Source organism: Dreissena polymorpha, chromosome 13, assembly GCF_020536995.1.
Source record: "Dreissena polymorpha isolate Duluth1 chromosome 13, UMN_Dpol_1.0, whole genome shotgun sequence".
NCBI classification, from domain to species: Eukaryota; Metazoa; Mollusca; class Bivalvia; order Myida; family Dreissenidae; genus Dreissena; species Dreissena polymorpha.
The window spans coordinates 13,010,668-13,154,846 of NC_068367.1; the positions used below are offsets into that span (position 1 = coordinate 13,010,668).

The 144,179-nt window shown below is 36.1% G+C and overlaps 2 protein-coding genes across 3 annotated transcripts in view; one reads left to right on the top strand and one right to left on the bottom strand.

Annotated features, from left to right (window-relative positions):
- Positions 1-11,134, top strand: part of LOC127855769 (uncharacterized) — a 22,093-nt gene extending 10,959 nt beyond the window's left edge. The window contains exons 2-5 of the mRNA XM_052391570.1: positions 1,064-1,161; positions 2,038-2,133; positions 5,678-5,831; positions 10,794-11,134. Of these exons, the coding sequence (XP_052247530.1) occupies positions 1,072-1,161; positions 2,038-2,133; positions 5,678-5,831; positions 10,794-10,804 (351 nt within the window). The 5' untranslated portion in view covers positions 1,064-1,071 and the 3' untranslated portion in view covers positions 10,805-11,134. The remainder of the gene's footprint in view (positions 1-1,063; positions 1,162-2,037; positions 2,134-5,677; positions 5,832-10,793) is intronic.
- A 38,151-nt stretch (positions 11,135-49,285) lies between these two features.
- Positions 49,286-114,429, bottom strand: LOC127855223 (glycylpeptide N-tetradecanoyltransferase-like). Of its 2 annotated transcripts, XR_008037407.1 has the most exons (15): positions 114,310-114,429; positions 90,504-90,687; positions 88,640-88,780; positions 85,751-85,892; positions 74,033-74,157; positions 72,906-72,997; positions 69,013-69,129; positions 67,250-67,420; positions 66,849-66,957; positions 60,974-61,045; positions 58,907-59,005; positions 57,905-58,069; positions 55,447-55,584; positions 49,894-53,605; positions 49,286-49,704 (listed from the first exon to the last, which is right to left on the bottom strand). XR_008037407.1 is itself a non-coding variant. In XM_052390639.1 (14 exons), exons 1-14 carry the CDS (start codon positions 114,426-114,428, stop codon positions 53,585-53,587), a joined length of 1,695 nt encoding a protein of 564 aa, XP_052246599.1. In that variant the 5' UTR covers position 114,429; the 3' UTR covers positions 49,286-53,584. The 2 variants fall into 2 exon arrangements, 1 of the variants encoding a protein (XP_052246599.1); XM_052390639.1 differs by having other exon boundaries at positions 49,286-53,605.
- Between the last annotated feature and the right edge of the window lie 29,750 nt (positions 114,430-144,179).

Here is a 144,179-nt window from a genome sequence, read left to right on the forward strand (position 1 = left end):
TTTTAATAGAAAGCCTTAGTTTGAGTTTAAACGTATTTATTTATAACAACACATTCATTATATGATATGTCATTATACACATAATGCATATTTCAAAATGGATAAAACATATGGAAAGGAAACGCTTTTTCTGATTCTTCTTTATAAAACAACCTTACTTGAATTTGGTTAACACAAGCCTTGACAAAATTTATTGAAAAAACAAACAATGCGTTTTCCACCCATCTGCAACACTTTATTTATTATCTTATATTCTCACGTGTATGCATTTAAAAACATTCGTCAGTTCAACAACAGTCAATCAATTAAATGTTATAAATATCCGACAAAATGAGACATCTAAACACATTTTAGGAATCACTAAAAGAGTCAATTACACATAAATGAATAACCATTTTCAATCAATTAACATTTTACCGTTTTAAATGCATCCATTTAGATTTTCCAGTCCATTTGATGCTCTCTAAACGTACCTTGCGCCGCATGTAAGCGGATGTAATAAACTGACTGGTTTAGAAAGCATCCGTTTGTGTTAACAATGCATGATTTAAACATGAGAGTGACTTATGTAATGTCAATACCCATATACGGCGATTTCAATATAGTTAATCAAAGTGCTTGACAAAAACAACAATGCGCATGTATTTATTGAACCACGCTTGTGTAGAACAGGCCTGCAGCCAATCCTCATGCATAAGTGCACTGGTGATTTATGTTCAATTGCTTTTGCTACAAAAACATGAAGCGCACATGTTCCATATCAAGACATGTCAAGGTGTATTTATCTCATATAGCAAATTGACCAATACTGATCATGGTTGGCGTGTTTTGAATGCAGTTTGCTGTTTGTTGATGCTGTTTTGAATCGGCATCGAGTCAAATATCACATTTAAAGCTATGTTTACAGTTTCTTCACCGTTAACAAAGCACTTATGTCATTTTACGTATTTGTGCGAGGCTCGTTTGCCCTACGCATTCCTTTATATTTAGTTACTTTCTGTGCAATAACAACTTCGTTCATGTCAATATCAGGTAGGATAGTTATGATATTTATATTTTTTAGAAACAAACATGCAGACGCAGACAGTAATACTCGCAGCCATCTTGGCTTGCTGCCTCCTTGCGGCGAATTCCCTGGGGATGCCAACACAGCCAGACGAGGTCAGTCGCTTAAATATACGCTATTAGCAAGAATGAACTGAACTGAAATATGAGAACTTTACCACAAATTATTTAACATAAGTGATAATTCAGTTTTGCAGAAACATTTCTTTACCACATACTAGTAGCCTAATCAAAATTGCGTATACAATGTCTCGATACTGTGTGCTAAATTATTGTCTTGTAAGCTTTTCTTATAATGAATATGTACGTTAAGGTAACACAATATATTATGTTTAAAAACTTGAATCTATACAAGTGATATGAATAAACACGTGTTAGCGTTGAAATGTGGCGTTTGTTATTTAAATACAATTGGATTTGATAATAAATGACATTTGCGATGGGAATAAAATATGATTTGAACACGTGTTTGTTTTGAAGAATTTGCGCTTCTTTTTAAGCATAACTTAAATCTGAAGAATTTGAAATCGGCTTTAATTACATTTTCAAACTAAGATGGTGATTCCGTAAAAATAGTATAGCGTTTGATAATTCTGTTAATTCGATTTCGATGTATAGTCAATACGATGGTATTTAGCTGAGCTTTTCTCATCAGGCGTAATCGTCGACTTATGTTGATTTGTCGGATAAATTCAGTTATATGCAAATGATTTACGTATGTGTAGCCCATCGATTCCCGTTCGTTGACAAGCATATAACAATGTTTTCCGTTGAACATTAAAATCATTATTTAAATTACGCTTTGTATGATATATTTTTTCATCCACTCAAGATGTTGAATACCCGTGAACATCTTTGACGATTAATACGAATATAATGGCAACGTATGGTAGCGCCTATTTGATTTAACTTTAATAAGAGTAGACAAATACATGTATTTGTTGCATAATGGTATTTTACTGTCATTTTCAGAACGGAAACCCTCTCAGCGCTGACAAACGTCCAAAGTACATGGAGACGCGAGACTTGTCCTACTTCAAAGAATTACTACTTGTTGCACTGGACGAGGTATATATTAGTAAAAGGCATTAACATGTACTAGTATGTGCGCTATTGCTTGGATTGTTGATTATGTTGCCCATCACAACTGGCATGCACACATACAATTTTCTTAATAATTGGTTTGATTGGAAGAGGATGTGATTTTATTACCTTTTTGTTTTTTTTATTCAAATCGGATTTTTTTAAATGGAAATTACGTTACCCAAAAAGACTCAAGCGATTATAGCGGGCACTATAAATATAATTTGCTTGTTTAGGTCACCTTTCATTCGTACGACAGCATCTACTCATCCACTGGGAAATGTTCAAAATGAATTATTCTTAGGTGACCCTCTTTCAAAGGTGTTTAAATTCATTGCATAAGTTGAATCCCGTCATATGAGCGGTAACTACCTTCGTTGAAAATGTAATACCCATCGTGCAAAGAGATGATGGTTAACATGAACCAAGTCAGGATTTGTCTACAATTCACACATACCACGTTTTCACTCCATGATGTACTTAAAATGTGGTTCACAGCGTATTTTTTAATGACATGTCGGAGAAATGGTTATCATTAAGTTAATATATTTATCCATCACTGATGCATCACGTATTTGATAATATTAGTATTCGTCATGCGGGTATATCATATATCTTAGATTTCATTTGATGATAATCCCTTACGGTACGCAGACTGTCTTGGACATATATAAACTTAATTATGTTAAATCCCACAAGCATACGTATTACGTGCGTAGTGTACTTATTTAGAAAATGGACACGATACTTGAACACGTTTTTCTGCTTTAATTTCTCAGTTGTGGCAATCGCTGACTTAGTTGGTAATTGAGGTTGAAAAAATGATCAAACAAAAATAGCTGCGCTCAAGCTATGTTAGAATATGTTTACTCAAGCTGAACAGATGCCATGAAGGAAGCAGGTTACATATGTTTGCACAAACGCAAATTGTTTAACATTATACGCCGAAATATGTTTGCTTACACAAACGGAAAACAGCAATTTTAATTATTAACCATACAATACTGACTCTACGTTAACCCATTTATGCCTAGTGGACTCGCCCATCCTTCTAAATTGGATCAATTTATTTCCAAAATTAGAGATGTCTAGTATATTTATTTCTATATTTAGAATATTTCTTACAGAAATTCCTATTAGCAAACAGCGTAGACCCTGATGAGACGCCGCGTCATGCGGCGTCTTATCTGGGTCTACGCTGTTTGCCAATGCCATTTTTCTAGACGCTATGCATAACTAGGTTAATTAATACTTACTACATCTGTTTCCATCACGGACTATTATTAATTCTCATTAATAACATAGCTTAACACATTAAAACACATTTACGGATCCTTTACAAAACTTTTAAATACTTAACAATAAGCAATGTAGTAATTTTACCTTGAGGAACGGATCTATATCCATTGGTATGTGTGGATTATATTTGAAAACGACTTAGTGGAAATATTGATGCCAAAGTCATCACAACAAATGCTTCTCGATAATCCTGTTTTCTCTAAAACTTTGATCTTATTCATTAAACAGAAGCTTCTGAAAGTATATCCCTATGAAAGTCTTAGGTGTTAATATTTCTTTCATGTACCATTAAAAACAAAAACTTGCTCACGAGTTGTAGGAAGTGTAACTCGCTTTTCTAAATGGAATATGACACACACGGGTGCAGTATGGAATTGCTTTTTGTTCGTTTAAGTCGCATGTAGTTAAATTATATGTGTTGCTTGAAATGCCCATTATTCTTAAAGAGTCATTCTCTCTCCAAGCAATAATGGTGTCTTGTTCTGTGAAAGCTTGGCATAATGCATGTGCGTAAAGTGTCGTCCCAGATTAGCCTGTGCAGTTCGCACAGGCTATTCAGGGACGACACTTTCCGCCTAAACTGGATTTTCGGTAAGGAGGGACTTCCTTGAAACTAAAAGTAACCATAAAAGCGGAAACTTTACGCACATGCATTATGATCAGCTTTCACAGAAAAAGACACAATGTATGTTTTGAACTCATCATATCACCAACAAATGCAGTATCATAATTTGACATTTGAATGATGTATGACAATACATACTGATAGCAACTTTTGTGTTAACAGTCATACACTTACTTGTTTGCTAATTAAGTTTGAACATATCTTTGCTATTCCATTTGTAAATTGAACACTGTTTGAAGTATGTTTACTTTTAGCATCTAATACTATACTATTTTAGTCGATGCTCGATTAAAACAAACTGATTTGGAACGTCTAAGCCATCCAAAGAGCTAATGTTGAAAGAGCATTGCATGGTCCCACCCCCTACTCCCCCCCCCCCTTCCCCCTCCCCCTTCAAAAAACAGACACAGCAACAACACCTGATTTCATTAAGTCTTTAGTCATCTTTGGGTCAGTGAACGGTCAAATGCAATACGCTCGTCTCACCGAAGTCCAGTCATACACGAACCGCTATTGCATGTTAATTGAATATGTTCACAACGAGCTGCTTTGGGATAAAATCACTCTCAACATTATCGATATGTTGCGGATACAATTAAATATATTATTGATACGATTAAACATTAACTTATCGATACTACACGTTTTTGAAGAGCATGTTTCATTATTCATAGATTCAAATGGCATTCATCAAGTGAATGTGAATGTTAATTCCCTGAATGCGTCGCAGTGGCGTAGTTGATATTGTGTCCGCACAGCGACCGGGAGGTCATGGGTTCGCTACCCACCGTGGGGCGTTCTTTATATCTCTCTCAAAGAATCCAAGTACTGGTTCTAGTACCAGGACACGGAATCGAGAGCGTTTCAAATAAGCCTTAGGCTTTCGATGAAATCGAGCTTAAATAAATAGGTTTAAACTAAACTTAATGCGTTAAACACTACCTAAAATAGACTGGACCACCGTCAAAATTTGTATAAATAACAATTTACTTGTGTCGATGTAAAAGAATCGACACAGGTTGCTGAACTGAAATTTTATCATCGCACTCATTCAGGTTTTGACGGCTTATCGTATTGGTTATGCAGCACACAGTACGAACACAATATTTTCGAATGTTTTACATATTTAACATATTACGTTAGACATACTCATATAATTATAAGAGTTAATAATTGAATAAGCAGGTGCTTACGAAACGGCTAAAACGAACAGCAAACTTGAAAGTCGATCGTTACATTCGAATTGTTCTCATTACTCGCTTATATTGCAGTTGGGCCATGCTCTGTTAAAAGGGGGTTTAATGCAAAAATCCATTTCAAGGCGGAAAGCGATAGTACGATAGTTTACGCACATTGATTAAACCACATTTTCACAGAAGCGGCTCATTCATTTGAAAACCATGGCATCAGAAGACTCGCAGTTGATAATCGTCAAATATCATAATTTAATTCCGCTTTTTTATAAATATATTGCTTGCGAATAAAAGCAAGCCCTCAGTTCGTACACGCGTTGACAGGCTCTTAATCTATTAATGGTATTCACACGCCCAATGTCAAGAAATGATTTATCTTAATCAACAGCTAACAATTCAAACATCATTCCAGCTCATTGACGACGGAATCATCAATACATCGGTCCTTAACAAACCTGAGAGCAAAGAACCGGAAGTTCCCACGAAGCGCGGAGAGAGACTTGGATTGTGCTTCAGACGAAACCAGTCAGGAGCCTTTCATGCCCGACCATGCTGGAAGGAATCGGGTATGCCAATATACTAATGAATCCAAATGTGAAGTACCCACCGGAAGTTGTAAAAGGCAACTTCAATATGTTTGCGAATTATATGCACCGATATTTCTGATAAAATAAATTTATGTAATATCAGGCTCCCCTTATTAAACTGCGCAACGAGTAACTCAGAATAGGGGCATAGTAGACTCATGGACAAGACTGGGTTTCAGTGGAAATCATGCCTTGTTTGATTGTTTAAATAGGTTTTTAACTGAATACCAAAATACTGCAAACTTTAACCCATTTATGCCCAGTGGACTCATGCGGCGTCTCATCTGGGTCTACGCTGTTTGCAATGTCCTTTTTTCAGGACGCTAGGCATGAATGGGTTAACTTAAAAAAGTAAGTTAAGTGGAACAAGATAATGGTAGATATATAATGATTTCACTGGTATTTCACATGAGTTTGGATTGAAGAAAACAACACATCTTTGCTAACATTGTAACTGGTTTATAATAAAACACATATTGTATAAATTGTTATGATGGTTTGCATATTATAAGTATTCATTATTGATTAGTTTTACAAACACCGCAAATATAACATATATATGGAAAAGAGACGACTTTACATGTACACGTATTCAAAGAGTTCATTAATGTGTGTGAACATAGAGTATTCTAAATAAGTAGACTATTTTATCTTTACAGAATAAGGTTCGGTAAGATATTTTTATTTGTTACAGTTCAAATCCCCTGTATAGGCATTCAGTGGCTCGTAAAGTTATAATTTTACATATATAGTTTATTCTTTCTAAAGATTGTATTGGGCATTTGAAAACCGTATGAGTTCTTTGATCTTCAACTTCAATACCCGTTAAGCATGCACGTGTATGCAATCTTTCCTTCTTACCTTGCGTGTATTACAACAATATTGTGGTAAATTCGCCACGACTGAATGACTCGCAACCTTTTTATAATTGACATTTTACGTACAACACGTTTATATAGAAATGCACTTTGGATTGGTTGATAACTTTCATATTTAATTTATATTTTGTTAATAACTTCATTTTGCATGAATGTGTCTGCAAACAAACGTTTCAGTCCGTTTTTTTTCAATAGCCGCACACAAAGATGGCAACATCTAACGCATGCCATGCCATGTTTTTATTGATACATTACACTTCTCATTTACATATTATCCTTCACATAACGTATAACGCATATACTACACAGTCAAAAATTGTAAATTAAGAATAATGTCTTAAACAGAAATAAGCCGAGTTATTCAAACTGTATTTTTTTAACAATTGAACTTATGTAAGCGTATTTACGGTCAGGCAAGTTAGCTTTCAAGCTCTTATTTCAACGTGTTTTATTATGCAGGGCTCCATTATTGGAGATAAGGTGAGTCTGTCACATTGGTATTGTCTTCCTTAATGTTAATAAAGAGGCAGAAAACGTGACCTATACATGCGGAAGGAAGATTAAATAAGTCGCGTTCTGAGAAAACTGGGCATAATGCATGTGCGTAAAGTGTCGTCCCAGAATAGCCTTTGAAGTCCGCACGGGCTAATCAGGGACGAAACTTTCCGCTTTTATGGTATTTTAAGCTTCAAGGAAGTCCCTACTTTCCGACAATAAAGTTTAGGCGGAAAGTGTCGTCCCTGTTTAGCCTGTGCGAACTGCACAGGCTAATCTGGGATGACACTTTACGCATATGCATTAAGCCCAGTTTTCTCAGAACAAGGCTCAAATGCTCATTAGCCAGAAATTTGTGGTAAATAAAGGTGAATAAATTACGTGATAGCATTCAGTACTATTTTCAAACAAGCATTTTGTGCAGACCCTAGTGTATAATCCGCCTCTCAGCTTAATAGATTAATACCAGGAAAACTATATTCGAGCAGATATTGGGATACAATGAATGTATTTTTAATACAAGATAACAGTTGTACAGTTCCATTTAATGTAACTCTTTATATGACAAAAAAACTGCTAAGAGTGAGTATGAAAACTCAGTGAAACATTACCTTTTTTTTCTCAATTACCATTTTACAAATCGATCAAACATCTTTTTTCACGTATTCAAAATATAAAATCAGGTTTTATAGACAGAACTAACAAGCGGATCCAATTAATATTCTTTAACAATTATCTAAGGAGACAACATAACAATTGTAAAGTGTTTGTAATGCGGAGCATAAAAAAATTTGGAATATTACTCATGATTCTTTAATGTTGCATACGCAACGAAAATTATAGAATAGTTGTATGAAGCCGAAACTGCAGCCGTACCAGCTTGAATATTCGATGTATTAAGGTGTGTGTATGTTGATCCTGAGACTCCAATTTCCACTCCTTGTGATACGTATTTTAAGTTTCCTTTTAATTCGAATGAATGTATATGTTTTCCGAACTGTCCATCAGTGCTTTAATCTTTCAGTCTCGCATGCCGTTACCTTGTCCACACCTTTTGGTTTCCTCTCTGTAACCATACCACTCCAGAAACTGCAGAAATTATTAAACAATATAAAACAGAGGCAAACTTTAACAGTAAGCCATCTCCCGCCGGCCACTCGGGAGTTATGGCCCTTTGCATTATTGCCATTGGTTAATCTTAATTTTAAAATATCGTCGTGAGCATAATTATATCAACATAAATAAGATATTAAATTGAAACTTAACATATACGTAGCTTTAATTAAGGGAATGTGCGATGCAGAATAAATCTTGGTTCCTTTGATTCAGAGCTGTTTCCTTTGGATATATATTTAATGTAAATATATTGGAGCGTATCGTCCAACACTGAAAGAGATATCAACTTTAGATTTAATTGGATGATATTATTTATCGTGAAGTAGACACGAACACTAACTTTTGTTGTAAAAATATTGCCCTTTGTTTATATTTGAATATACATTCTATCCGGAATATACATTGAAAACTAAAAGAAGGCATCGAATTGAAGCTTAAAAGATAAGTAGGTATCATAATTGGAAACTTCATTGCAAAAACTCTGGCTCTTTCTTCCATATTTCTTTAATATTGCAATTTTTTGTTCTGAAATTGTTAACGAGGCAAAACGATTATCAAAAAAAAAAACAAGTAATATCAATTGCAAAGCTTAAGTATAGATATGTCGTATTGAAAGGACGCGAAATGCACTCATGCTTCTATATTTTATTTTATTTTATTTTTATTGTTGGAAATAACCTTTTAATAATAAATTTAAATGCTGAATATTAACCCAAATCATACATACATGTTTGTACCAAGTTTGAACATCTGTTAAATGGCAAACTTAAAAATATAGACTCACAATAATCACTGGACACGCTGCTTTAAACAACCAGGGCTTGAATACACGAGTTTCGTACTTCTTTGCATTCTTTCTTTGTATTGCGAATATTATTTTAGTTTACATTATATAATGTGTACATTGCGTATGACGCAGCTGTACAATCCTACATATGTAACAAACATATTTGTTATGTGAAATATTCTCGATATAGACCTTTCAAAGTATAATTAGGTTACAACCTTGTTGTTACACCGTATTCGTTTGCATAACATGTGATTACCATAAAAAGTGTGCAAACTAACTTAGTGTTCCAGTTTAACGTTTAGTAATCACATACCGCTTTCTCAAACTGACACATAATTTACGAATCACTCTGTTGAAAACGTTGTCTGTGAATTATTCATGGGAACATAAAAGCTTCCACTATCAATCTGACATGTAAAAAATACAGCGAAAAACACGTATCGCTACTTAATCATTGGACATCCATAAATGAATGACATTCTTGCTGACGGATTGTAGCACACTCTTTAAGTATTCCAGTCTCTTGACTTATATGTATTTAATAAATTCAATCTAATGCTTTTGCAATAATTACAATTGTTGGAACATTTTTGAAAAGCGAATTAGAGATCAGAATGTTTCCATACGAAACGAAAACGTGGTGAAAACGTAATGTCCATTCTCAGATGTATGTCTTCTACATTTGCCAGTTTCAGATTTGCTTAATACTTGTCTAATAGGACTGTTTTATTTTGGATTTAATTTATGTTAAAGATGTATCTGGCATTTCCTTTTGATCGAAACAAATTCTTATGAAAACATTTGATTTTTTAGGCCACAAAAATGCGTCAAACACGTCAACTAAACTATTGCATTTGTTTTTACGACATGAACAAAACAATGTTGTGCCTGTAGAAATAGAAACGTTTTCATACTGTAGCAGTTAAACCAGGTACATACATGCACACATGGTTTAAGCCAGCAATATTTCTGCCACTTCATGCACAAAAAGTCTACATATACTGACTGATTAAAGTCGTTTCGTGATGCTTATTATATTCAACACATTCTCCAGTTAATGTTCATGGCCCGTCTGCTAGATCATGTTTTTTTATACCTGCTATGAATGAATGACAACACATTAACAATTTAATGGATTAAAATTAAAGTAACAATAGTCAGTGCCGCCTTTTGAAATAAATTAAAAGGCTGTCGATACAATTGCTATACAGTAAAAAATATACAATTTCAATTGATGCTCTAAGTAAACAAATATAAAAATTCTGATAGTCAATCATGCTTGTGTTTTTACTTATATATGCTTAACCCATCTATGCCTAGCGTCTATAAAAAAAGGACTTGGCAAACAGCACAAGCATCATGCGGCGTCTCATCTGGAGCTGCACTGTTTGCTTGGAAGAATTTCTGTACAAAATAGTCTAAATATCGAAATAAATATATACAAGACATCCCTGATTTTGAAAATAAATTGATCCAATTAAGAAGGATGGGGGAGTCCAATAGGCGTAAATTGGTTAACGAGTAACACGTTATACCTGACTAATGAGTCTGAAGTATATGGGTTGTCAGTGTTTTATTGTCATTCACATTGTATTTCGTCGCTCACATTTAATCATCTTAACATTAATACTCATTTGGCACGTATATTTTGGTTTATTTCAGGACGAAGATAAACGGCTGTTAACATGTGTGAACGGCGCATGGACCACATGGGGGAACGCTGAGACTTAACTTACGCTTTGAATTTTGATATTTCATCTCGACATCCTTGATTTCACAATAAAAGATTATATTTTGTGTCATTTAATATTTATCGTGAAGACCAGTTCGATGTAGAAATGGAACATGTATATTGTCATTACTTTGTTAAATATCTTATATAAAGTACTTTTTGCAGTCTCAAAATAGTATCATTTTATTTTGTTTATTTATGCAATTTATTGTTGAGAAATTGTATGAATTGTATGTATTAATAATACATAGATGATAAACCTTCACGTAAACTGTATACACTTATTATTTACGACAATTAATCGCAGTTATGCTTCTACAATAATATTTATTTAAGGTGTCATCTGGACATAAACTATTTGATATATTTTTGGACAAATAATTGTGTTCTGGTTGTTAACAACAAATTGACTGACTTAAAGCCGACATAACAGTTTATGTCAATAATCGTTAGATTTTGAAGTATATTTTATTTTACAAAGCTTTTTTAGAAACTATATTATTAATTGTAACAGTATGATGAGCTTATGATTAACAAACACTATTCCACAAGGCTGTACTGCAAAATATTTTCTTCATTCAAAGAACACCTTATTTTGCCCAAGCTGTCCCATCCATGTTTTAACTTTACTCAAAAGCCAGTGAACTCGTTTAAAAAAGTTCTTGATTGAATATATTTATCAATTATGTTTTCGATTTTAAAACGGTTTAACTGTGATAAGCAAAACATGTTTTATGCTTTAAGCGAAAATATCATTTACTGAACACACATGTTTAAATCAATGGGATGTAAATATGTTTTCTTTAAATCTCGACCGTCCTTTGGAAAACTGTGAAATTAGCATTCAAATCAAGAAGATGGCTATTTAAAAGTTTCTTCATGTTTAAAATAAGTTAGACAAACATTCCTATAGAAACATATGTTGCATTCTATTATTATCGTATATTTAAAAAAAATACCCCTTACTGAATTCAATGTGATAATCACAAACTGTGTCATTTTAAGACTTTTGCGTCGGGGGTATTCACCTGTTCTTCTTTAACCTCTTTATGGTGTTATTTGCCGGAACTTTGTATCACGATTTGCCTATTGTATTTCATAAAGGTAAACGTTTCCCGTTTATGATTAAGATATCTATATTAAGAATGTATCATATGACCAAACACACATGCGCAGTATGGGAAAAGTAAGACTTTATGATAATACACAATCTATTTATTAAGGAAAGAATGTCGTCTCATCATATTTCCACAACTGATGCTACTTAAAAAATACATTTCACATAGCAGGGATTTCTCAAGAGAACAGAATTATTTTACATAATTGACATCAAAGGTTATTGGTTTGCTTTAATATATGTGTAGAAAGGACATATTGAAACAGTCAATATTCATCAAACGGATTGGAATATCTTTTAAGACACGTTTGATGTTTTAATCTTGTTATTTTTCTTTTGATAATTATCACATATGATACATTAATGAATTTATATTGATTGCTTATACTTGCGCGTTTGTATTAAATATTATCTCAATCGTTTGATTTCGATACAATATGTTATTCCGATGTGTTGTGTTAATTGTTGTTAGTGCATACATACATCATTAAATAAGGAATATTAATTACATTTTTGACAAGAATTATGTTATAAAAGCACTAACATAATGAAGCTATTTTCGGATGAAGTTATGCCACAAATAAACTTTTTATTTCAAGAAAGTATATGGATTCAAACACATAAAACAAAGTTTATGCACACATAAAGTTTTTTATCACATGCTATACCCTGTTTCCCATGTAATACAACCATTACAATTTTTTTTTTATTACACATGTGTGATACAATATTTTTAAGCGTGTTCATTGGCTTAATTTTCGTTGATTGACCAATCGAATTTTGTTATTTTGCTTAAATGACGTTGCAACGTCAAATGACGTCACGAAATGTAAACAACATTCGGGATTTATCATTATTTTTACGTAAATTTTTATTTAATTTGCTCATTTAAAAGCATGTGATAAAAAAATCTGACACTTGGTGTCATATCATATCATATTATTTTAAACTCGTCCAAGAAATTCGTTAGTAGATCTAACAATCTAACAAAATTCCTGAACTCGTTTAATAAAATATGGTATGATATGACAACTCATGCAAGATCCTATATTTAAGTCATTGTGATAATTTTTCTTGTTTAGTAGAAGTTATCTGCAATATTCTAGTTAACATGCTAAATTATTGCAGTGTAACCCTACACGCTTAGGCATCATAGAATCATTGTATAATTCAAAGTCATGTGATATGTTAATCCAATCAGAATGCTTCCAAATTATTTCCAGTAATATTTCGGCGTGTGCAGTTACACGACCAAGCTTACGCTTCAAAAACAGTATTTGCTATTACTCTGGATTATATTACAAGGTGAATTATTATGCGTTCATGCTAAGCCGTCTTTAGTTATAAGTAATTCGTTTCATTTCATCGGCGGCGGCCTTGCTCTACGGTGGATTTTAAGATCATAATTCATGCACATTGTTTTCTGGGAAACAAAGAAACCCACACGCAATTTAGTGACGTCATCGCGTGATCAAACATGGCTGTGCCCAGCCCTCTAAAAGTACAGCTGTTTGGTCAATCGTTTGTAAGGCACCTTAAATATTTCATCCGGCATGACACCACTCTACGTTTTGACTTAAATCTACAGGGACACCCGTTAGTTCAATACTCTGGATTCTCCGGTGCTCGCGTCGACACTCTACACGATCGTTTAACCGTTATTTCTGACTTCGAACCTGAAATTGTTGTGCTGATTATTGGCACTAACGACATTTATGACTCGTCGTGTTCACCTGGTGAGAACACTTATTTGAATTGAATGTGCGTTATGTAATTGTGTTGCAATGTTTGCATCGCAGCGTACCCCAAGTCTCTTCAAAATACCCAGTTGACACGATGTGGTTCAATAACAGGGTGGACAGTCTATATTTCCTACTTCCTGAACGCAGCTGAGCTCATAGCTTACAGATATGTATTCCTATTAAATGTTTGTCGAGCTTAAGCTAGCTCTCTACGGGGTTGAGTCATCAGGCTCAGGTTTATTATATTTTAATAAATGACTTCGTTGGCAGCATCATGCAACATACACGCTAGTTATTTACTAGCCCGTTATACTATGTTATAGAGGCCTGATTTAGATTGACAAAATATGTGTTTACTTTTGCTTGATTTATTTCACTGACACTGGCCTCATGCTTGTTGTTATTTTATCAAGGCATCATTTAATTACCAGCCTCATGCTTTGTATTATATTTATGCGCGATTTAGTTACCAGCCTCACGCTTATTATTATTTAATCTAGGCATGATTTATTTACCAGCCTCATGCACTAGATTTTATTTATGCGTCATTTAGTTACAAGCCTCACGCTTATTACATAAATTTAAGTTCTAAACGAATTATTTTAGCACTCATTAAATAGATCTCTGTGTAAACCGTTAGGTTAGCCAACTTATACAATCAATAAAAATACGGAAGTTTAAGACACGTGGCACTAAAATATTTCAATTTGGTAAAATTACAGGCAAAACAGTAATTTTTTATATTAATTTTGCGAACAAACGGCTCGACCGTTTAAGTGCCTGCGGTGGCGCTTGTTATTACAATGTACCATCTATTCAACTTTTAAAAGAAGCTATAACACAAATTATTTATGACAGCTAATTGGTTGTCTCTGACCTCGCAGCTTCATGTTTTAGACTGGTGTTGCAAAAGCGTACTGGTTAAAGAGCATTTTAAAAATTGCAGTATGTTTCGACCGTTTCTAAACATTCCTATCGCGTTATTGCTTTTCGAATTGTGCTAGTTTGCAAACACATTTAACGTTATGTAACACATTTAAAGCATGTCTGGTGAAGTTTGTGTCGCTACATAAAAACTCCGAGAAGGATTCCAAGATTCAAAGTGTAAAGTTCTGTCAATAAGTTAATGCATCTATAGATTAAACCCTCCCCAAAGGCATTTTTTTCGTCTAGAAAATATTTGCAAACAAGCACTAAATAGAAAATCTAAGTGAACAATATGGATTTCAAATCCCCGGAGTTATATCTTATTGTTTAACCGTAATTACTTTAATTTTTCGGACATTGTAACTTTTCGGACATTCTCTTTTTTAGCAAAAATATTTATTTTTTGTGAATCTTTATTTTTGAACATACTGTTTTTGTCCATAATTAATGTCTCCGCGCTACTGTACATACGTCGGCCCTGTTTTTGCATATCTTTTGACATTTCGATCATGGATTTTTAAAACCGGATTACGGTCATAAAATCTAGCAGTTGCATGCCTGACCGCAATAGACCATTACCTTCGCGTAATTGGGTAATTATTATTTTTAAGTGTCCGATAACTTAGAGTAAATACTGTATGTGTTTGTTTTGTTTCGACAAAAACGATTTTAATTAAAACAAATTACACGATAAAGAATATTTAAATGCATATTAGACCATTTTGTTTGCTTTTATTCCGAATGATACTGAATTTATTAATTAGTAGAAAAGAGACTTATTGTGTCTGGATTTATTTCGGAACAGTAGGACACTGTCTGTCTTTAGCCATGGTTCATTTTAGTAGACATCAGAGTTATATCAACAAATACAGTTGTTCATTCGAAGAAGGATATTAAAGTGCGCAAGTAACATATTATCTAAAATCAACATATATTTAGGGACCTAAAAAGATTGTACACATTGTACATCCGTTTGCATGAATCAATCTGTTGAACCATAAAACGTAAAATTTGTTCACTCAAACTGTTATTCTAGGTTTGTATCATACCCGTGCATTTTATCCCGTTAAATGCAATTACATGATGATCGATAAATAAACAATTACAAGAAAAAACACGAAGCAAATGTAAAACGACATTTTCAACATTGGCAATATCTGAAAACAGTTTCTGGTTGCAAGTATTTACACATTCAAAATAAGCTTGAGGATAAAGTATACTATAAAAGAAAGAGTCAACATTACAAAAAGCAAAATATAATGTTAAATTAAGACTAACATCGACTGTTAGTCATCGTGATGCATACACACTTAGCTTAATCGAATGATCTAACGGCTGTTATTGGTCGTAATTGCAATAGTTTGCTTCCGCTGATAGTAAGTGCCACCGTGTGAACACTTGATGTCAGAATAATGCGTCAAATAAGGTGTGTCTTTTTACGCCTTAAGGTGGGTGACGCAAAGACACAATCCCTCGCAATATTCGTCGAAGATAATGGATGTCACGTCGATCACAAAGTGATCGCCTCTGTCGAGTATTAATATAGATCTGTTGACTTCGGATCAGAGAAAACACGTTTTTTTTTCACATTGCCTAGGAGTCCGTGTATCAGATTTGACTGCGTCCCAATAGTTTTCTCGATTTACAGAAATCGAGTGTTCATATGACTGGAAAAGAAGTCAAGAAATGCTTTCTTATTTCCCTATAATTGGTAAGTTGGCCCACACCCCGGATGCAAGGAAAAGTGGTGCAATATCCGTTATGCTATTCCAGAAAAGCCATGGGTAATATTAATAATACAACCTCGTACCAAGATCATTATTAACAAATTTAGTCTGGTACACAAAATCAGAAGTTAGAGTCGAAGAAGAAGACTAAAGATTCCCAGATAAAACAGCTACGCACTATTTTGTCTTAGAACTTAGTGTTATATGTATCTGAGATTTCGTGAAGACAAATGGTGTCTTAAGGTTTCTATACATGATGTAAATTCAATTATTATTCATGTATATATTCAAAACATTTATTTGCTGGATTTTATATCACACCGACACAGTTTAGGTCATATAGCGACTTTATGGGAACACAACGAATTATGTTGATATGATAACTTGGAAAACATTAACACAAATTAATTAGATGCGGTGAAAGTGACAACCACAACATGTATTTCGTGTGTAAGGAATAAGTTTAAAACTGGCATGAAAAGCATGGGTGAATTGTCATATAAAAATTGTGTAGCACAGAGGACATTGAGATGTTTACTTTGACAGTAACAAATGTAGCGCGTGGTTATTAAATTTTGTCGTCCATATCGCGAACGCAGTTGATTTCTTAAAACAAAAGGACATACATGCGCTGTATCGGTTAAGTGTAGATAGTTCAGTATTGAACTGATATTTGGTCGCTGTATACACCTTCCATGAGGACTGCGTGTTACTCGGGTGAAAAGACGTTGCCATGGATGGAACGCGCTCATCGGAGCAATTTTGTGTGCGAATGCAGAATCTGGATTAAAAGTGGTTAAATGCAGTAACGGACTACATTCTTCGCTATACGTATTTTATGTTACCTATGGTGGCAATTTTGGTTTTCAGATTGTTCAAATGTCAGCTAAGGGATCAGTATAAAAATGCCGCAGATTAACATAAGAATGCAAACATCATTCATACCCAGGTGAAATAACTATTCTGAATTAGAAAAGTGTAGCAAGTATCCTTTGATAATGGTTTATTTTCGACCAGAAACAGTATTATCATGAATAAATTTTGAAACGATTTTCAATATAAAAAAATTCGTGTATAAATAACATATATTTTAATTTAAGTTTTTTAGTTTGATAGGCTAGATGGCCAATTGGTAGCGCGATAGAATTCGCCACCCGGTTTAGAATCAGAAACGCCCTTGTTTCATCAACTTTTTTATTGATATTATTTCAGCCTTTTCAAATGTATATTTGTTATCAAACTCAGTTGATGACTTTCTTTCTAAAAAACATACAATATAGGAACATATTATTAAATTTGGAATGTTAAAGTGATATTATGGGCATCTTACAGTATATGCTATGTTTATAGGTGTCTATTGCAACCCTTGTTTATTTGTTTTTGATGTTTTCACGTTATATCCACTTATATTTGTTAATTCAGCATCATCATACTAAAACAATAACCCGGAAATAGAAAAATTATGCATTTGAATATCAACCATACTTTCGTTTTGACAACTGACGACAGAAATGATTCGATGTACGATGTGAGTCTAAATGTTGTTTTCATGCAGATTCGTTCATACGACACAAAGACACACTTTTGTTTTACGGATCATTTCGGCTTAGAAGACTGGGTGAGTCATGTAAAATATCGAATGTAATATATATTTAACAAACAAATGGTAACAAGATGAGTTGTAGATTATTTGTCAGTAACCACATTTTAACTAACTATTTTGACCTGTTAATTCTTTTCAGCTCAATTCAACACCGAAAAATGCCCATAATATCACTTTAATAAAACACACACACACACACACACACACACACACACACACACACACACACACACACACACACACACACACACACACACACACACACACACACACACACACAACACACACACACACACACACACACACACACACACACACACACACACACACACACACACACACACACACACACACACACACACACACACCACACACACACACACACACACACACACACACACACACACACACACACACACACACACACACACACACACACACACACACACACACACACACACACACACACACACACACACACACACACACACACACACACACACACACACACACACACACACACACACACACACACACACAGGAATGATGTTTCAGTCTACTCGAAACATTATTTATTTCATAACAAATAACGCTTAGGTAATGACATCTTTATCAGTACGATCTATGCATGTTTTAAAGGTGGACTCAGCATTATCACTTCAATGGCGTCTATCTCTGAATTGTTATCAGAAAGAACAAGCACTAATACGTTGAAAGTTTCGATATTTAAAATACCATAACCTTTAAATTAAAGCCATCTCAAATTAATGTATTTTTAATTCATCTCAAGTCTGCATTAAACAAGTCGTATTACTTCGTTTTATGACAAATAGTATATATTGCAATATATCTGGAAAAAAGTAAGATAACGCAGAGATACACAAATAGCCATCAAAATGTCTTCAATAAATTTAATACAATTTTTTTAAAGACGTGACCTTTCTCGAAATGAAAATATCTTAGTTTAGCCGTATAGCTCATTAAAAGGTACTTATCAGCTATTGTGATTGCTCATAGGGATATTTTGTTTTAATTTGACAATCTAAAATTAATTTTATCTGTGCTATGCTGTAACATACTATAATTATGATGAAGAAAGTGTCGCTGAAGATTTTCTGAAATGAAAGTGCCCATCTTATGCTAGCACTATGCTTAACCTATTATTACTATCCAGGACATGTTCAAGGCCAAAAACATCATCTGAATGACACCGTTTTTTACATTTATATTTGATTTTACATATAATATCCATTCAACGACAAACCCTTTCAATAAAACAATGTCTAAACACTTAACGGTATCTCCGTTATACGTTGGATATTTCGTTTTTACAAGTATGCGCATTATGAAAAAAAAAAGAACATTCATGAAGTTCTGGGGCTAACAGTTCATTACTTAGTGCATATATACAAAGGCCTGCATATGTCGTACTTGAATGGTAGGGTGAGAATTTCAATAGAATTTATTTAATAAATTCATGTTTTACAATCGTGACAAATGTCCGCAAAAGTAAAATTGTTGCTTACATTACTCTTCAGCAAGTACCGCTGTGCCTGATTAAGCAGTGGAAAAAAGGGCAACAAACACATAATAACCTTGATCGCATTGTTAAGGTCACAAACACGTTTTTAACGATAAGTGTAACTTCTGATAAAATGTAAATGGCGAACCGCGCTCGATGCTTAATATCACTTGATGGCAGGGGTGGCGAAATCAAATGTCCGAGTTGCCCGAGTCATACATTTGCTTGTCTGGGCAACTGATTTGTTTCAATTAAGTTGTCCCTGGACAACCAGTCGGGTCGAGGAATAAAAAAAAACACATTGTATTAAAGCCGTAATTAAGTTTTACAAAACCGGCTGTTGTCACGCGATTACATTGTCAGTGCTATTTGCGGAGCAATCAAGCTAAAATACGAGCACTCTCCTGCGCAGTGATCTCCCTTATTTTATAAGAGACCGGGAGTATGCCGCATTTTCAACATTCGGCCACAGGGCCCTCAATCTGGCCGCATTCCCCCCACCAGAAAAGTATACTTTTTCCCCCTTTTGGGGAAAAAAATCCCCCCCCCCCAAAAAAAAAAACCTAAAAAAAAAAATATATATATATTTTAATAGATAGATGTGTCTCATGATTATTATATCTCAATTCTTTTTTAATTTAATCTTGTCAAACATTCCTAATTATGAAAAAAGCAATGAATATAGTGCAAACATGTACAACTGTAATAATTAGAGAGCAACTAAAAAATCCCCAATAAAGGGAAACGCCACGAAAATTCCCCCTGCTATGGGTAGCGACCCGCTTCCCCTAAAATGGATTGAGGGCCTTGGGCCAGACTGTTAGACAGTGTACAGGCTGGTGTACTCATTCATTCCGTATCTAAATTTTGAACGTTCTTCTTTAATTTAAAAATGTATTAATACCAAATGTTCGCTAAATTCTAGCATCATTTTTTTCTCATGTTCTACTGTTTTACTTCATACAAATTCGAGCATAGCCAGATAGTTACGTTGCATATGGCAATGGCTGTCGTTAAAATTTTGAAGTGTTTTTCGGATCACACATTTACTTATGCTCATTTGAGAATAAAACAAAACGTTTACAGTTGTGTGTTATTAATTCAACGAGTGTTTGTTAGACGCTTAAAGTGATAAAAAAATGTTTTGACAATATTACGCATGAAATGCACAATTTCAACGATGATTACACCGTTGCCATCATCAGTTTTCTGAGTAACTGGGTCTGGGTACACCATAGGGTCTGATTAGAATGGTACACTTAGACAATAACACACGGCAGAGCTGGGCCGGGCGTCTATAATCGGCCCGCTGCCGACATAACGGCCCGTGGGCCTTTGGCCCGAGGGCCATTATTCGGCAAGGGTCGATTGTAGACGCCCGGCCCAGCTCTGTCGTGTGTTATCGTTTATATCACATATCATACTATTTTGGTCCTTCACGAAAATGTATACAGAAACAGCTTTCCGTACTTTTATTTTCATTCAATTGATTACGCAGTTTATGACGTACCTCATGTGACGTCATTTCAATGACGAAACTACCTAGACTCTCTGGATTTTAGGACAACAACAAATCGGACTTGGAAGTTGGAGTGTTTTATTTAACAGTTAAATATTTTGTTAAGCATCGAACGATTAGTGTGTGTGTTTACGATGGATTAATATAATGTTATGAATGTGAATAACAGTGTTGGGATATAAAACTGGAATGAAACTGGTGAGACTGCATTTTCGATTTCGTTAAGGTAGCGCACCTCTAATGATTTCCCGCGATTTCTTCGAAGGTTGAAGAGCCTACTATTAGGTGCCGTAGCCTAGTGGTTAAGGCGATAGACTAGAAATCTTTTGGGATATTCCCGCGCAGGTTCGAATCCTGCCGACGACGTATACTTTTTTGCGACGCGATTTATTTATTTTCTAACGTAATTTGATTTAATATGGCATATAAGCTATATTTATTGTTAAATATGTTGCAATTTTTATGCACATTCTTCAATTATTAAAATTAAAACAACGTTATGGCGAAATTGGGTGATTAACTGTTGAAAATACGAACCATGCATGTTGCATTTTTATTTTTATTTCAAAAAGTAAACGGTAAATCTGTCTAGTTCTTGGTATTTTTGCTGTATATAGTGTTTCTATAAAAACTAAGTTTAAAATATGACTTAAATGATATTTTGAATTTTATGACACTTTGTTTTTAACCGACCCAATTTTTACTTGGCTGAAATCACTTACATTTCATGGCGCTCTTCCATAGATAAAAATTTGTAAAAAATAAATGTCTGTAAAAGAATACTTATTTCATCTTGTTTAAACTTTAAACACCTTTACAGCATCTGTACAACCTAACTGCATGCCCATATTTGGAAATTTGAATGAATTATGGAACTTTTATATACCCCAGGGGTGAAAATAAACTGGACAAAAGCCGAGCGTGGGGGTGGTTTTAAAAAAATCGGTATATTTTTTTAAAAAGCGTGGAAAGCCTACCTACAAATTTGCATGTAGTTCAGTGAAATGATGCTGATTAAGAAAATAATTAATTAGATTATATTTGGATATGTGCCCATTAGAGGTGCGCTACCTTAAAATGTCGACTCGAATTATGACGAATAACGCGATGTTTTGTTGAACAATTGATGGATTATGTCTAAATTTAAGATAAGCGTCAGTGAATGGTTCTTAAACTGTTTGAAGGAAATCGATGTTGAATTAAAAGGGTAATTTCTTTGATGAATACGTCCTTCCTTTGTCAGTCGATCAAAGAATGTCTATCCTCAAAGAATTGCCTGCTTACATCCAGTCCTTTTAAATGGAAAAGATGGATGGCGATGAAGAAATGTGTCCAGAATTTACTTCGTCATGGAAGCAAATTAAATTTTAAGAAAATAAACATGGTTATGACACAACTTCGGTGAGTAGAACAATAACCACTAGATGATGATTTACTTTTATCCCATTTTCACCGCGACATTGACGGTATAACACGTTGTGGAATATACTTGCTTGTATTCAACACTGTGGAATATACCTGTCGCGTGCACGGACTACTTTTTTAAATGACGTCATGCGACATTCGCTAAAATTAGGTCGATACTGTTTGGTTCATTGATCGAATTTTTAGGTCACCCATTTGAAGAAAATGTGCATATTTTGCAGAAAATATACATATGACATATTCACCAAAAGAAATGTTGAAATAAAATATAAAATTACACGATTTTTGTTTTTTTATTTATATTTACTTTACCACTGAATGATTTTTTCATAAGAAACAAAGTCGACAAAACTTAAGCTTCAAAATTATTCGACCTTCAACCATTAAATCTAGTCATATGACATAATTTTTCGCCATCCGTATAATGAATCAGCTGATTGATGGCGTCATAAAATGACATACTTATTGCGTCATTTTCCCCATTTGTTTTGACGATTTATTATAAACGCGACTTATTTCACATGTTTTCTACATGAACTGTATGTCGACATATATGAATTGTCAATTGATCACATTTTCCTTATTTCGTGTAATGTGCATTGTTTATTACCAAAGCATATACTTTTGACATAACTTAAATATTAAGAATGTACAACAAGCCATACACATATCGCACAGTTCATGAATAATCTGCTATGTTTGCTTTCCTATTTAATTCACGTTAGGCATAGAGCTGTGTAAAGTATAAGATGGTAAAAATAGCACCACACTGGAATTGGGAACGTCCCATTTTGTACACGGGTATTTTCTACTCATTTATCTGTTGTGTACTGGAATGTTTTCCATTCTTTGTGTATTTATATATTAAATTATTTTCTCGTACAATAAGGGTTTTTACCATAGATAAATAAAACATTGTGCAAGTTTAAACATAATTATGTTTGTATGCAGAAATCTGCAAATGCAACCGAGTTTACCAACGGCTATTTTTAGATAAACTGCTCCGGTTCATTTGAACAGCAGAAATGTAGAGTACATGACGTAGCGTGTGACGAAGAAGAAAGTTTATCGCGTTCATAAACTCATTTGAATAAAGTGATAGAATGGAACTAGGGTCTTTATTTAACTATGCTAAAATAATTATTAAAGACCCTAGATGCAAAATCGTCAATTATTGAGTTAAATAGATTATTAGATGGATTTTAAAGGATAATTAAAGGTAATATTGTGGTGGAGACCGGTTTGACTCGACCGTCTGGACCACAAATGCGGTGACTTCTGGGAAATAGTCTTCAGTTCCGGTTCTGCTATTCCTAGACGATTCTGTTGTATTACGTTCTCCTTGGAAATCCAAGATATCCTGGGTGATCCTCAGTTCAAGTGATTCAAGCCAGCGACAAAGCGTAAGTACAGCTAATTATCTATTGTCTAGTTTACAATAAATGGCGCTGCGAGCAGGGTAATCTATACGTATTTTTAATTTCTAATTGGCCATTATTAACAAAGTAAATTGTCAGCCATCTTGAATTTTAGTTAACAACATTCTAGTTTGTCTGTTATTTTAAACATTTGTGAAGTAACCTTAGGTCATATAGTCCCTATTTACCCTAATATTAAAATAGTATTACGCCTTTTTCCGGAACTCAGGCTAATTACTATATTTTTAAGTGTGTTTGAAACTTTCAGATATCGTCGAACAGCGTACTATCGAACCGTGTAATTGCATGCTAAATTTAGTCTCTCTGTAAATAGTTATCTCCCTGTTGTTCAATTGTATTTCATATTTGGTTTTCCACTAACGTTATCGTATTTCAGGCAAAGGCAAGTCATTATCAACTGTATTATATTCAAATTTGGGAATTTTTTACTTTCGTTTTCTTAAACGTAAATACTGGAGGCTACACTACAGTAAACACTTTTAAGAAATATATTTTTTCTTCTAAGTTAATTTTAACATAACTGCTGTATAAACTGCTGTGCTTTGTCGGCTGGTCACTTAGTGTATTTATTCACTCGGTGAATGTTGTTCACTTGGTGATTTTGTTTCACTACGTGATTTATTTCATGTGGTGAATTTTGTTTCACTTACTGAACTCTTATATGTTCAGTGACAGTAACATCACTTGGTGATATTGTAATTACTCGGTGATATTTCCACCTAGTAATATTTTGTTTCACTGCGTGATTAATCTCATGCGGTGAATTTTGTTTCACTGAGTGAACTTTGTTTTGCTCGGTGATATTTTCACTGTGATATTTTCACTGTGTGATATTTTCACATGGTGACAATTCTTTTCACCTGATAATATTTTGTTTCACTGCGTGATCAATCTCATGCGGTGAATTTTGTTTCACTGAGTGGTCTTTATTTTGCTCGGTGATATTTTCACTATGTGATATTTTCACTGTGTGATATTTTCACATGGTGACAATTCTTTTCACCTTATAATATTTTGTTTCACTGCGTGATCAATCTCGTGCGGTTAATTGTTTCACTGAGTGATCTTTATTTTACTCGGTGATATTTTCACTATGTGATATTTTCACTGTGTGATATTTTCACATGGTGACAGTCCTTATCTTCACTCGGTGATATCTCCACGCGATCATATCTTTCTCATTTAGTGATTCGTTTCACTAAATGGCATTTTGATTTTTTTGTTTCACGGGTGATATTGACATCACTGCGCGGTATTTTGAACTATTGAGTTTTTATTTATTTGTTTATTTAGTGATTAAATTCACTAAATGTCATTTTGATTATTTTTCTTGAGAATTTCCTCGTAACTGCAGTTTATCTTTTGTGATTACACAGCATTGCTACTTCAGCATTTTCAAAGAATACATACAAAATAAAGGATCCATTTCAATTTTGTTTTTGTTTATTTCCGACTGCAATTACAGCATTTCCCAAGTGACGTAATAAAATAAATTAACAAAGAACATATTTTGAGTTTGTCTTTAATACTCACAATGGATACCTACAGTCCTACGGTCGATATAGACCCGGTTAAGGGGAGTGAGGTGCGAAGTGGGTGGCAGTTGTACCCGGGGTACCCCATGCCTATGTATCGGAGAATGTATCCTGGTAGTTGGCAGCCAGGTCATTATTACCCTGATGCTTGGATGGGAGGGCCAGGCAATTATATGCACTCACCCATACCGCCAATGCCGCAGGGATATGGGGCTACGCCACAGGTGGTGCCAGAATGGGCTACAACTAATGAAACGCCTTTGAGGCCTGAGGCAAGAGAAGGGGCACAGGGCGCAAAAAGAAATATATCTCTGGCAATGGGTGGCAATATTTTTGAATGGACGGAAGAGGACAAAGTAGAGATTATAGAACTCCTGAAAGAGAGCAAAGAACAGCTGGCAGCTATGCTCACAGATAAAGCACGCGTTGACCAAGAATTGAGGGAGCTGCAAGCCCAGTTTCACAAAATGCAGAGTTCCCTCGAGAGTAAGTTACAGCAGCAGATACACCAGGCACGGGAGATGATAGAACAGTTAGAGACAGACAGGCAGATAGCCATTGCAGAGATGAAGCAGCAAGTTCATGAAGAGAATGAGAGAAAAGATGGAGAAATCTTTAGATTAAGGTCACAGGCACATTCACTCGGTCAGGAGAACTTTCAACTGAAGGAACGCATTGAACAGTTGGAGATAGCTTCAACCGATCAGTTGGAGAAAGCCCGTGCAAATCAGTTGGCGAAAGCTCGTGCAATCTTCAAGCGTTTGAAAGCAGAGAAGTCGGAGGCGATTGCTAAGGGGGAGTCGAGACTGAAGGAGTATGGGAACAAAATGAAAGTGGAGAAGGAGAACCTTCAGTTGGCGAAAGCTCGTGCAATCTTCAAGCGTTTGAAAGCAGAGAAGTCGGAGGCGATTGCTAAGGGGGAGTCGAGACTGAAGGAGTATGGGAACAAAATGAAAGTGGAGGAGAACCTGCAGAAGCAGGGCAATGACTTCCAGAATATGGAACGAGAAGTTAACCAACTGCAAATGAGACTGGCACAAAGTGAGGAGATTATGCCTGGCGGAGGGAGATGTCTAACTGCTGCCATATATCTTGGTGTCGAGGACACAGGATTGGTTATGCAGGCGACATTAGTTAATGTAAACGATTAGGGGTCAGTATTGGCGGCCCTGAACTGACCCCTATAATGGAGGGCCAAAAGTTGTTAGTGGAAAAAGAAGAGCGCCTGGCGGTGCAGTCAAAGGTTAAGGGACCTGTTGACAGGGCTGGTAAGGCGAGTGAGAGGGCCATCATAGGTCGCTTCAGATTATTGGAGCAACTGGCCTATGATTATGATTTCTGTTTTACACAGAAGTGGCTTATGCATGGAACTGAGCCACCTGATGTAAGCTTGTCTTGGTGGTTTAGTGCGCATGCACTTAATGAGATGGAAGCGACGGTGTGAAGAGCGGTCGATTGCAGTGACCGGTTGAATAATACACCAAAATGGTGGTTCAGCCGTGAGATGCAATGAGTTCGTCGAGTAATGTAAATGTGGTAGGCTGTGTAAGTAGAATCAGAAGTCTCAATTTGGGGCCAATTCTGGTTGTTCGTAGGGAAGGTGTTAGTGTCTGTATCGGGTTAAGTTCCGAAAACCAGGCGTGGAGGAGTTCTCGTCTATGCCTAAAGGAAAAGGCAAGGCGGAGGTGATTGTGTGGAGAATGCCATTTTCATCTGATTAACAGGTAAAGGCAGAGCTCAGTTTGATGGTTCACTCTAACCTAGTAAAGCTTAGGGGAGCAAGATAGTTTCCGGTTTGGGAGTAGTAGAAATTATTGGAATGACAGGGCAGAATTATTTGCATGTTCGATTGAATGGTTCCTATATTGTTGAGAGTTTGCAGTGAGTATGAAGAGATTGTATGTTGATGGATTGGCAACAACTTTTTGAAACAAAATAATCTGTCTTGAATTACAATAATCTTTCAGTTACTTTGCAGTATATTGCGTGTCGGATAATACAATATTACATACAAGAGTAAGTATCCTATGCAACCTTTCCTTTTCAAAAAGTACTCACAAGTTGAAAAGGCAAAGTATGGTTTTAGAAAAACTGTCTATTATTATGATGTCCTTAATAGTCGACCATGATTGCTGAGTGGTAATTGGTGAAGACGTGATTACACATTTAGCTTTCAGAACAACTGTGAACCATCCCTTAAAAATTATTGACGTAAGGTACTCACAAATTGAAAGGCAAAGTATGGTTTTAGATATACTGTCAAATGTTATGATGTCCTTAATGGTCGACCATGATTGCTGAGTGGTAATTGGTGAAGGCGTGATTACACATTTAGCTTTCAGAGCAACTGTGAACCATACCTAAAAAAGTATTAACTCCTATATTTGTATAAAGTTGTGGTTTATAAATGTGTGGAATGTGGACTGACCTAACTGTCGGCACTAAATGTTGATATGGGATAAAATAATGATATGAACCGGCATTCGGATGTTAAATTGATAAGTGTGTGCGAATGCTTGATGGGTATAAATGTGGTTATCTTAGTGACTGTTTTGTTATTGATGCTATCCCATAGAAAACATAAGATTGGATAAGGGTTGTGAGTTATGTTAGGAGTACATTGCAAGGTCGAACATAACCTTGCTGGAGAGGCTATCGTCCTCTCTGGTTCAGAGGTGGAGGCGGAAGCTCCAGTCGAGGTAATACCCGAGTCTCGGCAGGCGGACGGTGCTGATGGTTCTGCTCTCTTCTGAGGTTGAGGACTCCGGTTGAATGTTGGGCAGTGTGGATGGCAAGGAGGTGAGGGTGACATGGGAGTTGGCTCCAACCGGAGAGGACACAAGACTCAGTCTCTCAGAGATGGAGGTGGATATTCCGGTTGGAGGATGAGGTGAAGGTGAGAGAGATGGCTGGAGTCCCAGAGTCTGGGAGGGTCCAGTTTGAGAATGAGGTGAAGGTGAGAGAGATGGCCGTAGTCCCAGAGTCTGGGAGGGTCAGGTTGGAGGATTATGTGGAGGTGAGAGAGATGGCCGTAGTCCCAGAGTCTGGAAGGGTCACGTTTGAGGATGAGGTGGAGGTGAGATAGATGGCCGTAGTCCCAGAATCTGGGAGGGTCAGGTTGGAGGATTAGGTGGAGGTGAGAGAGATGGCCGTAGTCCCAGAGTCTGGAAGGGTCAGGTTGGTGGATGAGTCGGAGGTGAGAGAGATGGCCGTAGTCCCAGAATCTGGGAGGGTCCAGTTTGAGGGGGATATGGAGGTGGTGGGAAGATGGTGTGGTCTGAGAGTGGGAGTGGCCTAGGAATGCGGCCCTGTCCGCATTGGGTTGTCACTTTCACTGGAGCCACACATTAAGTAATCGGTCATGCGGACCCAGTGGGCTCGTACACCGGCAAGGGGGGAACTAAAGTGGTGAATGGATTGGTGTGGTTTTGACCAGATTTCTGGTGGGTCATGTTGGGGAAGGGATATGAGCTGTGTGGTGTAATATATGGTGTAACCTGGGGACGGGCAGCTCAGTCGGTGGCAATAAATAATTTTAATATTCTCCTGATGACTTAAATGCCTTAGATTTGGTTACGTATTAAAAAAAATATAGGGTTAAACCTTAGACGGGGATTGGAAAGCTAAATTGGGCTAGGGAGGGGGGCTTGTTAGAACGGGGAGGAGTGTGGTGGAGACCGGTTTGACTCGACCGTCTGGACCCCAAATGCGGTGACTTCTGGGAAATAGTCTTCAGTTCCGGTTCTGCTATTCCTAGACGATTCTGTTGTATTACGTTCTCCTTGGAAATCCAAGATATCCTGTGTGATCCTCAGTTCAAGTGATTCAAGCCAGCGACAAAGCGTAAGTACAGCTAATTATCTATTGTCTAGTTTACAATAATATACTAGTTCTTACGTGTTTTGATTTTTGTTTGTACTTTTGTTTCCTGTTCTCGGGGAAATGATTTTAACATGGGCGCCATTAATGCATCGGATCACACACGGAATATCCATAACATTATATAAAAAACACGTTCGCCCTTAAATTCGTCGTCCGAAGTCGGAAAACGTATTGCCATGTATATTTTGTCAAATAAAGTGTCAGTCGCTGCAATTGTCTGTTTACTCGTCAAAATTGTCCAGGTCTTCGATAGCTAAAGAAACTTCAGCGTACAGTTTATTTAGTATTGACAGACCTGTACAAAGTCGCGCTAGTCAAAAATCATAAAAAGCGACATTTAAAGTTATGGTAGCCAGAACTAGGTCGTCGATGGTGTACATGTATGTTGACATCGACAGCATTTTGTCAGGAGCAATCGCCACCATATTGGATTTTTGATCATTTTCTTTCGAAAATAAAATAAATCATAGTAAAGTAAAATCTTCTTTTCGCAGTCGTAATGTGTTAAAATTCGCATACTGCGTAAAATTGAATGTAGGCATATGGTGATATTTTAACTTGTTTTACAGTTTGTGTGTGAATTTTTTAAAGACTATTTTGCGTACCAGAACAAATACATGTATATCACTACGCATGGTTACATTTGTTAGATTTTAAATTAAAACGCTTTAATGACTGAATTAAAATTATTGTTAAGGTTATTAGATCTATTATGTTAAATGTCACGTTGAAAAAATTAAATGGGATAAATAGAATACTAGGATTAGCGTTGAATACAGAGAAGTTTATGTTGCTCGGCTCGAACACCGAAAGCGCTCGCCAAGGCTCGCGCTTCCGGCGTTCTAAGCCTCGCAACATAAACTTCGCTGTATTCAACGCTAACCTAGTATTCTCTATCTTTATGGCTGAGACTGAATGTGGACGCCATATTGTTCAGTATTTGCCGCGCGATCCCATTCTTTTCTGATATGAAAAATCGGCCCTAGGGCTGATATGATCTATATCGGCCCACCGGATATGAATAACGGCCCGCTCGCGACGTCATTTGTTACTATTTATAGTAACGATATGTGATATATGTAGGTATAACAACGAATTCGTTTATAATTTAAATAAACATTAACGGGCAAGTTTAGTTCAGCAACGGACAAGTCAAATTTCCTAAATGGTTGTCCGTGGGCAAGTATAGTTTTTTTAGATTTCGCCACCCCTGGATGCGAAACAAATATACTCAAACTAAATATATTTAATGCACGTTTCTATATTAACGACAAAAACGGTCTATATTCCACTGGCTATTTGCATTTGACATCCGAGTTTGAATAAGACAAAACGAATATTTGACAATCTGTGAGCTATTTAAAAGATATGCCTCATTGTATCCTTAACCTATTTATGCCTAGCGTCTAAAAATGGCCTTGGTAAACAGCGTAGACCCAGATGAGACGCCGCATGATGAGGTGTCTCATCAGCGTCTGCGCTGTTTGCTTAAAGGAATTTCTGTAAGAAATATTCTAAATGTAGAAATAAATATACTAGACATCTCTAATTTTTGAAATAAATTGATCCAATTTAGCAGGATGGGAGAGTCCTAGTTCCATTAGGCTTTCAAAACATTTCAGAAAATATAATGTCTTACAAATGTTACAAAACAAAAACAACATTCTTTTAGACTGGAGTTTAAGCTTGCCTATCGTGAACTTGACGGAGACTCTGATATACATGAAGTGAACCTTCAGCAGCGCCGGCAGGAGAGAAAACTTATTATAGAGTCGCGTTCTGAGAAAACTGGGCATAATGCTTGTGCGTAAAGTGTGCGGACTGCAGATGCTAATCTGGGACGACACTTTACGCAAATGCATTATGTCCAGTGTTCTCAGAACACGACTTCATACATTGAAGTCATTTATGTTTGACAATGTATATATGACACGAATGTCACGCTGTTTCAGATAGCTTCCCCATATACATCCATACATGTTGTATTTACTATACGGCATTTTACAAAGACTACAAGACTGCATAGTGTTTTCCAGATATCGAGTTTTACTTTGACAAAGATACATTTAATGTAGGTTTTAGGGTTGACACTATGTAAGACAAATTACTTCAACATCTTTACAGTCAGGCATGCAACATTTAATACATGTGGACGCAATACAATCTCATAACGGTCTGAAAGAAATTACATACTGACTGAAATGTATTTAATGTATAACGTATGCACCACAGGCTAATTACTTTTAAGCAGACGTGTTTTAAGAAAAGTCATGGAACATGTGCAAATGGTTATGCGAACGTATTTTATCGGCGTAAATGTGACACAAATATGTTGCACTGCTCAAGCGCGATGCGTTTTCCAAACGAATCATTCGTTATGAATGCTGACATGTTTTATATAATTGATTTGAATCATATACATGTTTTATTGTACACTTTATGTTTGCATTTGTTTAAATATACTTATTTCAATAATCGTGTTGCAGAGATGTGCATGATAGTGCTATAATTGATTTGCTATAAAAATATGTATGATTAAATGGAAGGCTTTATTTGTTTTGACACACACCCATACACACACGCACGCACACACACACACGCACGCACGTACGCACGCACGCACGCACGCACGCACGCACGCACGCACGCACACACACACACACACACACACACACACACACACACACACACACACACACACACACACACACACACACACACACACACACACACACACACACACACAAAGGCGTTTGCGAGCGGCGCCTGTTAAACGCTGTCGTGTAAACCTCCATAGTGACGTCATCGGCTGGCATTCCTTATAATGGGAGCCGTTTTGCCGTTGCTGGAGGCAAAGTAGTTGACCATTTGCCATGAAACTTGGCACACTTGTAGGGCTCAATGAGTCGAGCATGTCGGAAGTGTCGCCGACCCTCCCAGTGACGTTATTGACGTTTAAACGGACGTCAAAGTGGCAACTTATGACGTCAGTGGCTCGTCCATATGACATCCTATAACGACGGGACCAACGTCATTCGGCGGGTCTCGGCGAGCTCTACCAACGTGTCATGTCGCCGATCTTCCCAGTGACGACATTGACGTAATAGATGACGTCAAATTTGCAGCTTCTGACGTAAGCGGCACGGCCATATGACGTCCTATAACGGTCAAAACAGCGTCATTCGACGGGTCTCGTTGAGCGCTACAAACGTGCCAAATTTCGCGACTATATTCAAAGGCGTTTGCGAGCGGCGCCCGTTAAACGCTTACGTGTAAACCTCCTTTATGACGTGACGTCATCGGCTGGCATTCCTTATAATGGGAGCCGTTCTGCCGTTGCTGGAGGCAAAGTAGTTGATCGATAGTCATAAAACTTGGCACACTTGTAGGGCTCAATGAGTCGAGCATGTCGAAAGTGTCGCCGACCCTCTCAGCGACGTCATTGACGTTGAACCGGACGTCAAAGTGGCAACTTATGACGTCAGTGGCACGTCCAGATGACGTCCTATAACGACGGGACCAACGTCATTCAACGGGTCTCGGTGAGCTCTACAAACGTGCCATGTCGTTGGTCTTTCCCGTGACGACATTTACGTAACAGATGACGTCAAAGTTGCAGCTTCTGATGTAAGCGGCACCGCCATATGACGTCCTTTAACGGTCAAAACAGCGTCATTCCACGGGTCTCGGTGAGCGCTACAAACGTGCCAAATTTTGCGACTATATTCAAAGGCGTTTGCGAGCGGCGCCCGTTAAACGCCTACGTGTAAACCTCCAATGTGACGTCATCGGCTGGCATTCCTTTTAATGGGAGCCATTCTGCCGTTGCTGGAGGCAAAGTAGTTGACCGATAGTCATGAAACTAAGCACACGTGTAGGGCTCAATGAGTCGAGCATGTCGGAAGTGTCGCCGACCCTCCCAGTGACGTCATTGACGTTTAAACGGACGTCAAAGTGGCAACTTATGACGTCAGTGACACGTCCATATGACTTCATATAACCACGGGACTAACGTCATTCGGCGGGTCTCGGTGAACTCTACAAACGTGCCATTTCGCCTGTCGTCCCAGTGAAGACTTTGACGTAACAGATGACGTCAAAGTTGCAGCTTCTGACGTAAGCGGCACGGCCATATGACGTCCTATAACGGTCAAAACAGCGTCATTCGACGGGTCTCGGTGAGCGCTACACACCTGCCAAATTTCGCGACTATATTAAAAGGCGTTTGCGAGCGGCACCCGTTAAACGATTACATGTAAACCTCAATATTGACGTAATCGGCTGGCATTCCTTATAATGGGAGCCATTCTGCCGTTGCTGGAGGCAAAGTAGTTGACCGATAGTCATGACACTTGGCACACTTGTAGTGCTCAATGAGTCGAGAATGTAGGAAGTGTCGCCCACCCTTCCAGTGACGTCATTGACGTTTAAACGGACGTCAAAGTGGCAACTTATGACGTCAGTGGCTCGTCCATATGACGTCCTTTAACGACGGGACTTATGTCATTCGGCGGGTCTCGGTGAGCTCTACAAACGTTCCATGTCGCCGATCTTCCCAGTTTCGACATTGACGTAAAAGATGACGTCAAAGTTGCAGCTTCTGACGTACGCGGCACGGCCATATGTCGTCCTATAACGGTCAAAACAGCGCCATTCGACGGGTCTCGGTGAGCACTACAAACGTGCCAAATTTCGCGACTATATTCAAAGGCGTTTGCGAGCAGCGCCCGTTAAACGCTTACGTGTAAACCTCCATAGTGACGTCATCGGCTGGCATTCCTTATAACGGGAGCCGTTCTGCCGTTGCTGGAGGCAAAGTAGTTCACCGAAAGTCATGAATATTGGCACACGTGTAAGACTCAATGTGTCAAGCATGTCGGAAGTGTCGCCGGCCCTCCCAGTGACGTCATTGACGTTTAAACGGACGTCAAAGTGGCTACTAATGACGTCAGTGGCACGTCCATATAACGTCCTATAACTACGGGACCAACGTTATTCGGCGGGTCTCGGTGAGCTCTACAAACGTGTCATGTCGCCGGTCTTCCCAGTGATAACATTGACGTAACAGATGACGTCAAAGTTGCAGCTTCTGACGTAAGCGGCACGGCCATATGACGTCCTATAACGTTCAAAACAGCGTCATTCGACGGGTCCCGGTAAGCGCTACCAACGTGCCAAATTATGCGACTATATTCAAAGGCGTTTTCGAACCGCGCCCGTTAAATGCTTATGTGTTAACCTCCAATGTGACGTCATCGGCTGGTATTGATTATAATGGGAGCCGTTCTGCCGTTGCTGGAGGCAAAGAAGTTGACCGATAGTCATGAAACTTGGCAAACTTGTAGGGCTCAATGTGTCGAGCATGTCGAAAGCGTCGCCGACCCTCTCAGTGACGTCATTGACGTTTAACCGGACGTCAACGTGGCAACTTATGACGTCAGTGGCACGTCGATTTGACTTCCTAAAACGACGGGACTAACGACATTCGGCGGGTCTCGGTGAGCTCTACAAATGTGCCATGTCGCCGATCTTCCCAGTGACGACATTGACATAACAGATGACGTCAAAGTTGCAGCTTCTGACGTAAGCGGCACGGCCATATGACGTCCTATAACGGTCAAAACAGCGTCATTCAACGGGTCTCGGTGAGCGCTACGAACGTTTCAAATTTCGCGACTATATTCAAAGGCGTTTTCGAACGGCGCCTGTTAAACGCTTACGTGCAAAACTCCATAGTTACGTCATCGGCTGGCATTGCTTATTATGGGAGCTGTTCTGCCGTTGCTGGAGGCAAAGAAGTTGACCGATAGTCATGAAACTTGGCACACTTGTTTGGTTCAATGTGTCGAGCATGTCGGAGGTGTCGCCGACCCTCCCAGTGACGTCATTGACGATTAAAGGACGTCAAAATGGCAACTTATGACGTCAGTGGCATGTCCATATGACGTCCTATAACGACGGGACCAACGTCATTCGGCGGGTCTCGGTGAGCTCTACAAATGTGCCATGTTGCCGGTCTTCCCAGTGACGACATTGACGTAACAGATGACGTCAAAGTTGCAGCTTCTGACGTAAGCGACACGGCCATATGACGTCCTATAACGGTCAAAACAGCGTAATTCGACGTCTCTCGGTGAGCGCAAGAAACGTGCCAAATTTCGCGACAATAGTCATGCGTTTGCGAGCGGCGCCCATTAAACGCTTACGTGTAAACCCCCATAGTGACGTCATCGGCTGGCATTCCTTATAATGGAAGCCGTTCTGCCGTTGCTGGAGGAAAAGTAGTTGACCGAACGTCATGAAACTTGGCACACTTATTGGACTCAATGATTCGAGCATGTCGGAAGTGTCGCCGGTCATCCCATTGTCGTCATTGACTTTAAACGGACGTCAAAGTGGCGACTTATGACGTCAGTAGCACGTCAATATGACGTCCTATAACGACGGGACTAACGTCATTCGGCGGGTCTCGATAAGCTCTACAAACATGCCATGTCGCCGGTCTTCCCGGTGACGACATTGATGTAACAGATGACGTCAAAGTTGCAGCTTCTGACGTAAGCGGCACGGCCATATGATGTCCTATAACGGTCTTAACAGTGTCATTCGACGGGTCTTGGTGAGCGCTTCAAACGTGCCATATTTCGTGTTCAAATGCGTTTGCGAGCGGCGCCCGTTTAACGCTTACGAATAAACCTCCATAATGACGTCATCGGTTGGCATTTTTTATAATGGGAGCCCTTCAGTCGTTGCTGGAGGCAAAGTGGTTGACCGATAGTAATGAAACTTGGCACACTTGTTGGGATCAATGAGTCGAGCATGTCGGAAGTCTCGCCGACACTCCCAGCGACGTCATTAAGGTTTAAACGGACGTCAAAGTGGAATGTCAATATGACGTCCTATAACGACGGGACCAACGTCATTCGGCGGGTCTCGGTGAGCTGTACAAATGTGCCATGATGCCGGTCTTCCCAGTGACGACATTGACGTAACAGATGACGTCAAAGTTGCAGCTTCTTACGTAAGCGTCACGGCCATATGACGTCCTATAACGGTCAAAACAGCGTCATACAACGGGTGTCGGTGAGCGCTACAAACGTGTCAAATTTCGCGACTATATTCAAAGGCGTTTGCAAGCGGCGCCCGTTAAACGCTTACGTGTAAACCTCCGTAGTGACGCCATCGGCTGGCATTCCTTCTAATGCGAGCACTTCTGCCGTTGCTGGAGTCAAAGTAGTTGACCGGTAGTCATGAAACTTGGCACACTTGCTTGCCTCAATTTGCCAAGCATGTCAGAAGTGTCGCCGACCCTCCCATTTACGTTTAAACGGATGTTAAAGTGGCAAATGTTGACGTCAGCGGCACGTCCATATGACGTCCTATAACGACCGCACCAATGTGATTCGGTGGGTCTTGGTGAGCTCTACAAACGTGCCACGTCGCCAGTCTTCCCATTGACGTTTTTGACGTTACAGATTACGTCAAAGTTTCAGCTTCTGACGTACTTGGCACGACCATATGACGGCGAGACCAGCGTCATTCGACGGGTCTCGGTGAACGTTACAAACGTGCTAATTTTCGCGACAATATTCAAATGCGTTTGCGAGCGGCACCCGTTAAACGCTTACGTGCAATTCTCATTAGTGACGTCAGCGGCTGGCATTCCTTATAATGGGAGCGGTTCTGCCGTTGCTGGAGGCAAAGTATTTGACCGATAGTCATAAAACTTGGCACTATTGTTCGGCTCAATGTGCTAGCATGTCGGAGGTGTCGCCGACCCTCATAGTGACGTCATTGACATTTAAACGGAAGTCAAAGTGGCAACTAATGGCGTCAGCGGCACGTTCATATGACGTCTAATGACGACCGGACCAACCTCATTCGGCGGGTCTCGGTGAGCTCTACAAATTTGATACGTCGCCGGGCTTCCCAGTGACGTCATTGACGTAAAATAAAACGTCAAATTTGCATCTTCTGACGTAAGCAGCACGGCCAGATGACGTCACATGACGGCCAGACCAGCGTCATTCAACAGGTCTCGGTGAGCGCTACAAACGTGCCAGTTTCACGTCTCAATTCAAAGGCGTTTGCGAACGGCGCCCGTTTAACGATTGCATGCAAACATCAATAGTGACGTCATCGGCTGGCATTCCTTATAATCGGAGCGGTTCTGCCGTTGCAGTAGGCATATATTGTTACCGATAGTCATGAAACTTGACATACTTGTCCTTGTACAGTCGGGGATCTTGGGGAATCCCCGTTTGACTTGCCAGATTAGGAAAATTGATTGACAAATTGTCCGATCATAAAGAAAATAACCATTTTTCATATACCTTAGCAAAACGTGTCCGGGCAACACACAATTAATCCAAGGAACAACTTAAATAACTGAATCCAATCTTAAAACAATTATCTTAAATTTGACCGTAGCGATTTTTTTATGTCGTTGTTCGTCATGTACTCAAGCCCAAAGTTGAGCAACTTTCAGCATCTTTCAAAATTTTCCGCACTTGCCTGTTTTGAACACAAACTTGCCAGAAGGAGCAAGTCGTCGAGGTTACATCATTTAATCACTTGTATATATATATGTCTAATATGGTAATGTAGCCCAATATTTCGTAGCGGATCCGTGGTCTAGTGGTAACACACTGGCTTCACAATCCAGAGATCGCTGGTTCGATCCCCCGCTGTACCTAACCTACTAACTCGTCTTTCGCATGAGACGTTAAACCGAGGTGCAGCGTACTAGGTGCTATACACCGGGCACTATAAGACCCAGGGTCACCTCTGGAACGGGGTGTCTCCTGTATATTGCACTATCCCCCTTAACCAACTAACACGTCTTTCTGGGGGCGATGGCCATATGGGAGACAATCCCGGTGCACTCGATAAAAAATAATGAAGAAGAAAATGTAGCCCAAACAATTGTACAACTAATGGATTTGTGGATTTCGCTAACACTACTACAGCTGCAGAACAATCGTATACGTAGGTATTTTCGAAATTTTGTCGAACTGTTGATCGAGTCATATGTTGCACTTTACACTTCAGCATATAATTCTTTAAATTGTATGAGGTGTTTCAAGTAATTCGTATGTAACGATGATTTGTGGTGTAAATATCATTCATTTTAGTACTAGATTAACCTGAATCTAACCATGAATGGTGAGAGCATCATCGTCTGTAACACAGCATGTTTTGATTTGCGTGTCTGAAAAAGGGCTTCAATTTAGGTTTAAAACTATATATGTATTCGCCTATGAATATGGTAAAATAGAGTTACCTTCAATGGACATACAACTTGTGTTCTTTGACACGTTATTTGTTAATTTTCATTTTATATTATATTATACTCGTAAATCCATATTTTAATGCTCTTGTACTTCTTTTGAGATTGCGTACTAGCAACTTCGTAAATATTATGTTTTCTGGAACAATCTGCTTTAATTGACGTTCATCTTTTTTTAATTTAGTTACTTTAGTTAGTATGTATTGACTCGATATTACTTTATTAGGCTGTTGCTTTGGTCGACAAGTAGATTGTAATTTAATGTGAAATATGTTGTACGAATTATTATCTAAGATTATCGTTATTTCGTTGATAGTTCGGCAATAAAATTGTATGTGTTCTCAGTTTGTGTCTGCCTCTAACTTAGGGCCAAAAAATGCTAATAACACTAGCAGTCGCTTATTAATATACTTACATAGATCACTACACTTAATTGACATCAAACCTATTGCTGGCATAATAATACAAGTATAATACATCTCTGTCAACTAAGTATTTTACTGAACAGTGCCACTTCTGACCATCTGTACTACTCTTTCTAAGATTAAATTTAAATATCAGTTGGTTAATTATGTAACCGTTTCTAAGATTAAATTAAAATATCAGCTGGTTAATTATGTAACAGTAGTATCTTGTGTTTATAGCACATCCGTGCTACCCTACATAAAAAAGTTGTCAACCAGACTCAAAATTAAGGGCACTTAAGAAGTGTAGTTTCGTTAATTATAACACAATTTTGTTTAAAGAAATATCATAAGTTTAATGATTATTATATATGTATTTAAATTTTATTGCAACGCACCAAACATAACAGTTTTAATAAAAGTATTAAACTATAGATCAGCTATAAAGGTCTTTGTATATAATTAAAATGTTATTCAAATTTTATTCGGTGGATTGTATAAAAAGTCATGGCTGACTCAGGTAACGTCTTATTTGCAGAGACTATGACTCCCATATTCAATCGGACACCATTCAGTGCGGAATACACGGAATTAATGATGCAGACAGAATCTAAAAGAACTCACACGAAAAAATATTTTTGATAAGAATAATTAAAACGAAAAAAATTGGCATCCATGATTCATGTCATATGCCAAGCGGCTTACCAAAGTTTCAATATGTTGGTTCGTTGCTGACTGAGTGACGTGACCTAGATATTAATGCGCCAACCTCATTGTTTATAACTGTTTATTTTTTTATTTCGCCGATAAATTTTTAAATGAAGCCAATAATGGAATTACTGGTAAAGGATTTATTCTTGTTTGCTTATTTCTACTGACACTGTTAGAAGTTTCAACCAATATTAATATGGCGGATGCAGTTAAAACATATTTATATAACTTTTAATTAAATATACCTTTTAAAATTTAAAAAATAACATTTAAATAGTATACTATTTATAAAATACCTATTAAATAGTACAAATATACCTAATTGAACCTTCTTATTCATACCTTATGATAATAATACATTAAATAAATTACTGAACGAATTTAACCGTGACGTGTTTTATCGTTTGAGATTTTAACAAATAATAAGTAATTGATAAATACAAATTACCTCAACTATAATTACATGTCTTAGAAAGAGATTGTTAACACTGAAAAGTACATCTGCTAAAAATACATACTAGAAACATTGAGTATCGATACATTGCTACAACGATCTTCAGTGTACCAAAGTGTCCATCGAGACATTTATCAATTCATATGACATACGTGAAGATATCATTTACAGTTACTGTAAATTTTGATAATGAATTTAACATGTTTATGCTATAAATAGTTGCGGGGATATACATGTGCGGTTTCAGAACGAACGCAATGAGAAAGTTTTTTTTTAAGATCATTTGGACAGTTCTTAGATAACTAAACCAGCAATTACCAAAAACAAGAGGGCCTGAAAGACCCAAAGTCGCTCACCTGAGATAACAAGATATTATTGGGACAAATCTTCTGACCAAGTTTCACGAAGATCGGAAAATAAATGTGGCCTCTAGAGTGTTAACAAGGTTTTACTATAGCCATATAAGGAAAAATGCCCCGCCCCCTGGCAGCCATGTTTTTCGACCAACCGGCATCATTTTTGAACTCTTCCAAGATATTATCGGGTTGAATCTTCTGACCTAGTTTCATGGAGATCGGACAGTAAATGTGGCCTCTAGAGTGCTATCAAGATTTGACTATAGCCATGTAAGGAAAAATGCACTGCCCCTTGGAAGCCTTTTTTTCAAGCAAACATATTTATTTTCGAACTCATCAAAGATATCATTAAGACCAATCTTCTGACCAAATGTCATGAAGATTGGACAATAAATGTGGCCTCTAGAGTGTTAACAAGGTTTTACTATAGGCATTTATAGCCATACAAGGAAAAATGCCCCGCCCCTGGTGGCTATGTTTTTAAAGCAACCAAAACCATTTTCGTACTCATCAAAGAGATCATTGGGACAAATCTTCTGACCAAGTTTCATGATGATCGGAAAATAAATGTGACCTCTAAAGTGTTAACAATTAGCCATATGAGGAAAATAGCCCCGCCCCTGTAGTGGCCATGTTTTTCAACCAACCGGCATCATTTTTCAACTCGTCCAAGATATTATCGGGATGAATCTTCTGACCGAGTTTCATGAAGATAAATGTGGCCTCTACAGTGTTAACAAGATTTTACTATAGCCATATAAGGAAAAATGTCCGCCCCTTGGCGGCCATGTTTTTCAAGCAAACGTAACCATTTTCGAACTCATCCAAGCGGCCATGTTTTTCAAGCAAACGTAACCATTTTCGAACTCATCCAAGATATCATTAAGACAAATCTTCTGACCATATTTCATCAAGATTGGACAATAAATGTGGCCTTTAGAATGTTAACAAGGTTTTACTATAGCCATATTAGAAAAAATGCCCCGCCCCTTGCGGCCATGTTTTTCAACCAACTGGCATCATTTTCGTACTCGTCCAAGATATTATTGAAATGAATCTTCTGACCAACTTTCATGAAGATTGGACAATAAATGTGGCCTCTAGAGTGTTAAAAAGATTTTACTAAAGCCATATAAAGCCATATAGAGAAAAAAGCCCCGCCCCTTGGCAGCCATGTTTTTCAAGCAAAGGTTACCATTTTTAAAGTCATCCAAGGTATCAGTGGGACAAATCTTCTGACTAAGTTTCATGAAGATCGGAAAATAAATGTGGCCTATAGAGTGTTAACAAGGTTTTACTATAGCCATATAAGGAAAAATGCCCCACCCCTGGTGGCCATGTTTTTCAACCAACCAGCATCATTTTCAAACTCGTCCAAGATTTTATTGGGATCAATCTTCTGAGCAAGTTTCATGAAGATCAGACGATAAATGTGGCCTCTAGAGTGTACTCAAGATTTTACTATAGCCATATATAGCCATATAAGGAAAAATGCCCCGCCCCTTGGCAGCCATGTTTTTTAAGCAAACGTAACCATTTTCGAACTCAGCCAAGATATCATTGAGACCAATCTTCTGACCAAAATTCATAAAGATTAGACAATAAATGTGGCCTCTATAGAGTTAACAAGTCAACTGTTGACGCCGCACAACGCACGACGGACAAAAGGCGATCACAAAAGCTCAACATGAGCACGTTGTGCTCAGGTGAGCTAAAAACAATAGCAAATAAGCATGACATCTGATCAAAACGTTTGTTCTAATGATACAGGTATGTCAGCTGCGTTCCAAAATGATTCCAGGTAAAAAGCAAAGTAAAAATATATTTATTATAAGAACACAACAAATGTTTTGTTAAAAAGGTTCTTAGGTGTGCGGCATGGGGCATTTGGCCTACTTGTTTTAATAAAACGGCCATAATTCAAAAGTGCTTCAAGCAATTTGGCTGGTTATAAAAATGTATCAAGATGTTATACCCACAAACATGATCACCAAGTTTATGATGATCCTATTTAAACTTTCAGTTAACAAGAATATCAGTGAAACTGATGGATGCTCCCCGATGATGCGCTTTGTCAATCTATGTGTTAATTACCACCAAAACAAGAAACCGTCGGAGACGAGTGATGCTCCCCAAAGGTTTTTTGTCACAATATTGGACAACATACTCAGATAAAAGGAAACGTCTTGAGGGCACAGTAGTTGAGGGGACAAGAATTTTTTAATAGAAAATTTCAAAGGGCCATAAATCTGTGAAAAATCATCCGACCAGAAGCCGCTGATAATATGCACATCTCTTGGTAATGAATTTTCCCATAAAGTTTCATTGAATTCCGGTCATAAGTTGCTGAGAAATAGCCCGGACAAGAATTGAACTTTGTGTACAAGTAATGTAAAATTTCAAAGGGCCACAACTCTGTGAAAAATCATTCGACCAGAACCTGCTGATAATATGCACACCTCCTCTTGGTAATGAATCTTCCCATAAAGTTTCATTGAATTCCGGTAATTAGTTGCTTCGAAATAGCCCGGACAAGAATTGCACTATATGTACAGTTAATGGAACATTTCAAAGGGCCATAACTCTGTAAAAAATCATCCGACCAGAGCCCGCTGATAATATCACATCTCCTTTTGGTAGTAAAGCTTCCCATTCAGTTTCATTGAATTCCAGTCATTAGTTGCTGAGAAATATCCCGGACAAAAATTGTGCAAGGACGGACACACGGACGGACAGACGAAGCGGCGACTAAATGCTCCCCCAAAAATAAATTTTTTTTTTTTGGGGAGCATAAAAATCTATTATATGCCTCTGTGACCTTGACCCCAGTGACCTCATCAAAAGGTAGAGGTCCATGCAAGGTACGTACATGCCAAATATGAAAGAGATTGGTAAAGTATTGAAGGTGCTATGAGAAACTGTAACAAAAGTGTGACGGAAAAATATATTCTTAGCCTCGATGACCTTGACCCCAGTGACCTCAAACCTCATCAAAAGGTAGAAGTCCATGCAAGGTACCTACATGGCAAATATGAAAGAGATCGGTAAAGAATTGAAGGTGCTATGAGAAACTGTAACAAAAGTGTGACGGAAAAATCTATTATTAGCCTCCGTGACCTTGACCCCAGTGACCTCAAACCTCATCAAAAGGTAGAGGTCCGTGCAAAGTACGTACATGCCAAATATGAAAGAGATCAGTAACGTATTGAAGGTGCTATGAAAAACTGTATCAAAAGGGTGATGGAAGGAAGGAAGGAAGTAAGGAAGTAAGGAACTACAAACTGGCAATTATATGCTCCACCGAAAATATTTCGGGGATCATAATAACCAGACCTTGTTCTTCTGTTTGGTTTACGAGTTCAGCTAGGAATATAATTTGAGAGCACAAACCTCAAAAAGCTCTTGTTATTGACCCAGGTTGCATAAAGCTTGATAGAACAGTAAAGAGTTTGTTCTGCCTTTAACAGCCAAAGCTTGTCTGGAATGTAACTTTATAATTCAATTCTGAAATTACTTGCCATAAATGTTCAATAGAACCTGACTGTGGCGTGTAAGACCATGTGGCGTATTAGACCCATGCCCGTGACTGAACTGTCAAATTTACACACGCTAAAAGGTCATGTTCACACTGTATCTTCATCATTCATCATGAAATTGAACACAAGAGGGCGATGGTGGCCCTGGGTCGCTCACCCGAGTAGAAGTCATGTTAAGCAAGGGTTGAAAACGTTTCTTTGTGAAAATAAAGGGTTTGTTGTTTTGGCCGATATATACATATATGCGTAAAAGAAGGTGTTTTGGGAATGCTTGTGCTTTTTACATTATACATTTGCTTCCTTGCTTCCTATAGCAACAAATGTTAATTTTGGATAAAAGTGATACGAGGACAGTAATTTAATAATGAGCATAATCAGCAAAAGAAAATGGAAGTTCATTTTTTCACAAATTGTAGTCAAGCTTTGAGATCATTAAATAAGCATCTCAGCATCTGTCGCGGTTTTGGCGCGTAAACGTAACGCCGCCGTAACGCCTTGCCACTTTATGTAACGTTGTTTTAACGTCATATCCTTTTATGTTATTGTCAGTTGAATTAAAGGAACGAACCTGGACACAACGTCTTATTACTTACAAAGTCTTTACATTTTGGTGCCGTGACGATTACACTAGAAGAACGATGAATTTACAGAAGTTACGATCAAATAGAGGAGGTACTAAACGCACAATCGCTATTTTGCTGAGGAATCGAAGAAAAAAAGAGAATGGAACGCTGATAGAAATCAACTCAATTCTAAAAACTTTGGAGACAAAAGTGGAAATGCTAGAGACACTTAACGAAAAAATCTTATCAAACATTGAAACTGACGGAATCGAAGATGAAATTGTGGAAACAGAAATTTACATGATGTATTTACGCATGAAATTAGACACACTTATCGCCGAGCGTGATCAAAGGGATACAAGCATAGGAAGTCAGCAGCCGACATTTCATCCCATGGATACGCAGCGTGGGCGAGGGGATACGGGTGTAGGAGGTCAAAAGACGACATTTCATCCCTTAGCACAGCGTGATCAAGCAGATACGAGGTTGGACATTCAGCAGAAGACAGTTCATCCCGACGATACACCACTTACACTGGAAAACAGAAATAAACATGCGTTACATAATCCAGTCGATACCATTCATCTTACAGCCGTGCAGCACGAGAGGGCGCCTTGCAGCTTCCAGTTCCAGCGGGAAGGATACGACTGCTCCCGGGCGGCACGGCACACGATAGACGGTCCCCTTATCCATACAAAGAGTACCTTGACTGGACAAGATCGGAGTACGGGCAATCAAACCAACACAACTCTCGCGTAAACATCGCAACTGAATTCCCTTTCGTAAGCGGCCTTTCGAACAGGGTCGGCGTACCGGAAACACCCACAGCCATTTTCTGGTCATTGACCCACAGGATGTCGCCGCCTGGTAGTGGCAACGAACCATCCGCTAAATTTCACTTCAATGGCGTATATCCGGCGCTCCATCACCATCCCGCCGCCGCCCACCTGCAGCCACATCCTACACATTCAGTTTACTGGAACAGCTTCTCACACAAAGGCCGCTACGCAAATGTTAACCTTGCGACTACCTTGTGGCCTAATTATGGCGGACGCTCAGAACGCCCGGAACCGCCTTATCCTAGCAGCGCCGATGGCGACCACGAGCGGCCGCGGAGCTCCGGCGGAAACCGCTTCTAGCAACCATACAAGCATCTCCTCGGTAGAGATTAAGAGCGGGCGGACGGACGGCGGATTGGAAACTGAGACGATCTCAGCTCCTTGATATCCGTCTCTGCAGAGTTTTCAGGGAGCAAGCCCCCAGTCACGTGACACAAGCATGCCCGATTCCAACTCGCCGTCCGACTCCAAGCACTCGTCCGGCTCCGAGAGTGAAGATCATAAATCGATCGTGGTGTCCGAAAAGTCACGTGGCGATAGTCCAACAGTCAGCTCTACGGTCACTGCTTCTCACCAAGATCCCAGCTGGTCTCCGCTTTCGCAGCGTACGCCGTACCATCACCAGAGCGCAGCAGCCGCGCCCGTCGGCTTCAGCTTCCGGTACACCACGTGCGCGGATGTGAACATGAGCATGTACCCGCATGCGCAGAGAGCCGGTGGATCAGACGTACGAGGCGGCCGCAAAATTGCTCTTTATGTCCGTGAAATGGGCGCGCAACATCCCCTCCTTTCTGTCGCGGCCCTTCCGGGACCAGGCCAATCGTAAAACTCTATCCGTTAGAAGTGCTATGTGGAAGCGAAACCGAGAAAATAGTGATGAACATTGTGATTAAACATGTGAGAAACAGCGCGATAAACCGTTGATCAACAATGTGCTTAACATGTGATTGTTACAAATGTGATAAAAAGTGAACTTTCAAATTCAGTGCAATCTATTCTGGGGTTTAGGTGATTAATCGATACTTTGACAGTAATTGAGATGATTATTTTGACTAATAATTTGTTCTTCATGTATTTTTGTTGGATTAACATTTTGATCAGACTCATTGATTTATGTTGCTTAATCATTTTGAGGCCCCCAGAATGTCGCGGTTTTGGCGCGTTAAAGTAACGCCGCGCCACTTTATGTAACGTTGTTTTAACGTCATATCCTATTATGTTATTGTCAGTTGAATTAAAGGAACGAACCTGAACACAACGTCTTATTACGTACAAAGTCTTTACAGCATCTAAGGATGTTATAAGGGTTGACTTGTTCTTGCAAGAACAGCTTTAGATTAGGGAAACAACTGTATTTTATCAGTAGATTGAGTGTTCATATATTAGTTTTTGCATAATTTAATACAATATGCTGATTGTTATCACATATCAAAATATATTATAAGGAAGTAAATGAGTATGAAAATATCAACTAGAAATTCGACATTGATCTTCTTTTCAGGAACCAAAAATCTGACACTCAATCTTTCTCATAGTTAAAATATATTTATATATATATATATATATATATATATATATATATATATATATATATATATATATATATATATATATATAGTAAACACACACAAGAAATTTGAAAATGTATCATATCCAAGTTGGAATTTAAATGCACAAAAAAATCGGTAGCATAAATACATTATTTTGGCAAAAACAACAATCAAAACGACTTTTTAACCAAACTGTTTTTGTGCTTCTTAAAAATGTTATTTATTGTTGTTGTTATTTTTCATAAATCATTCGCATTTTGGATAAAGTTTTTCTAAACCAAGAGAACAATCTTCAGACTCACCTTGCAATGATAATTCCAATTGAAACAACAGTAAAACCTGTTAAAATCACAAATATTTGATAATCACACAAAAACTACTGAATGACTGCAAACTGTATACTATAAGCAGTTTATCTTAACAGTGATGTCCATCTGACATCAAGAAAAGGGTCTTTGATGTGCAAACCCAGTTAATTGGGGCCAATTTCCAGGGAATTGTAAGCCTGTTACATACATGGCTGGCTATTCGCGAAGGCATCAATCAACACTATTGTACTGCAACAATCGAAACACATGTATAAACAAGAGATGTGTTTGTCAGAAACACAATGCTCCTTAATTCGCCGCTTTTTTTTAACCTTTTACCTTGAAGGATGACCTTGACCTTTCACCATGTTTAAAATGTGCAGCTCCATGAGATACACATGCATGCCAAATATCAAGTCGCTATCTTCAATATTGCAAAAGTTATTCAATATTGCAAAGTTCAACCTAAAATTTTAACCTAGGTTAAAGTTTTGGGACAGAATGACAGACAATTTTGTTGTTTTATTGGTTTTACCACCATGCTGAAATTCTGCAAAATAAATATAACAATCTGAAGTAATGGCAATAAATAATTGGATTAGTGCAATAATTGTTCTGACAAATTTGGGTTGTTAAATGTTTCTGAATCCATCAACAGCATCACCAGCACCAGCAACACCATCATCATCATCACCATCATCATCATCACCACCATCACCATCATCATCATCATCATGATCATCATCCTCATCAAAAAGAGAAAAAAATGCCTCGCCCCCTGGAGTTGGCAATAGTTTTTCAACTAACTGTAACCATTTGAAAACAATTTTTCAACAGACTGGAACTATTTTCAAACCCAGGCTATCTATCATTGACACAAATGTTCTGCCCAAATTTCATGAAGATTGGACAATAAATGTGACTTCTAGAGTGTTAACAAGGTTTCACTATAGCCATATAAGCAAAACTGCCCCGTCCCCTGGCCCCCTGGCGGCCATGTTTTTAAACGAACTGGAACCATTTTAAAACTCAGCAGAGATATCATTGAGACAAATCTTATGACCAAGTTTCATGAAGATTGGACTAAAAATAAGACTTCTAGAGTGTTAACAAGGTTTTCGAACTCAGCTGAGATATTATTTGGACAAATGTTCTGAATGTTCTGACAAAGTTTGATGACGATTGGACAATAAATTGTGACGTCTAGAGTGTCAATAGGCTTTTTCTATAATTTGGCCTAGTAACCTAGTTTTTGTTCTCAATTGACCCAGTTTCGAACTCGACCAAGATATTATTTGGAAAAATCGTCTTACCAAGTTTCATGAAGATCAGACAATAAATGTGGCTTCTAGAGTGTTAACAAGGCAAAATGTTGACGACAAACAATGTACGATTGACAAAAGGTGATTCCAAAAGCTCACCATAAGCACATTGTGCTCAGGTGAGTTAAAAACACTTGCAAACTGTATGCATATTTGTGTTTTTGTGTAAAACCTGTGTCACTAGCTCAAAGATAAAAGTTATGCTTTAGAGCTCAAAGATCAAATTTAAGCATTATAGAGCATCTTGCAGTCTGCAAATGTATTCGTTATGCAAATGTTACATAATTTATTACAAATGTTCACACATTTTATCAAGCCTGCATAGAAAAACAGCATACACCCACCATTTTACTGTGTGTTATTATGATATTGTTTACTTACAGTATTCATATTAAAGACAGATAATAAGCTGATGTATAAATCAGTATAATGGTTGCCAAAGACCTACTAGATAAAAAAATTATACCATAACCTACCTTTAACAATTTTTAAGCATACCTTAACCAGAGCATTTATGCCTCAAAGCATATTGTATATGTACTAAAGCCTGACCTGTTCTATACAGTTAAACAACTGCATATACAAATGTATGTCTTTATTACACACACAAATTGTCAATGTCAATGAGTTAAACACCAACAAATACAAGTCATACATTATCTATATTTAATGAATGTAGAAAGTCAAGATTAATAAATATTGAACATGTACAAAATCTATTCTAATCAATGGTAAATGTCACACAATAATTGAAACTTGCTGGGTTGCAATAGAAATATATAAATAAACTAGAAGTGTCCAACACTGATGCCCAAAGAACACATGTTTGGACAGCTAATTACTACCTTTTGATTAAATTGATTGTTTAACAACGTAGTAGTATGTTAGTTAATAAATTTTGGTGAACCCTAAAAGCGGGGCATGTTTTTTCTTCTCTTTGGTGTTTCCAAAATATAGCCCAACAAGAGATGTGTTCGTCAGAAACACAATGCCCCCTATTGCACTTTGAAAAAAATAATTTTGTTCATGTTTTTTTTACCCTTGACCTTGAAGGATGACCTTGACCTTGAACTTCCACCACTCAAAATGTGCAGCTTCATGAGAACGCCACTTTGATTTTTTTTCTTTTTTGACTTTAACCTTGAAGGTTGACCTTGACCTTTAACTTCCACCACTCAAAATGTTCAGCTTCATGAGAATGCCTCTTTTATTTTTTTATATATTTTTTTTTTACCTTTGACCTTAAAGGATGACCTTGACCTTCCACCACTCAAAATGTGCAGCTTCATGAGATACACATGCATGTCAAATATCAAGTAGCTATCTTCAATATTGAAAAAGTTATGGCCAATGTTAAAGTTTTCAGACAGACAGACGCCATATATTTGATATTTGACCTTGAAGGATGACCTTCACCTTCACCTTTCACCACTAAAAATGTGCAGCTCCGTGAGATGCACATGCATGCCAAATATCAAGTTGCTATCTTCAATATTGAAAAAGTTATGGCCAATGTTAAAGTTTTCGGACAGACAGACGCCATTTATTTGACATTTGACCTTGTAGGATGACCTTGACCTTGATGGATGACCTTGACCTTTCACCGCTCAAAATATTCAGCTCCATGAGATACACATGTATGCCAAATATCAAGCTGCTATCTTCAATAGTGAAAAAGTTATGGCCCACGTTAAAGTTTTTTTCGGACGGACGGGCTGACATACACACATACTGACATACTGACTGACGGACAGTTCAACTGCTATATGCCACCCTACTGGGGGCATAAAAAGACACTTGAAATTATATGCTTTAGAAAACTAAATATTAGCTATAAACCAGAAGCACTTTTGAAGCGTTTGTCTCAAAATCGTCCAACAATGTTTCAGTCTGAGTATTAATACATAAAATGTTAGAAAACTTTGAAATTGATCCTTCATACACAAAGTATGAAAACACTTAATGCTTCCATAACACCTAAGAAACGTTTGAGACTTTAAATATAATATATAAACATTTACTGTGATAATTGTTTTGTACATATTCTTTATGATTTTCAAATGTCAACACATAAAATATAGATACAGGGCTAAAAAAACAAACTTTAATTACACTAGACAATTTATTCGTTTATAGTGTTTTCATACAATGAAACAAATATAACACCACTCATAAACTTGACATTAGGTTTGGGTCTTCATTTATATAAAAAAGTTAGGCGTTAAAGACTTATTAACAGACAATTTCTATTCATACATATATCTTTATAATGCATGTACATTTATTTTCCTTGCAAAATATATACTTAACATATCTTTTTAAGATTAAATTCTGGTTTCAATGAAGCAAAAACAATCGTACTAAACAGACACAATAAATCTTCTTCTCATATTAAAACAAATTATTCAAAATGTTAACACAATATGATAAATAAGTCATACACACCAACATAATCCCCACTTAAATATGTACAGTTATGCAATCATAACAATGATTTAAAACTGGTTAGAATCATTCACCCCGGTAGTTCTCATGGTCTTAGGCCTAAGCGTTCTTGAGTCATCATCTGGAAACCATTTTACTTTTTCGGGTTATCATGACCTTGACCTTTGACCTAGTGACCTGAAAATCATTAGGGGTTATCTGCGAGTCATGATCAATGTATCTATGAAGTTTCATGATCCTAGGCCTAAGCGTTCTTGAGTTATCATCCGGAAACCATTTTACTGTTTTGGGTCGTCATGACCTTGACCTTTGACCTTGTGATCCTAAAATAAATCAATAGGGGTCATCTGCGAGTCATGATCAATGTATCTATGAAGTTTCATGATCCTAGGCATAAGTGTTCTTGAGTTATCATTCGGAGACCATTTAACTATTTCGGGTCATCGTGACCTTGACCTTTGATCTAGTGACCTGAAAATCATAAGGGGTCATCTGCGAGTCAAGATCAATGTACCTATGAAGTTTCATGATCCTTGGCATAAGCCCTCTTGAGTTTTCATCCGGAAACCATCTGGACGTTGCTATAAATATACCGGCATCCTCGGTCAAATAAACTGCCTCAACACCCCTTAACACTATGTGATATAAGCAATCATGCACACAATTACATGGGTGGATTTACAAATATCCATAAACAAAACAGTATAATAATTTTTTAAGTTGTAAGTTATAAACTTATCAAATACAAAATGTTATCAACTGCACACTGGGTCCATGCAACTGTTGAGACACAATAATCAATGAAAATGCTCTGGATTATTATTCAAGTCATAGTTTTAATTCTCATTTTCCCCACAAATTTTCTTCTGTTTACATGTATTGAAATATCCATTGGTAAAGTATAAGTCAGAATTTTCTAATGACTTAGGTCATGCAAAAACTAGTCTTTAGCAATAGGAGCTCCAACACAGCCTGTGCATCTGGTCAGGATCTACCCCATCTGCTATAAGACACTGATACCATGCGCTACTTTACCCCTTAGATACTAATGCTTACACATTTGTAGTCCCTAAGAAAGTTAAATGTAAATAAAGACCTTTCTTACTAGATTCAAGTTTTAAAGGCTTCATTTCCAACCCTTAGATACTGATGAGCAGCAAACAGCATAAAAACCTGAACAGACTGCGAGTTACACATAGCAATTTTCACTTTGTTCTGAGCAGGAAAGGGTTTAAGGGGACAGCATAGCCCCTGACCACACTGTGCAATCTAGTCTGGAGCTATTCTCATCGCAAATGTCATATGACCCATTTTCGCATGAAAAAGTTCATATCCTTCTGCATTTCTCTACAGCAGATACTGTTTCACTCAATACTAAACTGATCCAAAGAAGCTCAGATCAAAATTGACTTGTTATTACATAATATTTTCATGCTGAAGTATTGCTTGGGAACAAATCTTCTACAGAATTTTTATTTTGCATCGTGATACCTTGTGGGTTATACATTTTATGGAAGAACTTCAATATAAAATAATGTCAAGTTCATTAGGGTTTTAACCCTTTGCATGCTGGGTAATTTGTCTTCTGCTAAAATGTCGTCTGCTGAATTTCTAAAATAAGCATTTTCTTCATTTTTTTTCAAAGAATACTATCAGAATAGCAAACAGTTTGGATCCAGATGAGACGCCACGTTATGTGGCGTCTCATCTGGATCCAAACTGTTTGCAAAGGCCTTTAAAATTCGGCTCCAGCGCTTTAAGGGTTAAGTATACATTTGAAAATATTACTTTTATATTTTGTATAACTCAATAAAAGGTAAGTTATGAAGTTATTTACACCTAAGATTCATAGTTTGTTCCTATCTTTTTTTTACACTGCAATCAATCTTCATTTGCCATTTGTTTGAATTCCCAGGAAATAGCACTATCAAAGAGACCCTGTCATGTAAAGAAAAACAATACTTATGTTTGATACATGCTAGCTTTGACCAGCATGTGTCCATTAACCCTTTCCCCATCAGAAGCAAAGTGAAAATGGTTTTTGCAACCAGCATTAAACCAGAAAAGCCCTCGCAGTCTGTTCAGGTTTTGTGCTGTTTGCTACACATCATTAATCTTATGGTTGGAAATAAAGCCTTTCAAACTTAAATATATTAAGAAAGGACTTATATTCAATTTGATTTTCTTAAGGACTTCAAATGCTCAAAATGTGTTTATAAGGGAAAAGGGTAACCGTTAACCAGTTCCCACTCTCTACATTAAAGTGAGAGAAACTTGCAGTCTGTTCCTCAGTACTGCTGCACATCAGTACCTTATGGTTGGAAAAGATGCTGTCAAAAGTTGAATCTAGTAACAGGGTCTAAACTATAATTTGATTTTCTAAGAATAACAAACATATTAACGTGGTAAAGGGTTAAACACTACATGAAATTGTAGGAGACTTGATGATGTCTGATGAGCAAGAGCACATATGGCTGGGGACAGATGAACTAGCAGATAGGTTACCTCATTGCAGTACTAGACCAACCTGAAAAGAGTTCAACAGTCAAGTTAATTACATTGCACCTATCAATAATAATTCAAGGCGTTTCTCAAAAACATCTATCTTTTATCTAGAAAGTTTGGTGCATAATCTGTTAAGTGTGAATGAGTTATGATAACTGAAAAGTGAATTTTGCTCACAAGTTGCACAGATAATATTTAAATATGCTGTTAAAGATAGAAAAAAAGCACACAACATGTTAAAGTTTTACACTTAAGCTTTTAAATGTGATTTAAAAAAGGGCAATATATATATAACTACTTAAAAGTTATTGCATTAACAAGACCTTGACTATAGAGGCAGCAGAATTTCTATACAATGATTCTGTAAAGATAAGACCAAAATAGTACGCAAAATGTAGGCAATGGGCACAAAGTTTGTATGTGTTATTTTAAACAAAGGGCAATAATTTACTTAACAAGAGCTGTCAGAAGACAGCGCGCCCGACTTTTCAAGTGCTTAACCGTATAACGAAAGCCATCATGAAGAAATTGTTCATATTCAATAAGGTCATGGTTATATAGTCATATCCTAACTGGAAGAGGACCATAATTGAAAAATAATGAGTGCTATAATGTTTTAAAGAAGTAGTACATTATAGACAATTCTGAGTTCAGGTATATTTTTCACAATCTATTGAACGTTTGTAAAGACATAAAAACAAACGTCTAAGGTTATATTTCAAGTTTGATAGCAATAGCTTGGGTGGGATGATTGGATAGTTACTAACAGTGTAACGATTATATCTCACCGACTACCTTTTAAGTATATAATATATAATATAAAATAATATGTAATATATAATGTATTAAATATACTATAATATATAATATAATATATACTATAATATAATATATAATACAATATATAATATAATATATCATATATAATATAATATATTATATATAAAATAATATATCATACAATATATACAATAATATATAAAATAATATATTATATAATATATAAAACAATATATAATATTATATCATATATAATAAATTATATAATATAATATTTAATATATAATATATACAATATAATATATAACATTTAGTATATAATAAATGATATATCATCTTTCATATATCATATCTCATGTATAATATATGATATATCATGTATCATGTATAATATCATATATCATATGGAATATATCATATATCATATATATATTATATTAAATATAATGTTATATATTATATACCATATAGTAAATAGTATACATTACATATATGCGTACGGTTGTGTTTACGAATTTCTTAAACATGTATTGTCATTAATGTTCAAGATTATTATTTTTTAAGTGATGTTGCAATTTTATTGGATTATCGGATAAATGTGCACATAAAAAAATCGGTATGTATACTGTTAGCGATACGATTCGGTTTATATGAATGTATTTGCGTCAACACAGCATGGCAATATACATGACCTATATTATAGGCTATTCTATACCTGTTTTTTTATAGTGCCCTGCAGTAAATGAGCTCAAAACCTATAACGCGGATCCGTTATAACGCTGTTTCGCGGCTTGGACCCCATTGACCGCGCTATATTGGAGTTACAGTGTATATAGAAAATATTATTTATTAATAACAATACTTATCTAGCAGTTATTCTAACAGCCGCCATTTTTTACGTTGATAGAAGTATGGAAATTACTCGGGGTGTATGGAAATTACTTAGGGTGTATGGAAAATACACCATGGGCACGTGACCGCTCTAAGCCAATCGAAAAGGTCATTTTTGTAGGAGGTGAGATACAACAATTTACACACATGCATTAAGCCCAATGTTTCCAGAACGCGGCTGGACTTGCCCACCTGATAAGGTTCCATCTGTGTGCAGCGCCAGTTATACAGGTAGTACTGCAAGTTACCGTCCCCGATACCAAACTTTAACTTGTCCAGGAATTGCTTGTTCTGCATCAGGTCCAGGGCATTGAAGACATCAAAACCCAGCTGTAAAATACACAGAACTAGAGCTTTTAACAAATACTAATATCCAATTGTTCTGCGTGCAGTATAGAGCATTGAAGACATCAAAACCCAGCTGTGAAATAGACAGAACTAGAACTTTTGTCAAAAACTTAGATCCAATTGTTCTGCATGAGGGTTTGGGCAGTGACGACATCAAAACCCAGCTGCCAAATCAACAGAACAAGAGCTTTTTAACAAACATTAGAGCCACTCTGGTAAAGCTGTCAGCTTTTTTTATTTTACAGGACAGGAAGTCTTTTTTTAGCAAAAATTCAATTTAGGACAAAAGTGGCGCCCCTGGTAAGCTTTTGCGGACTGCACATAGGTAGGCTCACTATGAATATCCCGACAGCACTTTGTCACAGGTAGACACACCAAAACAAAGTTCTGGGGCACATACATGTACATCAGAATTTATTGGATTATTGATTGTGAAAATGCGCATTTACACTTCAGGGTGAAGACAAATTTCAAGTTTTTATTTAATCAATTAAGATTCCAATACAGTGTTCTGTTGTCAAAATGTTTGGCAGGGATATAATAATTAACCCACCAAAATATTGAAACAAATTGTTTGAAAATAACAAGTGACTGCTGAACAGTGGCTATGTTTTCCATTTACTAAGGCTGTGCTACAGGTAATAATCAAATATGCTTAACATATCCTTTTCTTTGCTGCATGATAAAGATAATAATTCACAACAATATTGCTTTTTACAAAAATACTTCTAAAACAAGGGCTGTTTGTAAAACATGCATGCCCCCCTATATGGGCTATAAATTGTAGTAGCAGCCATTGTGTGAATACGTTTTTTGTCACTGTGAATGGTGGTGATGGTGGTGGTGGTGGTGGTGATGGTGGTGGTAGTAGTAGTAGTAGTAGAGTAGTAGTAAAGTAGTAGTAGTAGTAGTAGTAGTAGTAGTAGTAGTAGTAGTAGTAGTAGTAGTAGTAGTAGAAGTAGTAGTAGTAGTAATAGTAGTAGTAGTAGTAGGTGGTGGTGGTGGTAGCAGAAGAAATAGTAGTAGTAGTAGTAGTAGTAGTAGTAGTAGTAGTAGTAGAGTAGTAGTAGTAGTAGTAGTAGTAGTAGTAGTAGTAGTAGTAGTAGTAGTAGTAGCAGTAGAAGTAGTAGTAGTAGTAGTAGTAGTAGTAGTAGTAGTAGTAGTAGTAGTAGTAGTAGTAGAAGTAGTAGAAGTAGTAGTATTAGCAGCAGCAGCAGCAGCAGCAGTAGGTACCAGTAGTAGTAGTAGTAGTAGTAGTAGTAGTAGTAGTAGTAGTAGTAGCAGTAGTAGTAGTAGTAGTATGCATTACAAAAATGCAGTTAGCCTTACATTTGGTAAAATTTAAATATATTACAAGGGAGGCAAATCTGTAACAATAAATTTAAACTTATTGCATTTGTTTCCCCTGTAGTGTATTACCTCCCCTGTCCTGCTTATATTTTTATATTAATCAACAAAATTAAACATTAACACAATATTTAATATACAAAATATACAAAAAATCTCATATTCTGATAATATTTTTACTGATACACTGCATTTTACTAAAAGGATGATGTTTCATTGGACTGATAATTATAGATTTAGGATTACAGACCAGTTGCTTCAGTAATATTGTTCAGAGTGTGCCCTGTTGGCCGCGTATGCACTCTTGAATTATCATTCAAAAAACCACTTTACTATTTCGAGTCACCGTGACCTTGACCTTTGACCTAGTGACCTCAAAATCAATAGGGGTCATCTGCGAGTCATGATCAATGTACCTATGAAGTTTCATGATCCTAGGCCCAAGCGTTCTTGAGTTATCGTATGACAACCACCTGGTGGACGGACCGACCGACCCACAGACCGACATGAGCAAAGCAATATACGCCCTCTTCTTCGAAGAGGGGCATAAAAATGTTACAATTTGCACCGCTGTGTAACAGGCTTTACTATTACATGGCTATGCCTCAAATATTTTGCTATACTAAAACACTTCTATACAACAATATGACTATGATAAAAAATTTCTATGCAACATCACTACACTTAAAGTGTTTCACTTCAAGGCTATGCTACAGAACAACAATGGAAACAAAATGTTTCAAAGCTACTTCAATAAATGACCTGTGTCATGCGAAAAAGGGTCTTATGCAACATGCAGCCAGTATAAATCCAGTCCAGTCTGGGCATACACCCTGTCCAATAAATAGACCACAAAACCTAGAGTTATTTTATAGCGAGCAGTGTAGTTCTCGACCTTAGCTGACAGAATATTGCATAAGACCCGTTTCTCATGATGTTGGTCATATGTACTCACATTCTTTGCCATGATAAGTGCATCCTGCATAAGATCCACCCAGGGGGTGACAGTGCTCACGTTGTAGAATGAGTACGCCGCACGCAGGGTCTTATGCACAGGGTGGTGCATCACAGTGGAGGGCAGCGAGTAGAAACTAACAAAGTCTGTTATCACACCGTTGTTCTGAAGTTGGAAGATAACACAAGTGTTAAGTGGGTTTTCAAACTTCATGCCAAGCATGTGATATCGAGAAAAAAAGATGGGTAACTTAGTATTTGCAACTTAAATTTACTTATTTACAGATATTTTAATAGTGTTTAAGTATGCCATATAAGGAACAAAGTAAGCCGTATAAGGAATTAATTTAAACAATTTAAGCTACCTGCATGCAGGTTTGATTGTTAGTTTCCATAACAATATAATATTCAAATTTAAACCTTTCATATCAATACAGCATTGTTTTTATATGACTTGTTTGATCAAACATCTAAAGGATGTGTCTGTTAGTGAACAAGAAAATTATCAAAGCATGGTCCTAATGGATTTAGAGATTTTTGCTAAACCATTTGACACTCAAAGAGTGGGATTTGAACAAGTTTTGACAATGACTACAATATGATGTTGCAAACTTGATAGAACATTTCTGGGCCTTTAGTTTTATTCATATTTTTTAACTATGTGATCTCAAAGGCAAACGACAAGATCTGACCAAAAGGAAATGCTTAATAAGAACATTCAAGAGAACAGATATGTAATAAACTATATATTACACACTAAGCCTTTTAATTTCAAAGAAAAAATATTCAATTAATTAATTAATTAATTACATAAATTAAGTTTGGTATATGAGTCAAATAAACCTTTGATGCCTGAAAAAATGGCATTACCTAAGCAATTTTAAACCTAGGATTATAAAACTTGCATGTGCACAAGTTCATTTCATAAGTTGATAGCTTAAACATGTTCATGGTACTTCACTTACCAGTTAAGTATCCATCTATCATGATATGGTGGCCTTACCTCTACAACAAAGCTGTCAATGATGCCTTTACGTGGTATAAACCAATGTCTGAACTCCTCTTCAGTAAACACTGGTGACAGATCAAGTCCATTTAAGTACTGGAAAAGAAAAGAGTTGCTTCTTTTCAATCAGATCTGATATAACATAATAGTAATGAAATTCTTTATTTTATTTAATCAGCCTTGTATGCAGAAAACTATAAACAATGTGTATCATATGTTCATTGCACAACACAAAACTTGTATCAAAGTAGTTGTGCCTACCTCAACCTTGATTACTTTTAAGTCCCAACCCACTTATTTCAAGCATAATTTCTTTTAGTCAGTGTGTTTGAAATTGATTATGCTACAACTTGCAATTAAAGCCAACGATAAAATGTTACCTGTAGTCTACCATATACATGGCTTCAGGAGAAGAAAACTTAGTTCTATATCATTATCTGTTTATTTTACACTTCAACATTTTTACAGTATAACCCTAATGATTGACATTACATCTTGAAAACAAGAGGGCCATGGGCCCTAAGGCGCTCACCTGAGACCCAAAGGAACTAAACTATTCTGGGAAGGTAGATTTCAAAATAACAAGGGCTGTTTGTAAAACATGCATGCCCCCCTATAAGGGCTATAAGTTGTAGAAGCAGCCATTGTGTGAATACGTTTTTTGTCACTGTGAATGGTGGTGGTGGTGGTGGTAGTGGTGGTAGTGGTGGCAGAAGAAATAGTAGTAGTAGTAGTAGTAGTAGTAGTAGTAGTAGTAGTAGTAGAAGTAGTAGTAGTAGTAGTAGTAGTAGTAGTAGTAGTAATAGAGTAGTAGTAGTAGTAGGTGGTGGTGGTGGTAGCAGAAGAAATAGTAGTAGTAGTAGTAGTAGTAGTAGTAGAAGTAGTAGTAGTAGTAGTAGTAGTAGTAGAAGTAGTAGTAGTAGTAGAAGTAGTAGTAGTAGTAGTAGAAGTAGTAGTAGTAGTAGAGCAGTAGTAGAAGTAGTAGTAGTAGTAGTAGTAGTAGTAGTAGTAGTAGTAGAGCAGTAGTAGTAGTAGTAGTAGTAGTAGTAGTAGTAGTAGTAGTAGTAGTAGCAGTAGAAGTAGTAGTAGTAGTAGTAGTAGTAGTAGTAGTAGTAGTAGTAGTAGTAGTAGTAGTAGTAGTAGAAGTAGTAGTAGTAGAAGAAGCAGCAGCAGCAGCAGCTGCAGCAGCAGCAGCAGCAGTAGTAGTAGTAGTAGTAGTAGTAGTAGTAGTAGTAGTAGTAGTAGTAGTAGTAGTAGTAGTATGCATTACAAAAATGCAGTTAGCATTACATTTGGTAAAATTTAAATATATTACAAGGGAGGCAAATCTGTAACAATAAATTTAAACTTATTGCATTTGTTTCCCCTGTAGTGTATTACCTCCCCTGTCCTGCTTATATTTATATTAATTAACAAAATAAAACATTAACACAATATTTAACATACAAAATATACAAAAAATCTCATATTCTGATAATATTTTTACTGATTCACTGTATTTTACTAAAAGGATGATGTTTCGTTGGACTGATAATTATAGATTTAGAATTACAGACCAGTTGCTTCAGTAATATTGTTCAGAGTGTGCCCTGTTGGCCGCGTATGCATTTTTAAATTATCATTCAAATGAAAGTTTTCACAAAATACGCAAAAACGAATAAACATGCAAAGTTCAACGAGCTCCTGCGGCCATGTTTTTTGACGAAACAAATTTCTTTGAACAACTTTTTCAGGGGAGCCTTCATAGGTCATCCCTGTGAAATCTGATGAGCGGTTTCTGACAAGAAGATTTTTTAAGGTTTTTACCATATATGGTCATGGCGGCCAACTTAGTTATGTGATCAATTTTTTTGTAACAATTCTTTTGTCCCATGACCTAGGGATGCTCCACATGAAATTTAGTTGAAATTGGCTCAATGGTTTAGTAGAAAAAGATGTTTACAAATTGTTTACAGACAGACGGACGCCGGACGCTGAGTGATCACATTAGCTCACCCCGAGCTATCGCTCAGGTGAGCTAACAACAGAAATCATTTCTTAGATCACCAATCATTATTCCTATACCTTTGCTAAAAGCTGAAAAGTCTCTGTAACATCTGCTGGAGTGAACAGTCTGAACCCCCGCACTTTTGTTTGCTACAACAGAACATACTCAAAAATCACTGGGGGAAGAAGGCAGGGCAATTTAGATTGAAAATGTTTGGTTTGAAAAGAAATGTTTTTCAAAGAAATACCAACAATACTTATCACAGGTAATCATAATGCGGGTTTTATCCGTATTTGAAAAAATATCATCCCATGATGTTCACATGTGTATTTTTTTCCAATATCAAGACAGACATTATTTAATACTTTCTTATCAGAACTATCATTATTTGTAAATAAATATTTTTAAAATAGGCGCAAAGCAAAGGCCTAAGAAAAAAAAGCAATCAAGTGATTAAGAATGTTATTCATTAATACTTAAAATCTTCAGTAGTAAATTGTATTGATTAAGAATAATAAATACAGTTATTATTTTACGACTGCAACGATAAAACAACACATTACTCCATTTAACTAGTTTAATGAACCGATTCCAAAATATTTTGCCTCCCAATAAACATCACAAAAATGTAATAGAATGCACAAAGTATTCACAAACAGATCTCTTTCATATATTATACGAGTAAAAAGTGGGATATAAAAGGCCGCAGCGAAAAAACAGCCGGTGGTAACCACGAGCCCAACGAAAGATCGGCTACTCACTCGTGGAAACCTGTTACTTTGAAAATATACCTACCGGAGGTGGATGAGCACACGATAAAATTACAAAACGTGAAGTAACACCGTTATAGTAGCAACACCGCGTACCCAAAATAAAAAATGCTATTGCTCAACAAGCGACTGAACTAGGAAGAACCATATACTTTGCTGGGCTAAACCTAGTTCTACCAATCGCTTGACCATTGGATCCACTTTTACATGATAATCGCCATGACACTTTTAATGACACACTAAAACTTTTACTTGATCACTACACTTGTGATCACACTTTTTTCGCACTTGCGAATTACATACTTAATCGGACATTGATCACTACACTTGTGATCACACTTTTGCACACTTGCGATAACACTTACTTGATCACTACACTTGTGATCTTTTACATACTTAATCAGACATTGATCACTACACTTGTGATCACACTTTTTGCGCACTTGCGATTACACTTACTTGATCACTACACTTGTGATCCAATACTTTTACTTGTACCTTTTACATACTTAATCGGACATTGATCACTACACTTGTGATCACACTTTTTCGCACTTACGATAATATACTTAATCGGACATTGATCACTACACTTGTGATAACACTTTTTCGCACTTGCGATAATACTTTTACTTGATCAATACACTTGTGATCACTTTTATCGCCACACTTGTGATAATATTACGTGTACCTTTTTACAAACTTAATCGGACATTAAAATACAACTTATCGCTCAGCCAGCGATTTGACACCTAAACGTTTTTTTACCCTACGGTATTGCTACTATTTTTTATTTTGTTTAAGCTTAAACTTTAATAACTTGGAATTACCCGAATGGACAAGGATGATAAACTACGCAAGTAGTCACAGAGTCCATTCAGATAAATGTATAAATGCGCATGCCCATCCGACCCCCGGCAAACAGAATTTTCCGCCACAATAAATTTCACAAATTTATCCCCCACAAATTCTGGATTAGCCCTTTAACAGAACTTTAAGATGACGTCGCGAATGCAATCCAAATACGATTCGAGGCCAACATCCGACAGATGCACACCATCGCTCCGAAAAAACCCTGGTGTCGCGGAATCGATCAGCCCCGACACTATTTCGTGCTTGGTAAACTTTCTCGCGCGCAGCCGACCCCAGCGATTGATGTGCGATCACACTTTTACTTATCACACTTTTACTTGATCGCTTCACTTGCGATCATACCACTTTTTATACCAATGGTCACTTGACCATTACACACTTTTTAACTCGGACATTTAGTACCAATGGTCACTTGACAATTACACGCTTTACCAATGGTCATTTGACCATTACGCACTTTTTAACTCGGACATTTAATACCAATGGTCACTTGACCATTACACACTTTTTAACTCGGACATTTAATACCACGGACATTTAATACCAATGGTCACTTGACCATTACACACTTTTTAACTCGGACATTTAATACATCTAGGACATTTAATACCAATAAGCGCACTATTTCGTGCTTGGTAAACTTTCCAGCGCGCAGCCGACCCCAGCGATTGATCTGCGATCACACTTTTACTTATCACACTTTTACTTGATCGCTACACTTGCGATCATACCACTTTTTATACCGATGGTCACTTGACCATTACACACTTTTTAACTCGGACATTTAGTACCAATGGTCACTTGACCATTACACACTTTACCAATGGTCACTTGACCATTACGCACTTTTTAACTCGGACATTAAATACCAATGGTCACTTGACCATTACACAATTTTTAACTCGGACATTAATACCACGGACATGTAATACCAATGGTCACTTGACCATTACACACTTTTTAACTCGGACATTTAATACCACGGACATGTAATACCAATGGTCACTTGACCATTACACACTTTACCTATGGTCAATTGACCATTACGCACTTTTTAACTCTGACATTAAATACCAATGGTCACTTGACCATTACACAATTTTTAACTCGGACATTTAATACCACGGACATGTTATACCAATGGTCACTTGACCATTACACACTTTTTAACTCTGACATAACTCGGACATTTAATACATCTCGGACATTTAATACCAATACGCGCTATACAAGTTTTTTCCCTGCTGCATTGCTACTATTTTTAAAGCCTAACCTTTAAATTAGGTTGATATACTACGCCTGAAACCCAGAGTCCATTCGAGCCAATGTGTTGATTCATAGTCGCTAAGGTTATGGACCGACTTTATGGGGTCGTACTGCGAGGTAGTCTGTAAACGACCGAACTGGACACACACAGACTCCGGCTCGTATGGGATCCTAATTGTGACCGGAATACCGCGCTGATTTGTTTTATGTTTCCTGAGTGTGACCAGTATGGCGTGTTTATCCCCGTGACCCTAACGTCGGCTATTTGCAACTAATAACTGTATGTTGCTGTTGCTACCAATTCACTGACTCGGAACGGACCGAAATATGCCAGAGTAAACATAGCATTGAAAAGTGAGCACTCGAAGTCATTATAACACACCTTTGCTAATTGCGAGATAATAACCGTCAAGACCTTGCGAGTGATTGGTGCCCGCGTATCAACCGTTTGTCCCGAGCGAGAACAGCCCTCAAGCATTCTCTTCACTACAAAAAATGTTACTTATATCGTACTAGCCCATGTATTTATGAATATAACTCAATCCAGAAATGTAGCTCTTGATAGATTTAGGTGATAGACCCTTTTCAAAACAATAGGCTACAAAGAGAACAACGTGTTGTTGATCTGCGGGCCAATTGTTGTTTAGACTATATGCAGATCGAAAATTGTTGCACATAATCTTTTTATTTTTAAATCCTCGCCCAGAGAAACAGTGCAACTACAATAGGAAATTATTCGAGAACAGTAATGACACAAGTTACGCCCTTTTGCCGCCATAAATTAGGCCAACGAGAGTTACACCAGTGACCTTTAAAATAAATCCCAAAAACCGAAACCAGACCCGCCAGCACTATCTGTAAACAATTCAGTGTCAACATTGAATATCCAGTATCGGTCATGGAAAACCGACACGCCGTTGTAATCGCGCAAAAATGTCAACCACATTTCGAGGTTTTGCCAAACAGCACGTGTTATACGTATGCAGTGGAATGATTTTGTTATGTCACAGGTGGTGTTAATTAATCAAAACGGGCGGCCGACTGGGATTGCCCTGCACACGAAGTTAAGAGACCTTATTAACGATTGCACTTGCTTTAGGTTATTTTTTTATTATTTTTTTCTGCACGATGGTGTGAATTTTTTCCCGTAACTCAACGATTTTTATATAAGAATGCGGACTACTAGTTCCGCCGAATCTTATTCTAAGCCTAAGAACACGATTATTTCCGTGGGCCATTCTGTTTTCTCCGTGGCTAACGGCACGTTTAGCTCGTGCATGCAATTGATAAACGAATCCATCACCTTGCGGCAACCTAGCTCAGATTTATCGTCACCCAGAAAATCGTCTAAATAGTGTATAAGCAGAATTCAAGGAATGAGAAAAACTGTTCAAATGTTTTGCAACTGACTGAAGCTCCGAATGGTAATGCTTTTTCCACATAAAACATATCATTAAACTGTATGCCCAGTATTTCGAAATCTTCTCGCTGAACTGGGAGTAGGCGAGATGCAATCTTAAGATCCATTTTGAAAAGTTTACAGTGTCGCACTAAATCTTGAACCATGTGAACCGCCTCATCGAAATTTGTGTGCTGAGCGGATGAGTATTTTTTATCAATGAAGTCATTAACCGAGTTACCCTCTGGAAAAGAAAGGTGATGAATCATTCTAAATTCACATGGTGTCTTTTTTGGCACCAAGCCAACTGGGGAAACCATGAAATTAGAAAAAGGTCGTTCGCTGAAAAGCCCAGCCAACCTCCATGCTAAAATCTCCTTATTTATCTTATCTTGAATTATGTCAGCATTTGCGATTGCAGACTTTAATTTTTTACTAAATCTACTGACTCTGGGTCGGTTATAATGCATTGAAAACCCATTTGTAAAAAACATTTAAAAGGTCATTTCCATCTGCTAGAATTATACGATGTTAAATATTCACGTAATATTTTGCTATTCACCGGCAATGGTGCGAGATTAAGTAGGTCATTACAGAGAAAGTAATTGCAAAATCTCCTGCACTATATCACGTCACGTGCTATGGTAGATTGATGCATAAATCAAGAAAGCGTCCGACCACCTGTTCGATGTTATGAATTTTATCCCTACACTCCTTAGGGCACTGTTCAAGAGTGCTCTCTGCCGAAAGTTGCAAAACACTACCGTTACAAAAAGCGGATAATTCGAAGGCACCTTTTAACAGTAAAGCCAAATTGACATATTCGCCTCTAGAAATTTGTTGTTTCAATGCGGCTGGCACGTGCGCAGCCAAGTCATCGTTTGATAAGCGCGTTAATTCCTGACAACTATATCATGTTTTGACTCTGATTTATAGCCGAAGCAAGAGATTGAACTTGTGTATTTTCGATTACCGGGAAACTTAGAGTTGATTCCCCGCTAACACCGCACCCCTCAACGTTACGTGTATTAATAGGAGGAACGATTTTAGATGCCCTTATTATCTTCTCAAAATCAATAAAGCCTCTACCTGGGTCCGGTTGTAAGAGCCGGGTATTGTCCTCTCCAACCTTTTCCACATTTTCCGGTAATTTCCGCTTTGTTCCACGCGGCATTATTTCAGATGATTCGAGATTTAATTTAAATTAAGTTTGTTTACGATCCGAACAAAAGCACAGGCAGTTTGCAAAAGGCGGAATGACGTAATATCACGTGGTACGGAAATGCGTAATTTCATTGTTTTAACGAACTCAACCGAAGCATTCCGTACATAACATTACATCCGTAATCGTATCTATAGAAACCAGCAAACAACATTCTTTTCCGCAAAAATAAATATTATTAATTTATATTCAGAAATAATAAGTCTTATCTTTCTCTGCATTTAGTTGGCCACTGTACTGTCATGTAGAAGTTCCAAAATTTGGAGAAAAAAACACTAAGGTATACAATTTAGGATTAATAACATAATCAAAATAAAAAACAAATCAAACACACATTTGATTATTATCACAATAAAGCATTTGGAGTGTTTTCATCACCACAAAACCATATTTGATGCCTTGATGTGTGTGGATGTGCTTACTTCAGGCAGTTTGTAGAGTTTCAGTGTCCTCTGCATTGTCATGTTCCTAGTGAGATGAGAGAACTTCACCTCGATCAACTTCTTAGGGTTCAACGACCTGTGCCAGTATCTTAAATACAGCAGTTGAGAAATTGATCCAAAACTTTGTGCATTGGTTTGGGAATGTGTCAAGTACCTATGCAAAATTTGTTATTTGAAATTGCAACATGAATACTTGAATTCAGGAAAAAAGTAACAAATTAAATAAGAAATATATTATATGAGTACATTCATACTTATATGAGTACAAACTCTGCAAAACTTGTCAGACAGTCAGACAAATCTGACAAAAATACAATGTGTGAGAAACATTTTGGCACTGTCAAGATGCAATTTGTCTGCCTATCCTTTTTGCTCCCTACCTACAACTGGCAACTGGTTTAGGAAGGACAACTCCTGCCGTATAAACAGCCTGGAACAGTCCTCGCAAATGCACTCTGCGAGTTATCTCCCTTATCAGAACTGGCGCCACTCGCTTTGATCGCAGCTTCTTGTGAACACAGAGGAAGTTAATCTCTACCATACGTTTCTGTCTGCAAAAGCACAAAATACATAAATGAGTGTTGAATTTTGTTTCATTCAAAAGAATAATTCATAACGAAGGCATACAAACTAGATCATGTTTATGAATCAATCCCTTACATATCAAAAAGAAATCTGAAATCAATGACCAAAGTACTGAATTGATTTACATTATTAACAAGAGCTGTCACCATAGGATGACTTATGCTCCCTATAAACGCTTGATAGAAGTTATAAGCTTTTTCGAAACCTAAACGCAGATTTCGAAACCTAAACGCGGACCCTAAGTTCAAGGTCAAGGTCACAGGGGTCAAAATTTGTGTGCGTATGGAAAGGCCTTGTCCATATACACATGCATACCAAATATGAAGGTTATATCTCAAGGGACATAGAAGTTATGAGCATTTTTCGAAACCTAAATGCAGATTTCGAAACCTTAACGCATACCCTAAGTTCAAGGTCAAGGTCACAAGGGTAAAAATTTGTGTGCGTATGGAAAGGCCTTTTCCATATACACATGCATACCAAATATGAAGGTTATATCTCAAGGGACATAGAAGTTATGAGCATTTTTCAAAACCTAAACGCAAAGTGTGATGGAAAGACGGACAGACAGACGGACAGTCCGATCACTATATGCCCCCTTTTCTTCTAAAGGGGGCATAAAAAGTTTCCGCAATTTATCTTGAAATAACTGTTATTGTTGATTGTCACTAACCAATATCTCAAATACTAAACAAACTTCTCTGACAACCTACAACAGTTGATTCATCTATTAATGCCTAAACAAATCAACACATACACTTAGCGAACTAAAACAAGGAAATAGGTACCAGCTGAACAACATTCTACGCTTCCACACTTCTGGCCTATTTTACTTCCGTTAAATACACTTCGGACATGGTGATACCAGCGTTAACACTGGAAGTCTTATATAAGAGAAATATTTTAAATGTAACCCCTTTTGATGAAATGAGGAAATGAACACACATAAGCAAATTTGAAAACAAATAATTGTCTACACCTTTTTCTTCAAAGAACTGCATAAAGCAGACAAAATGAGAACAATTTCTAGAGTCTTAGAAAGGGTGAGAGATATTACGGGGTTGAAATTTTTGTTATGTGCAGACATCATCTAAATTCCTTGTGTGTTTACTGGACAACATAATTAATGATTCACACATATACATGACAGGGACCACTCTGGTGATCTAAGCCTGAATACCCACATCATTGTGTCTGCCTGGCTTAAATGCAATAACAGACAAACACAGCAATAAAAGACATGACATCCAAAAATAAGTCTTAAGCCATATCATATGCCAGACTGGTCTACACAATTGCATAGTCTGGTAAGAAGCTATGCTGTCCTCTTTAAAGTCCCCAATTTTTTCGTGGTCTCATTAGCTCTGAGCAGATTGTTCAGAGGTGCTGGCTAGTAGGGAGATATGCTGGCCCCATATGGCATAAAACATATTTTCGCACGATGAAGCTTATATATTTATAATAAATGCCCTATGCCACTAGGCCTTTGAACAATCATAGCCAGAAGCCTGGAAAGATAAGCAAGAAGTTTCAGCAAAAGGAATATTTCCATACATACTTTTCATAGATCTTGACATGTGCGGGCACAGCGCTGATGAAGCCCACAAGCTTGCCACTCTTAACCACCCGCACCCCACAGTGCCAGTCCTTGAGCCAACCTGGGGGCTGGAGAGCCCTGGAATACAACAACAACAACTTAACAACCCGCACCCCACAGTGCCAGTCCTTGAGCCAACCAGGAGGCTGGAGCGCCCTGGAATACAACAACAACTTAACAACCCGCCCCCCACAGTGCCAGTCCTTGAGCCAACCGGGCGGCTGGAGCGCCCTGGAATACAACAACAACAACTTAACAACCTGCACCCCACAGTGCCAGTCCTTGAGCCAACCAGGGGGCTGGAGTGCGCTAGAATACAACAACAACAACTTTACAGGTAAAGCACAGACCTTTATACACTACTGTATTCAAATACTGTTAAAATGAATGCATTCAACAACAACTTATACAAGTATAGCACAGACCTTTATACACTTCTATATTTAAATACTGTTAAAATGAATGTATATGTTTGCATACTGTAATCAATTCAACTTAAAAGTGGAATAAAACAACAACATTTTCACCAAGTATAGTTGCCAAAATGAACATAACGCTGAACTGTATAGATTATAGACTAAAATATTCAAATACTTATGAATAAATATGTTTGCATTTTGTATAGCAATAAATGAAGATCTATGGAATATTTAAACTCTTTAAACACATACAAAAACAAAACAGAACTAGATGTAACTATTCTGTCATATTAGTAATGCTGACAGAGTTCATGAGAACAGACTGATGTAGGAAAGCTGTAAACATGAAAATAATGAAAACAAGAGCACCTCATAACTGCTCGACTACAGGTGCAGTTTTAAATAAATGAAAGATTGTCAGATTTTTTATTTTTTTTAAAGATCACAGTGACCTTGACCTTTGACCTAGTGACCCAAAAATGGGTGTGGCGTGTAGAACTCATCAAGGTGCATCTACATATGAAGTTTCAAAGTTGTAGGTAGAAGCAATTTAATTTTAGAGCCAATGTTCAAAACCTTAACAAAATGTTAAGGTTTTAGCACGACTTGGACAGCGGACGGCGAACAACGAGCTGGCTATGACAATATCTCGGGTTTTCACTGAAAACGCCGAGCTAATAAGCCTATAAGCTCTGCACAACAAAATCATCAACTTAGGCCTTTGCAGTTGTACTCAATTACTTTAATAGTTTTCAATTTTAAGATATGACCATCAACAACAATTTAATATAAAACAAAACATAAACAACCATTGTAATCAAGACTAATGAGGACAATTGAACTTGCGTTCGACATAAGTGAAAACTCAAGATCAAATTTTCTATTTAAAAGCTCATAAAATGATTTAATATTTAAAAATAAATCTAAGTTTCCTTAATGTGTTTCAGTGAAGATAGTCCTCAGTCTCATATAGCAGAGGCTTACTGAATTTTATAAATGAGATGTGTTCTGAGAAAACTTCGCATAATGCATGTGCGTAAAGTGTCGTCCTTGATTAGCTTGTGCAGGACTGCACACTAATCTGGGACGACACTTTACGCACATGCATTATGCCCAGTTTTCTCAATTGTGAATCATATCTAAGTAGTTCCTGAAGATTGTAGCTTGTACCTTAAACCATGCACATGTTTAACGCTTTCCCCCATAAGAAGCAAAGTGAAAATGGCTTTGCAACCAGCATAAAACCAGAACAGACGGCGAGTAACTCGCAGTCTGTTCAGGTTTTAAGCAATATGCTGCTCATCAGTAACTAAGAGTTGGAAAAATAGCATTTAAAACTTAAAATAGGCCTTTTATCAAATTTAACTTTCTTAGGGACTACAAATGTGTTAAAATACGTATCAAATTGTTAAAGGGTCAAACAACAGGGGTTTTTTTTACTAAAAAAGTGATGCCGAAAGTCGGTGTCTTCCCCTACCATAATTTTTTCCCCTCAAAATACAATTTCCACTCCAAGAATATCATTTTTACCAAAACATATATTTTTTTAGCATTTATTTAAGCTTTAAATCGAATATTGTTAATTTTGATTGCTAAATTATCCATGGCCATACTAGCTCATTTGCGGTGGTCGCGAAAACACGTTAAAAAAAGAAATAAGCGTCTACGGAGTTGGATTAGAACGTGTAGTTTGAGGTTCCTGTTAATTTTTGCAAAGTCATGCGGAACATTTTGCACGTTATAACTGTAAATGCTGACAGAAGAATCCTCAAACTAAACATGCTTACATCGGAGTTGTTAAGCGCATGCTATATAATGTAATGTATAACGGGAAGTCACTCTAAATGTCAATAGTGTTTGTTAACATTTGTTTATGATTTTGACAGAAAACTTCTTTATTGTAATTGGGAAAAATGTCATATAGATTTGATTGGGAATGGGGCTGTTTTTTTTGCTTTGGGAATGCCTCCATTTTCCGGAGGCGCAGACAGTGGTGAAAAACACTCTTGAAACAAGGGCTGTTTGTAAAACAGGCATGCCCCCCATATGGGCTGTCCGTTGAAGTGGCAGCCATTGTGTGAATACGTCTTTTGTCACTGTGACCTTGACCTTTCACCTAGTGACCTGAAAATCAATAGGGGTCATCTGCGAGTCAAGATCAATGTACCTATGAAGTGTCATGATCCTAGGCAAAAGCGTTCTTGAGTTATCATCCGAAAATCATTTTACTATTTCGGGTCACCGTGACCTTGACCTTTGACCTTAAAATCAATAGGGGTCATCTGCGAGTCATGATCAATCTACCTATGAAGTTTCATGATCCTAGGCATATGCGTTCTTGAGTTATCATCCGAAAACCATTTTACTATTTCGGGTCACGGTGACCTTCACCTTTGACCTAGTGACCTCAAAATCAATAGGGGTCATCTGCGAGTCTTGATCAATCTACCCATGAAGTTTCATGATCCTAGGCGTATGCATTCTTGAGTTATCATCCGGAAACCATTTTACTATTTCGGGTCACCGTGACCTTGACCTTTGACCTAGTGACCTCAAAAACAATAGGGGTCATCTGCTAGTCATGATCAATCTACCCATGAAGTTTCATGATCCTAGGCATATGCATTCTTGAGTTATCATCCGGAAACCATTTTACTATTTTGGGTCACCGTGACCTTGACCTTTGACCTAGTGACCTCAAAATCAATAGGGGTCATCTGCAAGTCATGATCAATCTACCCATGAAGTTTCATGATCCTAGGCGTATGCGTTCTTGAGTTATCATCCGGAAACCATTTTACTATTTCGGGTCACCGTTACCTTGACCTTTGACCTAGTGACCTCAAAATCAATAGGGTTCATCTGCGAGTCATGATCAATCTACCTATGAAGTTTCATGATCCTAGGCGTATGCGTTCTTGAGTTATCATCTGGAAGCCACCTGGTGGACGGACCGACATACCGACCGACCGACATGAGCAAAGCAATATACCCCCTCTTCTTCGAAGGGGGGCATAATCAGAGTAGATGAGTTATAGACATTGATTAAAACAGTTTTCATTTTTTCCCCAAATATGTCTTTGTTCGCACTCTATTTTCCCCTTTCACCCAGCATCCAGCGTCTTCCCCTTTTTCTACAAAAAAAACCTTGAACAAGTGAAAGAAGATTCACCTCAAAACACATTTTCTCAATGTGCTTGTGGACATATCATGACTTGTATCATAGGGATGTCAAACAATAGTACTAAAATTGATGTTAAAGATTTGATTTATCTTAATATTTTCAATCAGTGTAATAGTTGCAAAACAGAAACAAACAGTGTTTGGGGGGGGGGGGGTATTTAAAGTTCAGTATGCAAAAGGTAATAATATACTACAATTCCTATTAACAACCAGTCCATGTTAGATTTTTATTGATTTAAATGTAGGACATACCATTGCAAGAATTCGGGCGAGTAGTCAAACCTGAACATGTTGTCATCATCCTCCACATAGTTTTCATTCAGCAAGGTATATAGCTCTTTCAACTGCAATAAAACATGTGACAAACAGGGTTATTAACATATATTTTGATCACTGTAGTCCACCTTTGTTCTTTAATTTCTTTTTGGAAAACAAAGGTTTGTCAGTAAATCTAAATCCAACACTAAATTTTTAGCAAATTGGTTTGATTGGCTCCTATTTTTTGCCCTCAGCTAAGATGAACTTACTTTAATGGAAAACTAAATGTTGTATAAAAGTACTTGATGCATACATGTACATTGAAGATATCAAAGAAACATTTATTATAAATTATGTTCCTTGTTTTCAAAGTAGCCATGTAATGAAAACTGTCTTTCTCCATGGCTGCCATGCTTTTTATCAAATCAGAATAATAAGAAGACTCACTAGAATACCACATCCTAAAGCATCTCATTCTGAGGGTAGAATAAAGTACTGTGACCCCCAATTTCAAGGCACTTTTTTGTATTATCATTGGATAAATGTCCAGCAGAAAATTTTTACCCATACCATTTTCTAAATTAAGACATGCTCCAGGTAAACCAGACTTCATTCAAGACTCAAGTGCATTAAGTGTCTTCCTTGTACACAAGCTTATCTGAGATGAAACGTGCATTAAGCCTAGTTTTCCCTGAGCCCATCTCAAATCTATTCATATATATTTCTCAATTTCAGCTATCAAGACATCTTCACTTAATTTGCATAAACTTATACATGTATTTAGAACGCTGCTATATAAATCATGATAACAAGAGATGTGTTTGTCAGAAACACAATGCCTCCTACTGCGTCGCCATATATTTTACCTTTGACCTTGAATGATGACCTTGACCTTTCACCACTCAAAATGTGCAGATCCAGGAGGTACACATGCATGCCAAATATCAAGTTGCTATCTTCAATATTGCAAAAGTTATGGGCAAAGTTAAAGTTTTCAGATGGACGGACTGACTGACTGACAAGACAGACAGACGGATGGACTGACGGACAGTTCACCTGCTATATGCCACCCTACTGGAGGCATAAAAAGATTCAAGAGCACCATAGCCAGAGTTTCTTACAATGAGAGGGTCCCGTATATCAAGTGTGTCCCACTTGAATCCCGCAGGGAGGGAGTATGAATCCTGTCTTATCTCCGTTGCAGTTTTGTCTGCCTCAATCTCTTCATTCCCATCCACTTTCTCATCTGCAATGATTTCAAACTGATACTCAGTATTCATCTTAACTTTATCTGGGCATTTGTTCATTCAGATTAGCTTCTAAGAACAAGCCCAAAGATTTTTTACTTACCTGACTTCTTGTAACAAAGCATGTTGTAAATGCTGTAAACGGACCAGAAATAAAATGTTTTACCGGTATTTAAAGTATTAATTTATTATTTTGGTATTTAAATGTTATTTTGTTTATTTTTTTAACAGCTACTGCAATTAGTTATAAGTCGACTAATTGTTATTTGTAAATGTTATATTAATTGGTCAAAATCATTTAAACATTTCGACCATTTTATTTATCATTAACAGATGTAAAAACATTTTCACTTTATTTCTGTTATATAAATAACTTATAAACCTTTGGAGACTTAAGTTTAAAATAAATTAGTGTTATTGCCTCACTGTATCAAAAATATATCATTCAATTATTAAAGGTAACATTTATTTTTCCCTAGATTTGGCACCATTTTCAGCAGCCTCAAAATACCCATCTTATTGCAGTTACTTTTAAATTTGATTTTTCTTCAATTGCCTCTCTTGCAAGCAAGGTTTCATATGGAAAACGCCAATGGTTTTCAGGTGAATCACTGATTTTTTTTGTACTAGCTATGTCACCCACAACTGGTATATCTTTGCATGGCCTCGAAAACACATTACCAAATTTAGATTAACAAGAGGGCCATGATGGCCCTGTATCGCTCCACTGTTTTTGTATGTGAAAAAAACGTGCAATGCGCATGGGTTAAAATGTACTCAAGCATGTGACTTTCTCTTTCTATCCCTCATATGGAAAAAGTTACTACCGTGTTAACTAAACAGACTAAAAAGCCCGGGAATTGTTGCACAGGTCCTTTGCTTATAACATAGGTACATTTATCTCTCCAAAAGATATCTTTCTATTTCACATTTTTTTAGATGCTGAAGATCAAATCTATGCATTTGATTTGAAACAGATTCACAAGACCCATATGAATCAAAATGCCTTAACCCTTTACCAAAGGACACATTTTGGACTTTCCCAATTTGAAAGAGGTTGCAGACGACAATTAAATTGTAATGGAATCTGAAGGAAATCGCTATCAGGTAGAGTAGAAATAATTGTCACAATTATTTATAAAGTCGTCAGCTACAAACCTGTAAAATCCTGTTAGTGTTTGGCAAAGGATTAATAATCTCTGGTTCCTTCTTAAGAGCCTTTCACACATTTATAACAAATTCAATAGTAGCATCTTTCTTTGAAAACATCATCTCAAAATATAACAAGGGCTGTTTGTAAAACATGCATGCCCCCCATATGGGCTGTCAGTTGTAGTGGCAGCCTTTGTGTGAATACATTATTTGGCACTGTGACCGTGACCTTTGACCTAAAAATCAATAGGGGTCATCTGCGAGTCATGATCAATGTACCTATGAAGTTTCATGATCCTAGGCGTATTAGCTTTCTTGAGTTATCATCCGGAAACCATTTTACTGTATAAAGTCACCGTGACCTTGACCTTTGACCTAGTGACCTGAATATCAATAGGGGGTCATCTACGAGTCATGAACAAATTTGGTAGAGGACTATTAGATATCAATACATACCAAATTTAGTAGCCCTAGGCTCTATAATTATGAACAAGAAGATTTTTAAAGTTTGCACAAAATGGGCTCAATATAAGCATATGTTCAATTTTGTGACCCCTGGGGAACAGTCAAATCTGATCCCAGGGGCTTAATTTGAACAAACTTGGTAGAGGACTATAAGATGTCATTACATACCAAATTTGGTAGCCCTATGCCATACGGTTATTGACAAGAAGATTTTTAAAGTTTGCACAAAACAGGCCTTATATAAGCAAATTTTCAAATTTTTGACCCCCCGGGGCAGGGTCAAATTTGACCCCAATGGCATAATTTGAAGAAACTTGGTCGAGGACTATAAGATGTCCCTACATACTAAATTTGGTAGCCCTAGGCCCAATGGTTATGGACAAGAAGATTTTTAAAGTTTTCACAAAATAGGCCTTATATAAGCAAATTTTCAATTTTTTGACCCCCCGGGGCAGGGTCAAATTTGACCCCAGGGGCATTATTTGAAGACACTTAGTAGAGGACTATAAGATGTCACTACATACCAAATTTGGGAGCCCTAGGCCCTATGGTTATGGACAAGAAGATTTCTAAAGTTTTCACAAAATAGGCCTTATATAAGCAAATTTTCAATTTTTTGACCCCCCGGGGCAGGGTCAAATTTGACCCCAGGGGCATTATTTGAAGACACTTGGTAGAGGACTATAAGATGTAACTACATACCAAATTTGGTAGCCCTAGGCCCAATGGTTATGGACGAGAAGATTTTTTAAGTTTTCACAAAATAGGCCTTATATAAGCAAATTTTCAGTTTTTTGACCCCCGGGGCAGGGTCAAATTTGACCCCAGGGGCATAATTTGAACAAACTTGGTAAAGGACTATAAGATGTCACTACATACCAAATTTGGTAGCCCTAGGCCCAATGGTTATGGACGAGAAGATTTTGAAAGTTTTCACAAAATAGGCCTTATATAAGCAAATTTTCAATTTTTGACCCCCAGGGGCAGGGTCAAATTTGACCCCAGGAGCATAATTTGAACAAATTCGGAAGAGGTTTACCCCAGGAACATTCCTGAAAAATTTCATCAGAATTGGACCAGTAGTTTAGGAGAAGAAGATGTTTAAAGAAAAAGTTAACGCACGGACAGACGCACGCACGGACACATGCACGCACAATGGACACAGGACCATGACATAAGCCCCGCTGGCCTCTGGCCAGTGGAGCTAAAAAATGAATTTATGTGACTTAAGCAGGAGCCCTGTGGTTACATGACTTACAGTCGATTGGTGTATAACGGATAGCTAAGGACTTCGAGTCTCATTTAAACGTATACACCATGCATTCAGTAATTAAACCATTAAACCTAGATAGACACATGTCTTTCCTATTGAAACATGCCAGCGGTTTTAAATTTCCAAAATACATTATTTGTTTACAGCGCGAATTTCATGGTACACTGATTCAGCCATTATCGGATCGCTTAGGTCTTTATCGGATTACATGTGTATCGTGTTATTTCTTTAAATTTGACACAGCATTTGTAAAAATAATTGCAATATATGTACATTTCCAGAAAGGAAATTCATTTTTGCGTTTAATAAGACCAAGTTTATGGAAATCGCTGCACAATTGATGAAGTAATGGCTGTTTAAAGCGATGCACCCTATATTCGGGCTATATTGAGTTGAATCTATATATAGATTTGATAGTGGAAAATATGTTTTCAGAGAAATCTATTTTTCGTTATAATTTGATTATTTTTCATTAAAAATGATGTTTTCACTTATTAATTTCATAGCCACACGCTAACCACATGTGTATTGGACAACTTCAATTGAGTTTATATTTATTTAAAGACAATCCCCACATTCCTGAATATGGGTCACCACATGTCCGTTATTCACTAAATCCCGAGTTGCAGCTTTCATGCTTATTTTATATGGTACGCATCAATCTGGTTTCTGAGCATTCTTACTTTTGTAAAGGACACATAACACTTAAATATTAGATCAATGAACATTATGTTTACCAAACAAAATCTGCAAAATTCAAGAAACCATTCGTCTGCACTTTTCCTGTCGTCACAAAAACGGTGCGTACATAACGTGACCTTGTTTTGCTTTCGAAAAAAGAAACAGTTGTAAACATTGACCCACATCAACAAAAACATGAATCGACTTAACAATGAAAGGCTTTTTGTATTCAATTCATAGAAAACTATAAATCTTAACATAAATAAAAGTATTTTGCAAAAAACATTTAAGCTATCCGTTACTCACTTAAATCAGCTATACACCAATCGACTGTATTTATTTTTGATAATAGTTGACTATTTCCCACAAATGGCATCTTTTCCTAATGGTCTCTAAAATATATTTTTCAATTAAGGTAGTTCTGAATTAAGTTTGCCCATGAAAGCCAGACCAGGCCATAAAAAAACAAGAGGGCCATGATGGCCCTGTATCGCTCCACTGTTTTTTCATTGCGAAAAAAACGTGCAATGCGCATGGGTTGAAATGTACTCAAGCATGTGACTTTCTCTTTCTATCCCTCGTCCCACTGGGGGTTTAAAGTTGGAAGGGTGAGCATTTTTATATATGGAAAAAGTTACTACCGTGTTAACTAAACAGACTTAAAAGACCGGGAATTGTTGCACAGGTCATTTGCTTATAACGTAGGTACATTTATCTCTCCAAAAGATATTGTCGTTCTTTCTATGTCACATATTTTTAGATGCTGAAGATCAAATCTACGCATTTGATTTGAAACAGATTCACAAGACCCATAGGAATCAAAGTGCCTTAACCCTTTACCAAACGACACATTTTGGACTTTCCCAATTTGAAAGAGGTTGCTGACGTCAATTAAATTAAAATGGAATATGAAGGAAATAATCAGGTAGGGTAGAAATCATTGTGATAAAAGGAGAAATTGCTCATCAACCCAAACATCCCTAAGACCAACAGGCCTGAGAATATTATGATAATCTAAAGATTATTTCTTTATATTTATAAATGTATTTAATTAAGTAATACATTTGACTTCTAAGATCAATTCATTACTTATATTAAGAAAATTATAAAATGGTCGTAAATATATATGGATTGTTGAGCAATTGACAATCATATCCACAATTCATGAGTCACGATTCACAAATGGAACAATCAATCATTAGTTATTAAAAAGCAGCATATACGATAGTTAAGAACATTGCACTTCATTAATTTCAACACCTTCTCTTGGATACAAAGTTTGAGTTTACCGTGCAGTATCATATATTGACTTTTCTTGAAATAATTATGTTCATGGAAGTTGTGTTTTTTAAATCAATAACATATTATTAAACTGGTTTAAACACTACAAACAAGAGGGCCATGATGGCCCTGAATCGCTCAACTGACTCATTAAGATCAGATGAAAACTATGACCTCTATTGTCTACACAATGTTTTTCTATGATTTGACCTAGTGACCTATTTCCTGACTCTAGATGACCCAAATACAATCCCAATCCAGATTTCATCAAGATAAACATTCTGACCACAGTTCATAAATATTGGATGAAAACTGTGACCTCTATTGTCAACACAAGGTTTTTCTATTTATTTGAACTAGATTTTTACCCCAGATGACCCAAATACAATCCCACCCAGATTTCATCAAGAATTCTGACCAAATTTCATAAAGGTTGGATGAAAACTGTGATCTCTAATGTCTACACAAGGTTTTTTTATTATTTGACCTAGTGACCTAGTTTTTGACCCCAGATGACCCAAATAAAATCCCAACCCAGATTTCATCAAGATAAACATTCTGACCAAATTTCATAAAGATTGGATGAAAACTGCGACCTCTATTGTCTACAGAAGGTTGTTCTATTATTTGACCTAGTGACCTTGTTTTTGACCCCAGATGACCCAATTACAATCCCAAACCGGATTTCATCAAAATAAACATTTTGACCAAATTTCATCAAGATTGGATGCAAACTGTGACCTCTACTGTCTACAAAAACAAATTGTTGACGGACGGACGCACAGACACACGCAGGCACGCACAACGGACGCCGGACATCACACGATCACATAAGCTCACCGTGTCACTTCATGACAGGTGACCTAAAAATATGTGTCGGAGATAAACATGAACAGCTGTGGTTAAAATCCCATAGAAACAAGGGCTGTTTGTAAAACATGCATGCCCCCCTATATGGGCTATAAGTTGTAGTAGCAGCCATTGTGTGAATACGTTTTTTGTCACTGTGAATGGTGGTGGTGGTGGTGGTGGTGTAGTAGTAGTAGTAGTAGTAGAAGTAGTAGTAGTAGTAGTAGTAGTAGTAATAGTAGTTGTAGTAGTAGTAGTAGTAGTAGTAGTAGTAGTAGTAGTAGTAGAAGTAGTAGTAGTAGTAGTAGTAGTAGAAGTAGTAGTAGAAGTAGTAGTAGTAGTAGTAGTAGTAGTAGTAGTGGTAGTAGTAGTAGTAGTAGTAGTAGTAGTGGTGGTAAAAGTAGTAGTAGTAGTGGCAGTAGTAGTAGAAGTAGTAATAGTAGACGTGGTGGTGGTTGTGGTGGTGGTGGTGGTGGTAGTAGTACTAGTAGTAGTAGTACTAGTAGTAGTAGTAGTAGTAGTAGTAGTAGTAGTAGTAGTAGTAATAGTAGTAGTAGTAGTAGTGGTAGTAGTAGTAGAAGTAGTAGTAGTAGTAGTAGTAGTAGAAGTAGTAGTAGTAGTAGTAGTAGTAGTAGTAGTAGTAGTAGTAGTAGTAGTAGTAGTAGTAGTAGTAGCAGTAGCAGTAGCAGCATTACAAGACCAATACTTAAGAATGATCAAATGGGAAAAGGTAACATAGCACCAGCAGTAAATATGGGGCTCATTTACAGGTCAGATTTGGAATCTCTGCTGTAAAATGAGATTTTGAATGAATTAAAGGGAGGCAAATCTGTAATAAAAAGAACATGCATAAACCGTAGTTGTTTCCCTTGTTTGAACCATGCTAAATCCTTACAAGTTTGGAAAGAATTGGATGAAAAATTTGGAATTTATTGCATAAACACCATTTTCTCAATTCAAGGGTAGGTAATTCTGTACTTCATGGACCAATAATGCTCATTTTTTGTTGGGTTCGTGTCCTCATTGATATAAAGACACTGTGCAAATTTGGAAAGGATCGGACAAAAAATGTGGAAGATTTTTGAAAGTTTTCACAAAATAGGCAAAAACGAATAAACATGCAAAGTTCAACGAGCTCCTGCGGCCATGTTTTTTGACGAATCAAATTTCTTTGAACAACTTTTTCAGGGGAGCCCTCAAAGGTCATCCCTGTGAAATTTTTTGAAAATCTGATGAGCGGTTTCTGACAAGAAGATTTTTTAAGGTTTTTACCATATATGGTCATGGCGGCCAGCTTGGTTATGCGATCAAATTTTTTTTAACAATTCTTTTGTCCCATGACCTAGGGATGCTCCACATGAAATTTAGTTGAAATTGGCTCAATGGTTTAGTAGAAGAAGATGTTTACAAATTGTTTACGGACGGACGGACGGACGGACGCCGGACGCTGAGTGATCACAATAGCTCACCTCGAGCTATCGCTCAGGTGAGCTAAAAAGACATGAAATTAACATGTCATCCAAAATATTTTCATCCGGATATATGGTCACTTTCGACATATTTAAATAAAACGCGACTTTTTTCAGTTTGTAAGAAAAACATTCGTAACACATTTTCTTACTTCAATGCCTTTGTAAGCAGTCACCATCTGACCTAAAATGGCACTAAATGACAGGGTTTTATCTCATGTTTTCAAGATGTTGATGTTGTTGTTGGTCACAGCCGAACGGCCGCAGTAATCTCCACTGGTAAACGTAATATGTTCAGTTTTGTGAGCCCCGGGGCCGGGTCAAATTTGAGCCCAGGGGAATAATTTGAAAAAATTTGGTAGAGGACTATTAGATATTACTACATACTAAATTAAGTAGCCCTAGGCTCTATAATTAAAAACAAGAAGATTTTTAAATTTTGCACACAATAGGCCTTATTTAAGCACATGTTCATTTTTGTGACCCCTGGGGCAAGGTCAAATTTGTTCCAAGGGGCATAATTTGAACAAACTTAGTAAAAACTATTATGTGTCACTACCTACCGAATTTGGTAGAAATAGGCCCAATGGTTATGGACAAGAGAACTTTTTTAGTTTGCACAAAATGGGCCCAATATAAGCATATGTTCCATTTTGTGACCCCTGGGGAACGGTCAAATTTGATCCCAGGGGCTTAATTTGAACAAACTTGGTAGAGGACTATAAGATGTCATTACATACCAAATTTGGTAGCCCTATGCCATACGGTTATGGACAAGAAGATTTTTAAAGTTTGCACAAAATAGGCCTTATATAAGCAAATTTTCGATTTTTTGACCCCCCAGGACAGGGTCAAATTTTCACCCCAGGGGCATAATTTGAACAAACTTGGTAGAGGACTATTAGATGTCACTACATACCAAATTTGGTAGCCTTAGGCCCAATGGTTATGGACGTAAAGATTTTTAAAGTTTTCACAAAATAGGCCTTATATAAGCAAATTTTCAATTTTTTGACCCCGAGGCAGGGTCAAATTTGACCCCAGGGGTGTAATTTGAACAAACTTGGTAGAGAACTATAAGATGTCACTACATACCAAATTTGGTAGCCCTTGGCCTAATGGTTATGGACAGTTAGATTTTTTAAGTTTTCACAAAATAGGCCTTATATAAGCAAATTTTCGATTTTTTGACCCCCCAGGACAGGGTCAAATTTTCACCCCAGGGGCATAATTTGAACAAACTTGGTAGAGGATTATAAGAAGTCACTACATAGCAAATTTGGTAGCCCTAGGCCCAATGGTTATGGACAAGAAGATTTTTTAAGTTTGCACAAAATAGGCCTTATATAAGCAAATTTTCAATTTTTTAACCCCCCGCGGCAGGGTCAAATTTGACCCCAGGGGCATAATTTGAACAAACTTGGTAGAGGACTATAAGATGTCACTACATAGCAAATTTGGTAGCCCTAGGCCCAATGGTTATGGACAAGAAGATTTTTAAAGTTTTCACAAAATAGGCCTTATATAAGCAAATTTTCAATTTTTTAACCCCAGGGTTCATGCAGATTTTCTTGAATGAAATTCAAGCACTTTTGAAGCACTTTTCAAGGGAAAAAAATCCAAATTCAAGCACTTATTAAGTCCGATATACTGTAAAATGTATATTGATTTAGTATCCAATACTGACAACATTTTTCGCTAAATTGTTACCTTCTTGCTTAACATTCTTTGTGACTTACAACAGTCTGCACTACCCTGATACTGTAACAACTGTTTTAATCAAAAGTAAGATATTTCATTATGATAATTTAGTACCGTAATTGACCAAAAACATTACACATACCAAAACAAAACGCGTTATTTGTATTGAATATGTATTCTAAATGTTCATCTTCTGGTGGCTTTACAACGCTGATTCCCCCATACTAGCCATCTCTATATCTGTTCTGCATACTTAGAATTGGCGTTGTCAATAACCCAAGGGTACTTCAAAAACAACCCTTTCTGTTGACTCCCTTACATTATAAAACCCGTACCGATCCAGTACCTGCTAGTATAAACAGATCGGAACTGTCATAAATTAAATCTGGAAAAAAACTACGACTTCGGACTCATGGAAAAGACATGAAAATATTTATTTTTGTCTTAAGTACAGGCATCATGTACTTAAACAAGCGCCACTCGCTGCGGTGTTCATCTAATTGTGTTCCCTTACCAATATGAACCCCACGATGAGTGTTCAGATCAAATGTCTCAGGGCTGTTTGCCATAAGGCAAACAACCGAATCACCGCAGACCCATAATATATACCGCCGTGTTCATCGTGTTCGCTTAAAATAAAATAATGCAACATAAACGTATTGTATTGATCCCTTTCATTTAAAAGTGATAATGAATAATGTATTTCACACCCATACCCATGACAGTGTTTTTTTGTCTTATAAAACGCCGCATATAAAAGAAAACAGTGTTCGCACCTAGCTGTAGGATACCGCACCTGGAGGAGTGTTAATTGAGTGTTTGATTATTCAATTAACAGTTTGAAGCCAAGGAAAACTCATAACTGATTGTAGTAATCGTATTATCCCGAGTCTCCAGATTCCCCGATGCATACGTTTCAACTGTCTCAATAGCATACATGCAACTTCTCCCATCTTTATCCATTACTCAATAATCCCATATATGCCCTATTTCCATTTGTAAAATCAAATTATGGGTGGGTAATAAAGACGATTAGAGTCATAAACACAAACGTTTGCAATTTTCGAAAGTATCAAATGAATTTCCTCATATGATTCAATATTAAAAATTTGATGAAATAAGCGCCCAATCAAGACAGTTGTATTGGAACATGTATAAATCATTGGACACGGTTTGCACGCATCGTGTACAGCTATTTTAGGTTACAACTTCTACATGAAATAAATGAATTTCTTTGTTTTGATAAAAAGCGCGCGAAGATTGGCGTAGGTCAGATAGGTCGAGCGATCAATATCATCGGATCGATATGACGTGAAATTATCTGAAAGCTTGGAAAAAATGAATCTGTTTTTAACATTTTTAATCGTTGTTATTTCATTTTCAAGCACTTTTCCAGCCAAATTCAAGCACTTTCTAAGCACTTTTCAAGGCTATGGTTAAAAATAAGCACTTTTAAGCACTCCAGATTGTTTTAAAGCACTTTTCAAGATAAACCTTGATTTTCAAGCACTTTTCAAGATCTGTGCGAACCCTGAACCCCCTGGGGCAGGGTCAAATTTGAACAAACTTTGTAGAGGACTATAAGATGTCACTACAAAGAAAATTTGATAGCCCTAGGCCCAATGATTATGGACAAGAAGATTTTTAAAGGTTGCACAAAAAAGCGCGCGAAGATTGGCATAGGTCAGGTAGGTGGAGCGATCAATATCATCGGATCAATATGACCTGAAATTATCTGAAAGCTTGGAAATAATGAATCTGTTTTTTTTACATTTTTAATCGTTGTTATTTCATTTTCAAGCACTTTTCCAGCCAAATTCAAGCACTTTCTAAGCACTTTTCAAGGCTATGGTTAAAAAATAAGCACTTTTAAGCACTCCAGATCGTTTTAAAGCACTTTTCAAGATAAACCTTGATTTTCAAGCACTTTTCAAGATCTGTGCGAACCCTGAACCCCCCGGGCAGAGTCAAATTTGACCCCAGGGGCAAAATTTGAACAAACTTTGTAGAGGACTATAAGATGTCACTACATACTAAATTTGGTAGCCCAATGGTTATGGACAAGAAGATTTTTAAAGTTTGCACAAAAAAGGCCTTATATAAGCAAATTTTCAATTTTTTGACCCCCCGGGGCAGGGTCAAATTTAACCCCAGGGGCTTAATTTGAACAAACTTGGTAGAGGACTATAAGATGTCACTACATAGCAAATTTGGTAGCCCTAGGCCCAATGGTTATGGACAAGAAGATTTTTAAAGTTTGCACAAAATAGGCCTTATATAAGCAAATTTTCAATTTTTTGACCCCCGGGACAGGGTCAAATTTGACCCCAGGGGCATAATTTGAACAAACTTGGTAGAGGACTATAAGATGTCACTACATACTAAATTTGGTAGCCCTAGGCCCAATGGTTATGGACAAGAAGATTTTTAAAGTTTGCACAAAATAGGCCTTATATAAGCAATTTTCAATTTTTTGACCCCCCGGGGCAGGGTCAACGACCCCAGGGGCATAATTTGAACAAGTTTGAAAGAGCTTCACCACATGAACATTCCTGAGATATTTCATCAGAAATGGACCAATAGTTTAGGAAAAAGATGTTTGAAGAAAAAGTTAACGCACGCACGCACTGACGCACACACGACGGACACAGGACCATGACATAAGCCCCGCTGGCCTTTGGTCAGTGCAGCTAAAAAAAAACACGTGGCGGAATGACTTACTGATTTTTGGTACCGGCTGTGTTTCCCAGAACTGGTATCGTTTCTTGGCTGCCTCGTCTAGAGACTTTGGAGCAGCATTGGTTGACATCAGGGACAACAACTCCAAGTCTTTAACTGTCTTCTGAATCTGGGAATTGGTAAACTGAAAATGAGATGATAAATAAAGGATATTTGTTTCTTTCAGTTTGAAAAAGCTTGATATCATCCCTGGAAAATGAAAGTTTTGTTTTTTTCAGTATTTCTCAATCTGTATGCCTGCTAGAGCTCACTCATAGAACACATTTCCCAGGGAAAACCATTTATGAAAGAATTTAAGAATACTGTGACGTTCATCGATTTTTAAATTATGTCCTTAATTCGCAGTTTGCTATATTCAAATGTCATTATTAAAATGATAATAAAGTTGTATGCATGTAACTTCAAATTGATTTATCCCTGTGTAATGAACTTACACTAGGGGGGGGGGGGGTATTCACAAAACAGTATTAAATATATTTTTATATTGATCACCAGATCAATATAAACAAGAGATGATCATGTGTTTGTCAGAAACACAATGCCCCATATTGCGCGGCTTTGAAGCCATTAATTTGACCTTTGACCTTGAAGGATGACCTTGACCTTTCACCACTCAAAACGTGCAGCTCAATGGGATACACATGCATGCCAAATATCAAGTTGCTATCTCTAATATTAACTAGAGCTTTGTCACAGACGTGACGAATACCCCCACATGCCGCATTGACACATAATATTCTGCATGTTGTCTTCACACAAAAAAGCAGACACCATGCTCAATTTTTAAAATGCACTAAGTGACCCCTTGACCTAGTTTTTGACCCAGAAAGGCCCATGTTCTAACTTGGCCTTAAGATCATCTCCATAAAACTTCTGACCAAGTTTGGTGAAGATCGGATGTAAACTTCTTGAATTAGAGAGCGGACACCATGCTGAATGTTAAAAAACGCACTGTGACCCCGTGACCTAGTTTTAGGCCCGGAATGGCCCATGTTCAAACTTGTCCTAGAGATCATTTAGATAAAACTTGTGACCAAGTTTGGTGAGGATTGGATGAAAACTACTTGAATAAGAGAGCGGACAACATGGTGAGGTTTAAAACACACTAAGTGACCCCATGACCTAGTTTTTGACCCGGAATGGCCCATGTTCGAACTTGACCTACACATCCTCTAGTTACAACTTCTGACCAAGTGTGGTGAAGATTGGATTTAATTTACTTGAAATAGAGAGTGGACACCATGCTCAATGTGTAAAACGTACTTAGTGACCCTGTGACCTAGTTATTGATCTGGCATGGCCCATGTTCGAACATGGCCGTCAGATCATCTAGATAAAACTTCTGACCAAATTTGGTGAAGATCGGATGAAAACTACTTAATTAAGAGAGAGGACAACATGCTGAATGTTAAAAAAACCCACTAAGTGACCCCGTGACCTAGTTTTTGACCCAGCAAGGCCCATGTTCGAACATGGCTTTAAGATCATCTAGATACAACTTCTGACCAAGTTTGGTGAAGATCAGATGAAAACTACTTGAATTAGAGAGCGGAAAACATGCTGAATGTTCAAAACGCACTAAGTGACCCTGTGACCTAGTTTTTGACCAGGCAAGGCCCATGTTCGCACTTGGCCTTAAGATCATCTAGATATAACTTCTGACCAAGTTTGGTGAAGATCGGATGAAAACTACTTGAATTAGAAAGCGGACAACATGCTGAATGTTTAAAACGCACTAAGTGACCCCGTGACCTAGTTTTTGACCCGGCAAGGCCCATGTTCGAACTTGGCCTAGACATCATGTAGATACAACTTCTGACCAAGTCTGGTGAAGATCGGATGAAAACTACTTGAATTAGGAACGGACAACATGCTTAATGTTTATAACGCACTAAGTGACCCTGTGACCTAGTTTTTAACCCGGCAAGGCCCATGTTCGAACTTGGCCTAGACATCATGTAGATACAACTTTTGACTTAGTTTGGTGAAGATCGGATACAAACTACTTGAATTAGAGAGCAGACACTTAATACGGACCGACATACAGACCGACAGACCGACCGACCGACAAGTTCACTCCTATATACCCCCCTAAACTTCGTTTGTGGGGGTATAACTAGAGAGCAGACACCATACTAAATCCTTGAAATGCACTAAGTGACCCCGTGACCTAGTTTTTGACATGGCATGACCCATATTCAAACTTGACTTAGATATTGTCTTGATTCAACTTCTGACCAAGTTTCATAAAGATCAGATGAAAACTACTTCAATAAGAGAGCGGACACCATGCTAAATCCTTGAAATGCATTAAGTGACCCCTTGACCTAGTTTTTGACCCGGCATGACCCATATTCGAACTTGACCTAGGTATTGTCTAGATACAACTTCTGACCAAGTTTGGTAAAGATTGGATGAAAACTATTTGAATTAGAGAGCGGATGCGAAAAGTTTGACAGACTGACAGACAGACAGACTGACGGACAGTGCAACAACTATATACCCCCTTTCTTCGAAAGGGGGCATACAAAATTAGAAAGCTGTTAATGAAAAAAATACTTATTTGATTCAGATCAACAACAAAATAACTGCCGTATTTTAAATGCTTGTTTCAAAAGGGTTACATAAAGACATCAAAAACCTGAAGAAACAGGCTTACACTGCCACTCTATATAGCTAAAATGTAGAAATTTTGCGAGAAATTTACATTTGGCAACATTTTTTTCTTTGAGAGACTCATAAAATTCTCAAAATGTGAAGAATTATGGTAAAGTAATATAAAAATATTGTATTTTTTAGCCACAGGCAACCTTAATGTTTTGCTAAATGGGCCCCTGCTTATTTCCATCCCCAATACACTTCAAGTCTCACCATAGTTTCAGGCCCAGTGTTTTTTATGTTGCTAGGAGACTTGGGTCCCCTGCTGTCCCTTTCCTCTGCAGCCCCTATCTCATGTGTAGTGTCCTGCCCCTCTGTGTCAGCCTCCGCGCCAGACCCAGATAGGTAGCTGTCCTGGAACATGGTAAAATATTGCAGTGAAACCAGGGTTCCTGCTGTCGAACGCCATAGCGCCACTGGCGACAAAATAAAAATTCTGGCAACAAATTTCAACAAATGGCAATTTTTCAGAATCCAGATTTTTTCTGCTTAATATTTCCTTAAAATAACGTAAGAGGCTCTGTTTACCTGCCGCTTTACAGCAGTAGTTATGCAATTGATTTCCGCGATGTAAGCGATACTGCTGAAATCAATGGAGCGTGAAGACTGTTGCAAAGTGGCATGTAATGGTGATAATAGCGATGATATGGGATGTTATTAAAAGATATCTTAATTGGTTGTCAGTTTTATTGCTTCAAAGATAAGGCAACATAGAAATATACTGACTTCGCGCTTTAATGCAAAGTGTTTGTTACAGTGTACCAAGCTGATTCAAGACTGTTCATTGACAACCATGACATTCAAAAAGGTATGTATCGATTGTTTTTAGCAAAACCTGTGTTATAGCATGTATAGGAAATAATTGAGCATTTTGCATGTATTGGTTCTATATAAAAGTGACATGATATCTCTGTTTCACTCGTCAAAATGACATGTTCAGAGTGTATAACGCCTTGTAGAAAGTTAAGTTCGATTCTGATAATGATGAGACTCCTTCAAAAATGCAAACCACTATACATTCACCAGCTAACAAAAAAACAAAGACAGTTGTTAATCAGAATGTCTTTTCCTTCAATATGATTTCCAACACAAAATCTATGTTGTGTGAACTCTCATAACTAATCAATTCATTCACTACATATGTACTGTTTTAAAAAAAGGAGAACATTGTTAAGCACATGAAAATCAATTTGACATTTGATGTAACACACGTGTATTTTATTTGACTGTTTTGTGCAATGGGCTCTATGTAGAAGGGCTTATGCTAGAACACATTCATATTATTTATATGCTACAAAATAGTTGAATAATATTAGTATTATATAAATATTATATTTCCATTGTTGTATTTTCAGAAAGCTGCAGAAGCACCCAAACTGTGGCAACATATGCAGGCTGCTAAGAAGTTGTCAATCAACAAGACTTACAGCTTATTAAATGTGCTGTTATTAAATGAACTTGTAAAATGTGCAATTATTACTAATAATACTGTTATTAAACCATTAATAAACATACTGTAAAATGCTCAGTTTTTGTTTGTATTATAATAACATGATCTTCATTGCCCCCAATGTAGCCCCAGTGTGGCGACAACTTTTAGAATTTTGTGAAAGTAAATGGCGACAACTTTTTAAAGCCCAGAGGGAACCCTGTGAAACCAGTGATCTCAGAAACGCTTTGTGGTAGTACAATTTCCTCAACCAGTCTAAACACTTTACTGCTTACTTGCAGGCTGTTTTGGTTTTATGCTCATTGCTGGTTGCATGTAGCCATTTTCAATTTGTTTTTGAGTAGGAAGGGGTTACCCGAATTTGTTTATTATAACTTAAGTTTTAGCCATGTTTTCCAACTCTTATTCTTTTAATACTTCTTGTACAGGAGAAAACAAAGGTAATTTGCATTTACACAAACTAAGAAATTAGTTTTTGTCATGGCAACCAAAGTTTTCTGGATTTTTAATTGTGGTAATAGTCAAGTTTACTTAACAGTTTAAATGACAAAATGAGTGACCAAAAAAGCTAACCCCTGACATTAGCACATCATGCTAGAATCTACCAAAGTCGCAATCTAATTCCACCTGTTTCTTTTTTCCTTCCATATGGTGGTGTGAGTGGCAGTGGTGGTGATGATGATGATGTTCATGGATTTCCTGGTCCTCACTCATTGTCTGACTGTCAGAGTCCCCGCTGGATTTCTCAAAGTCCCTCGGTCGACGCATCTTCTTCTTCCTGCTCTTCTTGACCTTGAGAGATTCTCCAACCCTGAAAATTATTATAATTTTCTTGTAGTTGTATATAAAATTATACTTTTATATTGACCTCTTATTAACGGCTGTTTAGAAAATATAAGGCATTGACCTTGAGTGTCTCTCACCCTGAGCAACATAAATTTAGAATTATTTATTAGAATTTTTTATTTGAATAATTACTGCTTCATTACAGCTTTTTTATGCCCCAGTAAAGTGACATATAGCAGTCAGAGGACTGTCTGTCTGTGCATGCGTCTGGCATTCCATTTTGCGAACTTCTTTCCTTAAGGCTTTCAGATATTGACCTAATATTTGGTGTGTGAATCTACTTACAGATAGTGCGGGTTTCATTCTGGTCCATAGATTTTTGGAAAAGTTATGGGCCCTGAACAGAAATTTCCCCTACAATAACTGTTTTCTTGAGTTTTTTTACGAAACACTTTCTGATATTTTGCTAATTTTTCAGATTTCAGTCTACTTACATGACTACAAATGAAGTGTAAGTTTCATTCGGGTTCATTGATTTTGAGCAAAGTTATGAGCCTTAATTGGACGTAAAAAATCTCTATAATATCTGTTGTCCGTAAATATTTTACAAAACGCTTTCAGATATTAAGCTGATTTTTTGGTATGTGAATCTACCTCATGACTTACAGATGAAGTTTGAGTTTCGACTTAATAATTTTCTCTAGAATGGCTGATGTGCGGCATCAAATCACAGTAGGGTGCATTGTGTTTCACATACACAGGTATTGTTGCTTTTGTTGCAACTCAAAATTTGAGAAGTTTGGTTCTCATTCTTTTTTAATATTTAATATTTTGAATATTTGCAACTCAAATTTTCACAATTTTGAAAAGTTGTGACTCATTTTTTCACATATTGAAGGGCCAAAGGCTGCTGACCAGACAAGGAAAAGTCGTGTGCATATATGTAAGTAAAAGGTATGGTTAAACCTATTTATTTAACATTGACAGACTAATGCTTATTATATGCCAAGACCATTTCCTGGTATAACCAGTACTTTGTATTATTAATATCTTTAGGGGCAAAGTACATAATTTTGGGACCCAGACCTTGATCACCAAGTGGTTAGGCTGACATGAAACCCAAAAGGACATGGTGATCATAGTATATTTCAATTATAGACTAAAATGTAGACACAATTTTTCTTGAGATGTCATAGATGATCAGTGTGAAACTGTTGCATCAGCTTAGCACTTTTTATATCTGATTCAACAAAATGACCTTTATAGTCAAACATTTGTACAGTTTCAATATCTATTGTGTCAATGTTCTTAAAAGTTCATTATAACTGCATTAAATTTGATAAGTATATTTTTGCGCAATATTTAACAGTGTTTCAGTCATCTTTAACATGTACTCTATTGGACAGGCTTATCAAATTCAAGAATTTAAACAGAGCTTAGAGCATGTTTACTTGTAAAACCAGAAACTGACTACAGGGTGGAAAATCATTTGTAGGAATTTGTTCCATAATTCTCTATTTACAAGTTGCAAATTGATTGTGTGTTTTAACGGACAATATTTAGCAAACCAGATTTTGAGACCTCTGGAAAGCCTTTTTTAACCCTTTACCACTTAGATACAGTCAATCTTGTTTTAAGAGACCACTCAAGGGAGTAATCAAAAGTGGTCTCTTAATAAAACGGTCTTTGAATACAAAAGGCCATTCTGGAAGAATGCTTACCCTCAATTTTAATCTATATGAAGGATTATCTCTTTTATCCACAATGATTTTAACTTTTATAATAAAATGAATAAAAACACAATACATAAACAATATTTTACTTATAATGTGTTTTATTTTTCACTTATTATAAATTATCATTTATTATAAATCAATTGTGTGTACATATTTATTTGCAAAAACAACATAGTCAAGGAAATATTTTTCCTAAGAACAAAGAATTTTGCTAAAAATGTGTAACAGTCTACATATACATGTGTACAGCTAAAACTAGAAATAAATGTCAGAAGCCAAAAGCTATGATATATTATCACATGTATTTCTCTTTCCGTTTCTATATTGCGCGTTTTTTTTCACCTGACACATTATTTTCCACGTCTTCAAGCACCTCGGCTTTACGCTTAAGAATGTTCTGAATTTGGGTTTTTCCGACTCCAATCTCGTCTGCGATTTTACGTGCACTTATACTCTTTGACAATTCCAAAACCCGAATTTTCTCGTTCAAGGTTAACACTTTTTGTTTTGACATTTTAATTTCTGCATGTACGCTTAAGGAAATCTAACTCGATTATGATACATAATGAGCTGAAAAAATTAAAACACGTCAATTGAAAACAAACAATCAGACCTGGTTGGAAAATTTATTAAGTAAATAACAATGTGATTGGCTTACAAATATCTACTAATTAGCATTATTACAAATTGGTAATGTACGGATTTCGACAGATGTTGCCGATTAATAGTTTATTTTCCGCACTTCTCAGGAAATGTTTGTCGCGTACAGTGCATTGTTTCTGCACCTGTTATCTATACTCGAAAAATCGGCATTGTCTCATAACGATCCACATAGTAAACTATTTAAGCTGTAGACTGTGCGCAATACGTTCCCCTATTATTCAACTCAATAAATTAATACGCAGTCTACAACAATACCGGTCAGAACCGGTCAACGAGACAAAGCATAATCATAATGGTTGTGAAAACAAAGCAGAGGTGTAACAGTACATCTTATCGGCTTAGATAAAAAATTAACACGGATTTGTCCCTGAAAGATCGATAGATTAACCACTTTTACCTCCTAGTGGTCGCTTAATACAAGATTCGGACATCAAAATACACACAAATCAGCGGTCGCTGGTTGCGTAAGACAAAAGTCGCTTAATACAATATCATTATATAGCGAAAAAGCTCTGTGGGATTTCAAAATGGTCGCATAAGACAAAGGTCGCTTGATACAAGTGGTCGCATCCACAAGATTGACTGTACATATTTTGACGCATTTGTAGTCCCTTAGAAAGTTATATTTAATTCAAGACTTTCCTTACTAGATCCAAGTTTTAAAGGCTTCATTTCCAACCCTTAGATACTGATGAGCAGGAAACAGCATAAAACCTGAACAGCCTGCATGTTACTCACAGGCTGTTCTGATTTTATGCTGTTTGCACATAGCCACTTCCACTTTGCTTTTGTGTGGGAAAGGGTTAATGAATTCAATCAAATTTTTGAGCTACTGTACATAGCCAGTCAAGATGAGCCCTGGATACAGACTGAAGAAATAAATAACATTCACTAATAATTTCAAGCTTCAAGTTGAATTATCTTCAAATCAACTAAAACATTTTTTCATATCCATTATTAATTATGATTTGTGATTGTAGCAATTCCTTTACTTCATAACCATTTAAAGTTAAGGTTAAAGTTTTACCTATAAATAAGATTTGCAACACGTGTCGACTCATAATTGTATTACTTCCTTTCAAAATTAACAACAAAGCCAGTTTGTTTTAAGAAGCATACATGCATTAATATTTCAGAAAAACCCTTCTCAAGTAACAAACTTACTTAGTATTAAGTAGCAAAAACATGAAATTCCTCCTAAATACAAGTTTAAAAGGCCATCCGATATAATTTTTCAAAAATGAATCCTCAAAATATTGCTTTTTCCCCCAATTACATTTATGTCTATGAAACTGTGGCTTTATATAATATGCAGTTATTAAAACATAAATGTTATTTATATTAAATTATTACATACGTGTAATTGTCCATATTGGCTCTTCCTTAATTTGGCAACTATACAAATATCTATACTCTATCCTTTGCCGATATAATTATTATATAAAACCAGTTTTCACCTCAGGCATATAGTTCGAATCCAATATATTGATTTTATTTTAGCATAAATGCAGTGATTGGAGGATTAATAACAAGAGTCATATATATACACAAATATACATATATCAATAATATATACATAATTTTCATTCAAAACTATTATTATAAAGGTTTTGTCATGGTTATGTCTTTATTATTATCTTTATGTAAATAAACAACCAATATATTTAATTCAAACGTTCTAAAAATAATAAAGTATCATTCATTGTGCAAAAATAATTATTTACAGCTAAAATACAATATATGTGAAAGCCCCTTCCCTAATAAACGCCCCACCTCCATTACCAGGGGTGGTGAAATCTCAAAAAACTATACTAGTCCACGGACAACCATTTAGGAAATTTAACTTGTCCGTTGCTGAACTACACTTGTCCGTTAATGTTTATATAAATTATAAACGCATTTATTGATTAATATAAAACAATGTGGAATATACCAAAATGAGTATGATTTGCTAGTTTTGTTTATAGTTGTATTTCAATAGTACATTCATTAAAGCAGTATATTATAAACAATATAGAGACTTTCTAAAACTTTTAATCTTGAAAAGCTAGTGTTAAAACATGTGTTGAACATAAGTACATCGTAATCTTAACAAATTAAACTAATCCAATATGTCGACCTCATCAGACTGAGGCTCTGCGCCGCTACTGGTAGCAATTTGATTATCATCATCTGGTAACCATTGAAAATCTGTGAGCCAAGTTTCTTGAAAAGTTCTGGTGCGTAAACTTAGATCATATTTTTTATCATAATCTTTCTTAGTTTTTTGGGGAGGTGGACTGCTCAAAGCTTCGGGTTTCTGCTCCGTTGTTGAAGATTTAAAAAAACTAAATGTTCCATTTTTACCATTAAAGTCGTCTTAAATAACAAGGTAGACCGTGTTTTGATTAGTGTGTGTGTTGTTGTAGGTTATTTACAGGTCGTTCCCGCGTCTTCACGACTACATTTGGTATCGACCTGCCCCTGTGATGTTTCAGGGGAGACAATCGCAAGATAAATTCTTGTCCGGACGCAGCTCCGCCGTGGAAGTGCAGCAAGCAGCTCTGCCTTTATGGCCACTCTCGTCACCGGCCGTCGTCTTCAACCCCGAGACGGTTTCCCCAGTGCGTTGAGCCCAGTGCGTTGAGCGCACTGAGTACCGCCGCCCCGGGTCCACTCTCTAGGGCCACACCCTCGATGTTCTGATGCCAACACCAGGTCCACCCCGTATGTCCTCCACACTGGTAAGCTCCCTGTCCCGCTCTCTCCAGTCCCTCTCTTGGAAAGTATAGTGTGAAAGCCACACTATCTCCTAGACCCTTGCATACAGAGTGGCTCGGGCCCCTGGTCTTCAAGATCCTGGAGATAGCGAACCCCCGTCGATGTACCAGTCCCTCTCTTGGAAAGAATAGTGTGAAAGCCACACTACCTCCTTGACCCTTGCATACAGAGTGGCTCGGGCCCCCGGTCTTCAAGGTCCTGTATCAGCGATTGACGAGACCGCTGTATCTTCGGGGAGACAGCGAACATAGCAGTGTAGAACACGTCCGGCTCGAGGGTGGCGGACTCAGCTGGATTAGCAGAGCCGCCCGCAGAAGTTCCCTCTATAAGGAAATATGTACAGGTGAGAAGATCTTCTGCGGGTGACTCTCGCCTCGGTCGCGACGCGCACGCTCCAGCTGCTGACCGAGCCGTGTTTTGATTATCTTACTTTGATACTTTTTATTTCAGTCTGATTGTAAAAATAAAGAAACCAGTCTGTACACTGTCTAACGGTCGGGCCGAATGTTTAAAATGCGGCATGCTCCTGGTCTCTTATAGAATAAGGGAGATCACTGCGCAGGAGAGTGCCCGTATTTTAGCTTGATTGCTCCTCAAATAGCACTGACAATGTAATCGCATGTCAACATCCTGTTTTTTAAAACTTAATTACGGCTTTTATACAATGTATTTTTTTGTATACCTGGACCCGACTTTTAACAAACTTGTCCACGGACAACTTAATTGAAAAAAATCAGTTGCCCAGATAAGCAAATGTACGACTCGGGCAACTCGGACATTTGATTTCGCCACCCCTGATTACACATTTTTTTTCCAAAATACATAAAAACTCAATGCCAAATTAATGCTTTGGTTTTCTTTAACAGTCAATGCAATTACATGTGTTATGTAAATCTTTGAGTGAAATGTTTTAGCAATGAGCTACACTGTCAAATTCTATAACTTTTCTTAGAGAAGTGCTTGTGTAAAAAAATATCATCATTTGGATCTCTGACTAGCATCCCTTAAGAAAATATAAGGCCCCCAGGGGCATTTATTATAATTCTGTAAACATGTATTCACATAAGAAGAATCATTTGTTTAAATGTCTGTGAACAGGAATAGTTGACAATATTCACCATTTCAAACAAATATAGTTTTCTGTAAATTAACAATTGTAAAAACAACAAGGTTATTGTCAAGCAATATTGTCCCCTACCATTTCCACCATCGGCAGAAATTCCACCATTTTCAGATTTATTTTGTTTGGTTGCCTTTTGACCTAGGAACAAAATGAAATGACGTTCATAATATCCATATTGCCATCTATCCATGTTGCAAGTTTTATGAAAAAAATATTATGAACTTTTAAAGTTATCGCAGGATCCAGAAAACCACCATTTTCAGCAGTATTTCTAGTCTATTTGTTGCCATAGCAACCAGAATTTTTAACGTAGGAACAAAATGAAATGACGTGCATAATGTCCATATTGCCATCTATCCATATTTCAAGTTTCATGAAAAAATATTAAGAACATTGAAAGTTATCGCAGGATCCAGAAAAGTGTGACGAACAGACAGACTGACAGGCGGAGCGCAAACCATAAGTCCCCTCCAGTGAAACCGGTAGGGGACAATAAAATGATCCTTATCTGTTGCCCTTGAGACCTGGGCCCCTATTCTTCAATCCGCGTAGTGACCAGCTAATGTTGTTACTCAAAATTTCAAGTCGGTTCGGCTTATCTACGGAGAGCCCACTACCTGCCACATCCGCGGGAAAAAGAGTTGTATAATTTATGCAACAGGTTTGAGTTCTCCAACTATATACATTCACAAATGGAAACATTATATGAAAATCATGTTAAATGTAATAGTTTCGAACAGAGCTTATATAGAAAAGAATCAATAAACAATGATTGTATTATACATGTCGCAAAAGAGATTGTTTATGAATGATTTAGATTGTTTATGAATGCTTAAAATAGTCCACTTTCTGCTGCGTCTTCATGACATTTTGCTCAGCCCATTCATAATCTGAGGCTATTAATAAATGCGGCTGCTGATAAACAAGGGAGAGTCCAATTGCACGGGTGATAACACACAATAGTATCAGGTTACGCTTGTTAATCTGAGGCTTTTAATAGATTCAGGAAAACAACGCAATTGTATAAGGTTACACTTGTTTATATTCTCAATTCATAAAACGTTGAACAATGAGTTCAACAATAACATCAGAGACACGATCATACGATAGACAACAACAAAAATGCTTCATAATCGCTAAAACCAAATATAACAAACAATTAAATATAACACGAAGGATCTGTTTCGTAACCTTGTTCATGCTTCTACAGCGGGGATTTCTGGGAAACGTTCCTTTGTTCTCAACAGATAGCGGCGATCTTTTGTATTTACGGGTGCAAACAACGCAATAGTAGAAGATTAAGCTTGTTTATATTCACAGTTCTCAATTTATAAAACATTGGACAGGAGTTCACCAATTACTACAGGTATACTATAGTAAACCTCAAAAATGCTTTATAATCGCTAAAACCTGAAACAACTAGATAGAACAAGAAATATCTTTTTTAAATGTAGTCGGCGTAAACGCTGACTTTGAAATAAAGTTTGCAATTTACTTTTCTAAGTAAATAAATATAATGAAAACAAAAGTTTAACTATTGTGTTTTGTTTTTTTCACTTATAAGTTGCATATTCACCGCATGAAATGTGTGTTGTTAGTGTCAAACCACATATTAGTATAAGAAGATAAAAAATATACTACGGGAGTGCACATCATAATGTATGTGTCTTCACATGCCTTATTATGAGTATATTTCTTCACTATCGAAATATATCGTATGTTAATGTTTGATTTAAACGCAGTTTTCTTTGGACACATTTGAATCACACTTTCATAGCCGCGTCATGCGAAAATGGGTCTTATGCCAGGGGTTTTTCAGCACTGTCTGCGCCTCCGGAAAACGGAGGCACTCCCAAAGCAAACGGACCTGATGATCCCAAACCGAAAAAAAATAAAAAAATCCCAATTTTAAAAAAAAACTACATTCTTTTTAAGAATGAAGTGTCTTATAATATGTGTGACTAACCAGTGTTTGTTTCTGTCAAAAATATCTGCTATAAGGTTTTGACTGTTCAGTTCTTATCGCAAGAGTGTAACTGTAACTGAAAAACAAAACTGCAGTACTTGAATAAATGTTAAACGTGCCCAATATTGCATCTGTTTATATAAAGAAGACATAATAACAAATAAAAACAAATTTATTTTTTAAACCACTGAATTATTTAAGCATGATAAATTCACATTTTTTTTCCAAATGAGCCGTTTTATCGAAGCAAAATTCCCAAAATGGCCAATTTTGTCGATAAAAAATTCCCAATTTGGTCAGACTCCTTTTCCCAAAATAGGCAGAAAAACCCCTGTATGCGTTTCGACCAGCGTTTCTTAAACTCAATGCATTTGCGCAGTCTGGTCAGAAGCTATGCTGTTCGCTATAAAATCAATCAATATGTTATTGGCTCATTATGTATCTCCTGACCAGACTGAGAGATGAGCCGGCTGAGTGGGCTATATATATATGAAGGGCGCATATGGAATAAGACCCACTTTCGCATGAGTTTCGAGGGTCATTAAAAATCTCATTGCCAATTGTAAATGGCACATTTTAGCACAATGCTTTTCAATACAAAATTAATTCAAAATAGCAATCTTGTAAATAAGGGCAGCCTTTCCAGGCGTTCAGGAACGATTTCCAAACGTGCTGAAGGAGTACGGCAAACATTGTGGTTGGATAATTAAATGATTTTCTTCTTACCGTGACACTTTACTATTTTGGTAATGATTGTTTTCTCATCTTGAAAGCAAAACTGAAATTCTGCGAAATAGATTTTAACGCGTGATTGTAACTGGGCCACAATTTGTGTAGTTTGAACATTCAGAGAGTAGTCCGGAATTCCTTAAAACTGAACAGTGTCTTTGCGCTGAGCACAGACACAGTGATGTATCCGAAGTTCAGAGGTTTTATCTCGAATCAGCCTATGAAATATTCGAAAAAATATTCACGCCTGTCTGCTTGCTTTATGCAAAAGTCATTAAGATGAAAAACTGAGTAAAACAGCTATGCGGAAAAAGCGCATGAGTGCTATATACCTATGTTTAGGTAAGAGTTGTTGACACCATGTGAACTGCTAGGGTTACAAGTAATTCATAAACAACAATTAACGGGTCAACAGGGCTGTCTTGATGACTTCCTAATTCGTGAATAAAAAGTATTGCTCGCGGATTTATTATTTATTTATTTTCATCAATGATCTTCTTGTATATTTTGCATTTGTATATGTTGTCAAAAATCAAAAGTTTTGTAAAGTGAATTTTCATCATGAAATTATATTCTTATTAGTGATCTAGGTATTCGATATTCCAACAATATTCATTTAAAGCGGGTATATACGATTTTTTTTATGTGTTTAATTGTAATATATTGATAAAATATGTTACAATAACACAAAATAGGCAAGAAAAATTATACATTAAAGCAGAATTTCATAAAATGCAGCAAAGACAAATTAGCACCCGAGCCGATTGTGACGTACATATTTTCCTACAATAACCGAAGCATTGGTCTTTGTATTAGGATCGGAGTTAGTGTTCGTGTGTCGTATGAATAGATATCGTTGCAGGAATTCAAATAAACCGTTAAACTAAGTTTAGATTCACATTGTACATGTATGGTATACATGCTGGGGAATTCGGCTGTACAGCCGTTTTCAATTTCAGAATTAAATATCTGGCTTATTTTGCATTTTTCGACACATGTTCTTCTTTAATCTTAACTTATATTTTAATTTATATTGAAATATATATATAATAAGTTTTTTACACATTTTATATAAATTCATTAATATTTGACAAAATCGTATATACCCGCTTTAATATGATGGTGAATGCAAATTGTCTTTATATTCAGTTCTCACTGCCATTTTCATCATACTTTCTATGCTTTCAGAGCGTCCAAAAAAGGCCATGTGGTTTTCATTTTGTCTAAGTTATCTCTATGAAATTAATCGGATGAAAGTAACGCAGAAAGTGAAAAAATCGTGAAAATGGAAGTTTCAACTCAGAAGAGTCTCGTTATAACTTGTAACGTTAATTGCAAACAGAAGCTTCTTCAAGGTATCATTTACTATCAATCGGGATTATATGCTAGACACAATATGTGAGCTAAATGGTACTAACAGAGCCTTAGATCGATCATGTGGTGCTGACAAGGACTATCCGAACCAATTGACATTTTTTACTTTCGCCACTGAATGGTTTTGCAACCACTTTACCATACTATACTTCAATATCAGATACAATAGAACATGTCAATCCCTATTAAATTACACAATAAACAATACATGTCAATCCTTCTCATTATAAGTGGCGATGTGGCCTTGAACCCTGGCCCAATCAGGAATCCTTGTGGTCAGTGTGGTAAACCAGTTGCCACCAACCACCGTGCCGTACAATGTGAGGATTGCTTCTACTGGTGGCACATAGGTCCAAAATGTGCTTATAAGGAAGGCCAGAAACTATGTTAACAAACTGAAAAAATTATCTGTAAAAACATATTTTCAGGAACGCTGCCTTGGAGGGTGTAAATCCACAGACTTTTGGAAACTATTAAACCATTTCTTTCTAAAAAATGCACCGGCTTGCAATCAAAAATTATTTTAACCGAAAATGATGAAATTGTATCTGACAACTCTAATGTAGCTGAAATTTTTAACAGTTTTTATGTAAATGTAGCTGATGATATTGGCAAGGATTACCATTTTGATGAAAACAATCATCCCAGCATAGAAAAAATCTTAGGCAAAATTTTTTGTAAAAAATCTTTTAATTTTGCTCCTAAAACTAATATAAAAGTGTCTCAAATTATAAGTAAATTTAATGTTAAAAAGGCAACCGGTGTGGACAAAATCTCTGTTAAATTGTTGAAAATTGGCATGATGTCTCTGACTCCATTTTTAACTCATTTGATAAATTCTACCATTTCTACTGGTATTTTTCCTGATAGGATAAAAGGAAGCTCAAGTCACCCCTGTGTATAAGAAAAATGATTCTTTGTTGAAATCTAACTATAGACGTGTTAGTATTTTGCCTGTCACTTCTAAAATTTATGAGAAAATACTTGAAGAACAACTTGCTTCTTATTTTGAAATATTTTTGATCAATTTTTGTGCGTCTTCCAGAGAGGACATGGATGCCAGACTACCATTCTCAGGCTACTGGAGGACTGGAAGAAAGCCTTGGACTCTAACCAGTATGTAGCCGCCATCCTAATGGACCTGTCCAAGGCCTTCGACTGTCTTCCACACAACAAAGTTCAATACTCACATCAAGAATATTTGTAAAAAAGCTGCTCAACAACTTAATGTTCTAAAGAGAATTGGTTGTAATCTGAATAAACTTAGTAGACTCACAATTTTTCACACTTTCATCTTGTCAAATTTTAATTTTTGTCCTCTGTCATGGCACTTCTTTACAAAGAGTAACACTCAGAAAATAGGGAAAATTCAAGAGAGAGCTTTGAGATTTGTTTATGATGATTATGCTTGTAACTATGAAGATTTGTTAAATAGAGCCAATTTACCACCTCTACACATTCGAAGATTAAGAACTATGGCAAATGAAACTTTTAAAATTGTTAATAAAATATGTCCACCTGTTCTGCATGACTCAGTTGAAAGAAGAAATAATAATTATAACTTAAGATACTCAAATATATTGCAGGTTCCATCTGTAAAGACAGAACACTATGGTAGGAGAAGTTTCAGGTATGCAGCCCCAGTCCTGTGGAACTCGCATCATGACGAATTCAGACAAGCAGGCTCCTTCAGCCAATTTAAAACCTTGATCTCAGGTTGGAATGGAAAGATATGTAACAGCTCAGGTTGCAATCAGACTTAGCTGTCCATATCTTCGCTCCAACTTATCAGGTAGCGAGTCTACAGACTGGGACTGCTGACCTGACATGTTTTCTAGTTATGCTTTCTTTTGCTTATTACTTTGCTTATTATTTTGCTTTGTCTTTTGTAATGTTCTGCTTATTTGGCTAGACTTGTCTTAGTTGCTGCATAGATATCTCAAAAATATATGTATACTACTATGTGCTTATAAGCCTCTTTGCCATGCATGCTTATTATATTTTTTAAATTGGTTTAATTAATGTGTAGGCCTATGACCTAGATTAGCATAAATCTGTCAGTTTTATGTTTTATTTCTTGTCACTTCCCTTTGCCTGACAAGTGCTCTGCAAGTTATGCCATATTGCCTTAAGTATTAATGCTTGTATAAAATATGTTTAAATTATTTTACTGTCTCGTTTAACAGCTGCTTTTAATATGTTATTATCTGATATGCTCTCCCTATTTATTTAAACTGTTTTAATTTATTTGTAGGCGTATGGTCTTTATTAGCATAAATCTCTCAGTTATTGTGTTTATGTGTAGTTACTTCCCTTTGCTTGACCACGGACTCTAGATTACGGATAAGAAACGGGACCGTTACGCCAAATATCTTGATGCGTCTAAGTCACGTGACCGTGTCGTAACTATCGATCTTTTATCGAAGCGCCGATGTTATACATTTAAAGGGGCCTTTTCACAGATTTTGGCATGTTTTGAAGTGTGTCATTAAATGCTTTATATTGATCAATGTAAGCGTTGGATGTGAAAAGCTCCAGTAAAGAATCAATAATAAAATTTAAAAAAGACAAAAAGGTAACCCTCAGCAGGACTCGAACCACTGACCCCTGGTGTCCTGGAGTTAAAAGGCTACCACTTAGACCACTCGACTATCCTTCCTGATACAATGCCAGACGTATTTATACTTTATATAAGCAATCCTCGTAGTTTCCCAAAATATAACGACAACAACAGAACTCTCCAAATTATTAATTTGTTTCGCGTTGCAACGCTTTATAATTTTCGGATTTTTTAAATCGTCAAAAGATGCATATAATGGCTATTTTATAGCATGGTAAATGTTCAGTATTACTGTTTCCTCACAAATATCCTAACTAAAACGAAAATTTGCGAATCTGAAACAACTTTTTTCAATTTTGTCAATTTACCCAAACGTGAAAAGGCCCCTTTAATGTACCCACTCACGTATTTTGTTAAATTATAGTTTCATTTCTAGGCCGATTTTGACAAATCATATATCATTAGAAAGCTTACGTAACGTAGTTTCCAGATATATAAATATATATTAAGTTTTTCTTCTGATTTCGGCAGCCTGGCGAGTTATAACTTTAACTTTTGCAAATATCATACCGTTTTGGAGTTTTAGAATCTAGATTTACGGTTGACATGTTCGTACTTTATACCGATTTGTAGCGTTTATATTTGGAGTTCAGTTTTAAAAAATAACATCTTGCTTAGGAGAATAGAAATCTGTATATGATAGAAAAAAAATGGTTTAAAAATGAAAGCAAGTAAGGAATGAAGGCGGAAATAAGTAGCGCGCGGTCCTAACGAACCGAACTGATGGCGATTATGCTTTTGTTTAGATACCGGCCATTGAATTTCCTTTTCCATGATTATTATATATTTGTTTATGGAATATATTGAAATATTTTTATTCTAGAGACATATCAAAAAAGCTAAGTATTAATGAAGCTTAATAAATTAACGATTTCAGCTCTTGATTATAACACAGAAAGGGTGTTAATTTTATGATGAAATAGCGTATATAGCCGACCCTCTTGATATTTTTTGGCTTTGCATACTTCAAATATAATGGGTGTCAAAACATTCATCGTTTGTTGTTTATTATCAAAAAGGTAATTATGTAAAATTATATGAAAGGTTATTAACCATAAATTATCAATTAATTAAAATTATTTAAAGATTCTTGAAAATCACGGTCAACTGTCTATGTATGTATATTGAAATATCTTTATTAGTGATCAGAGTTATAAATATATAGAATTCTTAATTATAACTCTGTATTATTTGTGTTTTTCGGAAAGATTATTTAACCCCGTTGTGGTCAAATGAAAATGCTGTTTTTAATCATGTTGTTCCGTACACTACCATACACTCTTTATAGGACTACGAAATGACGGAGTTTTTTACCGGTACCCGCTTAATACGTTAAATGTTAAGTACAGTATATTAGATTTTTTAAATGTTTAAAATGTACATGTATACAGTAGGTATTAAGCACTTATAATTATTATGATTAAGCTGGCTGACATCTATACAGTATTTAGTTTATGGAAATCTGTATGGGCAGATGACTATAAATGCTTTCAATACGCTACATATCTTATAAACGCAAAATTGAGTATTTGGCGTTACATTACTCCAAGAAATGACCACTAATACCACGAGAAGACATTGAGGTATCATAAAAAGTGTAAACTGACCAGACATTGCCACCTGTGGTTAGGGACCAATATACAAGTATAGGTCCCTCCTGTGGCGTATGACACCATAGTGTTATTTAGTATTGGTCGGTACAGTATCTGATCATAACGAGATAATTGGTTTGTGCTGAACACAGGGGCAATAAAACCACAGATCTATCAATAAACAAGATTATTGAGATATCTTTTATTGAACACCGCGATAAAATTGCTCAAACCACGGACTCTAGATTACACGGATAAGAAACATGACAACATTCTCAGAATCATAACTGCTATATGTGTAATCACCTAACAATTCGTCTAAAAATAATTTATATATTTGAGTTGAAGACGATGTACTGTTGTATAAGCAGGGCTCGACATTAACGGTAGTCCAACTGTCCGGGACAACCAAAATTTTAGTCCGGACAAGTAAATATAGAATTTGCTAGTCCGACGGGACAAGCGGTCGTTATAATTTAATTACTTTTAACGACAAAGCGCAAGGTATTCTGATAGTTCCATGCAATACTAAACCGTACTGTTTACAAGGGAAGCAACCCTTAACATTTTCATTTGCCAAGATAACAAGAATATTCTCCCTTGTAAAGAATATGAATTTTATGACACCGGAACACACCGATCTTACAGACAATTGACCAGTTGCCAACTCCGCCCACATTTTGTCAATCAGATATCGATTTTTCACACACCCCTCAGCAACGCTTATCTGGCCGCCATTTTGTCCGACAAACAAAGCGCATTGTACATATGGAATGGACGTAATTTTTAAGAGTTTACACAGATTTTATATCAAATGCATGATCATTACTGTTCGATCATTATTCAAAATTGTAGGTGCTATACATACTTTATAAAAGGTTATTATTTAATCTTTATTTCTTGAATATATGAACGAGTAATGAGAAAACAAACACAATAAATAGTTTAACCACACCAGGTGTGTGTTCTATAAAACGTGTTATACCGTTTGATGCACAATATTATTAAGCAGTTTTGGCAACATAATAATTGCTACACGTGCTTATTAATCTCAGCGTAATTGTCGATGATTAATAAATAACAGTATGTTGCGTGGATCTCAGAATGAAGGAACATTAAGGCATTGTTAGGTACTGTACACAAGAAAAGAAAAGTATTTAATTACTTAAATGATTTCCAATTATATATTTATTTTCTGTGGATCATAAACAAGGGAAATCATTATAAATTGTTAACTTAAATATTGTTTTAACTAAAGTAAACAACAAAAAGGTGATTTCAACGCTGCTTAGCCAGCTTAAAGCGACTTCAAGTGTAAAATGTACGGCTTATAATACAACAACAACATTTCTAATACAACATATATTGATACGGGGAGAAATGTAAAAATTGCAATTAACATATAAGGGCCATCTTGTTATAAATAAGCAAATGCATAATATGCTAAATGTATTCAGTTCGAATGTTCGTGAACAGCACCATAATACCAACATTTTCATTTTTTGATAGTGAAATGTAACAGGTTCGCATTAAACATAAATGAAATAAAATGCAAATTAGACTATCTGTTAAAGCGGGTATATACGATTTTTATATGTGCTGAATTGTAAAATATTGATTCAAATATGTTATAATAACACACACTATGCAAGAAAAATGATACATTTAAGACGAATTTCATAAAATACAGCAAATACAAATTAGCGCCCCGAGCCGATTGTGACGAAGATAATTCGTAATTATTTTCCTACAATAACCGACGCATTCGTCTTTTTTGTAAGTGTTCATGTGTCGTATGAATCGATATCGCTGCAGAAATTTCAAATGAACCGTTAAACTAAATTTAGATTCACATCGTACATGCATGATATATATGCTGGCGAATTCGGCTGTACAGCCTTTTTCGATTTCAGAATTAAATATCTGGCTTATTTAGCATTTTTCGACACATGTTCTTCTTAACTTTTATTTTAGTTTATATTGAAATATATGTATAATAAGTTTTTTACACATTTTATATTTATTACTAAATATTTGACAAGATCGTATATACCCGCTTTAATGAAACCACGAAATTAGGCCTGTATTAAATTATGGTTACAATCAAAATTTAATTTTTATATCTAAATAAAAAAATCGGTGTCTTTTTAAAAATAACACAATAAAACAAAGATCTAAACATTTTTAATAAACAAAAAACCCATCATGATATGGATATGTCATTTGCATTTAATAAAAATATTTTCAAAATGATATATGAATAGCCACCGGGTTCACTGTCAGACGGTTGAATACAAGTTCAAAATCAATATGAAATAAATGATCATTTTTACAACGGATTTTTCATCAACTCCCTATATACATGTAATATGTATAAGAAACGTTTCTGATAGTCAGTCTGCCGTTAACTCATTTATTTTGATTACGCCATTTCTCTCTAAAGTTTTTATGATTGTATTAACGTTTTACAAAGCAGTTTTGTTTAGTGTGCGGCTTTAATAATTTATATTATAGAAAAGAGCATAATACATCATTACAAATATAGAATTTCCCTCTCGTAATCCGCTATAATTGTGATCTGCTTGTCGGAGTTTTCTAATCACTAGACCATGTGACTATGTGGGCGGAGCGATCGATAATTTGGCGACTGGTCAATTAACGAAGTGACGTCATCTCTATGTATAGAATGATTTTACATAACACAGGTTTTTGTCAGGTATTATGGCCTTGTATGTTTAAAAATCAATAATCTCGAGTTTTACGTTATTCTAGTCAGTTCTGTTTGTATTGAAATTGCCTACAATTATGTTAACATGTATTTTGAATGATTACAGTCTTTATGATTTGAGCATTTTGTATTGTTTCATTATTTTGCAAAGTACTGAGCAGATTAATCAGTGCCCCAGATAATTATTTGGGAAATAGGGTTTTCACCCATTGATTTAAAAAAAATAGGGTGATTTCGGTCTTGAAATAGGGTGAAATGAGTTATAAAAATTCATACTTTAAAATCTGTGCTATTTTCGCCGTTGAATTAAATCCAATCTTGGTCACTTCAACGTATCCATTCAGATTCAGATTACTTTTGTTGAAGCTGCACACTTGTATTGATTCAATAAAACTTTAAACTGTTATAATTAACTGTCATAAACTGATGTTTCATACCATCTTTAATTCTTTAAACTGTGCATAATATAAACTTCAAACTTAGAAAATCGATAACATGAATGATTTGTCACTTAACGGCTCTTGCTTTCTTGGTTTTAAAAAGTTTGCGCAACAATCGTGGACGTCTTTCGATCTCTCTTAGACATTTTTATTTCGCATTGTTATAGAAACTGAAAGTACAGACGCTTTACAAATACATGCACAAATAGTGACGGATTAAATCAGATTGAAAACGCATGTTTGTCATAAATAATTTGGACAGATCATCAGATGCTGTAATTAACTATGAAATCTATTCCGAAGAGCGTTTGAATAACTTTGACTGTTTTCCTGCTCCTTCATCCAGACGCTTGCTGAATAAAAGCGACGTCCCATTACGATAATAATTGCAAAGAGGATATACCAAAATGAGCAAAGAATTGTATCGTACGCATCGAATTTTAGGATTGTGCGTAAAAGTCAAATTGGTTGCGTTTTCAATACGCATGATATTGTATTTCTTTGCGTTTTTACACATTTTAATAGGGTGAAAGACGCATATACGCAGCTTATCTGGGGCACTGGATTAATATAGAATGGTCAGGACAAGTTGCTTTTTGTCAGGACAAGTGAAATTTTGATCTACTTGACCGACCGGACAAGTGGCTTCAAAAGTTATTGTCGAGCCCTGATAAGTCTGAATAAACTATCTGTCTGCCTGTCTAAATCTAAGCTGTCATCGTCCCAGTGAAAAAAATCTGATTTTGACTAGTTGGACATGATGCCCTGATGTCAAAATACGAAATGACCCGCGTAACACCAACCGTGATTTTCAAGAATCTTTAATAAATTGATAATTTAAGATAAATAACATTTAAAATAATTATACATAATAACCTCGTTGACAATAAACAGCAAACGATGAATGTTTTTGACACCCATTTATTTCAAGTATGCATGCAAAGCCGAATAATATCGAGAGGGTCCGCTATATACGCTGTTTCATCATAAATTTAACACCCTTTCTGTGTTATAAACAGGAGCTGAAAGCGTTAATTTATTAACATTCATTTATAATAAGCTTTATTGATAATGTTCCGTGAACAAAATACTACAATATATTCCATAAAAATCTAATAATATGGCAAAGGAAATTCAATGGCCAGTTTCTAAACAAAAGTATAATCGCCAAGACCTAAGCATCAGTTCAGTGCGTTAGGAACGCGCGCTACTTTTTTCCGCCTTCATTCCTTAATTACTTTCGTTTTTAAACAATTTTTTTTTTCTATCGTATACAGAATTCTATTCTCCTGAGCAAGATGTAATTTTTAAAACTGAACTCCAAATATAAACGCTACAAATTGGTATTAAGTACGAACATGTCAACCGTAAATCTAGATTCTAAAACTCCAAAACGGTATGATATTTGCAAAAGTTAAAGTTATAACTCACCCGGCTGCCGAAATCAGAAGAAAAACTTAATATATATTTGTATATCTGTTTACTACGTAACGTACAGTACACTCCACGCGTTTTCCCCAATTTCCCTCCATACTCCGCGGGATTCGACCTGGAGGGAGATTAAGAAAATCCCGCTATACGCGGCGTTTGCATGATTTTGGACGCGGCGGTTAACGATCGGCAAAACTGATAAGCCGACGCGGCGGCCCTCGGCGTTGGCAACGCGGGGGAAACTCCGCGTTTTACGAGATAACGATCAATTTAATTTTGTTTGACTTCCTGATTTTCAAATAAAATTACATTTAATACGAGTACATACATGTACATGTAGTATAATATTTACAATAAAAAAAAACAAAACAAGATAGATCGATCCCGACGTGGTTGTAGAAGTAGTTGTTGTTGTATAGAAAACTCGTTGATTGACGACACACAAAACGTCGTATTTTAATTAATACTTACCAATTAATATAAACACAGTTTGCAACATTGTTTTTATTTTGATAATTTAATCCAAAGTTTTCATGTTAGCGGGTGATTTTCTATACTGAACATGTATACAAATGACCAGGGACCCTAAAAATCTCGCAAATCTGTGTGAATTGACAGTTTGACGTAATCAAAGAAAAGCCGCTTCCTGTCTAAAGGCATAACTTACTAAAGTAAACACGTTCAACGAATGCATAAGGAATGGTTTTAATTGTCGGAACAAAGTCAATTCTCTGCTCGCTAATGCATTGATTTTCTCTTTGTTTGTAGGTTATTCCATTGATTGCTAAAAATGGTAACTATTGAGTTGATAATTGCATTTAATATTCACAGTTGTATTCTTGTTGCGTCGACATTCTAAACAATGTTTACCAGTAATTATGGACCAAATCGGCAGAGTGACATTCACACATGTTAATCCCTTTTGTCAAAACACCGCAGACAGCAGTCTACACAATAGGTCAGTAGACAAGCTTTGCGTGTTTTCAAAACGTCAAACACTTAAAATCCAGTTCCGCCCAGATGTCTTCTTTAATCAGTTTACAATACAATTAGTGTTAAAATAATTACTCTACTAAAATACCGTAACGATAAAGATTCGGCGTGTTCGATTTGAAATTATTTTAGAGGAAATATCAACTTATTCGCGATATAATTTCGTTAATAAATACCAAAGGAACTTTTAACCGAAATCAACAAAATTCTATGTTCTCTGCGCTACAAAGTTTGTATAAAAAAAAATCAATACACGCACGCTTTGCAGGAGTATACATTGTACCTTGACCTTGTACATTGCAGCATAATTTTCGCGCGCTTTTGTCGGGAATGACTGTATATTGGAAGCATTTGTAAACGTCGTGTTAACAATTAAAAATCGTAGTGTGTTTCGGATTACTAATTATTATTCTCATTTTGAAATTTTACGGAACATTTATTCTTGTGTCATATGTGTTATGATTTAAATATTAATTTGTCAAATGTATTATATTAGACTTAATTCATATTGTAGACGTACCTGTGAATTAAACAAACATAATTTTTATACGTATTAATTTTCTATACAATTATCTTTTTTATACATGTACTGCAGTATTTAAACAATTTATTATAACAATGTTTTTATTTTTTGGCATGCCCAGTAGCACACTGCCAACGCGGCGTTGCGCGGCGATCACTGATAAGAACGGAAAGTGTTTGCATTTACCGACTAGCCTAAAGTAATACACGCCGCGGGAATTAGCGAACGCGGCGTAACGCCGAGCGTTTTATCGAGTTCACCTCGCTCTTCCAACGCCGCGTGAACACTCGCTAGCAGAAAAAAACCCGCGGAGGGAGCGCGTTTTTTGGGGAAAACGCGTGGAGTGTACTGTAAGCTTTCTCATGATATATAATTTGTCAAAATTGGCCGAGAAATATAACTATAATTTAACAAAATACGTTAGTGGGTACATCAAAATGTATAACATCGGCGCTTCGGTGTACGCTAATTGTAAAAAAATGATAGCCACAACACGTTAAAATGCGCGGTGGTAAAACATAAAATGTGTATTTCTTGTGTTTAACTCGCTATAAATCCATTAATAACAACGGGAATATACTAAAAGTTATATTCTTTTGAAAGAGGAATTAATAAGCAACAAGATAACGTATAAACCAATGAAATCGGATGAATAGTTTTTGCATAAGATTGAATTTACTACAGTAAGGGTCAAATACTCGATTCATCTCCTATCAATATACACTCCGTGGCTTGACAAATGCTTTGCCATTTATGCCATGTATGCCATTATGCACTTTTGTATTAATGCTTGTCTTAACCATGTTTAAATTATCTTACTGTCTCTCTTAACAGCTGGTTTTTTCGGCGTAAGCTGCATAAGCCAGCTTTTCACCTTAGCCTGACCTTTGTAAGTGTCCAATAAAATTCCAATAAAATTTCCCGCGGCTAGGTACGAATGAATACACTTCATTTATTCCATTGGCTGATTTGAGTATACCACCAGAACATTGGAAACATATCCGCGTCTTTGTAACACTGTTTTACTGTATGAAACAATTTTATCTCTAATGAAAAGGCTTAATAGATAGAACAGTTTTACACTCAATTCTCGACATCAATACAGTTTGTGCGTACACCTTTTATTTTCAGAGTATTACCAGCGCAAGAGCGTTTATACTTTAAAGGCTATGTTCTCATATTTAGTACTTACTTCCTTATTCCTGTCAACATGTTAACATGTAAAAGTATAAAGAGCAATGGAAGCGAGGCCTAACTTTAAAGCATTGCATTTCAACCCGCGAGGTATATCGGGTCAATTCGCGGACATTCAGAGTTTATATACAGGTCATCACCGGAGTTGGCGGCCAGTAAAATAATCGTTATATAATAAAGACGCTATCCGTGAACTACGTGACCTGGAATTTTCTTTAGACCAGAAATATGTTAAATGAAGATATTCAGCAATATAATTATGGTATGTAAATAATAGATTCTTAATGTGTTTTCAACAATACAATGATAAATATTATTGTTGATAAATTTTACAATAATTATTCGTCCATATTTCTTCATGTACTAAAGTGATATTATGAGCATGTAACAGTTTATAGGTGTCTATCGCAACCGTTGATTATTTTTGATGTTTCTACTTCATATACACTTATATTAATTAATGCAGCATCATCGTACTAAAACAATATATCAGAAAGAGAAAAATAATGCATTTGAATATCAACCGTACTTTCGTTTGACAACTGATCATGCGTTTACGAGTTGAACCTAAATTTAGTTTTAGTGCAGATTTGTTCATACGACACAAAGACACGAAATTGTTTTACGGATCATTTCAGCTTACAGGACTGGGTGGGTCACGTAAGAATATCGAATATAAAATATATTTATAAACAACTGGTAGCAAGGTGAGTTGCAGATAATTAATCAGTAACCACATTATAACTAACTATTTTGACCTGTTAATTCTTTTCAGCTCAATTCAACAGTGCAAAATGCCCATAATATCACTTTAAGCATTAGCACGATGATAATTGATACTGTTAATAATCGAATCAAATAGCAATGCCCGACAAACCACTAAAACAGGTTTGTTCGAAGAACGTGCCTATAAATACGGATACTTCTCGTGTGGCCGGTTGACTCATATGTTTAAATTTCACTTCCATTCTTCTTTTGGTTTTCTGTTTTGTATCTATAGGTTTATGACCAGCAATATGTTATAATGTAAAATAAGCCGCGAAAACTCCCCGTAACATCCTGTACTGCGTGTGATGCAGCTAAGAACTGCACAGAAAAAGACATTCGCTATCCTTGATCTCATTCATTAAACTATTTACGCCGTATATCTTTTTTAAAGATATTTCTTGTTTAATATGTTTTTATTATACATTTGTTAAAAATGTTGGTTTAAAAGCTACGTATGGCTTATGTTATATGTTATGTACTCTTGCCGACTTTAAATAAAATTTACTTGACTTGACTATGATAAAAAGTGCACACAAAGCTTGACCCGTGCGTTATGACACACTCTTCATAAATGTGAATGGAGTTTGTTCATTTCAAACTTGCGATTAACTTTGAAAAATGAATTGCGTCTTAAATTATGCAATAGCGAACAACTTCAGTGTTTCCAGCGCTTTAATAAAAAAGAAACAGTTCAGATACCTCAAGACCCATCCTAAAGTGATCAGGGATGCCTAATAAAATCCTCAGTAAAGCCAAGCCCATGTTAAAAAGATATTTAGTAGCACTGATTGTTATACGTTTTTTTTGAAATGGTAAAATAGCGATTCTAAAAATCTTATTCTTAAAATGAAAACCAAACAGGAACACTATGCTTGTTTAAGTTGCTAAGCCTTGATTATTTTGCGTTTTTGTAAGAATGAAGTTTCCCTTTGAGCCAGACACATTTTCGAACATTTTGTCTTGACATTCTTAAACCATCTTTATCAGAGAGTTCGTTAACTAATTACCCATCGTCTGCCGTGTCGTTAGTTTCAACATCGCCATCAATGGCATCAGGATCAACGTCTTGATCCGAGCTAAGCTCGTACAATGAATCGGCATCCGCCATGCCTGTCAAAATTTGCATGTAGATCATAACGGTCAGAAAACAATACGGTTCAACACTTCGCGATGAAAGCTGCGCGCAGAGATTTAACTGGTTCCGCGCACAGTCAGCAAAGTGTTTCGATCTTTAGAGGATTTGTATTTTATATTAATGTTTCGTTTTCAAGCGATTTATGCGAATACTAAATCAATTCAGAAGAAAAAAATTCGTTCAGCAAAAAGTTTACATACACGGCTGCATGGTCAATGCACGGAAATTAAAAATGGCAAACAGATGTGAGGAATTAATTGAATTTGAATATGTTTTCGGAAAAATAAATATCTTATATTTTATTTAGAGTTTGTAAAAAAAAGAAGTATGTCTGAAGTCAAGCTATATACATGTGTTTATAATAGTGTGTACTAATAATTAACTAACTAATAATTGACCAACTCCCTCACCATGTTATATAAAATCCAACACCAGCTAGTCAACGTGGATCACTGTCACCTTACCCTCACAAGAAATTTAAACTTGTTTATCCCCCAATCACGCACCCAGTATCACATGACCTCCTTCTTTCCTCGAACTATAAGGTAATGGAACGGTCTTCCATACATGGTCAAATCAAGCCCCAATCTCGATTCCTTCAAAACGAGACTCGGGGAGGTCAAATTCTAAGTTTGTAGCCCCTGTTTTTATTTTTAACCTAACACTGCACTTCTGGAATATTCTTACTTTACTGTATATATCTCAAATACTTTCTCTTTTAGATGCACTTTTTAACTGACTAACACTGTTTTCCCTGACAACGCGCCTCCAAATTATAATCATGATTGATTGTTCGGGAGTATACCGTAGATGTAGATGTAGATGTAATACATTTTGGCGAGAAGCACACTTCTTGTGGAACTATAATCAAAATGACGTGCATACCCTCTGTTTCTGTTGATTTTAAATAAGTCATATAATCTGCGTTCTGCTCAACGCCATTCTTCGTTGAACAAACTCGAATTAATATAATTGAATATAGAAATTCAATTTAAGACAACTTCAAACATACTGTGTTATTCAAAAACTAGAAACGTGTCTATCACGTTACTCGATAAAGGCCCGTACTAGCCAAACAAAATCTTAAGCTGTTCATATTTTATAATACAACTTAAGAAACAAAAAATCAAGTTCGACATAACTTTGATACACTGTTTAATACATCATTGATATGATAATCTTCATTGGTCCGTTTACTTGAGTTCCTTAAAATATTCTGACAGCGGCGAGATCTCTCGTCTGTAGTTATTGCATTATATTACTTCAATACAACTGCCGATAATACCCGAAAGGGGTGTAAGGCAGTATATATATATATATATATATATATATATATATATATATATATATATATATATATATATATATATATATATATATATATATATATATATAATAAAAGTAAAAACACGTGTCTGGGATTTTAAATATATATTGATTTAGCCAACGCGTTTCGCACAGCTCATAGCTATGCGAAACGCGTTGGCTAAATCAATATATATTTAAAATCCCAGACACGTGTTTTTACTTTTATTATATAATATTCACAATCTGGATTATTACATTTTACTTATATAACTATATATATATATATATATATATATATATATATATATATATATATATATATATATATATATATATATATATATATATATATATATATAGATAGATAGATAGATAGATAGATAGATAGATAGATAGATAGATAGATACGTTTACATATTTTATTCTGAAAGATAGGCATATCACGTTAGTCCTAACAAGCATCAGTCGTGTTACAAATAATATGTGTCTGCTTTTCGTATTACTATTCCTTTCGATGTAATATGGCTATAAACAAGTTTCAAGTGAAGAAGAACACGTACAATCTGATCTAAAGATGGGTGTTTTTTGGATAGTGTACTTTGTCGACATAATTAATCGGAATATATGATACCAATGGCATGCAAACATTAGCCACGGTTAAGTCCACGGATTGTACACACCAAATAATTCTGCAAAGTTAACATGGGATAAGCGAATACAAGATGAAACTGTTTTAAAGGTTTACTTTTATATATGTATATGAAAAGTATATCAAATAAGGCATTTTGTTTATTAAATTCGTGAGTAAATTATATATGTCAAATTCAATTATTATTTGAATATATATAATTACAATACTGATCCTTATGAAGGTATTGTTTAGTCATACTTAAATTTATATATTTGATTACTCGCCATAGACGTTGCATTTTTTATAAATAAAACATATTATGACTATCACACATTTATAGTGTACCAGGTACTCTACTTAATTACATAGTTGATAATTTATCGAAAACATATACGAAGCATAGTATGAGATGCGTTTCCGTGAAAATTACATATAAGCGGTATTCTACATGTGATTTAATCATATGACCAATGCTTGGTCAAGGTTATCATCAACGGAGAATGTGTGAATATTTTAGATTTCAATTATTTCATATCTTATATGCAAACAATTATTTCATATCTTATGTGCAAACATATCCCTGATAAGTGTACGAAGTTTCATATAAGTACGTACCATACAAATTGTTATTTCAAACAATCCCTTAATTATATTTGTTTGAATACAGTCTAACCAATTTGTGCTAGGCTGTAAACTGCTCCTCTACCAACATCATCAGCATGGATGCCGCCGTCTTAGAATGTTTCGGCCCTTTTAATTCCATGAACATTCTGATAGCGGTGGGCCCACAGTGATGATCAGCCACTGCGTGTTGGTTGATTGCCTCCAGCTCTTCTCCTCTCGCTTTAGCCACAGCCAGCTTGATGCCCGTTCAGCTGCTTGGCTCAGTCACTGAATAGCCACTTGTCTCTCCCTGCCAGTAGTTCCTACTGATGTCATCAGCCTGTGCACGGACTGCGAACAGAACCCTCTTACGCCAACTTCCACGGGAAATAGCCAAGTACGCCAGCCTTCTTCCGCTCGTAGGCCTCTTCACATCTTGCCTCCCATGGTAATGTCAGCTCTATCTTGCCTCCCATGGTACTGTCAGCTCTATGGTGACGAGCTTCTTTCCTGTATCTGACCACAGTACAATATCTGGTCGTAGGGTCGTCTGAACCACGTTTGGGAAAACAAGCCTTCTACCAAGGTAAACTTCCATTTTCCAGTCTCTCGTGCCATCAAGAATTGATGCTTTTGTTGGTTTCTGTGTCTTCACATGGCGGGTAATTACCACGTTCCTTCTTTCGTTTCTAGCCAGTCAGCCAACTCTCTGAGGACCAAGTCATGCCTCCATCTATATCTTCCCTGTGTCAGTGCTGTAGTACAAGATGACAGGGCATGCTCTAGAGTGCCTACTCTGTCACAAAGGCTGCATTTTGGATCTTCTGCGAATCCCCATCGGCACAAGTTCGCTGGGGATGGGAGTAGGTCATAGATAGACCTGAGAAGAAAGGAAAAGCGAAAAGGCTCATACTTCCAGATGTCTCCCCAGGTCAACTTCCTGTCTGCGGTTTTCCAGGTGGTCCATGCTCCCATGCGCTCCCGTTTCTACAGCCCTTACTTGTCTGACATTTTCTTCTGCTCTCCTGACCTCAGACTGGATCATCGCACGCCTCTCTTTCTGATCTGATCGGCTCCACAGTACCAATTCCTTCACGTCCAACAGCAGTCACTCCGACAATGTCTTTGTGCTTTAGCGCGTTCTCTGCCTGGCTCACAGACTCTGTCGCTGACCATTTCCTGCTCGTTCGGGTTTGGATCCCTGCCTCCCGGATGAGCTCATCCGGAGAGTCCCTCAAGGTCAACACAAGTCTTGCTTTTGCTGTCTTAAACTCTTCTAATAGTGAAGATAGCGGGAGCTGTAACTTGTTGTTCTTCCCGTAGCGTCCAATACTGGTAAAGCTGGGTGGAATTCCTAGCCACTTCCTGAGGTGTCGACTAGTGGTTCTCTCCAGGACTTTCACTGTTGTGCTGGGTACTTCGTAAAGCATCAACGGCCAGATTAGTCTTGGGAGCAGTGCGTGCTGGTAGAGCCAAGCTTTGAACTTGCCGGGTAGTCCACAGCGGTCTATCTTCTTGAGACCATCCTCTAGCTATTGCTATAATATAATAATTTAAAACAAAACAACATTTCTTCATATATCCATACTTTGTTGTGTAAATTTGTTAAAGATAATGCTATTGCCATTTGGGATTTTCTCATGCAGAGATACTTAAAACAATGAAAGAGGTTTGTTTTCATATCAATGCCAGCTAATTTTTGCGTTGACGATTCTGAAGCAATGATATGACATAATTACCTTGCGTCTACGTTACACATGTGACCTATTGAAAAAAAATGTTTGCAGATTGAAAGTCTCACTGGGGGCTGACGAGGTCAAAGCGTAGTCCGTTTCGCTACGACGTCGAGTATATGTTTTACTACGAAAACATTGTTTAAATACACATGACATCGAGAACGGATTAGTCGAACATTGTGTTTAAAACATGTAAGATTATGATTTTGTAATAACAAAACTCTGAATTTAAGCACAATGTCATTTCATAGGTCTGTTACATCAAATTATAATCCAAGATGTGTCTGGTTTATGCCGTTAAACATGAAATATACCGCTGATTTATCAAACCGAAGTCAAGTTTCACTTTAAAAAATGCAATTAAGGTTTACAACTGTGTATAATTGACACAATTTTACAATTTCCATATTGATCTATGTATTGTTAAGCCACTGGTGTGTTTAGAAATGTGTAGGGTGGCCCAGTTATCATAAATAAAGGCTTAATATTATCATGTCTCTGACAGTATACGTATATGCCTCGCTACGACAATGCTTTAGCGTGCATGCGTTTCTCACAGAAGACGTATTGGTTATCTCTCAAAGGCAAAATAAAGAGAATTTTTTTTTTAATAGAGTCATGGAGTGGCTGGATATTTCCTTTGAGACAGAGGTAGTAACAACGGCACAACATGATCCGAAGCGCACATTCGACATGGTAATGCACATTATTATGATATAATTACATTCACGTCTAGGCCAAAGGAAACGATTAAAATCGAAAATCCATTTATAAGATGACAGTTGAGAGTCGAGTACCTAATGTCGTCGGTCTCAATAAAAATGACCCATCTTCTCCTCGTGACAATCCCTTATACGTTTATTTTGATAGAGACCGACGATAGGTTTTCAGCATACGGTACTCTTTATCAAATAACATTCGATTCTCGTTATCCCCAACTCGCTTATCTCGAAACTCTGCTTATGTCAAAGTAAATCCCATGTCCCAACTTCGATCATTATTTATCTCATACGGATTTTGATTTTTACATTGTATATATCAAAGCGATTTTCTTGAAAATCTGTTATCGTCAACTAATTTTGAGGTGAATTTCATGTTTGTATACATGATTGTACCTGTAAAATCCACACCTGTAACAGCCGTAAGGTGTGGAAAGTAGGACCCCAATTGCACAAATCCGCAATTGCATAATCAATATATTGTTGTAAAGGTGTGGCAGTGGGTTTCTGTCACAGGTTATTGTTAGCTGCGTACATGAGACGGCCGGTAAATTTACCTCGTGTTACAATGCGGTTAAGGCCCAGTCTCACTATGATGCCGGCGGAGCCCCAGTGCGTGATCAGGCATCTACCGGGATGAGCCGGGGCCCTACCGGGATGAACCGGTGCTCCACCGGGATGAACCGTGGACGACCGGGGCTCCACCGGGAAAGTATTAAAATGTTTAATACCTCCGGGATGAACCGGTTGTCCCCGGTTAAACTGGGGCGTTGCCGCAGCTCTGCCGGGGTCTGATGCCGGTATAACCCCGGTGAGTGCCGGCGTAGTGACGGTTTACCGGGGCTCTGCCGGGACTCTGCAGGCTTTCACCGGGTTCAACCTTTTCGTTTGGATGTTCATGCGCACAGTGAAGCACGGCATCTTTTGCACTGGGAAATGGCAGTCTGCAGTAATTGCAAACTGCATGTGATATGTCCTGAAATGGATACAGAAACTTCGTTGAGCAACCTATGCATTATATTTGTACTTCGTTGCGCAACCAATACATACTCTGTGCGAAACCTTTACATAAAGCGACTTGTAATTTCCTTCGAAACAAAGCATTTGAATAATTAAAATATATGTTCGTAACCTGTTTTGTACTTTAAAATGTGTAATGTACACTGAATCAAAGTAAAATGTAGTTTTATTTAATTTAAGTTACCGTAATTGGCTATTTTAACAGAATAACCATCTTATGCATTGCTTCAAATCAAATTAATTCGATTTTAGCTCAAAATAAACTTAAAGGTTGCAACTACGCGCATTTGTTATTAGTTTGTTATTGAAAATAAGTACCTACCATTACTGGATGTTCCGTTCTCTAATCCATAAACACCAGAAAATATGAAACTCGCCTATGAAAGTAGTGTATTTACACCATGTTTTCGTAGTAAAACAAATACCCGACGTCGTAGCGAAACGGACTACGCTTTGACCTCGTCAGCCCCCAGTGAGTCTATTATCGATAAAATTAAATGCACGACCAGCAAAAGCATGTAACTCACCTAAGAGTGTGTGAAACCCTTTCGCAGTTTGGAAAATGTAGGGTAACAACGTACCAATAATTATAAAAAACGCAATTCCATATGAACAACATTACCATAATTATCATCATCAACATCATCAACGAATCTATGTTGTTGATGCATATTCATTTAGGTCATCGTCATCATTATCATCGTTATCATCATCATCAGTAAATTATTGATTTATCAATAACATGTACTAGTACTTGATATTACCGGTATTTTTTTTCAAATCTAGTATTTTAATATCAAAGAGAGATTTCATTAGGGAACAATTCTATTAATCTATAACAAAATATTTTATATATCTTAAATGATTAATAATTGTATAATTCTTCAGAAGTACATAATTTTAGTAGCATACAGTTGATGGCTAAATTCCTCATGATAATATGGTGGTCCCACAAAGAGACACATTTTTACAATTGTAACGTCAATCGACGTCATGGTTGAGGTCTTTTCCTGTTTTTTGACGCACGAGATTCTGATTTTTTTGTTTGTTTGAATAATACCAACATATTCTGTGTGTTCTTATTTTTTTGAAAGGCCATACTCGCAAATTTGATTGCATTTTAAGCGTTACAATATTGCATAAATGTACATCATTGACAAGTTAAGTCGTCTGTTTCGGTTAGTGGTGATATACAATCTATATTAAACATAAGAATAGAACGATGACCAACAACAATCCATCTGCATACATCATTTGAAAATGTCGATCCCTGTTCGCGGATTCTGATGCATCGGGTCTCATTTATTATATTTCCAGTTGCAAATTGATATGCTTAGTTAAGAATTAACGCATACAAAATTGCATCTGTATCCCACTATATTCGATTGGTTTTAGTGTTTTCTCGTGTTTCCTGCTTTTAAAATACCGTTGCACGTGAACAATGAAAATAATTTCAGTGCCTGTCTAAATAAGCACATTAAACGCTTCACTCGCGTGGATATCTTTTGGGTTTAATACACAGATGAGTTTAACACGTCTTCTTTACCATACATTACTCAATTAATAATAGTCGTTACATACAAGCGTACTACAAATTTCCAGCAACTGAATTGCGTATCCACGCTGTATTTTTTTCGACTCTGCAATTTGATTAACAAAGTGATTCTAAAAAGTTGTAGCTACATCTGATTTCCTATTTTTCAGGAAACGTTTTACCGCATTCTTTAAATGATGTTGTATTTAACTGTTCCAAAGGTAAACATGGTAAAGTAACTGTCTTCTTCTTTTTTAATCGCCGACATTCAAATCTCTGACTATAATGAATTAAATTGTTTTTAACTGAAAAAGCTTTCAAATCATATTCCGAGTCGAGTACAATTACTCGACAGTAAGATAACACATATCTAGGTACATCATTATTTGCTAAGTTGATCTGATCTGTTTTAATATCTGTAATTTTTTGTAACAGAAAGTAACACATTTTATAAAAAGACTTTTAATGTGTTTGTTGAAAGTCAAACTCGTCACCCTTAAGTATGTTTACATCTGATGTGCCCACTTCTAACTTGTAAGCTTGATCGCTATGGAAGGGTATTTCCGCCAGTTCTCGCATTAAGCTTTATGGCATTGTATTTCATGCAATTCATTTTCTATGTTACTATTTATAATTGCATTTTGCTTTATGACACTGTATATCATGCAATTCATTTTCCATGTCGTCATTTATAATTGCATTTTTGTATTTATAATATTAATTGAAATGATACGTTTGAGTGATAGTTTTTATAATGAATCCATGGGTCTTAATGACATAGGTATACTCCTTTGTTATAATTTATAAGTTCTTCTTCTTATGTAAAAAAGTAAAATGTAATGAAAATGTTAAATTTACTAACGTTCCCTGTCTTCTTTTCTTCTCTTAACTTTACGTGTTGAAATGATACAATAGAAATATTACTTCAAATTTCATTTAGGCAAAATTCATTGGAAAGAAAACACGGGGCGAGCTTTAATACAACTTCGATGTTATTTCGAATTCTTGCGCTAAATTTGGCCCTTTTAATCCAAGGGGGATAACCAATGATACGTGTAAAACAATCTCCATGCAGAGTTGTCTTTCCTTGCTGTCGTTCCTTGCTCTCACATACAACCAGCTATGCTGGTTCCCGTCAAATCACTGCGCGGAGGTTGCGTGTAAAAATTACAAACTTCTACCTAAACGGTGTTGTTAAAGGATCTACATCGGAAAGTTTGTCCTACACATATCCAGCGCCACAAGAGAACAGCAAACAAACAAAAACGAAGCAGAAGAACACGACAGAATGAATTACGTATAATATAATTTTATTCTGTCATCCGTCACTTGCAGGTAGACTTCCATCTTTGGCAAAAGACAAATTTCAAGATAGATGTGCAGAGGTGCACTGTTTGAGCAGGGGCGTAGCTAGCATGTGACTTATGGGGCGGCGAATTTATGACAAATGAAGGGGTCGGTTTTTAGCTAAATATGTCTATACCATATCCTGAATAATGATTGTGACATGAATATGTAGGTAAATGCTTACAATGTACATGCATTTCTATCGTTCCAGGTCAATGCAGATATCTTCGGTATAGAGAACAACCCAGAAACAGTCATGCTTCATCAAGATTCGGTAGTAGTTCCTGAGAGCATGGAAATCTCTGATGAACGCAGAAATCAGCTGAACCATATTCTCCAAAAAGACACAAACACTTTATGGTGTTGATATCTTCAAAGAATTTTTGGAATTTTGGAGTGTCACTAGTCTTTAACTAAATGTAGTCCACCAAGGTCCACAAACAGTATTCAAATCAAATTTCGAGAAGACAAGATTGATAATAATAGCTGCTACTGCTTTCAAGACTGTTCAAGTCAAACTAGATTGCATTTCTATAGCTGCTGAAACAGCAAAGTACCTATTGACATGGTCATAACAACTATGACTTTAATACTTTTATAATATGAATGACAAAACTTGCCGATAGTTATTTAAAAACTTCTATACCTTGCCATTTTTTTTCCACAAATTGATCATTAGTGACAAGTTTATATATATTTAGGCATTGTGCTTCCAGATTTGTTGCTTTTCAAAACACAAACGTACTTGTATTGACCTGTTTTGAATGAAATTTAAATTGGGTAAATAAATAAACTATGCATTCAAACATTTTGACTGTTCACTTTATTGGCTAAACCTTCTTATGTTACTTGATTTGGTATTCAATGAGGCTATTTTTATTATCAGTCCTACTCAGTTACTCCCAGGACGGCTAGATTTTAGCCATCGGCTTATCAGCAGAACTAATTAGTGTTAACTGTTCTGTGGTCATAAAGCACACTCCCCTGTCAGGCTGACAACAGCCTGCTTGGCGATAATAAATGTACCTAGGTGTTATATCTGGCCAAATCTGATTATGCTGCAACATGTTTCAGAGAGTTATCGACCAGTGTAATTATCAGTTGTGCCAAATATTCATAGCCAATACAACATTTATTTTGATATTTTATATTTATAAAACAGGCAAGCTTGAAATTTGTTAGTAAAATAATTTCATGTTCACCTTTGTTACATCTTAAATTTGACATGTAACAAGCACCGAACATGTAATATGAAATGATTGAAATTAAAACTAATAGAAGTTATTTTGATTTTAAAACATAGTTTTCTTTACTCTATCAGATTGAGAACCAAAATGACTTTTCATATTCCATGACTGAGGTAACTTAGAATAGTTTTTGACGAAAGTGATTCAGAATATATTATCATTGATGAGTTCAAAGCATTTCTAAACAAGAGTTCCGCGGTCGGAGATGACCGCATTGAAGCCGGATTTTTGATTTAAATGACAGGAAAGTACCTTTCGTGTTTTTGTCAATGCAATACTTAAATTACTGAAATATTGTTCAAAGGTCAAAATGAAATGTAAGTACTTTTCAAGGCATGAGCAAACCTTGTGTTATGTTTTGAATGCATGCATATACATGAACAACAATAACATTCATGTCAAGTTTCAAGACTCTAGGTCCGATTAACAGATGACCACTGGTCATTTCAAGGTCATTCATTTGAAGGTGAAGGTCACTGTGACCTTCAATATAAAAATGTTAAAGTTGTTATAACTTTGGTATGCTTGGACCTACATTCAAGGTCACAGTGACCTTGACCTTAGAATGAATGACCTTGAAATGACCAGTGGTCATCTAAGTGTGCTTGCAAACCTTCATGTCAAGTTTGAAGACTCTATGTCCAAGCATACCAAAGTTATAACAATTTTAACATTTTAACATTTAAGGTCACAGTGACCTTGACCTTCAAATGAATGACATTAAAATGACCAGTGGTCATCTTCTAGTACTGGCCAATCTTTATTTCAAGTTTGAAGACTCTAGGTACAAGCATACCAAAGTTATAACATGAAATAAGAACTTTAACATTTTTACATTCAAGGTCACAGTGACCTTGACCTTCAAATGAATGACCTTGAAATGTCCAGTGGTTACTTACTAGTTCTGGCCAACCTTCATGTCAAGTTTCAAGACTCTAGGTCCAAGCATACCAAAGTTATAACAACTTTAACATTTTTACATTCAAGGTCACAGTGACCTTGACCTTCAAATGAATGACCTTGAAATGTCCAGTGGTTACTTACTAGTTCTGGCCAACCTTCATGTCAAGTTTCAAGACTCTAGGTCCAAGCATACCAAAGTTATAACAACTTTAACATTTTTATATTGAAGGTCACAGTGACCTTCACCTTCAAATGAATGACCTTAAAATGACCAGTGGTCATCTGTTAATCCTGGCCAACCTTCATGTCAAGTTTGAAGACTCTAGGTCCAAGCATACCAAAGTTATACCATGAAATAAGAACTTTAACATTTTTACATTCAAGGTCACAGTGACCTTGACCTTCAAATAAATGACCTTGAAATGACCAGTGGTTACTAACTAGTTATGGCCAACCTCCATGTCAAGTTTCAAGACTCTAGGTCCAAGCATACCAAAGTTATAACAACTTTAACATTTTTTATATTGAAGGTCACAGTGACCTTGACCTTCAAATGAATGACCTTGAAATGACCAGTGGTCATCTGTTAATCCTGGCCAACCTTCATGTCAAGTTTGAAGACTCTAGGTCCAAGCATACCAAAGTTATACCATGAAATAAGAACTTTAACATTTTCGAGCACGCCGCCACCCCGCCCGCCCCCCCGCCCGCCCGACAACATCAATCTATAAGCCGAGATTTTTTCGAAAAAAATCCGGCTAAAAACAATAAGTGTGGAGTTGAACCAGCAATTAAAAGTGGCAACATTTTCAGTTGGTTGAAAGGAAAAGATCACAGTATAAAATGTGTTGAAGGAAAATCTTTAATTAAACTGGAGAGCATATAGTGCAATACTGCATGTCATATCGCGACACACATGAAGTGTGTAGACAGGTTACGAAGGAATTAAGGGGATATTAGTTAAACAGTCAGAGGAAACCCCCATAACATTTACAAAAGAGATATACAAACATATAGTTAATGCTGATTTTCTATCTAAAGTTTTTTTGTCAGAACTTAAAATTGAGGAAAGTGGCATTACAACATTAAATTCATTTTACAAAAATGAGTTTACTGAAGAAAGCTGGAGGAAAATATGTTTCTTTGAAATGCATTTTATGAGAGAAGGAGATACTGGCATAAATTATGACTACAACAGCAAAATGTTACTTTCAAATTTTGTAGCCTTATGCTGCATAATTACATTTTACTTTAATTCTGATATACATAATGTTTTATTTTGATTGTGTAGGAAGTTGTAAGGGTTCGAACACATGATATCGATAAGTTTATACATAATGTTAGTTATCGTTAGTATTAATCATTATTATAATCTAATTGATCAGGTACCGTATAACGGAGCATTCTTTCGACTGACTTTATGTAGCTAGCCTACATAGTGTTGGAATTTATGTCTTGAATCTGAATAGATGTGTGTAAGTGGTTACATATTAAAAAATAAGTGTACACTAATACAAGCATGCTGTTATTTTACAGAGAAGAATTTCAAACAAGAAAGTAACATGATGTTTGATGAAGTAGTGCACAGATGGATAATATGTTTGAAGTAGATCAATGCAAAATTCATGTTGATAAGACTTTAAGTTGGGACATTTTGGTATTTAATATTTATCAGCCACAGGATACTACATCTAATTAATTCATTTAATTATATAATTTAAGTTCAACATTCCACTGGCAAATATCATGCTGGATACTCAAGTTGATAGTCCTGTAAAGTTGTTTATTAAAAAATTTGTTTTTTAACTTACTGATTAGTAACAAGCTGTTATGTATATTATGTGAACATTTGTTATGTGAATTACAATGGTGAAGTTGGTATTTGGTATAAATTAATGTTTTTTTCCATGAAATGTCCTTGTAAGAAAAGTTTGGGTTACAATCATGACGGTACTAAATATAAATGTATACAGCAGCTTGTCATTCTATTATTATAAATTGACAATAATTCTATAGAGTTTATGTGGAATACTATTAATGCTAAATTAATGTTTTTTTCCATGAAATGTCCTTGCAAGAAAAGTTTGGGTTACAATCATGACAGTACTAAATATAAATGTATACAGCAGCTTTATCATTCTATTATTATAAATTGACAATAATTCTATTGAGTTTATGTGGCATACTATTAATGCTATTTCAACTTGTTTATATGAACATTAATGGATGTACATTGAAAATATAAGGAATATTCAATTGCTTACTTCTGAATAATTTGATAATTATGTGTAATAAAAATTATCTGCATTATAATTATATATAATATAATTATAATTATGCTCTAAGATCATAACATACTTTTCGCATATTCATATACTTTACATAACATAGTTTAATTAACGTGTTGTAAATTCAATAATAAACTATGTACAAGTTTTGATCTGTTTTTTTATATTTTTATCCATCATTGAAATACAAGCACGATGCCTTTATTAAAATGTGCTTTAGTTTTTTAATATTAATTAACTCTTGATACCTATTAAAATGCATGCCCCTGTAATTTTCTACAATCAAATTATTCATTTAGTGTGTGAGCAATGTTTAAAACCCTCTGAATTCTCAGCATTCTACACCAGTATCTTGTAATTAGATATGGCCAATAAATCCCCTCAAGTTATCACTACCAACAGTGATCAGCTCTTCACACCACTTTGACAATGACCCCTAAACAGTTAGATAGATTAGCCATGATCTTGTTGAATCTATGGGGAAAGGAGTAACCAAGTAGGACTATTATGTCTAATTGGAATCAAAAACAGGCTCTTTATTATTTTTCTATTGGTGATCTGAGTTTGATTTCAAATTTGCACAAATGGTATAGATGTAGAAGTGGTCTCCATAATGTATTTGATATTTCATATACCCAAGTGTAAGAATAGAAATTTAACATCTTTTTCACATGTTTCAGTATGGAATACTTTACCAATCTAAATCACAGGATCCCTTAGCTTGATAGTTTTAAGACCTTGGCAATATTTTCCATTCTAAGCTAGTTTGAGCACAAAATATGGGATTTCCACCATTACGAATTTTAAGTTCATCATTTCAATCTTTAAAACAGATGTGTATATTTAGAATTCATACAATCGTCTTAAAACTGTATCATTCTGGGTAGGTATTAAATATCGATCTTAGATGGATCTTATCTTTTAGATCCGGTCAAAATATAAGTTTCATCCTTGATTACTCTCCAATCTAAGAATGGCCCTTGTAATTGATCTGAGATTGAGTATTGAATATAGAGATTGAAGCAATTCTGTCCTTAATGTTTAAGGACAGTCATGACCACCCTTATCTGCAATCTTAAGTCTGTAAACGCCATTCTGTCACTATTTTAATGCAAACATTTTGTAAAAGAAGTGAATAGGAGAAATCTAGAATTAGACCGAAGGCAAAGTGTGTACAATACAACATAGATATAAAACAATGCAGGGAATCACGTGGTCAGAATTGAGGAAACATGGCCGCCGATGCCTCGATAAGATGGAAAATTTGAGTGTATAAACAGGTATCTTCCTTATTACTTACTTGTTTTTAATCGGATGACGCCTATAATAGGGCCAGCCGGACGCGGTTTCATTGTGTATCAACCGTTTCCCTCTCGTTTGTCTGAGTGTGGAGATAACTCATGGAATATTTTGAGATTTCCTGAACCGTCAATCTCTGTTGTACACGGACTACCAATAATATAACTGTTTTCACACTAATTAGCACTGTTTAAGTACCAGTTGGTCGTGCGGACGCATTGAAACTGGCAAAAAATGGATACATCGATTGCTTATGGCCTAATTTTCAAGGTAAAGATTAGTTTCGATTGGTTTTGACGATTGCTGTTGAGCACGCACATGGCTGTTAAACACGGACAACTTGTAGAACAACTAATGTTGAGCTAGCACATGTCAAGGAATACCGTTTTCTCCGCCGAATAAGTCTAAAACAACGTCGCATTGGCATGTTCTGATACTTGTTGCGATACATATCTTATGTTAACGCATTGAAAATGTAAATTCGTATACAAAATTGGCTATCTGGATCATCAAAATTGTATTTTCAAAAGGATTTTTTTGCTAGCCTCTTTCGGTGTAGCTGCCTTTTGTTATGGCTTGCGAGTATTTGAAAATGTTGCTTTTCCTCCAGACAGTTTTATTTATATTTGTTTTGGATTGCTGTTCTTTGCTTGAAGAAATCCCTTCATGATATTGTCATTTAAGTGAATGTTCAATTGTTTTCAGAACAATTGTTCATGCTAAAGGGACAAGTACATATAAAGACAGGATAACATTTTACCCTATTTCTATACAGTTTGTGACCAGAACATAAAGGATGAATATGACTTGGCATTGGGCATGTATTTAAACAACTTGAAAATATATTTTATTTCCTACAGATTGTGTACTGTGTTTTACGCTTTCAGAGATTTATTCATCAAGTATTTTTGTAAAAAGTATATTTTTTCGAGTGAATATACATAACACATTTGATCATGTAGATAGCATTTTTATCCCCCGCCAGAGGCGAAGGGATATTGTTTTGGCGTTGTCCGTCCGTCCGTCCGTCCGGCTGTCCGTCCGTCCGTCATACCGTCCGTCCGTCCGGCACTTTTGTGTCCGGAGCCATATCTGGGAGTGCTTTGGCGGATTTCATTGAAACTTCGTATGAGTATATATATGCATAAGAGGATGATGCACGCCAAATGGCATTGTATACCATTTGTTAAAAACAGAGTTATGGCCCATTGTATCTTGAAAAAATGCTTTGTACTATAGGCACTTTTGTGTCCGGAGCCATATCTTGGAAGTGCTTTGGCGGATTTCCTTGAAACTTGGTATGAGTATATATCCCTCGCCAGAGGCGGAGGGATATTGTTTTTGCGTTGTCCGGCTGTCCGTCCGGCTGTCCGTCCGTCACTTTTGTGTCCGGAGCAATATCTTGAAAGAGCTTTGTCGTATTTCATTGAAACTTCTTATGAGTATATATATGCATAAGAGGATGATTCACGCCAAATGGCATTGTACACCATCTTTTAAAACCATAGTTATGGCCCTTTGTATCTTAAAAAAATGCTTTTTATTATAGGCACTTTTGTGTCGGGAGCCATATCTTGGGAGTGCTTTGGCGGATTTCATTGAAACTTCGTATGAGTATATATATGCATAAGAGGATGATGCACGCTAAATGGCATTGTACACCGTCTGTTAAAAACAGAGTTATGGCCCTTTGTATCTTGAAAAAATGCTTTTTACTATAGGCACTTTTGTGTCCGGAGCCATATCTTGGAAGTGCTTTGGCCGATTTCATTGAAACTTGGTATGAGTATATATATGCATAAGAGGATGATGGACGCCAAATGGCATTGTACACCATCTGTTAAAAACAGAGTTATGGCCCTTTGTATCTTATAAAAATGCTTTTTACTATAGGCACTTTTGTGTCCGGAGCCATATCTTGGAAGTGCTTTGGTGGATTTCATTGAAACTTGGTATGAGTATATATATGCATAAGAGGATGATGCACCCCAAATGGCATTGTATACCATTTGTTAAAAACAGAGTTATGGCCCTTTGTATCTTGAAAAAATGCTTTGTACTATAGGCACTTTTGTGTCCGGAGCCATATCTTGGAAGTGCTTTGGCGGATTTCCTTGAAACTTGGTATGAGTATATATCCCTCGCCAGAGGCGGAGGGATATTGTTTTGGCGTTGTCCGGCTGTCCGTCTTGCTGTCCGTCCGTCACTTTTGTGTCCTGAGCCATATCTTGGAAGAGCTTTGGCGTATTTCATTGAAACTTCTTATGAGTATATATATGCATAAGAGGATGATTCACGCCAAATGGCATTGTACACCAGCTTTTAAAACCATAGTTATGGCCCTTTGTATCTTAAAAAAATGCTTTTTATTATAGGCACTTTTGTGTCGGGAGCCATATCTTGGAAATGCTTTGGCGAATTTAATTGAAACTTGGTATGAGTATATATCCCCCGCCAGAGGCCAGAGCCATAACTTGGAAGTGCTTTGGCGGATTTCATTGAATCTTGGTATGAGTATATATATATATATATATATATATATATATATATATATATATATATATATATATATATATATATATATATATATATATATAGGCTAGCAAAAGAACAACATTTAATACATGTATTTAAACCCAAATTAAATTTCATTTAATATTTATTGACGTTATGACGTCATAATTGATATGACGTTATCTCCATGCCATTTTGACGTTGTAATATATTGTATTATGCCCAGATGAGCTATGCGAAACGCGTTGGCTAAATCAATATATATTTAAAATCCCAGACACGTGTTTTTACTTTTATTATATATATATGTGTGTGTGTGTGTGTGTGTGTGTGTGTGTGTGTGTGTGTGTGTGTGTGTGTGTGTGTGTGTGTGTGTGTGGTGTGTGTGTGTGTGTGTGTGTGTGTGTGTGTGTGTGTGTGTGTGTGTGTGTGTGTGTGTGTGTGTGTGTGTGTGTGTGTGTGTGTGTGTGTGTGTGTGTGTGTGTGTGTGTGTGTGTGTGTGTGTGTGTGTGTATGGCCCTTGGTTATATCCGTCCGATCTGCACCCATCCTCAAACAAAGCATATGTTGCGGGGGATATCAATTCTACGAATTTGCTTGTTCGTCCCAGGTTAGTATTATCAAGAATATTTTTATTGAAATAATAGCCTTGCATTGGTTTCTTTTCCGTACTCGTTTACATGAGCCGGATAAAGGACAGACTGTACATATAACCTCGAAGCGGGCATAAAACCTTATAGCTGCAGACACCAACTCAGACACATTTCAATTCACAAGGTTACTAGTTTACAACAACAATCATCAATAAGCTTTGATCCTATAGCTTCGTTACAGTGGCAATATAAAGTTTAGGCCAGCGTTACCGAAGGTTAGTATTTCTGTAGTACTTTGCTAAAAATGCTATTAAATTATGAATTAGTACTGAAAATAAGCCATATCAGACATATAATAACGTATAATACGTATCAAATATGTTTTGGACACGACATTTATAGTCAAGATAGCAAGATGGATTAATATGGACTTGGAAGCTGCCATCGTTGGGAAAATCAAGAGTAGGGTACAATTATTTAATCTACGAAACAAATGGTTAAAAAGTTATGTTTAAAGTTACCGTTGTTAAACGAGTCTGTCATACAGTCTGAAGCCATTATCTGATCGAAGTGTTATTGTGGTAACAATCAGAAAATTGTATTGCTTTGACTGTTCATTCATTTCTCAAGATTTGGCAATATACCACTTTAGCCCCCCGCCAGAGGTGTGAATACATACTGAATGAACACAACGGGCTCATTCCGTGTGCATATCCAACCCTCTGGGGGGCTTAAGTGGTATTTTGCCCAATATGTTATTATGTTTAGACTCAACTTCGATTATTGACGATTTTAACAGTGTACGAATCAGTTTCCAATATTATATCTCTACTGTATAGCATGTATAAAACAAATAAAAACTTCGAAATATCTATTGCTTTAACAAAGTTAACTCAATGAAACAAATAATATGATCAAAACATAATAGATCTATAACAGTGATTTATTATGTATGTTCATCAGAGATGCAGACAAGATGTGCATCAGCAGATACAGATGAACACCCAAGTTGCAACAGTATAACGAGAAAGAGACTAAGTATGTATATATGCATGTTTTTAACTATTCGTGGACCTAGTTTCATTTATATAAGCATAAAATTCAACTTTAAACTATATAATGAAAATGTCATATTCTTTAAATTGAAATTATTTGCTAACAATTAAACGGACATACTGAACCAATAGAATCCTATCATAGTTTAACAATAACCATTATAAATTAGCTGATGGCTATCAATAATCAAAATCATTCAGAACAATGCTCATCATTTTTGTAAGTAGTTAATAGAGTAAACCAATAAAAACAAAAATATTTAAACACATACAGGTCACTGAGCGAGGTGCAGATGGTGAAATATGCCAAACAGAACAGCTTGGCAGACAAACACGAAAAGTTCTACGAAAGAATCACAGTACAGACTGATATTTTTATAAAAAAAATCCAAAAATGAGTGAGTACAAATGAGGCTATTACCTAAACCTTGTTTCAAAAATATTATATAGGCATTGAAATAATATATTTTGTTCACTTTTTGAATGGTTGTTCTAATGCTGGTAAACCCATATAAACAAACAAGGAACCATATTATCAGTGTATGAATCAGAGATATACAAGTACAAATATAATGAAAACATTTATATTTAATCTGCTAATTTCCTAAGTAAAGTGATTTGCGATAATGGTTTCTGTAACTCTTCTCCCATCCAATACAGCCTGAAACATCTCTCCCTTGGCAACCTCTTCTAAAGGTTCCGGATCCACTGCTAGTTCCCCCACATCAACCGCAGATTATGAAGAACAGCACAAGCAATCATGATGCGGCTGACCTTGGCAGGCTTCATGCCAATCTGTAATAAACAGAAATTGGAGGAATAAATTGAAAAATAATGATACATCAAAAGACATTGTTTAAAATGTTGTCAAATTTGTACCCAATGCTTGATGCAGAGTAAATAGTAACAACTACTTTTTCCCCCGAGTGTTACAATTTACTAATATCTTATGTATTTCTTATGAGCTCTAACAGATACACAAAAACATATCTAAAAATGTTTAAATTGTTTCAGCTGGCATTCAGTAATGTATCAGTACTTTACAGTAATACTAGACAGTTGTGTATAATGCTGTTACATTGACTTGTTCAATATGTCAAAATCAGTTACATTTATTCATATTTAGAATATTCAGCATATTTTGCCGTCTATTAGTAAGTTGAATTTTAGAATTGAAGTGTGTCTATGGCATGCAAAAATAATGTAAGTTATTTATAACTTTTTTTCCAACTCTTAGACTTGATATGCCTAGAAATATATGATGATGTCAATTTCCATGAACAATCTTTGTTGATTAAATACATTTTATTTTATAATCTTCAATAAATTGTATCATTAATAATATAAACAATTTCCTTACATACCTCACCATGAAGGACATGAAAGGTTCGCTTCCAAAACCCGAAGGCCCTTTTAATACTGTTTGGTGCCTATGTGAGCAGTTTTGTACTTTTCCTGAGCTTCTGACTCTGTGAAAACAGTTAAAAATATGTTGATAGTTTTAATACTGAACTATTTTATTGGAAAAGTGTTAGTACTTAGAGAATCAAGGACAATCTATTTCATAGATATATGTGTTGAGTATATGCTTAGCATACATGAAAGTTGTTTTGTGTGTTTCGTTTTGTTTTGCAGTTTATGAAAACAAACACGGCAATTTTCAACCAAAATGTGTGTTTTGCTGGATACACAAGATATGTATCGCTACATGTACCATGCCAATGCGACGTTGTTTTAGACTTATTCGGCGGAGAAAACGGTATTCCTTGACATGTACGTACTCAACAACAGTTGTTCTAGAAGTTGTCCGTGTATAACAGCCATGTGCGTGCTTAACAGCAATCGTCAAAACCAATCGACACTCAACTTTACCTTGAAAATAATGCCATTAGCAATCGATGTATCAATTTTTTGCCAGTTTCAATGCGTCTGCATGAACAACTGGTTCTTAAACAGTGCTAATTAGTGTGAAAACAGTTATATTGTTGTTTGTCCGTGTACAACAGCAATTGACGGTTCAGGAAATCTCAAAATATTCCATGAGTAATCTCCACACTCAGACCAACGAGAGGGAAACGGTTGATACTCGATGAAACCGCGTCCGGCTGGCCCTATGATAGGCGTCATCCAATTAAAAACAAGTAAGTAATAAGGAAGATGTACCTGTTTATACACTCAAATTTTCCATCTTATCGGGCATCGGCGGCCATGTTTTCTCAATTCTGACCACGTGATACCCCGCATTGATGTAAGGTATGTATTTTCTTGCATTTTTAATAAGTTCTTTAGGTAAATTCTACCAGAGGGTTTAATCCCGTGACTAGTACGATTTCAAATTCCAAAATGATCGGGAGTGTAATATAACAAAATTACTGTGCACGGAGGATGATCTTTAACACTGTTACGCACCAAATATTTTTGTTTTCACGAAGGTAAAGGATGCATGTGAAGGTAACTAACAGAAGGCTTAACGGTGATGCGGTATTTTTCACTAGATCGATACACTGCAGCGAGTCAGTGACATAGAATACCGCTGCCTATATTTTAAGGATTAATTGAAGGCAACGATATTGAAATAATAAAAAGAACATATCATTCTACAGTAAGTTCATCAGTTTGCCAGTACAATCTACGGCATATGCCAGTGCGTGTGAAAAATAGTAATACATTAGTTAAGAAAATGATACATGTACATGTCTTCTTCTTCGTCACTTATATTTGAAGAAGATAACGTTCAAAGCGACATCTATATCAATATTATCTATCACCCGTGGTATTAAAAGACTTCTTTAAAAAAAAGATTCCTAAATTCTTTTGGTTTTTAAATCGCATTTCTTCAATGAGGGTTTTTTCATGAATCTGAAAAATGTCAATTATTTTTTTTTAAAGTGAAATATTCCCCATTTGGGTAGATAATTGATCTAGAACTTTTCATGAATTTGAACTAAGTATGTGGTTCAAAAAAGGTATATTAAATAGTTTTGCCTTTTTTAAGAACTTATAAAGAACTTTTCATGAATCCGAAGAATTCGAAAAGGGTTCATGAAATATTCTTGACTTGGTTTATCGAAAAAATAATTAAAACTATAAATGAATCTGAATTATTCAAAAGGGTCACAAGTGAAAATGAAACGTTCCTGCTTCACAATCAAGGGTACCCATATTTACCAGGAAATCCATACTGAATTTTGGACATTATACATATAAGCATATTGAGGAGTTCAAATGTACAAAAATAAATAAAAATGAGTAAAAGCTTATAATAAACACATAAACATACATATATCTCATCTCATGGTGACATGGAACCTTCAATGGTCATTAAAAAATTGCTAACCTAGTTTGAATTTTCAAATGAAATGTGTTCTACAATTTACAAAAGACTTGACATGTTACAGGGGAAATAAAACAATTCAAAATTAAAAAATCTGGCACAATAAATCATTAAATTATACCAGTTAAAAAGAAAATAGCTTCATCAATGAATATAATAACAATAAACTTATTAAACATGATTTTCATGGTCGATTTATGAAGAACTCCTCCAGGTTTGGAATAACTGTAAAAACCCGCTTGGTAGTGGTGACCCTGTGCTGACAGTGTGAGTTCTTCATTATTCAAATGTTGTTGAGATGATTTTTTATCAAAAAGTTTCTGTAGTGTAAGATTTAAGTTCCTTTTCACGCGAATTACTTAATTATTATCTCCATCACCCTCTAAAATCTCAACAGGGCGTCTTCAATAAGCTCCTTGAGTGCCTTCTCACCACTGACACTTCAGTAACTTGACACAGTGATTGTGGACACAGTCAAGTGCAAGTACAACCTGGCCTGTCCGGTTTCTTCACCACCACTGGCACATTCCAGATACGATGAGACATGACCTACTTCACTATCTTTCCTCCATACTTTTGCTTGGATATCAAGAATGTGTGTGCTGAAACAAATTATTTGAATTATAATAAAACTAGAACTGTGGCTGAAGAAGAACTTAATATCACTGCTGACAACTAACTTGGACAGTTAAACAAGGACAACTGAAAAGGGGAAATAAATCCATATAAAATGCAGCTATTGTTTACATGTAGTAATGTGTGTGCAATATTCATGCATGAAGTTTGAAGTTGATATCTTAAAAAGTTTAAAAGTAAAAAATAAATTGACAGACAGACGGTCAGAGAGACAAACATATTCCTACATGTTTTAATAAAATTAAATGTACGTGTTTGCTTCAATGACAATGTATTGCTTGCAATGGCGTGTTTGTTGCAATCAACTTACATTTTGGACTGTCAAAACCCCGTTTGTGCCATGCAGTATCCTGAGCTACTGACATCCCTTTTCGACGGTTTTACACGGTTACTGCCCCCGATAGTTCCCTCCTCGCCTTGCCTTTTTCCTGGAAAGAAATGACATCTACATTTTACTTTAATTTACAACATTTTCTTCATGTTAATTAACAAAACAATTGTAGTCTATACCGAGGTCAAATAAACAAGCACTTGTATAGGAATACCAACTTGAAACTTGCTAATTTGATGAAACGCCTATTTATATAATTATATTCAATGGCGTTGTACAAAACATATAAATATACATGCAATTGATAAAAATAAGAGTGATTGATACTTTTATGCAGCATATTAAAGGATTAATAATCTAAAAATGTGTGATATAAATAAAAATGCTGTAAGAAACTTAAGCAATAAAACAATACAGGCTACGAAATTAAAACACAGGAAAAATAAAATATTATGTAATAAATTTATATAACTAGGGTTAAACTGACAACTGACGTAAGTGTTTAACAGTAAGTGTGATATAATCCATAGTGTGTGTCATCGCTTTTATTAATACAGACATTTGTGACAAAGCATGTCATTACTACTATTTTATATGATGAACGCTTTCAAACTGGATTAATAAATAAGCGTAAACAACATTCTTCATCCAAATTTAATACTAACTATTACATGTATTATAATTTTATTCCTACTGGATACAAAACTGACTATTTATGCACATTTTATTTATTAATTGCACATTTTTTTATTAATTGAAACATGGTATATACATTAAAACTCGCATACATCAGTGAAATACCTATATTTCCATCTGAATTGTCAAGCAGCGTCCGGAAATCGACGGTTACTAGATTTACCGAAAGCGCGATTCTAATTGAGAGCGAATTATTAAACAAATTTGATTTCCAACCAACACTCGTTAAGTCATTAAAAGCCGGATCTCACTTACTTGATTTTGCGGTGGTAAAATGCCTACCTACATTAAATAGTGGGCTGGGTTTATCTGACAGTGATGTGCTGATAACATTATAGTGTTTATAAACAGAAACACGTGTTTGAGCAGACAGCTATTTGGAATAGCGTTGAATCTGTATTTACATGCATTCAATTGATATAACCATGCACATTTTGAAAGATTAAAAAATAAACAGAATGATTACTTAATCATGGTATTTTTCAATTGATTGAAAATTTGTGTAAACGAAATAAAATTCAAATAATACTTACTTTCTGATGCAAAATAGGTACAGTTTTTTTATGGGTTGTTTATGTTAATGTACTAATCATCTATAGGTGCTATAAATATAGTAACTGCAGCATCTCCATGTTTAAATAAATCCAACTGTATATCCTTTAATTAAGCATTTACAAAATGTACATTTTTAAGATCAAAACAATATAATTTATTTACACATCATTGTCTTAAGACTTGATTTGAGTGTGTCATTACTGAGTACTGTTTTTTTCAGGCATTCTTGTTAAAAAGTTTATCGTCTGCGTGGTCTCCCCTCGAACATTGATCTCATATATAGATTCCAAATATTTTCCCTGTATTTGCTATGCACGGCTTTGTAGTTTTTCTTTCCTTTTTGTTGTCGAGTTGCCCGGTTGGTCCTGGGGTTCCAGATGGAGGTAAATTCTTTGTCAACATTTTCATTCCAGTGGAGAACAGCAAGTTGAGATCTCATATTGTACTGCATATCAGAAAATGCTATCCTCTAATCTTGAAATATATTAATTACGTTGTTGAAACTTTCGACATAAGATGAACTGCGACTCAAAATAAAATCCTCAGGGCTTTTTTATATCACTGAACTTTTAAAAGCATTTTCTCTACTTTTGAGTTGGTGATCACAGTTCTGGATGGTTCATAATTTGTGTCTGTTTTGCATCTGGAAGTGTCCAAACAATTGTCATGTTCATTTTTATACTGCTTTACTACACTGTCGAAGTTTTGACGCAGCACGTGTGGGTTCTCCTTGCAGTTTTTCATGGCCCAATGCACGTGGGTAGCAACTGGCTCTGCTTTTTCCTCCAACTGTCTTGACCATGTTGTACCTTCCTTATACTGTGGACCTGTAGATATAGCTTTTAATGACTTTTTCATTGATTTAACGCCATGCCAAAAATCATTTCGATTTTGAGTAAACGCGGTATGTTTGACAAATCTATTTACTGCCATATTCCGGTCATGTGTGTGTACTTTGATAGATAGTTAGATACATCTTTAGATGCAAAATAGCCATATATCTTTCGAGTACCATTCATTTCATGGCGCTGAGATACTGTGTCATCAGCCTTTGTGACATGTTCACATTTTAAAACCTTGTGCGTCCTTTCACCTATGGCAACGACACTGATACCCGATATCAACATGTCATATGGGATTTGCATATCACCAAGCTGTCCTGAAATACAACATTGATTACAAACTCTTTACTCAAATTACTGGTAAGTATGAATTCTTTCTTCTTTCTATTTAAGTAGTTGATATCATTAAAGTCCAAAAAATTAGACGTTATTTACCGTTTAGTCCATGTATATTGAACTCATATTTATAGGAGCAGATATTATGTTACATGGGCCTTTTCACAGATTTTGACATGTTTTGAAGTTAGTCATTAAATGCTTTATATTGATAAATGTAAACATTGAAAATTAAAAGCTCCAGTTAAAAATCCAGAATAAAATTCTTTTAAAAAAGTAGTCCGCAGCAGGGCTCGAACCAGTGACCCCCTCAGTCCTGGAGTAAAAACGCATTAGCCTGCTCGACTATTCTGCCAAGTATAAATGGTTGACGTATTTTATACCTAAGATAAGCAATCTTTGTAGTTTCATACAATTGAACAACAACAGCTTCACACAATTAAACAACAACATAACTCTTTCTGACAAAAAACTGGTACCATGAGTAGCATGAAACAATATTTTTTTTAAACATTTGTAATTGATGAAAGATGATTGCAAAAATAATATCTAGGGTCTGATAAAGCATTTTTATTTTATTTTAATAGGTTACTCTGAATATTCTATTTTTCATGATTTTTTGCAACAAGGGGTTATGAAATTTAAAAAATGTTACTGGATTTTTAGACCAAAACTGGTACTATGATAATACTGTGATGCACCTCGCCAAAACATTTATAATTATATTGTTTATTCTTGAAAATGTATTTCCCCTATTCACTAAAAATAACACTTTTGATCAGAAAATGCATATATAATGATGTTTACTTTTATTTTCAAGAATCATAATGCCTCTTTTTAGTTGTATTCAGCCACAAGTTCTCGTCAGCCACTTAAGGGTTATATGTTTCCTTTCTTTTACTAAATGCAAAATAATTCTACACTTTGAGACATTCCTAAAATATTTTATGTCTTTACAACACCGACAGGCTAATAAATGTATATATCAAGTACTTCCATACTAACAGGACCATTCTAGGCGGGCAACCTAGCAACCTTGATTTGTTCATATCTTTCTATCAATCTGTTATATGTGTTATGAATCATTTGTTCGTAGAACATTTAATGTTTGTTATAACTTTTAAATAATTCAATGTTCAAAGTGATATTGTTATCGACCGATAAACCAACATACTGATTAAAAGGGAATATTTTATTAATTATTTGCATTTTATCTTACATGAGAAATATTTGCCATAATATTTTTCAAACTATAGAGAAATATATATACAATTAATAATTGACGACGTTTATCAAAAAAACGTCTATGAAATGGAAGTTTAAAGATAAAAATTAATAATGCAAGTTTTATCAGATATTCGTAATAATGTCCAATATAATTGAGTGTCTGACCAATGTGGATGAATGAATATATCGGATAAAACGAACACTTGTCTACACTTAAATTATGATTTATTTTTCAATATTTTATGCACTTAAGTTTAGCCTTAATGCGTTTTTTACAGGGACCTATACAAACATGTATTGGTCCCTGGTTTTTATAAGCATTTGTTTAGGTCACTGGTGTTTATAAGCATTAATAGACAGTCCCTCCCCAAAATCAAGGAATTATTACTTGTCATTCATTTGTTTAATGGTATACAATAATTTTGTGGTAGAATATTTGAGAAAAACATAAGAAACGAAACTTGTCATTGATGAAATTTTCCATATGGTTATGGAAATTACCGATCGTTAGTTTCCGAAAAACAATACGTCACGGTTTCAAAAAATATGATGGTTGTGCCGAAAGATTTTGGTGTTAATGAACATTACTGGTTTATATTTTAATAATTTCGATTCTCATTTGATTAAAAGGTAATTTCAAGGCTGATAAACTTGAAATATGTAATATTTTCTTTCGTTTTGCATATGTCCGTCGAAACATCTGTACAATCGGTAATTTTCGTAACCACTCGTTAAATGGTAGCAGACACACGTTTAAATGAAAAAAAATGTTTTGCACTAATATTCTACTTCTTTCTTGATAAAAACTAATGCATGAATGATTTAAAAGTAATATTGCATCGTTTTCAGCCAGGAACATTGTCTATGACCGCGAACAACAACATAACAAACTTTTTGATTTACGATATTTACTTTATAAATAGCTTGCATGCGGCATGGCATTGCATGTTCCGCAAGATAAATATCTCGACTTTATTTATTGGATGATTTTGGACTTTTTCATCCAATCAGAACCATGTTTAGCGAGATAATTAAGTACCACTTTTTATACACTGCTAAATTGTGACATAACAAGTTGCCTCCCTTGCTGGTTCATGCTTCTGTCTTATTATGCCCCACTTCGAAGAAGAGAGGGTATATTGTTTTGCACATGTCAGTCCGTATTTCCGTCAACCAGATTGTTTCCGGATGATAACTTAAGAATGCTTATGCCTAGGATCATGAAACTTCATAGGTACATTGATCATGACTAGCAGATGACCCATATTGATTTTGAGCTCACTAGGTCAAAGAGCAAGGTCATGGTGACCAGAAATAGTTAAATGATTTCCTGATGATTACTAAAAAAAAATTATGCCTAGGATCATGAAACTTCATGCGTACATTGATCATGACTCGCAGATGACCACAATTGATTTTGAGGTCACTAGGTCATAGGTCAAGGTCACGGTGACCCAAAAGAGTAAAAAGGTTTCCGGATGAGAACTCAAAAACGCTTATGTTTAGGATCATGAAATTTCATAGGTTCATTGATCATGACTCGCAGATGAACCCTATTGATTTTCGGGTCACTAGGTCAGAGGTCAAGGTCACGGTGACCCCAAATAGTAAAATGGTTTCCGGATGATAACTCAAGAACAATTATGCCTAGGATCATGAAACTTCATAGAAACATTGATCATGACTCGCAGATGACCCCTTTTGAGGTCACTATGTCAAAGGTCAAGGTCACGGTGACCCAAAATAGTTAAATAGTTTCCGGATGTTAACTCAAAAAAGGCTAATGCCTAGGATCATGAAACTTCATAAATACATTTATCATGACTCGCAGATGATCCCCATTGAATTTCAGGTCACTAAGTAAAAGGTCAAGGTCACGGTGACCCGAAAAAGTAAAATGGTTTCTGGATGATAGCTCAACAACGTTTATGCCTAGGATCATGAAACTATGAAGGTACATTGATCATGACTCGCAGATGACCCCTAATGATTTTCAGGTCACTAGGTCAAAGGTCAAGGTCACAGTGACTCAACTTTGAAAAATGGTTTCCAAATGATAACTGAAGAATGCTTACGCCTATGATCGTGAAACTTCTTAGGTACATTGATCATGACTCAAAGATGACCCCTATTGACTTTCAGGTCACTAGGTCAAAGGTCACGGAGACTTGACACAGTAAAATGGTTTCCGGATGATAACACAAGAAAGCTTACGCCTAGGATCATGAACATAGGTACATTTGATCATGACTTGCAGATTACCCCTATTGATGTTTAGGTCACTAGGTCAAAGGTCATGGTCAAAGTGACTCAAAACAGTAAAATTGTATCCAGATGATAACTCAAAAATGCTTACGCCTAGGACCATTAAACTTCATAGGTACATTGATCATGACTGTTATATAACCCTTATTGATTTTCGAGTCACTTGGTCAAAAGTCAAGGTCAAGGTCACAGTGACTCATAACAGTAAAAAGGTTTCCTGATGATAACTGAAGAATAGTAAGGCCTAGGATCATGAAACTTCATAGGTAAATTGATCATGACCCTATTGTTTTTCAGGTCACTAGGTCAAAGGTCAAAGGTCAAGGTCACAGTGACAAAAAATGTTTTCACACAATGGCTACCAATACTACTGAAAGCCCATATGGGGCATGCATGTTTTACAAACAGCCCTTGTTTGTCTTATGTTGGTAAATGTTCATCTCTTTCAATTCTAGGTTAAGTTTGAAAATAGGTCATATGTGGTCCAAACTAGGTCAACAAACCAAATCACAGAAAAGGTTAGTGAACACTCCAGAGGTCAAATTTTCTTCCAGATCTTCATGAAAATTGGACAGAATGTTATCTCGATTAAAAAAAGTTTAAGTTTGAAAGTTGGTAGTTTGTCAACAACTAGGTCATTAGGTCAAAATATAGAAAACTTCCTTTACATTTCTACAGGTCACATTATCTTTCTGATTTTCATGACAATTGCTTACAATGTCC

Bases quoted from the DNA above. Each gene is read 5' to 3' on its own strand.
- LOC127855223 (XM_052390639.1), bottom strand. From the start codon at position 114,428: ATGCAAATTTTGACAGGCATGGCGGATGCCGATTCATTGTACGAGCTT. The intron at 66,958-67,249 runs GTAGGGAGCAAA...GCTGTATTTAAG, and splicing joins AAACCAGTTGCCAGTTGTAG to ATACTGGCACAGGTCGTTGA. The intron at 61,046-66,848 runs GTAAGCACATCC...GTTCTGTTGTAG, and splicing joins AACTCTACAAACTGCCTGAA to CAAACAAAAGTGCGGGGGTT.